Source organism: Trichosurus vulpecula, chromosome 4, assembly GCF_011100635.1.
Source record: "Trichosurus vulpecula isolate mTriVul1 chromosome 4, mTriVul1.pri, whole genome shotgun sequence".
Lineage (NCBI taxonomy): Eukaryota > Metazoa > Chordata > Mammalia > Diprotodontia > Phalangeridae > Trichosurus > Trichosurus vulpecula.
Genome location: NC_050576.1, coordinates 353,952,259 through 354,096,437, shown reverse-complemented (window position 1 = coordinate 354,096,437; position 144,179 = coordinate 353,952,259).

Sequence of the window (144,179 nt, the reverse complement as noted above, 5' to 3'; positions counted from 1 at the left end):
TGTTTTGCATGACCACACATATATAGTCTATATCAAATTGCTTGCCTTCTCAGTTAGGGGTATTGTGGAGGGAGGAAGGGAGAGAATTTGGAACTCAAAGTTTTAAAAATGAATGTTAAAAACTCTTTTTACATGTAACTGGGGAAAAATAAAATACTAAATAAAAGCTAAAAAACAAATGTTGAGAATAGGAAGATGGATTATCGTGTGGTGAGGAACACCAAGAAGACCAGACATTGGATTTCAGAGTATGTGTATAAGGTTTAAGAAGACAAAAAGTAAGAAGGGCTCAGGTAGGGCTTTGATAGCCAGGCAAAACTTTTTATACTTGAATCTGAGACAATAGGGAGTTCCTGGAGATCCATTTCCTGGAACTCTGAGCTGTTTTGTCTAATCATAGTCTATTGTCATTCCCCTTTTCCCTTTGCCTTATAGTACTTAGCCTTATTCTTCCTCACTGTGACCTCCATGCCTTCTAGACCTCAATTCTTTTCAAGACCATTATCTCTGCTTTGCTGTACTCTCTTTCTTTCCCCATCATGACTACTTGGTGAACCAATTTAACTGTACTATCCTCTTCTCTCAAGTCCTACTCCCATCCTATGGCCAAACTCTTCCATCCAAGCTCCAGTATTGGATTACTTCCACCATCCCCCACCCTTATTCCTCTTCATATACTGCTGAAAGAAGCTAGAGAAAAATCATAAAACTATGCTAAATCTACTACAAATTTATAATAATAAGTAATAAAATAAATTTATCTCAACTGTACCTTCATTGAGGCATAGTAATCCTTTTATACCTTGGCAATCAGTTTATTTTCTCATCCTCCACAGCACTCCCCCGAAGCCTTTGCATTGAGAGATACAAGCCTCCCTCAGGCCTCTCATTGTTCCCAACCAAGTCACCTGAGAGACTTGCCTCATATTTCACTGAAAAAAATGTGTCTCTCAGAGTTCCCTCTTCCTCATCTCATATCACTCAGATGTCCTTCTCTTTCACCCTTATTTCACATGATGAGATGACTCTTCTCCTTGCCAAAGAAAAGTCCACAGGCAACATGCAACTGATCTCCTTTCATACTGAATTCTCTAGCTAACTGTGTTCTCTAGTATCTCTGTACTCTCACTAATCTGTAATCCTTTTTCTATTTGCTGCATGCCTTTCTACTTTTTATGAACACATCCATGTCTTCTCCATCTTCAAAAACAGTCAATTGAACCATTCATCCCCACTCGGCATCTTCCTGTATCTATTCTCATTTCCATGGATAAACTGAATGAAAAAGGCCATTTTAATAGGTATCTATATGTCTCTTCCTCTTACTGTCTTCTGAACGGTCAAGAATCTGGCTTCTTATCTTGTCATTCAAGCAAAACTGTTGTCTCTAAAGTTGCCAGTAATATTTTAATCACCAAATCTAATTATCTTTCCTCATTCCTAATCCTTGTTCACTTCTCTGAAGTCTTCAAAACTCTTAAGTCACTTTCTTTGCCTTCATACTGTCATTTATTTAGGTTCTCATGATACTGTTCTCTATTAGTTCTCTTCACCTTTATGAAATTCCTTTACTGGATTTTCATAGTTTTTTTTTTTCCTATTAGTTATAGTAATTCCCTGATAATCTGTCCCTGGCTCTCATATTCTCCCTCTATACTGTTTCACTGGATGATTTTTATCAGCTCACATGGTGTCAATTATCATCATTAGCATGTGGCTTTTAGCTATTTATCTATCCCTAACGTCTCTGCTGAATTCCAGTCTCCCATCTCAAAGTTCTAGTTGACATCTCAACTCAGATTCCTACAGATATATTAAACTCAACATGTCTAAAACTTACCTCAATATATTCCCCCAATTTTCCTTTCTTCCTAATTTCACTATTACCATTGAAGGTGCCATTAATGAGGTTCAAGTAGAATTGTGGTGGAATGTCTCTAAAGAATTTGAAAGACTCAGGTCAACTCCAAGCCAGTTGGAAAGACTTATTGGCTTTCCCTTAAGGGCTTTCCCTCATTGGCTTAGCCCTTAAGCCTGAGTCCCTTAGAGGAATTAGCAACTTCAGTAAAGCAAAGACATATAATTTTATAGAGAATATGATGCCAATTACACAATCAAAATTTACATAGAATATAGGAACATCATTAGTATTTCAAAGGCAGGAGGAGTTTGTTAAGGGATTAGGTAATGGAGGAGGGGTCCTAGCCTCAGTGGAACTGCAAAGGCACTATCATAGAGTAGACCACTGCTATGGTTTGTTGGTCAAGCATCCTGCTGTACATCCTGGTGGTGTTGTCTCCTGATTGGCTAGCTATTGTGGTCCTGTCTGGTCAAGATGGGTATTTTGGACTGGTCTTGGGCTAAATGGATGATGTTATTGTGGTTGAATATAAGAACACACCTGTTGCTGTGGGAATGGGTCTGGGGGCAGTGTCTGGGACCCCATCATATGGACATGCCTGCTGTTTCTGTGGGAACTAAGGGTCCAGGGAAACACCTGTTGTTCTAGTGAGCAATGAGGCATATATGAAAAAGTTAAGACATTGGCGGGGTTGGGGGTAGTGGGACTGGGGTAACTAGGTAGGTACAGTGGGCCTGCTGTTTAGTGGGGCCTATAATGAAGTTAAAATATTGGATCTGGGGGCAGCTCTATTGGGACTCCATCATCATTATCCTCATTGTCACTCATGCTCATGACATATATGTCATCCTTGACTCTTCCTTCACTCTCAACCCTCCCCAGTCCATATGTAAATTGTAATGAAGTCTTCTTGATTCTTCCTTTGTAATATCTCTCCTATAAACCTTTTCCTTTCCATGACACTGCCAGCACCACTGATGAAGGCCCTTTTTACCACATGAAGCTCCCTGATTGGTCACTGCACTTTGAACCTCTTTCTACTCCACTTCATCTTTCTCTTAGCTGTCAAAGTGATCTTCCTAATACTCAGGACTGGATGTGTCATTCCTCTAGTAAATAAATTTTAGTCCTACCTTCTGTAAGAATCCTTTACTATTCCTCTTTAATACTAGGACCTTCTCTCAGAGAGTACTTCAAGTTTACTCTGTATATCGTAGTTGTCATAGTAGTTTGCATGTTTTTCTCCCCTGAATTGGATTATGAGTTTTGAGGAGAGGGACTATTTTCACTTTCTTTGCATCCCCAACATTTAACATGGTGTCTAGCATGTAGTATCCACTTAATAAATGCTTATTGATGTGACTTGAAAAAAATCACACAGATATTGATGTTCATGTACAGAAACACCTTCCATAGCATTGTAGAAATATTTGGGAGTTGTCAAAATGACTATTTAATTTACTGGTATTAGGATGTAGATAGTTTCTTATATACATATATATGTACATGTATATACACACATGTATGTATATATAAACATATGTATGTGTATATATGTACATATATTATATATACATTTATTTATATATGCATGTGTGTTATGCAAGTATATATGTATGTACATATATACACACATATATACATATAAACACTTATATGTGTGTGTATATGTATATATATGTTACTGCATCATTAGGAAGTCTATGGTTGTAATACAATAAGCAGTACTTGATATAAAAAAATAACGATCAGTGCTTGCAAATGGCAAGAGAGCATTAGAGGTATATTGGTGTTGATGACACTGTATATAGTCATTCCTCTGCCCATTATATGGTCATTTCAGTGTGTGTGAATTGATCTCAGATTGCATCATCTTAATTTAGAAAAAAATCCCTGTGAAATAGATATAAAGCATATTATTATCCCCATGACATCAGCTAATTAAAAGTCTAGTACTTTTTTTCAGTAAATCATGCTGCATTTTTCAGGGTGTGTGAAACTATGGATTCTTTTTTTATACAAAACTTTTAATATTTTTTCTAATTACATGTAAAAACAAATTCTAGTTTTTTTAAAAAAAATTGAGTTCCAAATACTCTACCTGCCTCCCTCCCTTCTCCTCTTCTTGAGAAGGCAAGGAATTTGTTATAAGTTATATATGTGCAGTCATGGAAAACGTATTTGTATGTTAAAAATGCTCTGAAAGGAAACACAGACCACCCTCCACCACAAAAAAAAATGCTTTGATCTGCATTTAGAGTTTATCAGTTATTTCTGTGGAGGTAGATAGCATTTTTGTCATAAGACCTTCAAAATTGTCTTGGATCATTGTATTGCTGAGAATAGCTAAGTCATTCACAGTTGATCATTGTACAATACTGCAGTTACTGTGTACACAGGTTCTACTCACTTCACTTTGCATCTATTCATGTAAATCTTTCCAGGATTTTCTGAAATCATCCTACTTGTCATTTCTTATAGCACAATATGTGTGTACGTATATGTACATATACATATACATACACACACACACACACACACATATATATATATATATATATATATATATATATATATATATATATATATATAGTCTTTGAAATACTGTAAACTACTTGATAGTAGATAGCTTCACTTTTTAAAAAAATATTACTAATCCTTGTATTCTCAGAACCTTGCATAATGCTGAGCACATATGGGATAATTAAGAAGTGTTTGGTGATTGATTGACTTAACTACCACAATGTAGTAGTTGCATTGGGAACATTGCCACGGAGACATCAGACTTCATAAATGCTTATGGAAAGCTGACTTTCCCAGAATATGGAACTTTTTATTTCTTATAGAATTCTGGGAAAAAAGAAGAAAGAGAATCTATCAAACATGATAGATTGAAATTATTGAGGGCAGTATACTCTGACTGAAGTGCTGTCTTATTGACCTTGAGACCTAGAGAATTCCTGTTTTAGACAATTGTGATTAGTAGCGGAGCAACAACTTAACTCCCTAGATATTTAATTTATGGATTATAGTGGTGGGTGAAAATAGCAGTTACATGCATCTTTCCTTACCCTCTATACCTCCCTTCTCCCATATTTGTCTAGTGAAAGGGGATTAAATAAGTTTGTAATTCAGCTGATATGGTGGGAAAGCTATTTCTGGTCTCTCCTGCTCTACATAATTTAAGGATGTGGATAGATCTTAGAGGAAGAAGCCAATTCACTTTGGCTTTACAGGAAATTTCCTTATAAAATCAGGTGTGGAAGAGACAGAGTACTGCTTATATTTGGAAAGATTTCCTAGCATCTAAAATCATACCCCACCATACCTTGCCAGTGAGACAATATAAATATGCCACCCTACTAAATCCCAGTGAACTTTTTTATGCATTCTTTCCAGTTTCATTTGGAGAAGGTAAAAACAAGGGCATATATCAAGTAGTTCTTTTGTGGAACCATAACCAATTCTCATTTTTACAAAGGGCAGCTAACTATTTTGCCTCCTTTTCATATCACTGTCATCCTTCATTTGGTGGGTAGCTAAAGGGGCAGCTAGACAGCTAGGTGCCACACTGGATAGAGTCTCAGGCCTGGAGTAAAAAAGACTCATCTTTCTGAGTTCAGATCTGGCCTCTGGTACTGCGATTCTGGGCAAGTCACTTAACCCTGTTTACCTTGGTTCCTCATCTGTAAAATGAGCTGGAGAAAGAAATGCCAAACTACTCCAGTGTTTTTGCCAAGGAAACACCAAATGGGGTCATGAAGCATGTAAAATGACTGAAACTACTCAACAACTAGAAGAAGCTCTTTTAAGACTGCATTTGAAGTCCTCTCATATTACACTTAGGGGCTCATGGGATCCAGCTACAACTCACCTTGTTTTCATGTTACTTTTGGGGACACTTGTGCTATAAACATGTCTATCCCATGAGAAAAATTAGTTTTAGGCTACCCATTTGAAAGAAAAGAAAACAAGGGCTAAGAGAGATGAAATGAGTTGCCACAATCACAGCTGTCAAGTGTTGGAAATGAAACTTGCAATCTGGTCCTTTGAATTTGGATCCACTGCTTTTTCAATTTCACCACATTCCCTGAATAATAAAATGTTCTACCTTATATTTGACATTTGTTTTGAGTGAATTTTAATTTTGTTCGTAGTTGGCCTACTTCTTTCAATAGAATCTTTAATCCATGGGGAGAATAATGATATCAGGTATGCTTATAACATATGCTTATAATGCTTATAAATGTCAGAAACTGAGAACTCTATTCTCCTGTAACTATTTAAAATAAAATTTAAAAAGTTATGGGGCAGCTAGGTGGTGCAGTGAGTAGAGAACTGGCCCTGGAGTCAGGAGGACTTGAGTTCAAATCCAGCCTCAGACACTTGACACATATGCCAGCTGTGTGACCTTGGGCAAGTCACTTAACCCCAATTGCCCTACCAAAAAGCAAAAAAAAAAAAATTTAAAAAGTTATAAACAGGGAGGTTACTATTGAGTTGTTTCAGTCATGTTCAACTCTTCATGATACCATTTGGGATTTTCTTGGTAGAGATACTAGAGTGGTTTGCCATTTCCTTTTCTAGCTCATTTTACAGATGAGGAATAGGGTTAAGTGACTTGCCCAGGGTCACAAAACAAGTAATTGTCTGAGGCCAGATTTGAACTCAGAAAGATAAGTCTTTCTGATTCCAAGATCACAGCTCTATACACTGAGACATTTAGCTGCACACAGGGAAGATATATAGAAAACTACTATCATAGAATTTTGTATTAATTATGAGTGAAAGAAGTTGAAAGTTCTTGAAGTTGATACTCTTTCCTCTAAGGATGACTGTGCTCTCAAAGCTATCTAGGAAAGGACCTTCTCTAGCTCCTCAAAGATGAACCTACACTCTTATCAATGTAAGTAATTAAAAACCATCAGTTCAGTTTAGATATTCGGCAATTTTCATATTCACCTATTATCTGCTCTACATTTTTCTATCTTGTCCATAAAGATCTGACAAAATAATTTGCAAAATTCATTACTAAAGTCAATTACACCATTTATGCTATTTTCCTGATCAATCCTATAGTAATGTTGCCAAATATGAGATGGTTAGTTCTGTATGACCTGTTCTTAAAGAATTCATGCTGACTCGTGCTGGTGAGTACCTTTGCATATATGCAAAGACAATCCCTTTATAATATATTCTAAAATGTTTTTTAGGAAGTAACATTAAGTTTACTGGCTCAGAATTTGAAGTTCTAGGATTCCCTCCCTTTTAATTTTGTTTTGAAAATTGATTTAAAACATTGCCTGTTTGTACTTTGATACCTCAACCATCCTTTACAAGTTTTCAAAAATTATTCCTAGTGATATGATAATCTCACCTGTTATTGATAACAGCTTATTTTAGCACTGGCTGTCTTTCCTAAAGGGAGGAAAACTTTCACTTTCTTCCATATTTAGTTTTGTCATAGATCATATTTGCACTGTTCAATCAACTGTTTCTCCAATCTGTTTGAGCCACTTCTCAATGTGAAGGCACTTTATACCTCAGTATTTTTGCTTGATTCTGCTTCCATCAAACAAGCTATGAATGTATTAAAGGAATAAAATCAGTGCCTATCATAGGTCTCTATATTGCTGACATATACAGTTTTAATGTTTGCAAAGTACTTTACAAACATAATTTCAATTGATCTTCAAAAATCCATGTGAGCAAGGAAGAACAAGTGTAACTAGTTGTATTTTTTTAGATGAGGAAACTTAGGCTCAAGAGGGGTTAATGATCATTTCATGGCCACAGTGCTAATATGTATTTAAGCTACAATTTGAACCCAGATCTTCCAACTTCCAACCAATTTTAAGTACAGCAGTCTTTTCACTATCCCACACTGCTTCTAAGAGATTTCCTGTTTATATGCATATATATGTGTGTGTGTGTATATATATATATATATATTCGTGCGTGTATATATATATATTCATGTGTATATGTATATACATACATACATGTATGTGTATATGTGTGTATATATTTACACATATACACATACACACATATATGTACACAAGCATGTATATATATATCTATATCTATAACCATGTCTTTATCTTTCTCAGTCCTTCTTGTTCAAAGTAAAAAGGGAAGAAATAAAATCTGCGTGATAAGACTTCATCCGTTGTGTATATCTCTTCTGATGTCCTTCCTAGATCTAATCAGGAAAAGCTTATCTTTGCAAACATGTTTGTTCTGTTTAAAATAAGTTTTCATTGATGTCATTATAATTCTCCCCAGTATCCTTCCCTCTCCCCCTCCCACAGAACCATTCAGTATAACAGATATAACAAAAAATTAAGGAAAAAACAGCACAACTGATTAATATGTTGAAAAAGTCTGAAAATATGTGCATTGTGTAACTCCCACCTTAACAAAATGATGTGTTGGGGCTTTCTTTTAATGTATTTTCATTTGAGACATTATTAATCTTCTTAATTTTGTTAATTCGCTTTCAAATTTTTGGTATATTGTTGTTTTTCCATTCACACTGCTGTAATTACTGTCCATATTTTGTCGGTGGCTCTATGTACTTCACTTTTCATCAATTCATGTAAATCTTTCCATGATTCTCTGAATTCATCACAGATAATTTTTTACACCACAGTTATTTGCCATTACACTAATGTACCACTATGTATTTAGCCACTCTCCCAATAAATAGGTGTCTACTATTTTTTTGTATCAGAAAAACTGCTGCTATAGGTAGGTTTACTACATATGGATACTTTCTTCTCATTGATAGCTTTCTTGGCATATAAACCCATTAACGGAGTTTCTAGTTCAAAGTGTATGGACTTCTTTTTCATTTGCACAATTCCAAATTGCTGTCTAAAATGGCTATACTATTTCACAGTTTCCCCAACAGTGTACTATAGTGACTTTTATTTCACAACCCCTACAACATTGAATCTTGACACTTTTAGTATTTTTGCCAATTTTTAGAATGTGAGGTGAACCCTTAGGCTTCTTTTGATTTGAAATTATATTATTATTATCATTAGTTATTTGTCATGTATTTGCAAATACTTTTCACTTCTTTTGAGAACTGTTTGTTCGTATCCTTTAACTATTTATCTAGAAAATATGTTTCTAATGCATTTGGTCCTTCTTAATTATCCTCCCTCCTCTGTCCTCCCCTTGTTCTCTTTTATCATTTATCAGTATCACACAAACTCTGTGCACTACTCTCATACCTACTTTATTCTTCCACTTTCCCTGATTATAACTGAAAGACAAAAATAGGAAACCACTACAACCACCTTTACAATATCAAAACTTCATTTTTGTTGTCTCTGCTATTCTTTGATAGCTTTAGTTCATTTTATATAATTTTTTTTAAAAAAATAACAAGTTGAGGTTTTTTGTCTTTATTTTCTTTCACAACATGACTGTTGGGGATATGTTTTGCATGATTGCACATGTATGACCTATGTATAATTGTTTGCCTTTTCAATGAAGGGGGAGGCTGGGGAGGAAGGAGGGGAGACAATTTGGAAATCAAAGTTTTAAAAACAAATGTTAAAATTGTTTTTACATTTACCTGGGGAAAATTGAATACTAAATAAATATTTAAAAACATTAACAAGTATATTTTCTCCCTCATATCTCTCCCTATTAGAAAAAATGAATAAAATAGCCTAGAATGAATATTTAACCAAAATAATTTCTAATATTCCCCACATCCAAAAATTCCTGCTTCATTCTGCATATTTAGTCAATCAGCTTTCTTTCAGGAGGTGGGAATTAAATGCTCACAGGTGAACCAAGATAATATAATAAAAGCGACAGTACTAACTAAATTATTTTTAGTGCCATATGGTTTACTTTATAGAGATAAAAATAAATAAATTCTGGTGGAATAAAATGTCAATTATATTTATAATATTTTTTTAAGTAGAAAAAGAATAACAATCCTAAAAGAATCCTAGATGAGCTGGGGAAGGAAATCGCAAACTACTCTAGTATCTCTGGAAAGAAAACTACAAATGAGGTCATGAAAAGTTGAACACAATTGAAAAATGATTGAACAACAAGAACAAACATGGAAAGGAGAACTGGCTTTCACTGTTTTCAGAAATCCACCAGACTGGAGGAACCCTGACTCAGTGGTGAATGGGACTTTCATTGCATGGTCCGTAAAAGCAAAGAGCTCTGTCTCTATAGGCTGAATGCATTGAACCAGTTTGTTTTTAATCTTGTTATTTTGCCAATACAACTTTTTGAGGACAATAAAAAGTAACCAGACATAGAACTTTCTTTACTATCCTGGAGAGCCTCCTTTAGCACTCACTGAGTCAATCACAACATGTAAACAGGAGCATGCTACCTCTTCCATTAAGAGTACTCTTGTGCTATCAATAGAAGTGTTCTTGCTACTGGATACCAGAGGATAGCTGAACTGATTTAACTGAACAGTTTAACAGTTTAACTGAAGCTTCAGTCTTCTCTTGTTTGATCTCCTCTAAAACCAGAAAGCTAGTGGTCCCCCTTACAGCCCTTCTTCCTTTGCTGTTTATAGAAGATCCTGGAAAATGTCCATAGAAATTTGCCCTCTCATCCAGTCTTTACTACCTTTGTCCCCAAAGGCCAAGAATGTCCCAACCAAATTATTTGTTCCAGTGTTAGGATTATCTTTTCTGTTCCTTTCTTTCTTTCTTTCTTTCTTTCTTTCTTTCTTTCTTTCTTTCTTTCTTTCTTTCTTTCTTTCTTTCTTTCTTTCTTCTTTCTTTATTCTTTCTTTCTTTCTTTCTTTCTTTCTTCTTCTTTCCTTCCTTCCTTCCTTCCTACCTTCTTTCCTTCCTTCCTTCCTTCTTTCCTTTCTATTTATTTACTTTTTTGGCATTCGTGATTTGAGATGATCCTGTGCCCATTTCAATATGTAGGTACCCAAGAGGTAACTATACTTATCTCTTATTTTTAAAGGTGCATAGATTTCTATAAACGCTTAAGGACTGTGTAGCCAAATCAATATGCTGGCAGCCTGCATTATCTTGGTCCTCTTTAGTCCTGCTTTCCCACAATTGGCTAGACATGTTTGTTTGTTTGTTTTTAGTTTGAATTGAATTTCCCAAGGAAGGTTTTCTTTTCTTTTGTATATATAGATAGGTTCTGAGAAAGAGAAGCATTGTTAAAGAACTGATTGAAATTTTCATATGAGGATTTTGTGAGGACATTGATATAAATGGAATAAATTGTAGACTGTGATCAATTTCTTATGGATGGTCAATGTATTGACTTCAGTGGGATAAAAATCCTTTGGAATCTTTTGTCTTTTTATGTATTTCCATTCAGGTAATAAAAGTAAATCAATGGGATATTTCCTAGATCTAATCGGGCTATTCCCACATCATTACTTACCTACAAAAAAATCTGACACTGGTTATTATTTACTGTACATGTCAGCCAAGTTTATTGATTGACAGTGGAATGTGTGTTTTATGGGTAATAGTAGTTTTATGACTTTTAAAATAATCAGAACTTCCTTTTATTAAAGAATGTTTGATTTATTTGTATGAAGAAGGATAGACATTAGAGATGGGTGAGCTGCTTTCTATTCAAGGTTCTTTGAGTCAGCAGGACTTGACAAAACTTAAGAAAAATTGAGACTTAACAGCATAACTTAGATGTCACAGTGACTTGGAAAGGCTTGAACTTGAATAACTGAAATGGAGCCATTTAAACTAGCTGTTTGGGGAAATAGATTCCTGCCCCTACTCTGGCTGACAATTGCTAGAGTGTGACCCATAATATAAAATGCATCTGGTTGCCCAGTTTCATTCAGCAAGCACAAAATGACTATATAGATTGATAAAGCTCTCTCTCTTTCTCACTCTGTCTCTCTCTGTCTCTCTGTCTCTCTCTGTCTCTCTCTCTCACCTTTTAGTCTGTCTCTTTCTGTGTCTTTCTTCTCCATGTATACATATGGACATATACACACATATGCACATATACACACATATGCACATATAAACACATATGCCCATATATACATATGCAGAGAAGAAATAGAAACAATTACACTTAGGATTAGATTTTCCTTTTAAGCAAAAATAAACATCATCACTAATAACTATGTCACTTATGTAATCCTTATTGTAGTCTTAATGAAGAGGAAAAAAATGGACTTTGATCAATTTTATATATCCTATAAAAATCAATAAAAATGCTTTAAATTCCTAAAAAACAATGTAAGATCTCATATAAAATCATTTTCCCCCAAGAAGGAGTAGAAGTACTGATGAAGCTAAAAAAATTAAGAAATCAATCTGAGCCAAAAGTTCAACTACATGAAGTTTTTCATCTGTGGATATCCTGGCAAAATACTGGCTTACCCAGAAAGAGAAGTCAAATATTTGGTAAACCTAGTGTTTTTCTCACTATTGCCTTGGTTATAGGCAAAAACAGCATTTGAAAATTGAAAAGTTTCATCTATGAGTCAATTATGTCATCTATATATCTCTATTTTTGTTTTATATTTAGTGATAAGATTACAGTATGTTTCTAAGTTTAAATGATTTTATTACATTTAGACATTCTCTATTTCAAAAGAAAGACTAGGTCATAGGTCATGATAGACAAAGAGCCTTAGGAGTGACCTTATTAGTGATCCTTTGTAATTCATTCCTCAAAATAATCCCCAATATCATAGATCCCAAAAGTGATAATTCAAGCTCTTTTTGAAAACCACCAAAGAGAGAGTGCCTGCCACCTTCTGAGTCACTATATTCCATCTTTGCCTTTCTCTGTTTGTTAGAAAGTATTTTCTTAGCTTAAGCCTGAATTTGCTTTTGTGATTTTTTTTCAAACATCCAAAGACCAAACAGAACAATCCAAATTTCTCTTCAACAAGGCAGCCCTTCATTTATTGAAGACGGTTGTAAAGTCCTTCCTGACTCTTCTGTGACAAGTGCTTTGTAGTTCCCCTGAACTAAAATTTACCAATTCCCTCAGTGACTATGCAGAAATGAGGAAATCATCCTCCCATTTGTTCTTCTTTGAACACTTCTCAGCTCATCACTGGCTTCCTTAAACTGTCCTTGGTACATGGTACTGAGCACAATACTAGAAATGTGGGTTGATTACTCAAAATATAAGGAAACTATGATTTCCTTCTTCCTGGAAACTATGTCTCTCAATGTAGGTTAAGAGTGCTAACACTTTTGCTGGCTTTTTTATTTTGACAGAACAGAAACATCTGCTGCCTTGCATGGACTTTATTTTCCATCAAAATCCTAGCTTTTATTCCAACAACTTGGTGCCCAGCTATCCTTCCCCTTTGTTTTACTTATGGAGTTGATCTTCATCAATGTGAATATAAGATTTTACTTTTATAACTATTTAATTTAATTTTAGTAATATTGGCCCACTTGTTTTCTGGCTTACAAAGATTGTTTTGTATCCTAACTCTTTCATACAGTTTGTTAATTATCCCTCACAACTTAGGTTAAGTAGAAATTTAATAGACCTGCCGTCTTTGCTTTTATGTAAGCTACTAATGAAAATGTTAAACTGTATAGGGTCAAATACAGATATTTCCCCACTATACTGGAGACCTACTGCAAATTATATACTCAATCACTAATGCCTGCAATTTCTCTAGCCATTAAACCAGTTACAAAGCCATTGAAGAGTATTATCATTAACTTATATCATCTTTACCTATATCACATGACTAGAATGAGATACTTCACCAAATACTTTGCTTAAGTCTAGGTAAGCTTTATGCTTTATACAATATTCCCCTGATCTACCAGTTTATTAACCTAATTAAAAAAATAAGTTTAGTCTGGTATGACCTGTTCATGGTGAAGCCACCTTGGTTTTTTAAAATCACCAATTCTTTTTCTAGATTCTCAATATCGATCTCACTGGTATTCCATCCAAGCACTTTTTTTTTCCAGGAATCAGTCAAATTGAAAGACATTCATTTGCAGATTTGATTCCCATCTCTTTTTGAAAATCAGGGCATTTATCTATCTCTTCTACTGTGTCCTCCATTCTCCATGATCTTTCGGATACTACTAGCAATTGTTCAATAATAAAATCAATACAAAGTTATCAATTACGTATTGTGTTTTAGGCACTATGCTAAAGGTTTGATGCTACAAAGAAAACAATCCTGATTTCAAGGAACTCACATTGGATCAGGAGAAACAACATACAAATATATAAGTATAAATAAAATTAATACAAGCTTATTTTGAGAGAGAGGCACAAACTTTGGGTCAGAAACTTTCTTATGTAGCAGGTAGCATTAGATCTGAACTTGAAATGAAACATAGAATTCAGAGAATCAGAGTGCCCTGTAAATGCACAAAGATAAACCATGTAACATCATATAGAGGTATAGCAAACAGTCAGTTGGTTTGAAATATATATCTATATGTATATCTATATATATATGTATATACATATATATATATATATGTATATACACATATATATAGCAAGGAAATCGGTAATGTATACTAATGCTGGAAAGGTAAGTTGAGGCTAGTTTGTAAGGAACTTTAAATGATGCTCAGAGTAGGTTTTTATTTTTATATTTTTGGGAGCAGAGTGAAAGGATGCTATAAATAATAGTGAGCTACTTAGCTTTATAGAAGAGAAGGTGATGTGGTCATGCCTATGCTTTAGGAATATCACTTCCATAGCTGTTTGGATGGTAGATGGGAGGGAGGAGATACTTAAGGAAAGAAGATCATTTAGGAGGCTATTGTGAGAGGACAGGGGGAAAAAGATAAAGGATGAAGGCCTGTACTATGGTGGCAGCTGTTACAATATGGGGAAAAGGGTAGATGAAAGAGATAATATGGTAGTAGTATTGATAAAACTTAATCGGTGAATAGGATAAGTCATGTGATAGGAGCAATATTTAGCAAGGTCCTCTGCTGGCCCCACAGCCATGATTCATTTTCCCAAAATGAGAACAAAGTTAACCACTGCCTTCCTTGAAGCAGCATTCTGATCAAATATGTATATGGAAATCCCACCCACAGATTTAGTGCCCTTCCAACTTGGTGGCTCTCTGAAGACTACTTGATTTGTCATACTGTGCCCTGCTTGACCAGACATTTTTCCATAAGGAGACAAAGGGTGTCCCATCTTTTAAACCCAAGTGCCACTATGTACTTGTTGCATATTTTTGCTATTTTGGAGCTAAGAAAATTCATTTGGTTAACTGTTCAATGACACATGAGTATTTTACCTTATCCCCAAATAGAAATTTAGCTAACAGGAGCTGGCATCAATCCCACTTCTGGCACTGTATTACATAATTTAGAAAATATGGTGTGACCTTGTTGCTGATATCATGGTTGATTTAAGGGAAGGGCATTGAAAATATGGACATTGGAATGATCAGATAGCTGCATACCACACTATAAGGACTCAGTATTTTCCATTATCCATTTATAAGCAAAAAAAAAAGTGTTTTCACCAAAAACAATTTAATGAATGCTCAAGAATCTTCTTAAAGATCATTGCCCCCATGTAATCTCTGGGGTAATATACACAATCTCAATGATGAATTTCTGTTTAGAATATGAAAGAATGAATATGCATCAAGTGTGAAGGAATAAAACTTCTGTCCTTGTGCATATATTTGACATGCATGCCAAAAAATTGGGTTTTGTTTTGTATAGGAAATATTTTTCAATCATTCACTATGTTTACTTATTATCAGATTGTAAGTGGAAACCTTTTTCTCCATTTTTGAAGATAAAATGCTGTAAAGATTAATTATGTTCCTTACCTGACCTGTAATAAGTTCAATAAATTTCATACAAATGGAATAAACATTTTATTCCTTAATAATTAGTCATTTCTTCACTAATATTAAAAGCATAGTTTTATTTTTATGAATGAGATATATTTTCTACCTTAAAATTTTAATATACAAAGGAAAAATCATGTTTTCAGATATATTGATGGATACAACATTACTTTTTTCTTTTCATTGAAAGGTAAAAAATGAGAACAAATTAAACCTCAGTTGATTATTTTCTGAGAACTATATTTCAAATATTTCCTAAAACAAAAAAAAATGGTTCATTTATGACTAACACATGACCTAAGGATCATTGTTAGGTTTTAAGGAAATAACAAGGCATTTTTGTTCAAGTACCATTGCTGAGAAATGTGTACTTCTAATTTAGTTCCTCTTTGTATATGTATATGCACATCCATATGGATATTTTCTACATATATATCTTATCTGTCTATCTGTGTATCTATCTATCTATCTATCTATCTATCTATATCTGTGGTATCTATGTTTATCTATAGCTATGTCTGTTTATAACCCCTGTGTTTTGTTTATTTCTATATCTATTCATCTATGTATCTATTGTTCTACCTCTATATCATCCATATTTCTCTCTATATCTTTATGTCTAAGTCTTTCTATATAATCTATACTTCTATCTATATCCTTATCCCTATATAAATATCTCCACAGGTATTTATATCTCTATCTTTATCCATTCCTATATCTTACCTCTATTTATGTATCAATCTGTATTTTAGCTCTATATCTATATCCATATCTATTTAATATAATGCCCATTGGTGTCATGAATTACTTTAAGGAATTAATGTGGGTAGGAGAAATTATTCAAGTTTCCTCATTTTCTAATTCCTAAAACTCAAAGAAATAGTCTTCATTTAAATCAAAGCTGTGGATGACTAATTCATTGGGTAAAGAAGAAGAAACTGTTAAGTAGATAGAGTTTGCTCATTTTTCTGCTCTTGAATATTGGCATTCAATATTGAATATTGAATATTTTACATGGCTCTTTTAAGAATAGCCATGTAAAAATATATTTATTTAAACAAGGTTTATATCACTACTCATATTTCATGGTATTTTTATAGTATCCCATATTACATTTAGATAATTACAATCTGTTTCAGTACAATATCTATTTGACTTTTTCCCCATATTTTATTGTTTAATATTTTAGTTTTCAACATTGATTTCCACAAGATCTTGAGTTACAAATTTTCTCCCCATTTCCACCCTCCCCCCCCCACTCAAAGATGGCATATGTTGATTGCCCTGTTCACCAGTCAGTCCTCCCTTCTGTCACTACACTCCCCCCCCATCCCCTTTTCCCTTACTTTCTTGTAGATCAGGATCTATTTGACTTTTCCTCTGAAGCCTCGTTTTTATTCTCAGAATCGCAGTCCCCCAAGGCTTACCAGAAATTATTCAAATAACAACATGGATTTAGCAATCAAATGACCTTTGTGGTCATACAGTTCAAATCTGTTAAGCAGGTTGTCCAGGGTCACAGAGGTAATAAGTGGTAGAATTGGAATTTCAGACCAGTTGCCTGGCTTCCTTGAGCCACTTACTAGATCAGCGTTGCAAAGGAAAGGAATAGAAAGGGTTTAATGTCTTACTAGTAGCATATACTTAAAGTAGCTGAAGTCTACCATGATATGAGTAGAAAAAGCTCCCATTAGTATTGGCAGAGGTGGTACATGGCTCACAATGAATTCTTCTATCCTAGTAGACTTTCCCATTGTCTTCTATTTCTTGTCCACTCAAATATTTGCATTTGATATTCCTCTCCTGAAAATGTACGCCAGGTCTCCCCAACCAAGAAACCTGTAGTCCCCACAACTAGAGGTATCAGTTATTCTGGGCTACATGGTAGGTAAACTAGTAGTATTGTAAATATCCATCAATGGCAAGGACGAATTACATTATTTCCTCATTATATCTGCTTACATATAAATCCCATTTTAGCATAATTCATTGTATTGGTACCTTGAAGTGAAACTGTAGCACGAAGTTGTCTTATTAAAAAACTGACCTATCTTTGCAAGGAGCTACAAAGAGTTTTGTCCCAGAGGAGGAATGAATCCAGAGTCCCAAAGTCCAGCGAGACTCACTCCTTCATTTTTTTGAAATGCAAAGGCCTGTATCAGCATGAAGAGAAGTCAAAGTTGACAGAATGGGGAGAGGGAGAGCTTCACTCTTCTCATGAGTGGAGGTTTTTTTCTTTAAGGCCCTTCAGTCTCTTTTCTGATTTTGTATTCTCTTAAAATCTTTGGATCTGGTGTATGCATGTATGTATGGGTGTGTGTGTATGTGTGTGTGTATGTGGATATGCACACATTTGTATATTATATATGTATATACACATATGTATATGTATATACGCATATGTGTGTATATGTTTGTATGTGTGTATATACATGAATCTATCTATATATCTATATTCTGATGTATACACTTTTGCCCTTCACCATTTTTTTTTATATTTGACTTGGATAGATGAGTTTCTTTGCAAAAACAAAGCAGAACAAACAAACAAACTAAAACCGCTTACCTCAATATATTTTTTGAAGGGGCAGGAGACCAATAGAGCACTTATTGAGATTACAGATATAAACATTTTTTGTCCCTATGGAATTTGATCCCCATCTGTTTTTACACTAGGTTGTTCAAAGGAGAGATTATGCATTCTTAAACACTGAGATACCAAACTGAATATGAATTGGAAGCTTTTATAACTTACTTGGCTATTAATTAGCATTTCGAAATGCTACCTTGGTGGTGGGTGGAGTATACTTGTTTATTTTCACCTGAAGGCAATCTTCAGGTTCTTCAGCCAAAGAAGTTTAGAATCAGATTCCAGGATGCTTTGTTTCTGGTACTACCTGGGTTCAAACTCTATCAAAGAAAACACAACTTCCTTGGGGATGACCATGTAGTTCGAATGCCAAAATACTCTTGCCTAAAACACTAATTTATGGAAAACTCACACAGAGAAGATGCTCACATGGCTGTCAGAAAGAGCAATACCAGGACACTCTCAAGGTCTCTCTTAAGAACTTTGGTATTGGTATGTATTGCTCCTGTTGGTCTGATCAGTCACATGGCTCTGACATAGTCATGTTATTTTGGTCCTCTTACTTACTTAGAGTAATGACCTGAAGGAACTGTCAAATTATAGCTGCAAGCAACTACTTTTTTATAGCTGAAAAGATACAGTTATGGTCAAACAGGGTGGACATTTTTTTTCCCTTATAAAATCCAATGTTGTTGTTTTAATGAGTCTAAAAATAGATGCACAAAATATACACTACAGCAAATTCTTAGTCATAAATAGGTTAGCTCAAGTTCAGTAATGTAATATTTCTTCTGTCCTTTGCGTTCTAGTCACTTTAATACTATATCTTTTTCAATGTGCCCTTTCCCTGAGAGTTCTCTTTTGTAGAACCACTAACCATCATAGAAATCTTTCCCAAAACACCCACAAGAATCATGATTCAAGGAATTCTCTTGTTTTTTTCACTACATGCAATTTAATGAATATGTCACATGCATAGCAAAAGAAAAGCAAAACAATAATTCTTAATAACAATAGCTAACATCTATGTAGTATTGTAAAAACAATGTTGCTCGCAGCTACTGTGGCTGTGTAAGACCAACAACAACAGCATAGAGGAAGGCCTGCCAACACAGATTCTTTGATCTGCTTTTCTAACGAAAGCAACTTTAAGGGGTTAATAATCTCAGTTTAATTAAACATACATATATCATTCACTTAGTTCAGGGAGAAAAGATTAGCCCCCTGAACTTCAGGGCAAATACAAATAGAAATTGCAAGCATCAACAGACAGACCTTGTCTGATTCAAATCACAATTCATAGTTACCAGAGAAGCACCAACATCTGGGTTACAGAGCTGGGGCGGGGAGGGGATGGAGTCAGGTTCAATGGCTTGCTCAGAGTCTCCTCACCCACGTTCTTTCAATGAGCACACCCCCAAAAGTGAAATGCTAACCGTCCAGTACATATTCAGTGTTCAGGGCCCTGAGGGCTAGGACCAACTTATCATTTAGAATGTGGGAAAGCTCCAGCCACCAGCACCGTATACAAATCAATGACTCTTGATTGTCTTAGTGCTGAGAAATATTCCAAGACAAAAGATCCCACTTTACCTGCCCCATTCAAACAAAGGCTGGACTCATTAAAGGCACTTAATAGAAGAACAGCAAAAAACCCTGCCCTGATTAACATTACATAATCTACCACTTTCAGGATTCTTGGTCTTACAATATCTAAATGGCTATGGACCTTGGAATAGAAGCATTTTACATTATAATCGTATTCAGGGAACTAAATTATAACAAAACATATCATTCAGTATCATACCCCAAAATACTTGTTTACAAAACACCATCCACCCCTAGGTCACTATTACAAGTTACCATTTCCTCAGTCAACACAGGGTATCCTAGTAAAATCCTTCTTGAGGGTGTGTCCTTCTCCCCACACTGCAGTTGCAGGCTTCCTCCTAGCACCCTCAGGTACTTGCATGCTTTAATTAGTAAAGTCCTAATGCAAACAAAAAAAGTCCAAGTTCTCTTGGGGGTATGTTTTCCCCACACTGCTCCAGCACCATGCTCCCCAGTGTTGAGGGGCTGTTGGGCAACAGGGTGGGGTCCTTGGGGGGGGTGGTCTATGGCACTTCCCCCATCCACAATAGTCCACTCCACCCTCCACCTGGGTCCGACTGTCCCTGCGGAAGGCAGGAAAAAAGCACACTCAGCACCTTGCTGCAAAGTTTCCATCTTGCCCCAGGGCTGAACTCCAAGTTCCTGGGTTCCTGGTCATCCAACTCCTGCTGTCTGCTCCTGGCTTCTGCTCAAATCGTGATGTAAGCAGCTCTCCATTCTCATTTTTCCAAAGTTGGCTCAAAGGCAGCTCACCACTTTCTGTCTCACCTTTCCAAAGTTCTCAGGCAGGCAGTCCTTGGCTCTGACTGGGTCAGTGTGTGGGCAGCCCCCATCAGCTTGCTCTCTCACCTCACCAACCACTCCTACTGAGTATGCATGCAGGGAATTCTCCTTTTCTGTTTCAAAGCTCCACATTCAATACAATCTCAGGACATTCACCCTTCCAGCACTATCTGAAGTTGGGCTAATCCACTCAAGCCCTGGCTCTGACCATCCAACCCTCCCTCAAACCTTTGCTTGTTCTCCTCCCACAGCCTCTGCTTTGGCCTGTCTCCTCCTGAGTGCTAGTGGGGTAGGGAGGGGGACAGAGAGGTTATCTCCCAGGGCCATTGCTCCAGGCACCCAGGAAACCTCTCCCATCATTGCCACTTGCCAGGTCTCTTTCAGACCTCTGTGGCTCCACAGAACCATAGCCACCACTAGTACAAAGAACAGCCCAATAACTGGGATGCATACAACCACTATTTCAATACCCCAAAACTCTGTTCTTTCCTTTGAATCTGCAGATCCTGCTGCCTCCATGCCATTTTGTAACAACAATGTTGCTAGCAGCTACTGTGGCTGTGTAAGACCAACAACAACCACACACGGGAAGGACCGCCCACACAGGTACTTTCATCTGCTTTTCTAATGAAAGCAACTTTAAGGAGTTAATAATCTCAGTTTTAATAAACATACATATATCATTCACTTAGTTCAGGGAGAAAAGATTAGCCCCCTGAACTTCAGGGCAAATACAAACAGAAGTTACAAACATCAACAGACAAACCTTTTCTGATTCAAATCACAATTCATAGTTACCAGAGGAGCACCAACATCTGGGTTACAAAGTTGGGGAGCGGGGCAGGTTCAGTGGCTTGCCCAGAGTCCTGTCTTGCACATTCTTTCAATGTGTGTACCCCCAAAAGTGAAATGCTAACCTTCCAGTAAATCTACTGTGTTCAGGGCCCTGAGGGTTGGAACCAACTTATCATGTATAATGTGGGAAAGCTCCAACCACCAGCACCACAGCATGTATCAATGACTCTTGATTGTCTCAGTGCTGATAAACATTCCAAGACAAAAGATCCCACTTTACCTGCCCCTTTCAAACAAAGGCCAGATTCATTAAAAGCAAAAAGAACAGCAAAAAAATCCTGCCTTGATTAACATTACAAGTATATAATATGTGCCAGGCATTGTGCTAACTAAGGGTGGTAGAGTTGCACATGTATAATGTAAAAATTCATAAAGTAAAGAGGAGTCTCAAGGAAGAACAGAAAGTATTTATTCAATTCTCACAAGAAAGGGGAGTGACCTCCACTAGGATGGACCAGCAGAAGAGGGCGAATTACAAAAGGCAAGACACCAATATATATCCTAACATGAGAAAACTCCTACCCACCACTATCCCTCCTCTCCATTGGCTGGGAGGTGGGGTTACAATCTAGGCTTGAAAAACTAGATAAAGAACCAGGAAATCAGGTACAGCCAATGGCAGATAGCTGCTGATGTGGCAGTAATATGGCTAAGGTAAAGGAGAGGAATGAGGGAAGGGGGGCAGGGCTTCCTGGAGCAGGGAACAAACAACTGTATGTAGTTCATTATATCCTTATTTGGTAAAAACTGTGCTAGCATCAAGAGAGAGATAAGGGAGGAGAGCATTTATTGCCCCAAGCTCTGAATACCTAAAAGTTAGGTAATTGAATTCCTATAGGGTTCAATCTCAAGTTTATTCTATCCTCCTATATCCTACTTATTTTATCAATAGGAAAAGAAAATAATTCCTATATTCTCCCTCTGTGAATTCTTTGTGAGAATGTCTCCCACTCAGTCCTTCCTCGCATTTCATACTATTTGAAGAATTCACACACCACTGCTGATATAAACTATCCAACAGCTTATCTTCTTCACTTATCACACTTTCATACCACATTCTTTTCTCCATCATGCTTGCACCCCCATTACCCTTTTTGGGCTTGCTCTTTCATTCAAAATTTTTTGTTTCCACATCTGTAATACTTCCTTACTCTCTTTCTCATCTGAATAGTTCCCCTTAACTATCACCCCTTTGTGTAAATATGGGAAAAAGTAAAGGTTGCTCACTGCATTGACAAATCACAGGGGGCTCTCCCCTTTGTAAATACAGATACAGAGACCCAAAAGAAAACAATAATGCAATTGTCCCTCTAAGATTCAAAAGTATCTTGCTATAAGGCTGTCTGGCAGAGAACAACATCAGTGAAGTCTTCTGGTCCTTGGTATTTGTTCCAGCCATCTCTACAGCATCTCAGCATCTTCTTGTCTTCTTGTAGGAACCAACTTTCTTTTCATTCTCCTACAAAAGGTACCTTGGCACAATTTAAAACTACCATTTCTAATCCTTATACCCTAATCATTTTACATTTTCAAAATTGGAACTTTGACCAATTGTCCTGTTTAAGAAATTCACATCAGAGCCCGGTTTCTTATTCTTTACATTAACCCATTATTAATTCTCCCCCCGCCCCAGGAGGATGAGATTTCACTAAAGAATTAACAACAGGCTCTGCTGCATACATAAATACATTAAATAATCATTTTTTAACACAGTACATATAAAATCTTAACCTGTTAGTCATGCCTTTGATGGCATTACAAAATAAACCACAAGCCATTCTTCTTTTAACATTACTAATTGTAACAAAGCTTTAGCCAGGCATGATATTAACAAAATAATATTCTTCCTAGTCCATAACCTAATTGTCTCCATACCATTACCAAGAATTAAAGACCCTAACTTATATAGGGTATACATGTAAAGTCATATGAAACATGTGTCCACATTTGTCATGTTGTGAAAGAATCAGAACAAAAGAGAAAACCACAAGAAAGAAAAAAAAATAAAAGAGAGAGAGAAAAATAACATGCTTCAATCTGCATTCAGACTCCATAGATCTTTCTCTGGATATGGATAAGCATTTTCCATAGTGAGTCTTTTGGAATTGTCTTAAATCATTGTATAGGTGAGAAAAGCTAAGTCTATCAAAATTGTTTATTACACAATGTTGCTGTTACTGTGTACAATGTTCCTGGTTCTGCTCACTTCACTGAGCATCAGTTCATGTAAGTCTTTCCAGGTTTTTCTGAAATCTTCCTGCTTATCATTTCTTATAGCACAAGAGTGTTCCATTACATTCATATACCACAACTTGTTCAGTCATTCACCATTTGATAGGCATCCTCTCAATTTCCAATTCTTTGCCACCAAAGAGCTGCTATAAATATTTTTGTACATATGGATCCTTTCCCTTTTTTATGATATCTTTGGGATACAGAACTAGTAGTGGTATTGCTGGATCAAAGGGTATGCACAATTTGGTTTTCCTTTGGGAATAGTTCCAAATTATTCTCCAGAATGGTTGGATCAGTTCACAACTCCACCAACAATGCATTTGTGTTTCAATTTTTCCAAATCTTCTCCAACATTGATCATTTTCCTTTTCTGTCATATTACGCAATCTGATAGGTGTGATATGATACCCTCAGAATTGTTTTAATTTCCATTTCTCTAATCAGTAGTGATTTAGAACAACTTTCATATGACTATAGAATGCTTTAATTTCTTCTTTAATGTCTTCCTCTGAAAACTGTTTGCTCATCTATTTTGACTATTTATCAAATTTTAAATAACTTACTTTTCTATATGTTTTAGAAATGAGGCTTTTATCAGAGACATTGGCTATTAAAAATGTTTCCCAGCTCTCTGCTTTCTTTCTAATCTTGGTTGCATTGGCTTTCTTTGTGCAAAAACCATTTTAGTTTAATATAATCAAAATTATCCATTTTGAATTTCATAATATTCTCTTTCTCTTGTTTGGTCATCCCTTCTTCCCTTCTCTTTATTTCCTCCAACTGTCCTAATACTGAAGAACTTGGACCTGTTGGCACTTTCTGAAAAGGAAAAAAAAAATAGTTAGCTAATTTAATTATCCAGATAATTGATTAAAGAAAACTATATTTTTTACAAAGGTGGTATTTGTGTCTTACATTATCCAACTTAAATTAATCAGATGAAATTTGCTATTTTGCTTCAGAGACATAATTTCTGTTTACCAGGCATACAATTTCTAAATATTTTCCATGATTCTGTCAATTATAGTAGTTTGATATCAGATCAAATCTCCTGACTCTGTCAGTGGAATAGTTAGAAGATGGGAAACTAATGAGAGGAGAATAATGAAATTCATTTCTTCCATAAGTTGTTCAGCATACTTCTATGGAGGATGACCTGGTATATTTGAAAACATGCCAATCAGAGTATTCTTTGAAAGCTATGGGCGCCAACACATATGAAAAATTGTTTTCCTCTTAACCTACATTAATAATCTAAAGGTCTTCTAGAATGGGAATACATGAAAAAGTGATTAGGTACAAGCACAATCAATTTAAGAATATGTAGTTCATTTCTCATAAATTGTATGTTGTAATAGATTTTAGGCTCTTTTGGCATCACCCCAAAATATTAGCATATTTTCAAATTATTTATAGTGGGACAAAAGGGAAATGCATACTTAGTACCTGATTAGATATTAATGTAGTTAGGGGGCATACTCTTTAGAAGCTTTAATAGACCTTTAGCAAATTCCCATTCTGTACATTTTCCAATAAAAACACATTTTATCAAGTTCCCAGTTAGTAAATCAGGAATTAAAACTTAATGATTTATACAGAATAATTTTTAAACCAATTGCAAAGACCCTAATCACTGCATATTTCTTTTCCTTTGAGAGTTGAGGATGTTAAAGTTTGTCATGTATATGAATGGGAGACTGATGCAGAAACTTTCTAAGGAAACGTAAATCATTAGAGTTAGGAGAGGATGTTGACATGGGACTTGGGTGTACCAAGTTGATTAATGTCCACAAATGCCAGAAAGTGGTTATAACCCTGCATTTGAGGCTCTGGGACATATCACTTTTAAGGTTCAAAAGGACATAGGACTAAATAGGGACCTATCCCAAACTGTCATACCCTTCCTTTGCATCTTTGAGGAAATTAATTACCAAATGAGAAAAAAACAAAAGAAATACTTCCTACAAAGTAGAGGTTCAATGTTTAGAACACCAGTGAAGTCATTTTTAGGCATACTCTGCTGAATAACATGCTGTTTATATAGCTTAGATTACTCACTCATTTAGATCAGCTACCAATTTATACAAGCAACTACACTTACCCAAAGTGAACATCTGCGTATAGATTCTCATCTAGAAAATTCAAGGGAATTCTGAGATTGATCTTTTGGTTAGCCATCAGTAAAACCTGAGATTTTCATCTTATATACTGTCCTGACCATAGGGAAGGGTTGGGAGAGGATAGGAGGCTTGAGATCACCCTGTGTGGAAGGTAAGGCAAAGGGTTTGGCAGAGCCACAGCTTTTAGATAATATCTTTTGCTGCTAGCACTTACCTTACAATTAGCAGAGATGAAGAAAGTAAAACCACAAAATGATGATTTGGAAATCATCCTTGGATGGTTCTGGAAAAGCAACCATTTGTTCCCTATTGCTTGTGATTTGCTTTTAAATTGGTGGTACAGTTTGGATCAAAGTACAATTTGGATCAAAAGTCTCAACTAAGAGAAGATAAACTGGGAGGATCCCATCATGTGTGTATGAGTGTGTGTGTGGGGGGGGTGTGGGTGCGGGTGCGGGTGTGGCATAGAGTGGGTGCTTTGTAAATGTTTATTGAATTGAGTTGATCTAAAGGAGTTGGTACTTGTGATAAGATATTTTATTCAGAAGATGAAAGGCTTAATAGACAAATTTTCATGCCAGGTATATGTATAATAAAACTTTTGCTACTTGACATTCTAAGCCCCTAGTATATGTAGAGGTATGTACTAGGCCCTGGATAAATATATAATTAAAATGATCAAGATTCTTGCCTTAATGTTGCTATCAGGATAATAGTGGTTAAAGTATAAAAACCCCCTCCCCACCCAATCTTTTCCTGTTTCCCATCTACAGTATAAATACCATCTCTACAGATGAAGATAGAGTTTCTTGGTGTGTGGATGGGGTTTCAAGCAAAGATTGTGAATGAATATACTCACACTAACCACATCTAGTAGGGAAAACAGTTACAACCTACAAAGATGTGGGGCTGGAGGGGATAGATGAAGAACTCTGTGAGAGAGCTAGAGAATCCCTTAGTATCCTCTTTTTTGAGAAGAAGCACAATTCTAGGGTTAAAGTATGGAGGGCCAGGGGCTGTCTTATAGTACTATCAGGCTAGTTGCTAATGGAATCCCCTAGGGTTTAGTATTTTATACTTTATCACTTAAAAAAAATGTCCAAAGGATACTTGTAGAGCTGTCTATATTACAAATGGTCTAAAGTGATAAGCATTTCCAAGGTTTCATTGAATTGTATATCAATTATCGAAAGTGAAGAAACTTTACCATTGAAATCTTTATGTTAGAGGTTTTTATTTATTTCTGCATGGTTACTGCTGTCTATTAAGTTGCACATAAATTTGTATGTAAATGTCTTTCATTTTTCACAATCTTACGTCATCTACATTCCTTAAATTTTAATAACTCACATTGTAATATTTTAATGTTAATTAAATGTTTTTATAATTTGATGATACAAAATTATTTATAGTAGATGGCTTCATTTTTTATATTACTCAAAGATTAATAGGCAAAAAATTAAAATAAATGTGCAAATGAGTAAGATGATATAATAACTCAGGGAAAGAAAAGCAATATATTTTACCAAAGACATAATTCTGTTTGGAATACAAATACTATTAGCAATGTGACCAATCAAAGTTGAAAACTCTTATTGTTGCCAAGATAGATCATTTTAAGAATGGAAATCTTATACGACCAAGATAGGAAATGCCAATGGATTGAGAATTTTTACTATGATATATAACCCCATTAAGTCATCACATCAATAAATAACTCTTCACATTAAGATATAGGGATTGATTCACTAAAGAGTATTTGATATTCATTTAAGAATATCTTGTATTTCAGTTGCTGCTAAAAATTACAGCAGTAATAGAAGCAATAGGGGATTATAAATAATTAGTCCTATTTTTTCCATTTCAAAGATGGAGAACTTAAAATCAAAGTAACCTTTAAAGTTCAAATTAACAAGCTTTTGTTATCCTGTTTATGTCCTCATTCCCCCCAAAAAAAAGTAAAGAAAAAGAAAACATTGTAAAATTATTGTAAAAAAAAACATAATCAAGCAAAACAAGTTCTTACATTGGACATATAAACATGCATGTCTCACTGTGTAGCCTGAGACTACTAGCTTCCTGTCAGGAGGAAGACACAATTCCCCATTATCAGTGTTCTAGAATCATGGTTGGTAATTGCATTGATAAGAATTCTTAAGGCTTTCAGTGTCGTTTGTCTTTAAAATGTTAGTGTTATTAAAAAAAAAAAAACTTTCCTCTCATTTTTCTTAAATCACACTTCATCAGTTCACACAAGTCTTCCCAGGTTTCTCTAAAACCATTCTAAAATGAACCTCTCTAAAATCAACCAGTTGTTTCTTTGTTTTACTTAGACTGTAGTCTCCTCAATCAATCCTCCCTCTTTTTCTGCCATCTTTCTTCTCCCCTTTCTCTCCCACTGCCCTGTTGAGTAAAATGTATTTCTGTACCTATCTATGTATAATATATGTGTGTTGGGGGAGTGTGAATGTATATATTTCCTTATATCACCTCAGATGAACGTGATGTTCTTGCTGCCTTTACCCATCATCTTTTTTTTTTTTTTGCTGAAGTTTTCTACTTACACACCCAATTTTGAGATAGTTTTGCCCACCCTTCCTCTTCCTTTCTCCTTCCTAGTATACACTTTTTCACTCAACATTTCCGTTCTTCTTTTAAGATAATTAAAACATTAAAAATAAAAAGAAAACTCATAATCCCTCTATCTTATTACATACCCATTATGATCCCTTAGTATGATAGGATTAAGAGGGACACTTCCATCACTTTCTTAGGTTAAAATGAAAATAGTTTCTCCTTGTTTAATTACTCATGAGTGCTTTTTCATATTTACCTTTTTAATGTTTCTCTTAAATCATATTTTTGCATTTTAAAGTTTCTACCCATTTCTGGTCTTCTCTTTGGGAATACCTGGAAGTCTCTTTGATTCAGAGTTTTTACCTGATAACACTATACTCAGTGTGTCTTTCCTTTTATCTTCAGTTTACTGAGGGAATTATTTTTTATTGTTAGTCATTATCTTTTGCATTTTGAAATATCACATTGCAAGCTCTCTGCTTCTTTGTGGTCTTGGCTGCTAAATTTTGGATGACCTTGACTGTAGCTTCTAGGTGTTGAATTATTTCTTTCCGACTTCTTGCAATGCATTTTATTTTCTCCTAAAGATCTAGATTTTGTATCTAATGTACCTGGGAGATTTTTATTTTGGGATGTGATCCAGGAGGTGACTGATGGGTTCTTTCCATTTTCTCATTGCCCTCTAGTTCTAAGAGACCTGTATAGTTTTCTTTTTATATAGATTTTGTAATGTGATTTATGAGCTCTTATTTGGTCATAAGTTTGAGATAGTACAATAAATCTTAAATTATCTTTATCTGTTTTGCATGAGATATTTGGTATGAAATATTTTATACTGTATTCAGTTTTTTTAAATTACTTTTAATATTACTTTTTGTCTCATTTGATACATTCAAATTTTCAAGGAACCTTGTTTAGGTAAAATATTTTTCTTCTGCTTAGCTGTTTATTCATTTTGCAATTCTTTTTTTCATAGCTCTTATTTATTTTTCTATGTTCCCTAGCATACATTTCATGTTTTTTTCTTCACATGTACATTGATATTAACTATATTTCCACATTAGTCATGTTGTGAAAGAATAATCAGAACAAAAGGGAAAAACCACGAGAAAAAAAAATGAAAATAGTATGCTTCGATCTCCATTCACAATCCATGGTTCTTTCTCTGGATGTGGATAGAACTTTCCATCACAAGTCTTTTGGAATGGTCTTGGATCATTGTATTGCTGAAAAGAGCTAAATCAATTACAGTTGATCACACAGTGTTGCTGTTGCTGTGTACAGTGTTCTCCTGGTTCTGCTTGCTTCACCCAGCATCAGTTCATGTAGGTCTTTACTGGTTTTTCTGAAATCTTCCTGCTCATCAGTTTTTATAGCACAATAATATAGTGTTATATTCCTATACCAAAACTTGTTCAGCCATTCCCCAATTGATGGGCATCCCCTCTATTTCCAATTCTTTGCCACCACAAAAAGAGCTGCTCTATATATTTTTGTGCATATGGGTTCCTTTTCCTTTTTTATGATCTCTTTGGGATGCAGACCTAGTAATGATATTTCTGGATCAAAGGGTATGCAGAGTTTTATAGCCCTTTGGGCATAGTCCAAATTGCTCTCCAGAATGATTGTATCAGTTCAGAACTCCACCAACAAGGCATTAGTGTTCCAGTTTCCCCACATCTTCTCCAGTATTTATCATTTTCCATTTCTGTCATATTAGCCAATCTGATAGGTGTGATATGGTACCTCAAAGTTGTTTTAATTTGTATTTCTCTAATCAATAGTGATTTAAAGCATATTTTCACAAGCCTACAGATTGCTTTACCTCCTTCATCTGAAAACTGCCTGTACATGTCCTTTGATGTTTATCAATAGGAGAATGACTTGTATCCTTATAAATTTGATTCAGTTCCCTCTTATTTTAGAAATGAGTCCTTCATCAGAGACACTGGTTATAATTTTTTTCCCCAAGTTTCTGCTTCCCTTCTGATCTCGGTTGCTTTAACTTTGTGCGAAACCTTTTCAATTTAATGTAATCAAAATTATCCATTTTGCATTTCACAATGTTTTCTATCTCTTGCTTTGTCATAAATTATTCCCTTCTTCATAGATCTGACAGGTGAACTATTCCTTGCTCTCCTAATTTGCTTATGGTATCACCCTTTATATGTAAATAATGTACCTATTTTGACTTTATTTTGGTACACAGAGTGAGAGGTTTGTCTATGCCTAGTTTCTGCCATACTATTTTTCAGTTTTCCTTGCCATTTTTGTCAAAAAATGAGTTATCATCCCAAAAGCTGGAGTCTTTGGGCTTATCAAACGGCATTGATTGCCATGTCTTGTGTACCTAGCCTAGTCTACTGATCCACTGCTCTATTTCTTAGTCAGTGCCAAATAATTTTGGTGATTGCTGCTTTATAACATAGTTTTAGATCTGATGTGGCTATGCCACCTTTCTTTGCACCCCTCCCCACCTTTAATTCCATTGATATTCTTTACCTTTTGTTCTTCCAGATGAATTTTGTTATTTTTTCTAGTTCTACACAATATTTTTTGGTAGTTTGATTGGTATGGCACTACATAAGTAAATTAATTTAGGTGGGATTATCATTTTTATTTTGTTAGCTCAGCCTACCCATGAGCAGCTGAGATTTTTTTTCAGTTGTTTAGGTCTGACTTTGTTGGTATGAAAAGTGTTTTGTAATTTCATTCATGTAGCTCCTGGGATTTTCTTGGCATGTAGACCACCAAATACTTGATATTGTCTGCAGTTATTTCAAGTGGAATTTCTCTTTCTGTTTCTTGCTGCTAGGATTTGTTGCTAATATACTGATGATTTGTGTGGGCCTATTTTATATACTGCAAATTTGCTGAAGTTGTTAATTATTTCAAGTAGATTTTTTCAGTTGATTCCCTAGGATTCTCAAAATATACCATCATATCATCTGCAAAGAGTGATAGTTTTATTGCCTCATTGACTATTATAATTCCTTTAATTTCTTTTTTTTCTCTTATTGCTGTTGCTAGCATTTCTGGTACAATATTAAATAATAGTGATGATAATGGGATCCTTATTTAACCCCAATCTTAGTGAGAAAACTTCCACCTTATCCTCACTATATATAGTGCTTGTTCATGTTTTTAAACAGATACTATTTATCATTTTAAGGAAAATTCCATTTATTCCTGTGTTCTCTAGGTTTTGTTTTTGTTTTTTAATAGGAATGGGTGTTGTATTTTGTCAAAAGCTTTTTCTGCATCTGTTGAGATAATCATATGATTTCAGTTAGTTTTGTTATTGATAAGGTCAGTTATGCTGAAAATTTTCCTAATATTTAAGCAGCCCTGCATTTCTGGTATAAATATTACCTGGTCATAGTGTATTATCCTTATTATAAAGGGGTGTAATCTTTTGCTAATATTTTATTTAAATTTTTTTCATTTATGTCCATTAGAGAAATTGGTCTATAATTTTCTTCCTCTCTTTTGGCTCTTACTGGTTTAGGTATCAGCAACATATTTGTAACAGAAAAAGAATTTGGTAGGACACCTTCTTTGCCTATTTTTTTCCAAATAGTTTACATAATATTAGAATGAATTATTAAGTGTTTGATAGAATTCACCTGTAAATCCATTTGTCCGTGGAGATTTTTTCTTAGGGAGTTCATTGGTGTCTTGTTCAATTTCTTTTTCTAAAAGGGGGTTATTTAAATATTTCATTCTTCTGTTAATCTGGGCAATTTACATTTTCATAAATAGTGAACCATTTTGCTTAGATTGTCCAGTTTTTTGCTATATAGTTGTGCAAAATAGTGCCTAATTATTGCATTATTTTCTTCTTCATTGTTGGTGAATTCACCTTTTCAATTTTCATATTAGTAATTTGGTTTTCTGTTTTTCATGTCAAATCAGCCAAAGGTTTATCTATTTTACTGTTTTTTTTTTCATGCAGCCAGCTCTCAATTATATTTACTAGTTCAATAGTTTTCTTATTTTTAATTGTATTAATCTCTTCCTTGAGTTTCAGAATTTATGATTTGGTATTTAATTGGACATTTTAATTGGTTCTTTCTCTAGCTTTTTAGTTGCATTCTCAATTTATTGATCTTATTTTTCTCTATTTTATTCATATAAGCATTTAGAGATATAAAATTTTCCCTTAGAACTGTTTTGGCTGCATCCTATAAGTTTTGATGATTTCCTACTATTGTCATTCTTTTGAATGAAGTTATTGATGGTTTCTATGACTTGTTGTTTAATGTAGTCATTCTTTAGGATTAAATTATTTAGATTTCCATTTTTTAATTTTTCCATGGCCCTTTATTCCATATAATTTTTATTGAATCATGATATGAAAAAATGCATTTAATATTTATGCCTTCCAGCATTGGATTGTAAGGATTTTATGCCCTAGTATCTGGTCAATTTTTGTGTAGGTGCCATGCACCACTGGAAAAAAAAAACACATCCCTTTCTATCCCTATTCACTTTTCTCCAGAGGTCTATTATATCTAACTTTTCTAAAATTCTATTTACCTCTGTAACTTCCTTCTTATTTATTTCATGGTTGAATTTATCTAGTTCTGAGAGGGGGAGTTTGAGGTCCCCCAGTAATATAGCTTTGCTGTCTGTTTTTTTTTTTCCTGTAACTCCCCCAACTTATCCTCTAATTTTTGGATGCTATGCCACTTGGTGCATATGTTTAGTATTAATATTACTCCATTGTCTTTGTACCTTTTAGCAGGATGTAGTTTTCTTCCTTATTTCTTTTAATTAGATCTATTTTTTGCTTTTCCTTTGTCTGAGATCATGATTGCTACTCCTGCTTTTGTTTTTTACTTCAGCTTCATAATACTTCATAATGTATTTTGCTCCAGCCTAGCATACTCATTTCTTTTCCATTGTTTCTTCTAGCATTCACATTTCACTTACAGAATCATTTTAGCTCTTTAAAAAACAACAACAAAACAAACAAAAAACCCTAGTTTTATTTCTTCCAGGAATTCTAATTGAATTTCTGTCTAAACTCTGTTTTACTTCAATGCTTTGTTTGTAGATGGCTTGGTATAAACTCTTTCAGGTTTTGTATGTGGAATGCCCTGCTCCCCATTTGCTTATTCTTCCATCCTTACCTCCTGACTTTGGACTATGTATTAGTGTAAAGTTCTATACAAATTTAGATAAAATGGCTGCTCTGTAATTGGTCTTTCTTTGTATTATCTTTGGTCCTGCTACCTTAGTCTTGTCGTATTCATTGTTAGGTTATTACAGTATTTCACTGATAGCTCAAATACAAGCTCAACAAAATTTTAGTGTACACATATTAGTCTGGTACAGGAAAAAATATCTGAGTCCAACAATTGCTGTCTGAGCACTGAAAATGTTGGCCGGATCAATATGACTGTGGGCCTGTCCCTAATTGAAAATCCAATACACTGACAATAAACTCAGCCTTCATAAGCTGATGGACATGTTTAAAGTGAAAGAACTTCAGGATCCTCTCTGGCCTGTGGCCAGAAGTGGGGAACCTGTGGCCTTGAGGCCACGTGTGGTTCACCAGGTCCTCAAATGCAGCTCTTTGACTGAATCCAAACTTCATAGAACAAATCCCCTTAACAAAAAGATCTGTTCTGTAAAACTTGAATTCAGTCAAAAGGCTGCATCCAAGGACCTGGAATGCCACACGTGGCCTTGAGGCCACAGGTTCCCCACCCCTGGCTAGGCTTTCTGACCCTGGTTACCCTACATGATACTTGATCTGAAAACCTGTTCCACCTCTGGGCATCAGAGCCTTCTTATTCTTTCCATAATGTTCTTCTTATTTCCATAATGTTCCAAGCTCAATACAAAACCTAAGTTCTCCTATTAATCCTTGCCCTGAGTCACCATCTAATGTGGGTTTCCTTCTCCCCTTACACTGGATTTATGATCTACTAATGGTTATTTAGCAAGAGGGCTGCCAGTTGACACTTATTTGTACTCCCTTCCTGGTCAGGCCTTTCCTTGCTGGATCTTGAACATCTTCTTGCTCTGAGAGATAACAGCAATCGGTTTCTCAATAGCAATTATATAATGAGCCAGAATGCCATTCCAGGTACCATGTCATTACCAATGTCTGAAAATCTCTCTTCCTCTGTACCCTGATCTGTATTTTAAAAAAAATGACCCACTGTGAAGATTGAAATATTTTACTGCTTATATTATTTGAAAAGTTATTTCATATTAGACCAGACGTTTTTGTTTCTATTCATTGTAAGCCTGGATCATACTGTGAAGATATACATAAGATTAGATATAGATAAAGAGGGGGACAAGTTTTGGGGGGCTTCAGAAAAATTTTCATGTTTCAGTTAATTATCTATCTATCTATCTATCTATCTATCTATCTATCTATCTGTCTGTCTATCTATCTATCTTCTTCATCTCCTTGGATCTATAGTACTTCTTCCTACACATACCTATACAGTGGCTATGATTGTTATAATTACTACACAGTAGAAAAAATAAAATTTCATTTATCAATGCTGGTAGGGTTCATTATGATCCTACACTCCCAGGTCTTCTTGTTCCTTATGTAACTTATTTACTGCCTTTTCAACCATCATATGTAAGGTTTGTTTGATTAGTTGGCAGGGGATGAGATTGAACTGCCATTCATTTTTTTCTGCTTAGGAAACCTTAAAAGTGAAATTGATTTACAGAGTTGAAACATTAATGTCAAAACCTTTCACAAACATACATGCTAAGAATTCAAATGCCCTGTAAGTGACAACTTACAATTTTTTCTTATTTTCTTTTGTTAATTTGTTTATCACTAACTAGAACAAGTATATAAACAAATAACAGACCCAATTTAATGAGTGTTGATATTTAATATATTTAAACAAAATGAATCATATTTATGAAAAAGTTTTCTTCAAGTATGGAAGTTATATGTTCAGGCAAAACATTATAATACACATGTTTAAAATATCTGGTTTTGTCTCATTTTATTCATGTGACAGAAAACTATCAATGTTAAAAGTTTAGATGGTTTAAAGTTAAAAAGGTAAAAGCCATGACTTTGAAATAAAAGAGATATTTATTTTAAATGAACAATTCTGTATGACAGTTAGTAGAATAATATGACAAATATGACTGGCAGACAGAATATAGTGATTTGGATTTTTTCAAGGATTTAGAATTCTATTTTTAAGCTATAACTATTTAAGTAACTGTTAACTAGGAATTCTCCCAGCTAACACTGGAGTTGAATTCATTCACACATTCACACACACAGACACAGACACAGATACACACATGCACACACACACACACACACATACACAAAACCAATGAACAAATTTATATTAGTGATTGTTAGTCATATTGAACATAAAGCAAATGGTTGGAAAATTTGCTAGAAATTCTAAAAATCCAGCACTAAAGGCTGCTATGTTTAAGTACAACCACATGGTATTATTTGATATAGGAATCTGTTGAAATGTGCAAGTAGGAATTTTCAAAAAGGTTTAAAATAGGTTTTTAAATATAGCTTTTCTTATCACAGGATAAGTTGATATAAACATGGCAGGGATTGCCAGAAGTAAATTATAGCCTTTCCAAAATAAAAGATGTAATCAATTCCTGTCCCCTTCTGCCCCCAAACTTTCCTTTAAGGAAAAATACAGATTTTCCACCAAGATGGCTCACTCAGCTACCCCATACCTAGTCCACCAAAATCTTAAAGTTCCCACCAGATGGGAAAAAACATCAAGAAATTAAATGTGAAACTATAGTGATAGCAGTTTTGATGATAGACCAGAGCTGAGTAGGAATTTGAGATATAAATAGAAGAGTCCAGAAAAATCTGGACAGGTAAATTTATTTCAGCAATTTCACAGAGCTGTATGATGATCTAGTTTTGCTAACTTTCTGATAGAGAAAATAAGAAATAAGTTTCCCTTAAGGACCTTAATGCCTCCAAAGGATATTGAAAGAATTAAATAAGAAAAAAAGAAAGGGGAATACAGTGCACAAATTCTGTTCTGAGAGTTTTAAGAGAGAAAAGAAAATGAGGATAAAAGAAAGACTATGTAAAGGTAAACAAGATGAAGAAAGGAGTGGAATTTGGTGCATCTTATATTTTTGGTGAATGTAAAATATGTAGAAAGAGAGGAAGGACTTGTGGGAAGTAGGCTTTACTGAAGGCTGACATTTATCTGAAATGTACAGAAGAAGGCTGAATAAATACATACACACAAAGCAATGGGTATAAAAAATAGAACTCACCTGAGAAATAAGCAAGGAGGAGGACAAGTTGAAAAGGAAGATAATGACATGTAGGAAAAAATCAAAAACAAACATCTTAATGTTGAAGAAGGAATTAAAACGGGAGGGAGCAAAGAACTAGAAGGTAAGGGAGTGTCTTGGATTGCATCTTTGACAATATGAGAAAGTATGCTGTATAAATGTGATTGAACATTAATTAAATGATATTAATAATATTTTCATTAATAATATTCATTTAATATGGTACTTTATTGTTTGCAAAACCCTTTACAATTAGTATCTCAGTTAATACAATAACTATGGGAAGTAGGTGCTATTAGTACCCACATTTTACTGATAAAGAAACTAAGGCAAACAGAGTTTAAGTGGCTTACCAAGAGTCACACGTTTAACAAGTGTTTTAAGCCAGATTTGAAGTCAGGTCTTCTTGACTACAGCCAGGTTTAATGCTCTATCTACTGCACAATGTAGTTATTAGTAATAAGGAAAGGAAGAAACATGAAGGGAAGAAAGGAAGGGAGGAAAGAAGAAAGAAAAGAGGAAAGTATGTAAGGAAAGAAAGAAGGAAGGATGAGTGAAAGACTTAAGAACTCCAATTAATACAATAAGTAATCATGGCTACAGAAGAACTATGATGATGGCACCTACCTCCTGATAGAGTCAATGGAATGTAATTTGGAAAGGCATGTTTTTTGACTAGGTTAACTTGTTAGAAGGTGTATTTCCTTTTTCTTTCTCTTTGTGTTTTGGAGTATTGGCTTGGAGTAGGGTCAACTATAGTGATGCCAAAGGAACACTGAAATACACACACACATATACATATGCACACATTGCATAGACATGAAATGCATGACATTGTACACACTATACATATACATTATATATACACAATGTATATATATGCATATATTTGTATATATGTGCATATATTTAAATGAACACAAGAGAAGAGAAACACTGTCTAGTAGGATATTTTGAAAATATCTTGTTGAAAATATCTTGTTGAATATACACATATTTTTAAAGCAAGTATTGGAGATTCATGGTTTCATATAAAATCCTTCTTTTGTGTTGTTTGGTTTACATTGAAATACTTTTTTGTTTTTAAGTTTGGAATAATTTTTAAACATTTAAAAAATACAGAAATTATAAACTACCATAGCATTATTACATACATGTATAGTATATGGTGCGTATGTATATATGTGCATATTTACATGCATATTGGAAATAGAAATATATTCATTTCTTATAGAAAAGGATAAAATGTGGATAAAATATTCATATATCCATGGATGAATACATGAAAGTATATATGGTAAAAATTAATAGGAGAAAAAAAAGAGATGAGCTTTCAGCATATATGTTTGGGGCTATTCATTGATACTACTAATGTTTGAATTGTATGGAAATGATTACTAATGGTAAAACAAGTACAGAATTTGTCAATACTTTGCTGTGATTAAAACATAACCAAACATAACAAAACATAACCAAAACTTTTGTATATTTTGAAATCAAGGTACCTGCTCTAACATAATTCAATGAATTTTAATATTTTAATAAACTTTTATATACTTTCTGGAAAGATCCTTTTCATACAGATATTCCTAACTTTTTATTCATGATAAACATCTTTATCTAGCCTTATGTTAACATAATTTGCTTTAAGCTACTATGTCTTTTCCAACTTTGAGTGTTTTGGACTTTTGATATTGCAGTCAGTTGACTCACATTTATCAAGTACCTCCTATATTACAGGCACTGTGTTATCATTCTCTGGGTATACAAAGGAAGGTAAAAGATAATCCCCGCACTCAAGAACATTCCAATCAATTGACCACCTATTAGGTTTCACCAAAAATGTTGTGTTCTTTGAAGTTTGTTATTGACATTAATCTCATGTAGATATGATTACTCTTGTAGGGATCAATACTCAAAGGATCATAAGAAGAAAGGGTAAAAAAAAATCCTCCAAATCTCTATGTTTTCTCAGATTTCTGATGTCTGCCCTTCCCAGAGATGTCAATGTAAGGTCCATTCCATGCTTGTGGAGATTTTGAATTCAACAAGAACCACTCGTAATTATTTTTTTCCTGAAAGGCTGTGGAAATGAAGGAATACAGGCATATAAGATTTAACGGAACAAAAACATATGGAAAATTTCGTGTTGATGTAGATGAGTTTTAATTTGTATTTATTACACTGTTTGGGTACTTAAAAATAACCTTGTATGATGAAATCAATATGAGACATCATGAACAGATTATTTTGAAGAGGCAAACATTACTTTTTGATAGCTTACATAAATTTTTTTATGAACCATGGTGGCACATGTGATTGTAATAGCAGCATGAGTTACTGCATTCTTACCACCAAGCTGTGGGCAACTCTTTTCATAGATAACTCAGTGTATGACACCTGTCAGAACTGAAGCTATTTAAGAGGAATAATATTTTAAATCTCTTGAAGTTTGGACAGGGAGAATAATTAAAAGGGGGGGTCTGCATAGTATTTCTAAAGGCTTTTTTTGGTTGTTGTTGAAAACAAATTATAGTTTTCATTTTATCAATGTCCTTCCAAAGGCCTTTATCACAGATATTTTCAAATCACAGATTTTTATTTAAAAAGTAACCTTCAGTTAATACTATATCAATCATATTTTAACGTTCTCAAAAGGGAAGATACATTGAACATTTTGCTTTATTAGCATCAGCCAAGATAATAAATGAGTATTAGTATTTCATCTGTGATAAGTTGGTGTCTAGGGAATGACAGATTTAAGAAAGGTTCTATACACTGCAATTTGTAGTCAGGTATTTGAATATTGAAGGCTGAGAGATGCAGAGGCATGACTGTTTCTTCTAATTGTATTTTTAAAATATCCATGCATAGAGCATATTGTTTGTAGCTCAACATTTTAAAGACAGAATGTGTCCAAAAATGGAGAAGTAATGAAAACTGTATATCAAGTTGTTGATTAAAGGAGTTCTCCATATTGCGAAGGTTTGAATACCATTTACAAAACATTCAAACTTTTTTCTTTGCTCACTTATCTCCAGCTAGGGTGATAAAACAAAGATACTATGAGGGCTTGAAACAATAAGGTAATAATAACAATATAGATGATAATTGTCACAATGCCTATATAGTTCTGTATCACAACGTATATGAGACTCTCCAAATAGAAAGTAGAAAAAGTAAACCATTTATTCAGATACCAGAGGACCACATCCCATAACCAAATGCTCAGCTCCCACAGCCAGTCAATCCACTTTATCATAACAGAAAGCAGCCCAAAACATTGAATAGGGAAAATCACAACGTGGAACCTCAACATCTCAAAACTTCTCTGACCTCCCTGCCAGGGTCTTCCCAAAACCAACTCACTGTACAGTTAAGTCACTATGTAACTTAGGCTTCCTGTGATGTAGGCAGGTCACATGGCCTATCAGTGGGTGGGACAGATCTTCAAATCAAAATTGCTAATACAAGGCTTTAAACCTTTTAAAAATAACCTAATATCTCACAGTCCTTTGGTATAACTATATCAAAGCAAGTAAGGGCCAAATGGCTCAAAATCTGCCATAATTTCAGAAGGTTCATGGTAGATGATAAATGTACCATGTCTCATATGTGACTAGTACTTAAATAATTGAAAATCATTTTCATTTCTTACATTTGTTTACTTTTTCCCCCTAAATTTGATTTATTTTGGACTGGAGTTTTTCAGCTTTGGTATTTATAAAGAGATAGAGTTTGTTGATAAACACAATGATGATATTTTAAAAATCCACTCTATAATAAAGCTGAGATTTGTTAATTTCCTGGATAACTTGCATTATCAAGCCTAGCAATTCAGGATCTAAAGTATAGACTTTTGGGCATCTTAGTTTTGTTGTGTACATTCATTAAATTGATTGTATATTTGCCATGTTTCTATAGTAGTTGGTGACGGGAAGAGAGACATATTTAAGCTTCTTATGCTTGAAAATACTGCTTAAATAATACACCTACCATCTGACAATTAAAAAAAAAAGTTTAGTTGTAGGTTATGTCACCTCAATGTCCAAAGTGATTTACATATTTTTTTCCTCATTTCTTTACCATTTATCCACTTTCTGTAGTTTTCAAGGTGAGTTGACTGGTTACTTTTTATTCTGGCAGTGTTTTACTTTTCTTTCCTACTTCACTCATCCCAAATTTTGGGCCCAATAATAGAGCATGATTTTGTAACTGTTGCAAAAAATATAAAAATGTTTTCATTTTCTCCAGAAATGCTTTGATAACTGAGGTCAAAATATATTCTGAATTGCTTCATTTCATCTTGGAGACATAGCTGTAATTTTTTAATGTTTTATTTTTAAATATATGGAATAAAACAAGCATTTCAATAATATAGTATAACAAAAATATTATTGTACATGAAATAAATCCATTATGTACAACTTGCTATTACTTTTAAATATATATATAAAATTGTCATGTTAATGTCTTTTTTTCCTTCACTCCCTTGCCCCACCCTTGAGATGGCTATGTGCGTGTGTGTGTGTGTCTGTGTGTAAAATTATTCCATATATACTTCAATTTATTAATTTTCTTCTCTAGATTCAGGTACCATCTTTCTTAATATGTCCTTTATATTTAATTTGGGTATCTTGTAATGATCAAAATGATATTAATTCTAAGTCATCCATTAAACAATATAGCTATTATTGTACACAGCATTCTCTTGGTTCTGCTCATTTCATTCTTGGTTATTTCATGTAAGTCTTTCCATGTTTTTCTAAGATCATTGAGCTCATCATTTCTTATAGCACAGATGTATTCACTACTGAATGCGAGTTTTAGGCTGTTAATGAAGATAGAGAACAGGTGATGTAGTAGAAAATATAGGTGCCAAAAGATCTCAGAACTGGCCCTAGCTCCATCCTTTCCTAGCTGTGTGACTTCAGGCAAGTCAATTCATTTCTTTAAATTTTGATTGCCTCAGATGTAAAAGAAACAAATCAATAAATATTTAGTGGGCACTTACTAGTCCTGCTGGAAAAAAATCAATGGAGAAAGAACTAGAAATATTTAGCCTAGAAAAGTGAATAAGTAGGGAGTAAATACAAGAATTAAAAAGAGATGAACTATTAAGGGTTAAAAGTCTACAAGTCTAGCAACTTGGGTTCCAGAAGTAATTTTAAAGTTAGTTAGCTACATTAGCTACATTGACATAGCTAAATTCCAAGAATGTCTTCAATTCCTTTCATATTCTTTTGTATAACATTTGATCGGTTTCCTTGAACATAGTTGATGTTTACTAAATATTTTTGAATTAAAAAAACTAGTAACAAAATGATCTCATTATAAGTGGATCTCAAAAATTTTCTGTATTGCATTTATTAATTAACCGTTTCTCTTTATACAGTATTAATGCTGAAAAGTTCCAGTCCAAAGTTTCACATGAAATCTGTGCGTATTGCTCTCTGAATACATTGATGTTTAATTTGATAGATTTCTATGAGCAAGTAGTGATGATAGATTATTTAAATTCGGACAGGAATTTGGATAGTGGAAATGTGCATAGAAACTTGATTTATACTTATCAGATTTTCTTCTCTTTTATTTTGAAAGATTCAAAGAAAAAAAAACAGATAAATGCTGAGTGGACTTTTCACTCATGATCATTTAGATATAAAATCTGGATGAATGTGATGGAGGTCTTTCACCAGCAAAGACAATATCAGTTCTAAGCTATGCCAAATACACAATATACTTATTGAGACATCAGAAGAAAACCTATGAATATGTCTTCCTTTTTTTCCTATAATTTTCTATGTAGCTACCTGAAGCACTTCCTTTTAATAACATAGTGCAAGACTATGCTACAAGGCTAAAATTTTTTTAAAAAAATTATTAAATGCAATTATTTTCCCTCAAATACTGAAAACCAAAAGAGTGTGATTAGACAGATATTTTTAAAATTAAAGTCTATTTCAAACTTATGTTTCATCTGTAACTGAAGAACATCTAAATTCTAAAAGGTTTATCATGTAGATTATTATTTAAAAATATTTTTCTTCTGCAATGTTCTTCCAACAAAAATGACAGAAAAAAGTAATCAGTCAACTCTCCCTGCCCTTTTTTAATCATATTAAACTGGATTGCACTTAAAGTAATTCTGAAAAACCATTGTCACAGAAAATCAAATAGAGCACTGGGTCATTCCAAGAGTATTTACAGCTGATTCATACAAATCAGATCCCTACATTGGAAAAAATATTAGATCACTCAGAAGTGTAGTCGAGGTGGGGGGGGCAAAATGGCAGTGTGGAAAAAGGGGACTTGATTGAGCTTTCCCACAAATCCCTCCAAACACCTGTAAAAAAAATGACTCTAAAGAAATTCTAGAGATATAGAACCCACAAAATGACAGAGTGAAACAAGTCTCCAGCCCTAGATGGCCTAGATGGTCACTGGGAAGGGACTATCACTCCATGCTGAGAGCAGAGTGCAGCCCAGTGTGGGCCACACCAGGACAGACCAAGACAGAGCAGAGAACAGGCTGGGTGCAGCAGGCCTCAAGGCACTGAATCACTGAGCTAAGGCTGTTTCCAAACTCCTAAACCCACAAACTCAAAAGACAATTTAGCAGGTCAGGGAGAAAACTTTGTTGGACCTAGGTGAGAGAAGTATGTGGTCTGGCCCTAGCCCCAGGGCTGTCGAGGTGGCTATGGCAGTGGCAGCAACAGAGGCAGTGCCAGCAGCAGCAACAGCTGCTTCTAGAGCTCCAGGCCCACAGACAATGGGGGGAATCAAGTGGCTGATCAGAGCAGGAGTGCAGGGATCTCTTTGCTGGTGCTGAGGCAGGATTCTCTTGCTTTGCTCTGCTTGGATCTGGGTCTCATTCCTGGTTGGTGGTCATGGGGGAGGAGGAACACTGGTGTGAATGCAAAACCCCTGAAGCTTGGGACAGAGCACTCTCCACTCTGGAAGTAGCGTTCTACTTTGTCAAAGAACTAAAAAGTCAATTAATTGGCTGGGAAAGTGAGCAGACAGCATAAAAAACTGCAGACTATAGAATCTTACTTTGGTGACAAAGCAGATCAAAATGTACAGCCAGAAGAAGCCAACAAAGTCCAAGATCCTACCTCAGAAGCCTCCAAGAAAAAAATATGAATTGGTCTCAGGTCATGGAAGGGCTCAAAAAGGGTTTGGAAAATAAAGTAAGGAAAATAGAGGAAAAAATGGTGAAGAAAAATGAGATTGATGGAAGAAAATCATAAAAAAGGAGTCAACAGCTTGCTAAACGAGACCCCAAAAATACTGAAGAAAATGACACCTTAAAAATAGACTAACGCAAATGTCAAAAGAGATCCAAAAAGTCAATGAGGAGAAGAATGCCTTAAAAAGCCAAATCTGCCAGATGGAAAAGGAGATCCAAAAGATCACTGGAGAAAATAATTCCTTAAAAATTAGAATGGAGAAAATAGAAGCTAATGACTTTACAAGAAATCAAGAAATTATAAAACAGAACCAAAAGAATGAAAGAATAGCAGACAATGTGAAATATCTCATTGAAAAAACCACTGACCTGGAAAATAGATCCAGGAGAGATAACTTAAAAATCATTGGATTACCTGAAAGCCATGATCAAAAAAAGAGGCTAGACATCATCTTTCAAGAAATTATCAGGGAAAACTGTCCTGATATTCTGGATGAAATAGGAATTGAAATAATCCACCAATTGCCTCTTGAAAAAGATCCCAAAAGGATAACTCCTGGAATATTATAGCCAAATTCCAGAGTTCACAGGTCAAGGAAAAAAAATATTGCAAGAATCCAGAAAGAAACAATTTGAGTATTGTGGAAACACAATCAGGATAACACAAGATCTAGCAGCTTCTACCTTAATGGATTGAAGGACTTGGAATATGATATTCCAGAGATCAAAAGAGCTAGGATTAAAACCAAGAATCACCTACCCAGCAAAACTAAGTGCAATATTTCAGGGCAGAAAATGCATTTCCAGTGAAATAAAGGACTTTCAAGCATTCTTGATGAAAAAACCAGAGGTGATTAGAAAATTTGACTTTCCAATATAAGAATAAAGAGAAGCATGAAAAAGTAAACAGGAAAGAGAAATTATAAGGGACTTCCTACATCCTATATCTTATTTCCCAGTTGCATGTAACTTCTGTTTTTATAACTTTGAGTTCCAAATTCTCTCGCTTCTTCCCTGCCCACCCACCCTTCTTGAGAAGGCGAGCAATTCAGTATGGGTTATTTGTGAGACTTTTCTCATTATTGGGATAGTTGAAGGGAATACACACACACACACACACACACACACACACACGTAATATTTATTTATTTATATGCACGTATGCATACACACGTACATATATATACATATACATACATATATACATATACACACACATATATATGTGTTTTCATATATATATATATTTATATATATGTTATATATATATATATATATATATATATATATAGAGAGAGAGAGAGAGAGAGAGAGAGAGAGAGAGAGAGAGAGAGCGCACACACAGGGGGAGTTGAATATGAAGGGATGATATCTAAAAACAAAATTAAAGGGTGAGAAAGGAATATATTGGGAGAAGGAGAAAGGGAGAGATAAAATAGGGTAAATTATGTCACATAAAAGAGGCAAGAAAAAGCTTTTATAATGGAAGGGAAGGGGGTGGGGAGGTGAAAGGGAATGAGTTAACCCTTGTCTCATCGGATTTGGCTTAAGGAGGGAATAACATACACACTCAATTGGGTAGCTAAACCTACAGAAAATAGGGGGGAAGGTGATGTGGGGATGATAGAAGATATGGCATAGTGGGGGAGAGGGCAGTCAAAAGCAAACACTTTTGAAAAGGAACAGGAGAAAATTGAACAAATGGGGGATGGGATAGGACGGAAGGAAATATAGTTACTCTTTCACAACATGACTATTATGGAAGTGTTTTCCATAACAATACAGGTATAATCTATATTGAATTGCTTGCCCTCTCAAGGAGGGTGGGTGGGGAGGGAAGAAAGGAGAGAATTTGGAACTCAGAGTTCTAAAAGCAAATGTTAAAATTTGTTTTTACATGCAACTGAAAAATAAGATATACAGGTAATGGAGTATAGACATTTATCTTGCCCTACAAGAAAGTAAGGGGCAAGAGGATGGTGGGGTGGGGTGATGGAAGTGAGGGCAGACTGGGGATAGGGGCAATCAGAATACATGCCATCTTGGGGAGGGTAGAGATGGGGAGAAATTTGTAACACAAAATCTTATGGAAATGAATACTGAAAACTCAAAATAAATAAATTAATCATAAATAGTCCCATGGGGGAACAAAAAGAAGTATAGTGAAAACTTCAATTGCAAAGGTACAATCAGAAACCTGGGCTTATTCTGTAGAATCATTATACTTATTGTCCAATCATTTCCTTGCTCCTTTATCATAAGGTCAATGTAGGGAATAGCAAATTCGAGGAATTAACATGTCTGTTCATTTTTAAAGTTTCATATTTTATACTTGTCAAGAAGAAACTTGTTTAAAAACTTGCTATGCATACTGTTTTTATCTTGTTTTAAAAATATGCACTCTGTTGGTGGCCCTATAAATTTGTACAAGCTCTTTTGGGAGGTATCTTTTAATAAACATTGAGTCACAAATCTCATCATAACTGATTGTCCTTATAATCCCATTCTAGTAATACATCCTAAGGATATTATTAAAAAGGGAATACTGAAAGAGGCACACACACAAATCCTTAATGACAGTTCTTCTAAGAGTAAAAACTTATTTCAATCTATAGCAACCAAAGAATTGTTGAAAAAACATTGATGCAATATAATAATATTGTCCCGTAATGCAAACAAATACTGTATATAGAAACCAAAGGCAAATGGAAAAGTCAATATAGGAGAATTCCTCCAGAATGCTTTGATGTAACAAGGTGGTCACTCTTCTTGTAAAAGCCTGATCTTATACCTTCCCTTTTTCTCTGGTAAATTACAATTTAATATGTCCCTATCTCCTAATTTCTTCCTTCTGCATGGAAATATGTGTACATCTCCCCATTCTAAAACAAACAAAAACCAAGAGCAAAAACAATCACCAGAAAAGGCTTTACATGCCATTATATGCCCTCAAGCTGTCATGCCATATTTGTCCTCTCTTCCTCAGCTAAACACCAATCAAAAAGTTCTATAAACTTGTAACCTCCAATTGTGATGTGGTATTAATGTGATCAAAGATCTTCCCCATCCATTCAGCAGGCCTCAGGTGAGGCTGGGTGGGAAAATTTGAAATATCTTTGTTTGTAAGTAAGCCTCAAGCCTCTACTTACCAGGCACTAAGCTGATTTAGGCATGAAGCCCTCAGGGCTGTAAGGGGACTTGCTAAGACCAGAGACAATGGTATGTGCGCTGAGTTCTAGTCAATCATGAATTCAGACAATCAGAGACCTGAGTTCTAGCCAATCAAACACAGGCTGGGACTTTATATAAGGAGAGCCCAGAGTATGAGAGAACCAGAATTGAAGAGGGACAGAACTGAAGAGAAGCAGAACTGAAGTGAAGCAGAATTGAGAAGCAGCCATCGAGAAGACATTGAGGCAGCAGGCATGAAGAAGTAGCTAAAGATCAGACACTGAGAGAGCCAGTGTTGACAAAGCTGTAGAAGAGAGTGCTGAGTAGAGAGTTAGGATCTGTTAATGATTGTTTGCAGGATGGCCCTAGGAGGGGGAACGGTTACAGGATGACTTAGTTCCTTGCTATAATACTGTATTATAATTTCCTTGTTGCTATATTGAGACTGGCTTACTGGTTTTGGAATATAATTACTGCTATATCAGATTGGAATTACTGGTCCTGGGATGGGATTCTCTGGTGTCTAAATAAATATTATATGTTCTCTGCCTTCCACCTAGAGAGTTTTTCATACATTGAGATGCCTAACCATCCCGGCATGTTCATGGTCATCCTCGAGGTCAGGAATCTTGCCTTACTGATACATGGGATTGTGATGATTTATTTTTTTTCTCTTTTTTATTGGAGGAGGGTGTGTTACTCCATAATTTGTTCATTTGTGTTTTTCACTAATGCTTAATATATATTTATGCTTGTATGTATGTGTATAAATATACATACCTATGTATATATACTTAGATTAATATGTATGTGTATATATATGTATGTATATAAACACATATATGCACATATCATAAATACACATATGTTTATACACATATGTGTACATACATGCATATCCTATTCCTATATAAACATGGATATGTAAATAAAAGCACCAAGAAAGAAAAATCTATATCTGAGGGAAAATAAAAAATGTAAAGAAAAAATTAAAAGATACTGGCAACCTTAACTGCTAGGAAAAATAACTGTGTTTTAAAATTCTGGATATGCATAGTACCACTCTAGAAAGAAAATTAATGTTGTAAGAGAAGGAGGTTTTTGACCAGTCATCAACTAGTGTCACCAGGTCTACAAAAAGGACTCAAACATTGGCTAAGTTTATTTGTGACAGATGGATAAAAATCATACATGTCAGGATTACTGTTGGGACTCAGGCACTTGATATGTTCACGCTAGGTAGAGCAGAAGTGAGGAAACAAGGGGTTTTATTTTAGGCCTGAATGTCAGTGAAGCAGTTTTAGGGCCTATGGAGGATCAGAAATGGGAAAGGTCAAATACTTGTAAAGTGCAGAAGGCTCATGACTGTACATCATAGACACTTCAAGAAAAGAAAAAGAAAGTGCTAAGTAAGCATGGCAATTACCAAATAACATCATAGAAAAAATTTACTTGTATTTTAACAGATAGGAATTAACTCAGTAGTGATGGAAGGAAGAAATTCTAGTGTCTGTGTAAAAACAGAATAAAACAAGCCAAATGTCAGATTGTTAGAGGTAATTTGAAGTAACATAGAGCAAGGATAAATGTTATTTAAATGACAAAAAGAGGTAGCATTTTATTAAAACAGCTTCTTAATGATGAAATATATTATGGTTTATAAAACTGAGAAATCAATGCAGAAAACTATTTCAATGCTGATTAAAATAATTTCACACAAAAGTTTAACCAATTTAAGTCAATTGCCAAAATGAGGAACATGGAAGAAATTAAAAACTGACCAGTCAGCAAAATCTTAGTCTAATTAATAAGCAGAGATATATGACTTATGAAGGTAAATCTGGTGTGTAATAATGTTTGAAAAATCTTAGAGACCATTGTATTGAAAGATTGTGAGCAGTATCACCAACCTAAATTTGTAAGAAGCTGTGAACATAAAAGTAAATTAAATTACATTAAGTTAAACTAAGTAAAATAAAATAATTTAAATTAAAGATTTTTTTAAGGCAGAGTCATCACAAGGACATCAAAGCATCTGTTTGAAAATAACAAATAATAAAAATGGGAGAACAAACGAAGTGGAGTCAACATACTTATACTCTACCATCACACAGAAGCACTAAATATAGTTCTTGGGGAATTGAAAATGGTGGTAGAAGCAGACATAATAGGGCAAGTTTATAGTGATGAAGTTTATAATAAAGGAAACAGAATTCTGTTTTTTTAATTTTATCATTTTTATTTAATATTTTAGTTGTCAACACTGATTTCCACAAGATTTTGAGTTACAAATTTGCTCCCCATTTCTACCTTCCCCCCATTCCAAGATGGCATATATTCTGATCGCCTCATTCCCCAGTCAGCCCTCCCCTCTGTCACCCCACTCCCCCCCATCCCCTTTCCCTTTACTTTCTTGTATGGCAGGAAAGACTTCTGTGCCCCATTCCCTATATATCCTTTTTTCCCAGCTGCATGCAAAAACATTTTTTTGAGCATCTGCTTTTAAAAATTTGAGTTCCAAATTCTCTCCCCTCTTCCCTTCCCACCCACCCTCCTTAGGAAGGCAAGCAATTCAACATAGGTCACACATGTATCATTACGTAAAACACTTCAACAATACTCATGTTGTGAAAGACTGACTATATTTCCTTCCATTCTATCCCGTCTCCCTTTATTCTGTTTTCTCCCTGGACCCTGTCCCTTTTCAAAAGTGTTTGCTTTTGATCACCTCCTCCCCCTATCTGCCCTCACTTTTCTACCCCCCCCTTTTTATCTCCTTCCTCTTACTTTCCTGTGGAGTAAGATATCCAATTGAATCTGTATGTTATTTCTTCCTCAAGTCAAATCTGATGAGAGCAAGATTCACTAAGTCCCCTTCACCTGCCCCTTTTTGCTTGCAACAGAACTGCTTTTTCTTGTCACTTTTATGTGAGATAATTTACCCCATTCTATTTTCTATTTCTCCCTTTCTCCCTCTCTCAATACATTCCTCTCTCACTCCTTAATATTATCTTATTTTTACATATCATCCCTTCATATTCTACTCACCCTGTGCCCTCTGTCTACATATATATATATACACATACACACACACACACATATACACATACATACATATATATATATACATATATATACACATGGAAATATATGTATATATACAAAAAAGTATATCTACACAAATATGTACATACACACACACATATATATGTGTGTGTGTATATATATATGTGTGTGAGTATATATCTATGTGTATATATGTGTGTGTGTATGTATGTATGTATGTATGTATGTATGTATGTATGTATATTCCCTTCAATTGCCCCAGGGTAGTTGAGAAAGGTCTCATGAATCACACACGTCATCTTTCCATGTAGGAATGTAAACAAAACAGTTCAACTTTAGTAAGTCCCTTATGAATTCTATTTCTTGTATACCTTTTCATGCTTCTCTTGATTCTTGTATTTGAAAGTCAAATTTTCTATTTAGCTCTGGTCTTTTCATTGAGAAAGCTTGAAAGTCCTCTGTTTTATGGAAAATCCATATTTTGCCATGGAGCATTATACTCAGTTTTGCTGGGTAGGTGATTCTTGGTTTTAATCCTAGCTCCTTTGACCTCTGGAATATGATATTCCAAGCCCTTTGATCCCTTAATGTAGAGGCTGTTAGATCTTGTGTTATCCTGATTTTGTTTCCACAATACTCAAATTGTTTCTTTCCGGACACTTGCAGTATTTTCTCCTTGACCTGGAAACTCTGGAGTTTGGTGACAATATTCCTAGGAGTTTTCTTTTTGGGATCGTTTTTTTTTTTTTTTTTCCAGGAAGGATAGCATAGTTTTTATTTTTTTTAATTTAATATTTTTAGTTTTCAGCATTGATTTCCACAAGATTTTGAATTACAAAATTCCTCCCCATTTCTGCCTTCCCCCCCCCACTCCAGTATGGCATATATTCTGATTGCCCCGTTCCCGAGTCACCCGTCCCTTCTGTCACCCCACTAAACCCCCAGTCCCCTTTTCCCTTACTTTCTCATAGGGTAAGATAGATTTCTATGCGCCATTACCTGTGTATCTTATTTCCCAATTCCATGCAAAAACAACTTTTTTTTTGAATATCTACTTTTAAAACTTTAATTTCCAAATTCTCTCCCCTCTTCCCTCCCCACACATCCTCCCTAAGAAGTCAAGCAATTCAACATAGGTCACACATGTATCATTATGTAAAACACTTCCACAATACTCATGTTGTGAAAGACTAACTATATTTTGCTCCCTTCTATCCAGTCCCCCTTTATTTACTTTTCTCCCTTGACCCTGTCCCTTTTCAAAACTGTTTGCTTTTGATCACTTCCTCCCCTATCTGCCCTCCCTCCTATCATTCCCCCTATTTATCCCCTTCCTCCTTCTTTCCTGTGGGGTAAGATATCCAATTGAGTGTTTATGTTACTCCCTCCTCAAGTCAAATCCGATGAGAGCAAGATTCACTGATTCCTCCTCTCCTGCACCCTCTTTCCTTCCAACAAACTGCTTTTTCTTGCCACTTTTATGTGATACAATTTACCCCATTCTATCTCTCCCTTTCTCCCTCACTCAATATATTCCTCTCTCTTCCCTTAACTTTATTTTTTTAGATATCATCCCTTCATATGCAACTCACCCTGTGCCCTCTGTCTATATATATATATATATATAGATAGATAGATAGATAGATAGATAGATAGATAGATAGATATGTGTGGGTGGGTCGGTGGGTGTGGGTCTATGTATGTATATTCCCTTCAGCTACCCTACTAGTGAGGTCTCATGAATTACACACATCATCTTTCCATGTAGGAATGTAAACATTTCAACTTTAGTAAGTCCCTTATGATTTCTCTTTCTTGTTAACCTTTTCATGCTTTTCTTGATTCTTGTTTTTGAAAGTCAAATTTTCTATTCAGCTCTGGTCTTTTCACTGAGAAACATTGAAAGTCCTCTATTTTATTGAAAATCCATATTTTGCCTTGGAGTATTATACTCAGTTTTGCTGGGTAGATGATTCTTGGTGTTAATCCTAGCTCCTTTGACCTCTGGAAGATCATATTCCAAGCCCTGCGATCCCTTAATATAGAAACTCTTCGATAGTGTGTTATCCTGATTTTCTTTCCACAATACTCAACTTGTTTCTTTTTGGCTGCTTTCAGTATTTGCTCCTTGATCTGGGAGCTATGGAATTTGGTGACAATATTCCTAGGAGTTTTCTTTTTGGGATCTTTTTTAGAAGGTGATCGGTGGATTCTTTCAATTTCTATTTTACCCTCTGGCTGTAGAATATCAGGGCAGTTCTCCTTGATAATTTCTTGAAAGATTATGTCTAGGCTCTTTTTTTGATCATGGCTTTCAGGTAGTCCAATAATTTTTAAATTATCTCTCCTGGATCTATTCTCCAGGTCAGCAGTTTTTCCAATGAGATATTTCACGTTGTCTTCCATTTTTTCATGCCTTTGGTTCTGTTTTTCAATATCTTGATTTCTTATAAAGTCACTAGTTTCCATTTGCTTCAATCTAATTTTTAAGTTGGTATTTTCTTCAGTAGTCTTTTGGACCTCCTTTTCCATTTGGCTAATTCTGCCTTTCAAGGCATTCTTCTCCTCATTGGCTTTTTGGAGATCTTTTGCCATTTGAGTTAGTCTATTCTTTAAGGTGTTATTTTCTTCAGCATTTTTGGGGTCTCCTTTAGTTAGTCATTGACTTGCTTTTCATGGTTTTCTTGTATCACTCTCATTTCTCTTCCCAATTTTTCCTCTACTTCTCTTTCTTGCTTTTCCAAATCCTTTTTGAGCTCTTCCATGGCTTGAGACCAATTCATATTTTTCTTGGAGGCTTTTGACGTAGGCTCCTTGGCTTTGTTGATGTCTTCTGGCTTTATGATTTGATCTTCTTTGTCACCAAAAAAGGAATCTAGAGTTTGAGTTTGAGTCTCAGTTCATTTTCACTGCCCATTCATGTTCCCAGTCAACTACTTGACCCTTGAGTGTTTTTGTCAGGATATGACCGCTTGTAGAGTAGAGAGTACTTTGTCCCAAGCTTTAGGGTCTAAGCACTGCTGTTTTCAGATCTATTTCCACTCCACCATCACTGCAGGCTCTGTCACAGCAGCATTTCCCCTCCCCCAAGAACTGCCAACCAGGGCCACAATACAGATCTAAGCAGGGAACAGAAAGAGAACCTGTCTCGGTGCCCACAAAGTGCTCCTTGACTCCCAGTCTGATCTGCAGCTAGATTCCTCCCACTGTGTGAGCCAGGGACTCGGGAAGCAGCTGACACTGCAGCTCTGGAAGTAGTCTCAGGAGCTTCCTGCTGGTTCCACTGCCACCACTGTACCACCTCCGCCACCCCCAGGGATGGGGCCAGACCACTCTAAACTTGATCCTGCAGTTTCCCACTAACCTGCTCTTTGCCATTTGTGGGTTGAGAAGTCTAGTAATTGCCACAGCTCAGTGATTCATAGCTCTAAGGCCTGTTCCATCCAGCTGACTCCAGGTCTGTTCTGTCCTGGTGTGGCCCATGCTGGGCTGTGCTCTACTCCCTGCACCATGTGATATTCCTTTCCCAGCAACTATCTAGGCTCTCCTCAGCTGGAGACCTGTTTCTCTCTTCTATATCGTGGGTTCTGCAGCTCTAGAATTTGTTCAGAGCCATTATTTATGCGTGCTTGGAGGGATTTGGGGGAGAGCTTAAGTAAGTCTCTGCTTTCCATCCACTATCTTGGCTCTGCTCCCCACCCGATCCCAAACAATATTCTAAAGGCATTAGAGGATCTACCCTTAATTTGTACTGAGGCAGGGAAGATAATAGAGCATGGGTAAAATGACCTTATTATTAAGTCCCCTTATTCCTAACAAAATCAATAGAATAGCAAGAACTGCTAATTTATATGCCTATATTTCAATATGTATGTATTTTAATTATAATATTCTAAACAAGTGTTGAAAATGTCATTGTGAGGGCTTTAGAAGGAACAAAAAACCTTTCATGTTTTGATATTTTGCAGAAATCCATATCTTCATCGTCACATAATTGACTAGAAAGTGTGAATAATACAATATAGAATCTAACTCTGCTGACTTAAAGAGAAAAAAAAAAACAGATTCTCTGTCAAGGTGTCTACTATGGACAGATTCAAATAGACTGGACCACAATAGTTCCTTGCCCAAACTCCACTTAATGGCTGTATTTTGGGCCCTCCTGGCTTAGAGTATCAATGCTGTTTCTATTTGGAAGAGCAACCTTGAGGGTCTTCCCCTCTCAGCTTGATTTTATTTCTTTTTTTTTTCTAATTAAAGAGCCTATCCCTTGACTCACTTCTTAAAGAGGCCCATTCATCGAATGGGCATTACCTTACTCTATGTGAATACCTGAAAAGGCCTTAGACTGAAAGGACCAGGGTCTCCCATTGTATCCTGGGTCATCTCCAGTCATCCTGATAAATATCTGGTCACTGGATCCAGGTGGATCTGGAGGAGAAGGTGAGGCTGATGCCTTTCTCAGCCCTCCCTCACTCAAATCAAAGTCAACTGCAAGTCATGTCATCCTTTCCTGATGCCATGGACCCCTTCAAAAATGAAGGAAAAACACAACAAATTATTCACAATTTTTGAAAATATATGAAAGATAAAATCTTTTTTTTCTGATTTTCTCCTTAATACTCATGATTGAATATAACAACAGTGCTTATTTGATGCTATTGTAGCTGTGTAAGACCAATGACAGCAGCACACAGAAGGGCTATTTTCACAGGTTCTTTCATCTGCTTTTCTAAGGAAAACAACCTTAAGGGGTTAACAGTCTTATTTTAATTAAACAAACATATATCATTCACTTAGTTCAGGGGGAAAAGTCAGCACCCTGAACTTTCAGAGAAAATACAAACATAAATTACAAACAGGAATTATGAGCAGAGAGAATAAAAGAAACCAATAGACAGCCCTCTATTTCTCTGACCAAATTATTATACATAGTTAACAGAGAGAAAAGCACCACAATCTGGGTTTTCAAAGCCGGGGGCAGGGGGCAGGCTCTTAACATTACACAGAGACTTGTCTGGCCAAACCGTGTGACCACTTTTCCAATGAGTGAAACTCCCAGGCAAAATGCTAACCTCAGAGTATATATACACTTCTTCAGGGTCACATGGCATCAGAACCATGTGACTCAAACCCATGTGACCTAGGCCTTCTCATGACTTAAGCAGGCAATCAAAGACTCCAGATTCAATCAAAGACTCTTGATTAAAACAAAGGCAAAACTCAACAAAGGCACTTAATTGCCTCAGTGCTGAGAAGCACTCCAAAACAAAAGACAACAAAAAAGTCCCACCCTGCTTGCCATTATAGTGAGCTATAAAACAGGCAGACATAAAGTCACCAATGGTATTGGACATTTCCTCAGAAGAGATTAAGTGAGCTATCCCACTTGGTGAGGAACTAAACATATATAGGTAAAGACCTTAAGATATTCCCTGTAGTGGATATCATTGTAGGACCTCTGCAATGGCTATGCCTTAGGTCTGTAATATATACCCTCTTCACATCTGCCTCATAGAATCCTTCTCTTTCTTCAAGATAAAGTTCAAGCACAACTTTCTGTATGAAGTCTTTCATTATTCCAAAATCTCCTAATACCCTCCCTCCCAAACTACATTGTATTTAACTCATTTGCATTTTTTATATCTCCTAACTTTCTGCGGATCCTTATTCCAACTTAACCAAGATTAGCTACATGCTTCCTTCACAGTTCTTGCAATGCCCCTGAAGACTCCAAGTGTCTTTCTCTAACGCCATTGGCTCAACCCCCCATTATGGAGTTTTCTCCCCAAGGTTCATCTCCAATCATTTGTGGTCAATTTTCATTGATCCACTTAACATCAATTAAGTTTTATAAAGTTACATTTACTACAATTATATAGAAAGAAAATAAATTACAAAACATCCTTCCAATAGCTGTGACTTTATTCTCAGCTATACCTTCTCAGTCCCTGGAAAGAGTGGGTTTAAACATAAAACAGTTTCTACCCAACATTCACCACACCACATTCACTTCTAGTGAGCTAGTACAATGGATACAGTGGTAGACCTGAAGTCAGGAACCGCTGAAACCAAATTCAGCCTCAGACACTTACTAGCTTTGTGACCCTAGGCAAGTCATTTAGTCTCTGTGTTAGTTTTGTTTTCTGTAAAGTGGGGATAATAGGACTTCCTAATAATAAACACTTCCCTCCAAAGCTTATTGTGAGGATCAAATGAGATAATAATTAGTAAAGTGCTTATATATTATCTGGCAAGTAGAGAGCACTATATAAATTATTATTATTCTTTCCAAGTTCAACACAGCTGATGGGTGTATTGCCAAATAACTCTAAGTTTTCTTAGAGCTGTGCTAGGTCAAATAGCTCACTCAGCATTTCTCTCTTCACCATCGGGCTTCTGCCAAATCCCAGCACATATTCCAGCTTCTGGAATTGTGACTTTTCGAAGTTCATAAGGCTGTCTTCCTTGATTTCTTTTGTGTCAATTTCATCATCTCTAAAGTGAGGATAATAATACTTTCTAATAATAAGACCCAACCTCCAAGGGTTCTTGTAAGGATCAAAATCAGATAATATTTTAAGAGCTTTGCATAATGCCTGGCCTGCCCAATATTCCTAAATCTGAACAGAAGAAAGATGCAAAGACAGGTCTCGAACTGAGATGGACCAGTTTGAGTGCTATAGTCTTTATTTCCAGAGTGACTATATTCCTTCCTGTTAGGATGCTCCTCCCCCTCTTGGGGGGAGGTAGCCCTGTGGATAGAATATATATTATGCCCATATATACCTTATATGCCCATGTTGAAAGTGAGATGCTACGTTTGTGTTTTGGCATAGCTAGGATCATTTGAGTAGTCTGTGATGACCCTTTTAAAATTTATTGAATTCTGTATAACTATTAATGCCTGTCTGAGGCCATTGCAGTCATTAAGCTAGAAAAGATAACCTATATTTACAGAGAACATTCAGGTTTGTAAAATGCTTTTCATAAGTTATGACATTTGATTCTTACAGAAACCCTCTGATGTTGGGAGCTCCAGACAGTATTTATATGCTCATTATACTACTGAGAAAAGCACTTGAGTCACAGTTTTAGTGTCAAGGGTTGTATTCTAATTGAGATGACTCTTGACTCTCAATTCCAGTGTTCCTTGTTTTATACCACACACATTGTACTCAGTAGGAACTAAGAGCTTTCTCTTTAATCAATTGATCAATATCAGTTGCATAGGAATCAGGACTTTTGTGGAGTAGACTCTTGTTCTATCTGTGGCTCTAGTTTTGCTGATATATTTATTGATTATTCAGATGAAAACACATGTCATACTTGTAAAATTAGTTGATCACAAATCTTGGCAGAACAACGAACACAGTAGATTACCAATTCATAATGCAATAAAACAAATTCTTAAGAAACAGGACTGATGAATTGATTTTAATAAAAAGAAATGTATCAGCAATAAATATTTCTCTATCTTTAAGGTTAAAGAAAGCTCCTTGTATAATTAAAAGATGGAGAGAGACATAGATTAACCATTTTTATGTGAAAAGACTCAAAGGTTTTAGAGGAATGGAAAATTAATGTGAATTAGTGATATCATATAGGATCAGGAATAGGAAAAAAAATCTAACGTGATCTTAGTCTGAGTTTTGTATATAGGTATAGTGGCCAGAATTGGTGGAGTGATAGACTTTCCATATTCTGATATTGTCAGATCACTTTTGCAGTGCTGACTTTATTTTATGGCCCTACAATTTGCATGGATATTTTCAATATGTAGGAAGTTCAGAGGAGAGGGCCTTGAAGTGTACGGGAACTTGATAATAATCGTCAAAAATATCGTTGAAGACTTGGGGAATTATTGATTTCATGAAGAGTTGATCTAGGAATAACATGGTTGATAAGTGTCTTGAGAAACGCCCATTTTCAGTTCTAACATTCTATAAAAAGGTAGGGGTCAATATGTGCTCCAATACAAAAAAAATGCTATATAAGGAAAATAGATAATGTGTCACCAATGTGTTAATTAATATAGGAAATACTAATTTTTTCTTCCCATTTAGGAGGATGGGAAATCAAAAATATAAGCATTGTAATCTACCTAGGCCCTTAAACTTAACAAGGGCTTTAAATACAGTGGGGTAGTGTGTGTGTGTGTGTGTGTTTGTATGATCAATCAAGCTATTTCTTCGCATTCTACAATAAGCATTTTAGAATGTGAAGAAATAGCCTGATTGATCTCACACACACACACACACACACACACACACACACACACGCACACACAGATATAGATTTTTGTATAGTTGTCAATAGTTCAATAACTCTCCCATTTTCTTCATTAGAAAGAAAAGTCCCAACATTATCCTGACCTCATTACTATCCCTTTTTTGATTTTTTACTTGCTTTCTTCAGAACAGTTACAATTTCTTCACATTATTTTTAGATGATAAAGAACCATATGGGACACATAAATCATATATGAAGGTGCCAATTTCCAAGAATAACGGAAAGTGCATCTTTGAAAATTTTCCATTTTTGCTCAAAGCAGCGACTTAATGCTGCAGTAAATTCAATTAAAAACAAATATGCTTTGATCACTCACAGTGATAGGTGCTAAGAGAGATTACTGCTTTTCCCTCCTAATACAATTAATACTTACGATAGTTATTAGAATTAAAACAAGTTCATAAGAAACTAGTAACTAAGATGAGGAGGCAGAACACACACACAATTTTATCCAACAAATATTTAGTTAAGAGTCTATGTGCAAGGCATTTTCCAAATCACTGGAAATACCAATATGAAAAAATGATACAGTTTCTGTTAAATGACAATAACAATAACTAATATTTATATAGCATTTACAGATTTGTGAGAAAATTACAAATATTTCATTTTATGCTTATAACAACCCTGAAAAGGGGTGTTACTATCTTTCTTATTTTTTCATATGGGGAAACTGAGGAAGGTAGCGGTTATATTGCCCAAGGTTGCATAGGATAAATAGTGTCTTAGGACAGATTTGAATGCAGGTCTTCTCGACTCCAGGTCTGTCAACTGTTCTTAAGGAAGTTATCATCCAGTGGGATGAGCATTTATAGTCATAGTCAGGTAAGTATGTTACAAATTTGAATATAATAAAGGTAAATGATACTCCTACATAATTTTATGAAAAATTTGAAGGGAGTCAGGAAGGCTTCATAAAGGCATTATTATATCACACGTAGTTTGAAGGAAAGAAAGATTGAGATGTGTCAAATTTTACTTCAAGTTTAATGGATGGTGTGAACAAAGATAAAGAATGTGATATGGCCATATAAGAACAAGAGACTGAAAGGAACCTAATTTGGATGAAATATAGAGGGATATGAAAACTAATGATAAGTAAGGCTGGACAGTTAGTTGAAGCTATTTGTTGAGTGATTTGAAAGATAATGTCAGGAGTTTAATCTTTATTTGGTAAGTGTTAAGGTGGGCCTAATCCCAGCATCCTTTTCTAGGTTCAAATTTGGAGCAAAGTGGCATATTTATAATTCATTCAAGGAGGTTTATTTTGCCTTTACACAGCAAACACACACACACACACACACACACACATACACACACACAAAGTATATAATAACACAGCTTCTTTAGATGCACCCCTCCTTATCTCTACATAGAAAAATGTCTTGTCAGCATGCCAATATATGGTAACCCACATGGTCTTTAGATATATATACCTAGTTTTGATGTTCCTAATTCCAAGTTGGAGAAAATTTTTATAACTTAAGATGATCATAAAGCTGTAACAAGATCCCAGGAAAAGCTTGAAGAGAAAATTATTTCCTTTTGGGAAATATTTGGTACCCCAAATACTTTCTGAAAAGGAGTTATCTGAGCCACCCAGAGAATAAGAAACCTGACAGTTAAAGAGAAACTGAACTATTTCTCCACAATTATGGAGCCCTTAAAGAGGCAAGGACATTGAGGACAAGGTTATTCTACACTGGGGAATGGAACAAGAAGAGGTTGAATAGTTTTAATCAATCAATAAACATGTATTAAGTGCCTACTTATGTGCCATGAACTGTGCTAAGTGCCAGAACTATGTACAAAAACAGACCAAACTTATCAGATAAGTCTCCTAGAGACTGCATCCTAGAAAATACTGGACCAGAGAATCTTTGCTCCTTCTGGAGTGTGACTACAAAAATTGTTTAATATTTCTGAGTATTAGTCTTCCCATATATAAATTGGGGATGATGATAATTATATAACCTACATGACAGAGTTGTTTAGTATCTGCTTTGCAAAGCACCAAGTATTATATGAATGTGTCATAATTATTATCAATGAGGAAAATTGTTAGAGAATTATATGGATTATAGAATTTAGTTACTAGAACTGCCTTTTATGGCTACCAACTAAAATTATACTTTCAACATAAAAATTACATTGAACCTAACATTAAATTGTTGGTTGGAATTAAATTTCATTATATCTTAAATTTTCATTATTTTCATGTTAAAACATTCTGAGATTTAAAAAAAAAATTGCCAAAAAGAACTTTGAAATTTGCCATGAATGTCATTATTTTAACCTCTATTGAGTCAAAGGAACAAGCATTTATTCTTTCTCTTTTATATGTGAGATACTGCTAAATGCTGGCAATATTTAGAAAAGAAAATAACATACAAAACAAAAAAAATAGTTCCTCCTCTCTGGGAACTCACAGTATAGTGTGGGAGGTATTAAAAGGATCTGGAAAAAAAAACTTACCAAAGGGAGGGTTTTAACTGGGACCTGAAGGAAGACAGAAAGCCAAGAGGCAGGGATGAGGAGGGAAACAGTTCCAGAGCCATTAAGGACACCAGGAAAAATGTCAAGAGATAAGAAATTGAGTGTTTTGTGAGAGGAACAGCAAAGATCTCACTTTATGAATGTAAGTAAAGTATAAGAAGCTTGTAAATGTAGGAAAGAATCAGTATAGGAAGGGTTTTAACAGCCAAACAATTTTTTTTAATATTTGATCCTGGAGCTAATGGAGAACCCCTGGAGCTTATTGAATAGAAGGAGAGGACTGGATATGGTCAGTTAATCTATTGAGGAAGGTCAATTTGACAGATGATGGAAGGATGGATTGGGTGGGAGACAGTTGAGACAGAGAGATCAACTGGAAGATTATTGAAATAGTTCAGGTGTGAAGTGATAAGGCACAGCTTGGTGCTAGTGTCAGAAGAGAGAAGGGGCCCAACATTAGCAATAGATTGTGCATAGCAGGTGACTTAAAGTAATGAATAAAAGATGATGCCCTGATTGTGATCTTAAGGGAATGGCAGGATGGTCATAACAGAAACAGTAATGGTGAAGTTAGAAAGAGAGATGAGTTTGAGGGAAACAATAATGAGTTCAGATATGTACATGTAGAATTTAGGATGTCTATGGGGCATTAGTTCAAGATGTCCAATATTGAGATGGAGTTTTGAGTGTGGAGATTAAGAGAATGGTTAAGTCTAAAAAAATAAGTGTGAGAATCATTGGCATGGTTTTACCCATGTTGCCAAAACAAAAGAAAATTAAAGTGAGAAAATTATACATCAATTTGCACTTAGTTTATCAATTCTTTCTGAAGGTGGATAGCATTTCCCATCATGAATCATTTGGAGTTATTGTGAATTACTGTCTTTATCATAGTAGCTTGTTCTTTCACAGCTGATCATTGTTACAATATTATTGGTTTTGTGTATAATATTTCTGATTCTTTTTACTTCGCTTTGCATCAATTCTCACATCTTTCCAGATTTTCTTGAAATTTTATCCTCCTTATCATTTCTTATAGCATAGTAATATTACATCACAATTATATACCACAATTTGTTTAGCCATTCAGCAACTGATGGGTATATCTTCTGTTCCCAATTGTTTACCACCACAAAAAGCTGTTTCTGTATAGATAGGTCCATTTCCTTTTCTTTTTCCTTTGAGATACAGACCTAATAGTGGCATTGTTGGGTCAAAAGTTTTATAACCCTTTGGGAATAGTTAAGAATTGTTCTCCAGAATGGTTGAACCAGTTCACAACTCCACCAATAGTACATTAGTGTCACAGTTTTTTTCAAATCCCCTCCAACATTTATCATCTTCCTGTTCTCTCATGTTATCAAATCTAACAGGTGTGAGGTAGCACCTTAAAGTTATTTTAATTTGCATTTTCTAATCAATAGTGATTTAGAGCATTTTTTCATCTGACTACTTTTGCTTATGATTTCTTCTTCTGAAAACTCCTTGTTCACATATTTTAACCATTTAGCAACTGGGAAATAGCTGTTTTTTTTGTAAATTTGACTCAGTTCCCTTTATATTTGAGAAATGAGGCCTTTATCAGAATAACTTGTTGTCATTTCCTTTCCAGGTTCTGGCTGTCCTTCTAATTTTGGCTACATTGGTTTTATTTGTTCAAAACTTTTTTTAACTTTCATGTAATCAAAATTATCAATTATACTAACCATATTCCTCTCACTTGATTGATCATAAACTCTTCCCTTATCCTTTGATCTGACAGGGAAAATTTTCCTTACTTACCTAATTTGCTTATGATATAATTTTATTGGCTATGGTACTGCTAAATTATGTGCTATTTTGACTTGCTCCATGGTTTGTTTATGCTTGCTTTCTATATTTTCCCCTTGATCTGGAGCTCTGTAATTTGGTGATACTATTGCTAGGATTTTTTTTTTATTTTGATATTTTTTTTCAAAATGTGGTCAATTGGTTCTTTGAGTTTGTATATGGCTCTCTGATTCTAGGATACTAGAGATAATTTTCCTTTTGAATTTGTAAAATATGATGTTTAGGCTCTCTTTATTATAATTTTTCAGATGTTCCAATAATTCTTAAGTTGAAGATCCCCTCTAGGCTCCTGAAGGCTTCAGTCTGCACATATACTGTTCTGTGTATCTACTGGGTCCTGAGGTATATGAGACTTTCTAAGTTGCTTAGGACTCTGGAAGGTACTCTAAAACTCTTCCAAATTTTCAAGTTAAAATCAACTTAATCTAGAAATGGAATTTTTGGATACTGTGTACCCTTATACTTCTGCTTTGTTGGGGCTATAAGCCTAGATGGAGTCCTTAGATATTAAGGCAACCATAGGGATGGAATAAAGGAAAGGATCACTGCAAATCAATTCTAGGAAAAGTGTGGTTTATGTCTATCTAATAGAATTAAATGCTATCATTCTTAAAGGCCTTAAAACAGAAATTGGATGATAACCATTTGTAGGGAATGTTATAGTAAATAAGTTAGACTTGATTACCACTGAGGTCCATTTGGACTCTTAGGGTTGAATGATAAATCATTATAGAAGAGCCTCCATATTATAGTGTAAGCCCGGCCCTTCCTTTCCCCCCCCCCACCCACCATCTCCCAGCTCCTGCAAGATCTTTAAACTCTCTGGCTTGGAATAAAGAATCAGGCATTCTTTTCTAGCTAGGAGATTGAGAAGCCTCTCCCTGAGAATGCACCTCTCAGACATTCCTCTCTGACTGATAGGCCCGAACAAAAGATAGAATACACTCCTGAACAAGAACAGGAAATATTTCTGAAGCTGCTTTTTGAGGACCTAGCCAGTTCTCAAAAAGCAAAATGACTGACAGGATCTTACCCTCCCAAGGGGAGTGGCTACCCTCTCTGGCGGAGAACATCCGAGACAGTTAGCAGTGGGTCTCCCCTCTCTGGCAGGAAAAACTTTCTTTGTTCAGCACCTTATGAAAGTCACCACATGGGACAGGCTCACTGGAACCTCACCTGTGGGGAAGATGCTTTGCCTGGGGCTACATTCAGAAGGGACTCACCAAAGTGGCTGTAAAAGACGGGGTTCTCCAGCTTAGGAAAAGCTTTGGTGTAGGTGGTAAACATATGTATGTTGTATGTTATATATGTGTCTTTTTGTCGGTATCGCTGTCTTTGTAGATGCCTCTTTGTGTCTGTGTCTCTGCCTCGGTTGCTGCGTTAACTGTGTTTGTTAGGAATTGTTGTGATTAATGTGTTTGTGGGTTTGATAGAATATCTTCCCTCTCTTTCAATAAAAACTTTGTTCTGTCGGGAGTGTGTCTTATTGCCAGCACGAATCCGAATCCAAACCTAACCTAGATTAATTGAACAAGGGTATGTGATTCTGTGGCTATATGAAGGTAATCCTTTATCTTAGGGTTTATTCAAAGTCTCCTGTTAACTACACAATAAGCTACGAATTGCTTAGGAGTGTTTATGTATAACTGAACACAGATGACCCTGCTACATTAAGAAAAATTCCATTATGGAACTGCAAGGGCAACTTATACTCATTTGATTAATATACCAAAAGTAGAAGAAAATGCCAAGTGGCTAGGTTCTCTGGAACATATGCATTTAAAATTTAGCTGGAATAATGAAGAATTTCTATAAGAAGCAGATATACCAATACCCTAAGAAAAAGAAATGAAAGAAAATCAAAACAAAATTATTAAAACAGAAAAGGGGTTGTAAAGACTGTCTAATCTAAGATCATTTAAATGCAATTAAATTAATTTAAATTCAATTACACCAAAATCATGTAAATTTATTTATAATAGTGTTAATGGGAGACACAAAGTACAGACTATTCTTTTTGTTATTGACTTCATTGGAAAAAACACTTATAAGGAAATTGAACATATTTACTTCTGTGAAAAATTATATTTTGAGAATCATCTCCTAGCTGATCCTGATCCTGCAGTTTTTTTTTTCCAGAAAATAGAAATGTAATGGAATTTCTATTGCCATTCATATATGCGAACTCTTTTGTCACAGGTTATTCTAGATATGTGAGAAAAAAATTATATACTTTGCAAGGCAGTTAACACAGGCTTAAAAAAAATAAAAAACCTTTCCTTACACCAGTATTTTAGAGCTCATCAGTAAATCCTACACACACACATACACATATGAACACATATTTCAGAGCATCTTGATCTGTATACTTGACCTGATTCTACCAAGATACATGTTACTTTTTTTGGAAGTAAATTAGGTACTTATGGAAAACCATTAATTTACCATTTGGGGCATCAAATCTGTAGCAACAAATTAACAAAACATTTTGAAGCTGAAATGCAGTGTCCCTGACCACAAGATAAATTTTCCCTTTGATGCTTATTTTATCTTACTAAGGAATTGAAATAAAATTGCTATACAGAGCTTTCCCCACAAGAATATGAATACGCTGCAGAAAATGAATGCCTAATTTAGAATGCTCCATACATGTTAAAAAAGGGCATTCTTTCCCATTAATCTCAACCAATTTAAGGCCATTCTACTAGTGTAACTACCTGTGAGCCCATTGTCCTTCCTGGTTTATACATCTGTGAAGCTGTGATTGATGAAATGATTGCCATGGAAAAAATGAAGTATATTCATGGCTCAGTATCTCTGTTCCTTAAGGGTATCATGCACTTAAAATAATCATTTCCTCTCACTAAGTGGTTGTTTATGTGGTTAAAAGAACAGAGAACTTCCAATAAAGGTGACTACATTTTACACCCTGCCTTTGACATGTTTTTTTTTTTTAATCATAGTCATCACTTAACCTATCAACCTTTATTTCTTCATGTGTAAAATGGGTTTAATAATATCTGTGTTGTGGGGATCAAAAATAAAACTGCCTGCAAAATGCTTTAAAAACCTTGAATCTCTATATAAATAAGAAATATTATCACATATATTTCAATTAATTACAGTTCTCATATTGTATTTTTTACACATGAAAACTTTTTAAACCATTGCTTCCCTTCTAATCCTTTACAGGCTATGGCAAGAAACCATGCCTTCTTTCTCCTTTTCTTTTTGTTCCATTTGTAAGCCCCTCTTTTATAATCATCCCTAAAATTCTCTAGTAAAAAAAAGAATCAGTACCACTACTGATAAACATGTATCAAGCAAAGATAGAAGTGAAATATGGTATACTAAATTAAATATTAATGATGTCTAAAAATTTTAATGTGTCCAGAAGTTCCCTTCAAAGCCTGCACGGGAGTTTCAAACTATGCTCTTTCTTATGCCCTACCTGCAAGATAATTTAACAAGTTGATATCCCTTTTTTTATATCACCTTAATTCCCAAATACATCCCTTTGCCCTATCCAGGAAACAAAAAAACATTTATTGTAACAAGAAAGAGAGAGGGAAAGAGAAGGAGGAGGAGGAGAGGAAGGAAGGAAGGAAGGAAGGAGTTCATTAAAACTAAACATATTAACCAAGTTCAACATTATATTCAATATTCCATACTTATAATCCCCCATGTATAAAAATAAGGGAGGAAATTCTTTGTCATGTCATTTTTTACAGTCCAAGCTTGGTAATTATTTCCATTTTCATCACTGTAGTCATAGAATATTTTGCTTTTACAATTCAATTTACTTAACTTCATATCAGTTTAAATATTTTCACTTGCACTTCTGTATTATTCATATTTATCATTGCTTACAGTGCCATGATAATTTATCCATTAGTTTAACTCATCATAATGTTTCTAGTATTCCAAATCAATTGACATCTATTTTGATTACAATCCTTTGCAACTTTGGAAAAAAAGCCTGAGTCCAAGACATCTTTTTCTTTGGCCACATTATTTAAACACTGTAGGTGTTGCCTCTTCTCTAAAGTGAGAGCTTTGAACAGATGATTACTAAGATGTCCTATAGCTTCAAATACTATGATTATTTTAAACTTTACTTGGAATAAAGTGTTGTAGGGAACCATTGAAGTTCTCTGAGCAGTAGGATAATGGAAATATATCTTTATGTAAGGAAAACCAGCTTTGTGACTTATGCAGTCACAAATATACACAGTAATGAGAGGGTTTATTAGAATGGCAATAGTGGATCCTTTTCATTATCTGACAACTAATTTAATTTTCTTGTTGCCTAATGAAACTAACTCCATGTCCCGTATCTAATCCTTTTATTTGTGTTCACAAGACGTATCTGTAAACAATCCATATTTGTCAGTGACATCTTTCTTTTTTAACCTTCTCATTTCCTTTATAGAGTAAATGATTCTTCAAAGAATGTCAGCTTACCAAGAAATGGGAAAGGATTTCACATTTTGGGTACTGAAAATAATATTACTATTTTCTTTACTATATTCTAAACTTATGTAACTTTTAGTATCCTCTACCTCCTTTTCCAATACACTGTGACTATCAGTGAAGAAGATGGGAAGGAGGGGGTGTAGTCGTGTTAGTCAGGCCTGGATGAGTTGCAATCTACATCTTTGCAAGGAGTACCACATTTGACATCACAGATCCTTTGAGAGTATTTTTATCCTCTATGTCTTTTTGCCTTTAGACTTGTGTTTGGCCTTTGCGTAACCTTCAAATTTCCTTGTATATACATATACATATACATATACATATACATATACATATACATATACATATACATATACATATACATATACATATACATATACATATACATATACATACACATGTACATGTACATGTACACATGCACAATATGTACATACATATACATATACATGTATACATTGATTTCCTGAGAAAAATGTGTTCTATTTGAAGAAAAAGACTGTACATTTTTGCTTTATAAGTACAGCATCTATAATAGCATTTATATAAAACTTTGAGTATTGCAAAGTGCCTGACATAATTTCATTTAATTTTAACAAAATATTATAATATGCTGATATGATATTATATGACCTATTAATAAAGCAACATAACCAAGTGTCTCAGACTCCAAGTCCAGCACTTTATCTACTACATTATTTAAATTCTTACCTTTAATAAGTGCTTAATAACTATTTTTTATATGTTTGAATGATTTCCTGGTTTCAGACTTTCCATTGGTCTTATAATCCCTTATATCTTTGGAATAAATTATTCTAGGTATTTCTTTCATTTTTATCAACCTCACATTTTACCAAATCTACGAACATTTTGGATGTCATTGGTCAGAAACACAAGTAGTTCTGTTGACCATTAGCAGGTCTCCCTTGTTCTGTCCTCTCACAGGACCACAGCATCTGCAGTTTTAACTTTAGTTCTAACTTTTCTTATCTTCAAATTCTTTCATGTTCAAATTGCATTGCATTGTTCAACATACTAATGGGATTTTCTCCTTTCCTACTCACTCCCCATCCCCTTTTATGTGGTTATTTTGGTGTTCTACCATTTCCGTTGTAGTTCTCAAGGGAGAATTGGGAACAGATGAAAATATCTGATTTGGTGCTTAGTGGTACCTTGTGAGAGCAGGTGGAGAAAGAGCCAAGTATAAAGTTGTATACCTTCTCTTCTCTTCATTGGATATTTCTAAGTTAATGTAGACTCTCCTAGTTGACTGTTCATGAGGGTTTCGAAGTGGCAGCTTTTGATTCATGAACATTGTAGTCTTTTTTGTGGAACTGGAATTATTGGGACATTTATTTCAGGCAGTGGGTAAAAAGAGAATTACTAACCTTTAAAAAAGGTTATGCAACCATTTATATACCTTTTACACTGTCAGTTTTAATGAAAAGGAACATGCTTCACCATCCTTGTCTTCCTATTGAATAGTCCCCTTTAACTTTGCAAGTTTTATGGTCTTTTAGTTATCACTGCACCTGATCAGACATTTCAAATACTGCAGCTAAAACAAAGAACTGAACATTCATACCATGCCATAAATATTAAATAGTAAGTTTCATGGCCTTAGATATGGTCTAGCTTTCCACATTTTTGTAACCTGGTTATTATATTAGATAGGAGCATGAATCACCTATGGAATTACACCACTTTGCACTGCAGTTATTTCTTCCTCTTCATTCTGTTGCTTTCCCATACCTGAGCTTGAAGGCTATATAGATAAATTGGAAAAAAATCAAATACATTCTAACATTTCAGCAAACCCTCATGAGAAAATGAAACCACTACCCAGGTGGAAATGTGAGTTTGAAATCTGCTGGATGCTACAATTTCTCTGCTGTAACATATTTACAGAAATCACTTTTGGTCCAATTCTGTTGTTGTCTTGGGATCAAAACTTTGATAATACTTGAAATATCAAGTTCTAGACAAGTGAAAATTTTAGACTGTTTGTGATAATCTGTTGTCAGAAACCCATGTGTTCAATAGCTCTCTACAGTTTTTACAATTTTCAGTCTGGTCTGGCAGTGATGTTACATTAGAATGTCAACAATGGAAATTTTTTCAGATATCATTTTTCCTAAATCTAAGCAATTGATAGTTGACTTAAACTATATAGTAGTCCATCTTTTCAGTACTATTATCACCTTTTCAATTAATTTACATTTTGAATGCTTCATATTTCTATATCCATGTTTCCACTTAGGAATTTTTTTTTTCTAACCTAAACTCCCAAGAATAAACACAGCACACACATAAACATATAGGTTGCAATTTAAAGAGAGTTCTTAATCCATTTGTGCATATTCTTTCCTTTCTGAAATGGTATGAAGGGGTCAAATTACTTTTTTTTTCATTTTCCTATGATTATTCTTGATTGTGATAAAGCAGCAACATTAAATCATTTGAATTCAGATTACTCATTAGTAGAACAAAATATTTCTTCAAGTCATTCAGCTAATTTAAACTATTCAGCAAATTTAGAGGATTACATCTGAACAATAATATTTCCTGAAACTTCAAAGTGTTTTTGGAAGTATTATTTCAAAAGATTATGAGTAGCAATTTAATTCCTTAACTTAGCCAAAATGCCATCTTTACTGAATTTATCCTAGTAAGTCTTATTAGGGTTCTCTCTCTCTCTATCTATCTCTCTCTCTCTCTCTCTCTCTCTGTCTGTCTCTTTCTCTCTCCATCTCTGTCTCTGTGACTTTGTCTCTGTCTCTGTCTCTCTCTCTCTGTCTCTCTCTGTCTCTCTGTCTCTGTCTCTCTCTGTCTCTCTGTCTCTCATCCTCTCATCCTTAAATACCCAAATGCTGGCATACAGTAGTTGCTTAAGAAATACTTTATTGATGATGCTTATCAAACAGAAACTGGTTGAAAATTGCTCAGGAATGTGCCAATAAGGATCCTTTTCATGGATGGATGACAGTATATGGTAATCAGATAAAGTATTTTGCAACTGTCAAATTGAGATTTGTGAATTAAGTTTATAGATTGAATTAAGTTGAATTCTGCTTGTTTTTAATATTTAACCTCTCCTGACCTTTTATTCACTGCATTTTAATAAATTATAATGCTGATTCAATTTAATCTTTCCTTCCTAATAGTGTAACACAAATGTAGTTTAATTATAACAAAATATTCTAATGGGTATCAATGCATACTTATTAATCACTTAACTGTGTTCTAAGCATTGCTATTCAATCATTCTGTATTTAATTTCCCTACACTAAGTGAAATAGTATGTTTATATTTATAATTCTTCATATCTCCTCCCCTCTCCCTCACTCATCTTTTCACATCAGTGCTTATACTTCTTCTCTGGAAAGTCCTTTGTTGCTGGTGGTGGTTGGTAGTATTGCTGTTGCTGTTAGTATTGACAATCTAGAATTCATTAGCCATGATCTAAGGTTTATTTCTATGAAATTTTGGCAAACTATTTGGAAAGTTATGTGTATGATTTCTCATTCTGTTTTACAAAAAGATGGCCACATAATAAATACAAAGTTAGAAAAAGTATTTCCTTGAGTAAATGAATAGCTACATAGTGAATTTCTTTTCTTCCCATGCATTTTGTAGTATTTTCTTGGAACTTTGTCTTTTTGACAATTCAAAAGTACTAGATATTTTCTCACACATAGAATTTGCAATTGGATTTTCCTAATGGAAAAGAAAGGAATCCTTTGTTAAAATAAAAAATAAATTAAACAAACTATAACCCTTAAATACAAAAGTAGTACCTGGAAATCTCCCCAAGAGTTATGGGTTTCTATCAAATGAAATTCTGAAGACACAAAGAGAAATAATTTCAATGAGGACAAAAAAGGAGGGCAGTGTGTTTTCTAAAGATACTTATGTGGATGCAGAGAAAACTCATCAACCAACTTAGATTTAAAAGATATGAGTAAAAAGGGTAGAGGCAAGGGAAGGTCATAGAAGATGAATACAGAAGTTTGTCATGGTCCTGTAAGAATAATTTTAGGTGCTCTGAAATTCAGAATTCTTCTGAAGTTGTCAAGATATTCTAAGATCAACCAAATATATAAGTGTTTTATATATGTTGACAGGGTGGGGGAGGAATAAAAAAAGAATGGGTCTACTACTTTTCTAGGATGAGAAAATAATAATTAACAAAGTAAGAAGAGTTGCCTACTAGATTAATCTTAATTCTGTATTTTGTACCAGAGAAAGTGAGCTTTCAAATATAAAGGACAGAATAAAAATGACTAAATATGAAGTTGAACCCCAAAATCATTAGAGTAAAGAAAGAGAGCACTTTGCTGTCTTTTCTTTTCCTTTCCTTTCTGTTCCTTGCCTTGTTTCCCTTTGCCTTGATTTACCTTGCTTTGCTTTGTCTTTCCTTCTTTTCCCTTTCTTTTCTTTTTGTTTCTCTTTAAATCATCATTACTAAATAGTTTAGGGAAATGCCACAAATATAGTTTACCAAAATTTTAGCAAGTTATATATCTCCTAATTTTTTGTGGGAAAAAATGAAGAGATAAGGGCTAGATACTAGGACAATTAGATGGATATGGAACTGGAAGAATGCCTGGAAAATAAGTCATAAAGGATTTTAATGACATTTCAGTGGCAGGACTGCAGTAGAGTGCTTCATGAAACTTGTGTTTAGTCATTCACTGCTTTAGCATTTTCGTTAATGACTCCATGCAGCATGGGTAATTGTGCTGTATTTGGAGTCAGTAAGAGTTCAAATCCTAAGTTCAGATCCTGTCTCAGACACTCACTTGCTATATGACCCTGAGCAAGTCATTTATCACTAGGGACCTCAGTGTCCTTATCTATAAAATAAGGGGATCAGAATCAATAATGTCTGAAGTTATGCACAAATCTTAATCTATGATTCTATGACCATATATACAAAGGAAGAATATCCTCTTGTCAGATTTACAAACAACAAGAACTGGGAGGAATAGTCAACACTTTTGAGTAAGGAAATAAACCTATAATAGCAGGCTAGAATCGAGGGCCAAACCCAGTGTGATGGCATTTGATATAGATATAATAAAGCTTTTGTCTAAAGTTCATTTGCATTATAAATACAAGATTTATGAATATAAGATTAAGGTTTCATGTCTACAAGGCAGTTCAAAATAAAGATTTTGGTATTTCAGTGACACACAAGCTCCATTTGAGTGAAGAGTCTCTAGTCAAAAGAACTAACATGATCTTACGTGTTGGGCTGAGAAGCACAGCTTCCCAAAGTATTGAAAATCTTGCTTATTTGCTCAGATAAATCAACTGCTAAAAAAACCATTTATGAAGTACTTATTAGGTACCAGGCACTGTGATAAATACTGGGGATGCAAAGACAGGCAACAACAATCCCTCTCCTTAAGAAGCTCGCAATCTAATGGGGGGAGTGAATGTGTGAGTAACTAACACAGGAAAAATTTGGGGAAAAAAAAATCTCAGGGGAAGGCACTGCCATTCACTTCCTGTTCCCTCAACTAAAAGAAGAAATATGTTCTGGATAAAAATCCAGAATGATAATGAGTTTTAACTTACCTTAACCATATTATTTCACCAAAACCCATATTTTTTTTTTTAAGAAAAAGATGCTAAATCCCACAGATCTTTCCAAAAAACATGCTTTTTACATCTTTGCTTCTTATTGGTGTTAGATTTCATCCTTTAATTTATCTCAAAATTCTGATACTTATATACTTTCTATACATTCCAATAATGCATAAATCTGGAGACAGTCAGCAAGAGATTTTAGAGATAGTCTCCCTGGAAGATTAACCTTCATTTATACAAACCAATCAACCATAACAGCCACATACCAAATGAAAAGAAGAACAACGGGGAAGAAATCAGTGGTAAACAGTTTGGGAAATAAAAGAACACATTAGGCAGATTATGATTGGATTAAATGAATAGTGTGTATTAATTGTTTGTGACCATTTCTAACAGTCTGATAATCTTAGTCCTCTTCAGAATTTACATATATCCTCTTCCTGTTAATGCAGTAGCTTGGGAGGTAATCCGTTTTCTGTGAGGCACTAAAACTCATAGTCATTTGTGATTTCATGGAATAGTTTTTCACTAGTTTTATTCCCAAAGGGGGTACACAAATCACTGTCAAGGAAAGGGTGCTTGAACTGGATCTGGGACTGATAGGATAATTCTCCCCTATTATGTAACTGGTTATTCCAAGTGCGATTGCTCCATAATACAAAGTTTCCAGAAATATTCATCATAGAGTCATGATGAAAAGAAAAGTAGATGCTTTCACACCCACAACACTTTATCTATTCTGAACTATACTGCTGCTTTTCTTTGGCTACTTTGTTTCTTTCTGCTATCTCTTTACTTTGTTTTCTAGTGCCAATAGTCCAAAGTTGGGGCTTAATGGGGAAATTTCAGTGAGTATACTGTTCTAATTCATGTTGAAGTTTAGATAAGACATTCATAAATGTCAGATTAAAGAAGGGAGGGTGATTGGGTTGTTGAAAGGCCTCATGATCATGGGATATGAGGATTGAGTAAAGGAATTGGAGATATTTAGCCTAAAAAGTGATCTTGTGAGTGGAATAATAGGGATGACAGTTATCTTCAACTATGTAATGGGCTGTCTTGAGTTAGGACTACTTCTGTGTGGTCAAAATAGTAGAATTAGGAATTGAAGAGGAAGAAGTCACATGGGCAGATTGAGGCCAAGTGTAAGAGAATTTTTAATAAATTATAACTATCCAAATAAATTTACTGCCATGGGATGAGCACTGGGAAAATGGATTTACTTATATTTTAATTCTTTAAGCAAGGACTTGATTAGTACTGGTGGGAGAGTTATAACAAAAATTCTTGATCAGATACAATTTGAATTGCAGTTATAAGTTTATTTCAGTTTTGTATTTATATGAGTTGATGGATTTGTGACACAATTAACATTAATTCATCACAAGCAAAATCAGAATTCTAATGAAGATCTAAAAAAAAATCACAGTTACTTGTTTCATAATCCAATATTTCCAAGAGACTCATTGATGAAAGCTTTCCTTCCAATAATATGCACAGGGATTTCCATTGAGTCTTTCAATATTTTTTGTATACCAGTTTACGTACAGGAATAGGAACTGGACCTATGATTTCATTGGTATAGAACATTCCTGGACAAGTAAACCTCCACTATCAAGAGTTTGATAGCTTCTATGCAAATTATAGTCTTGTAGAGAGCATTGTCTAGAGCACTCAAGTAATTTATTTGCCCATGTTTTCATAGATAGTAGGTGTCACAGGTAGGACTTGAACCTAGGTCTTCCTGGCTTAAAGGAAAGCTCTACTATACTCTGCTTAAAACTTATATAAAACTTTGATTACCTATTTATTGCCTTTGGCTACTTTTCCAGTCACTCATATCTTTTACCCTATTTTTGGTACCAATACTTATGTATAATTTATCTATTGTAATATGCTCAAACCTATTTACTACTGCCATGTATCTTTCCTTTACCCCTTGGGACAGCTGTAGCTTTGGCTGTTCTGTTGTCATAGTGTTTCATGATTCATAGTCAAAGAGTACTGGGAAAATACTGCTATTAAAAAGAAGGTATTTTGTAGCAGAGGAAAATTTGTTATTATTGACAATAAAGTACAGTTTCTTAAATATAATACATTCCATTTCCATCTTACCTTTCAGTTCTGGATCTATATCATTGTCCATCTGTATTTTCCTGAGATACACTGGGCTTAATATGCTATAATCTGGGTAATAAATTCTTCATTCATTTATGATTTCTCATGTGGATTTCTAGGCTGATCTTTTTTGTGTAACCATCAGTTATTGTGTCCCAGAGCTAGATTAAACAAGGATAATGATGAACATATATGTGAAGTATCTAAAGACACTCAACACCTATAAGGAATACCTTGCTTTGCACATAAGGATAGGGACAGGTCATAAACCTGTGTTGTAAATAATATAAAAAACTCCCAGGTGAGGAAATGCATTTGTTACCTTTTCTGTGACTTATAATCATCTTGTAGAATTTCCTATGACATTGAGGATCTTTCCCAGGGTCACAGAGCATGTATACCTCAGAGGTGGCACTTGAACCTAGGCCTTCCAGCCTTTGAGGCCAGATATCCATTATATCATTTGGTCTCATTCTGCTTTGCATATAAAAGGACACCACAGGGCAAGAGAAAAAGACTTTAGTGGAGTTCCAGTTTCTAGAAAATCTGTTATTTTAAAGGGATATTCACTTTTATTCTTTTTCTAAGCCCCATTCAACAGATCCCTCCTTCACACAAACTGAAAGAAGACCATTCACATTTTTTTATCTGTGACACTTTTATGAATTCTGTGATGCTTTTTATAAATAACCTCAATCTAAGAAAGGATCCTTTGAGGAAGTCCCTGGAAATAAATGTTACAGATCAACTTTGCATTACAATCAAATGTATTTCTTTAAATATTGTATTTTAGTAAATGAGAATATAATGGAACACAATATAGAACTGTGAAGTTCACTGGTAACTGCTAAAGAAAATAATAACTTTGTCATGGTGAAGTAAAGGTGAAACTGTAGTGGTTTGGAGACTAATCAATTTTTATTGCTTCTAGCAATATTTTCCAGACAAGATAATCATTTGAAAGTTTGTACAGTGAGTTAAAACTAAGAGTACAAACTAGGTTTGGGTCATAGGAATCTAAGAAAATGTGATTTTTGAGGTCATTTCCTTAGGCTAACAGTTAGATATGAAATAAAAACAACATTGATTTGTGACAGAATAGGTTAATTGAAGTAAGGAAAACATACATAGACATACAAACTCCCTAACTTACCTCTCAGTTAAAGTTCCTGAGGATAAAAGAGAGAAGGAAAAAAAAAAAGAAGAAAAGAAATTGCATATGTTGGAATAACCTGACATCTATTGACTATTTTTGAACTGCAAGTGTTCAGTCAGGGTTGCTCTGGGTGAATAACCTTGCCAAACTTTCATCAAAAATTATTTTCAAAAGCACTTGGAGCATTATGAGAAAAAAAAATAAAGCTTTAACCAGCAACTAGAGCTAAAATGGAGTAATTCAGAAAAGAAGAATCAGCTCTTTGTTGCATGAACATAAAATTAATTAGAGATCACTCAAAAACCAACTAACCCAGAAATGTATGTAAGAAAATGTTATATATTGCACTTGTCCTTTCTATTTTTCATTAATTAAATTTAAATAGGTTATGTGTATAGAGCAACATATGTATATGCATGTGCATGTTTATATTTGTATATGTATATCTATCTACATTTTTTTTTCTCTTAGACAGATTTACACCTATGTACTTAGTTCTAGACAAGGTACCTAGGTTACACACTGGACTTAAACTCACTAAGACCTGAGTTTGAATCCTACTCCAAACAGTGTGAAAAATAATGTTTTTTTCTATCTTGGAGACTCAGAGCTCCACCCCCCAGCCTCCTTCTCTAAAGTTCTGCAGAAGTACATTACTGATAATGAGATTGCATTGGAAGCTGCTTGGGTGGAGACAGATTCTTCTGCCTAGATAGTCCAAGGCTGGGAGTAGTCTGGTATGATGGGGTGGTGGTGATCTGATAGAAGAGGTGTTTGCCCTATGGGAGGTAGAATGATGGTGGGGCAATATCAGCCTGTATTAAAAAGATATATATAACACTGTACCACCCAACTCCAGTTCTGGGCTGTAACTCCCATGCAATGCATGTCGTCAGCTTGTAAGAGAAATTAAAATGTGGACACAAAACCTAATTAGTTTATTTTTCTTAGAACAACTCTGGTGTTGGAGTCAACAACAGTAAATGCCTGTCACTGGGCAAGTCATTTGAGGTACTCTTTGTGTCTCATTAACTTCACCTGTTAAATGGGCCTAATAATAGCATTTACCTCACAAGGGTATTTATGAGGTTCAAACAATCTAAAACATGTAAATTGCTTTGCAAACCTTAAAAGATTAATGTTACTAAATGTTTTCTTTTCAAACTCCAAGATTCAGTGTCTCTTTGTGTGTATTTAGTTAAGCTATTTAGATACAGATATCAACATCAGATAGCATTTCTGTAGACATTTTTCACAGTTTCAATATATCTTCTTTAAAAAAGTACATTTTCCATTGCAGCTGTCATATCTATCCCATTACCTATGTATCTTTTTCAATATCTAGATTGTCATAATAACAATTCAGTAAACCTTTGTTTTTGAAGTGAGTGTCCATTTATTGCAGATGATATACTCTTATACCTTGTGGTATAAATATGACTTAAAAGTTGCAAATTTAGAAAACCTTTATGGTAAACCTAGCCAGTAGTGGTCTTGTCCTAAAAGTTTTTCATTTATATAAGAGATCTCTTTGACAGACATATGTCTAGATTATTTAAAATATTCAACTGTACAACTCTCTTCAGATTTATGGTTTAAAAAAATATGCCTATAGTCCTATCAAAAGAGTGACATATGTCAATACACACATTGTCATATACTTATACACACTCATACATGTGCATACACATAAGTGTGCATGTGTACACATGCATATATATACACACATAAACACACCAGAGTTTTAAAGCTTTATGCATGCTATGTGCTGGATATGGATAATAGGTTACACTCTCTTCCTGAGAATGTATACCACCAATAACTAGTGTATTTATATGTTATTTTAAAGTTAGTAAAGCATATATACACATTTTACCCATGTTTATATATGTATGTATACATGTAGACATGGTCATACATGTGTATGTATATAAGTTTAATCCATATACTATCCCTGTCATATAAGTGCAGTTATATCATAATTTCACTTTTTTAAAAAACTGAGACTGAGAGAAGTTTTTAAAGTAGATTTTCCAAGTGTTGTGGTTATTCAGCACTACCCTTAACTAAAATTTACAACAATGTAGAAGTAGTCACTTAAGTAAAGAACCTTTAGTTGGTTTATGCTGTAGATTGTTTTAGTGGTGCACAAACCTTGAAATCTATATTTTTATGTCCTGGTGATACTACATTCCAAAGTTCTTTCTTACTGGATAAACTAAAAATTTTAGCCCACTCTGATCTGACTTCACTCACAAAGATATGACCTTGATATCCATATTTTGCTTCTTAGTCTATGCACTTTACATTTTATGGGGGGGAAAGGGGGGCTTTTCTGATCCCTGACTCATGCATCATAATTTTCATCAGGACTAAGAAATTCATTTGTTATTTATAGTGATGATAGCTCATATCATAGCATTCATAATATTTTGCCCCTGTCCTTGTGTCAGAGGTACACAAAGTGAGATAGCTAGCAGGCTTTTGATTAAAAACATTAGGTTTTTGACAAAGTCTCCTTTCAGCCTTCTATTAGTAGTGACTTTTATGTGCATTGCCTTAGGCTATGTCCCTGTCAAGCCAAAATAACCAGTTAAAAAATAAAGAACTCTGTCCTCTCACCCATAAAGCATCCAAGGATCACCTTGATTTCTTTTTTTCTTTTTAATGGAATGAACTAGGATAGATAAAAATTCACAATATTTTGAATATGAAGAGACCTTTGAAATCATCTAGGTCAGAAACTTAATTTTGTATGTTAAAAAACAAAATCCTGAGGACTGGGAGTGGGAAGGAATGAAATCACAAAAGTGACAAGTACAACAAATGTCAGACAAAGAATTTGAAACCACATTCTGACTTCAAATCCACTGAACTTCTATTCCATAGCACTGACTAAATGTATCTGATTGTATGGCAACATATTGGTCTTTTCCCCCCTAATTCTAAATTTAATTTTAATAGTTAATGCAAGTATGATGGAGCTGAGGCTAAATTTTGTTCCTAAGTTTTAAAATTTGTTTCCTCCCACAATATGGAATCATATCTTTACAAGGAATATAAAAAAAAATTATTCCCACCCTACATTTTCTATAAAATATGCTACAGTTAAAAGATGTATGATACAATCATATCACACTAGCTGGGGAAGTATTATTTTAATATATATCTGAAGCTAACCATAATGAGATATAAAAAAGTATTTTATTTTTAATATGTCAGTATTTTAACCTATTACCCATTAAGAAATGACACTCTCCCCTTAATAATAATGAATAGTCCTGATTCAACTTTTTTCCAAATGTTTAATTTTGATTCTCTCTCTCTCTCTCTCTCTCTCTCTCTCTCTCTCTCTCTCTCTCTCTCTCTCTGTCCCCTCCCTCCCTCTCATATCATATATACACATATGTATGGATACATACACATACATATATGTATATTCCATACCTTTTTAGGCTGTATTTTATTTAAAAGACAATCCATAAATCTTTCATCAAACCACAAATCTTTTGTTTTAAAGAGCCTTGTGAACTTCAAGTTGCCTTTAGAGCCTTTTAAATAAGATTTATGAAGTATTTTTACTTAAAACAGGAAGCTATGTATTTGCCAAGGATAAACAAAGTCAAACACACACAAAAAGGGTATAGACTTAAAAAAAATTCTTCCAAAATGTATACCCATTCATCTTTAGCAAAGCCTGGGACATGGCAAATGTAATATTTTCATCCCTAGTTATAAATAGATAGTATATCTTAGGTTACTCAGAATTTGATAAAAAATGATCTTACTATAGGTAACACAAAAAATAACAGGCTTGTTTCATCAGCTGTTTTCTTCACAAATATTAACTTGATATAATGAATACTGTTACTTTCAAAAATCTTGGACCTCCTGTAAAATGCTATTTTCAATGTTGTTCTCTTGGAGAGTGTTCCTAGACCACCATGATATCAATTACCTATTTCCAAAGACAAATTAGTTTCATGTAAGTGGTTATTTCTCATATTTACAATATACTCTAAAGTAATTTATTTACCTCAATTAAATTAGTACTTCACCTGAAAGAATTTCCAAATTAAGATCTTTATTTGATAAAAAAAAAAATGAGGAGGGCCTTTATGAATTAGGTTGTGGAAAAAATATGCTTATCTTAATGGTTGGAAACTACAAATTGTCACTGTAAGGTCTCAAATATTTTTGTTATCCTGAGGTTATTTTTACAGGAAAAATAAACAGCAACAAAAAGCCTTTAAGTCCCAATGGATCTGTGATGTTATCACAGATTGAGTTTAATTCTATTGAGCAGATCACAATTGATCTGTGCCTTCTCTTGTCCTGCAGTAGAATTTTTATGTTCTTCCATAAGCTCTCATTGGGAGCCCCCTGAATAGGCTGTTGTCCTTCCCCTAGGTCTTTTAAAATTATTTCTGTATAAGCATATATATTACCCATCTTCTCTATCATTTGTTCTCACTATTTAACTGTGTACATGCTGTTCTGATTATAGCACATTTATATTCTCATGATTTGTCATGTCCTAGAAGTGAACTGAGGTTCTCAAAAGCTGTTCTAGCAGAAAGCAAATTCTAGATGGCTCTACTGGCAGAGATGGGGTTGAAGAGCATTAAAAAATAAAAATTAAAATTAAAAAAAATCAGTAAACTCATCACTGTCATATATGCTTTAGACCATACTAATCAATTGAAACACAGACCATTTACGCATGGAAAATACATATTTAAATAGAAAATGAACATAGCTATCAGTCTAAACACCAGATTAGTGTAGGGGAAAGCATGCTGAATTGACAATCAGTGGATGTTGGATCAAGTGAAAACCTCTTAATGATGATCTGTTTGATGTTGATCTTCAATTATCTACTCATCTCTCAATAACAAAATTGAAGGATCACATTATATGATGTCTAAAGCTCTTTATAACTCTAAAATACTACAGTTCCCTGATTTTTATGTACATGTACTTTTAAATTTTTAAATTTAAAATTAATTTTAAAAAATAATTTTTTTTAAATTTTAAATTGTCACATCATGTGATATCACAAAAAATGATGCAAAATAATACTGAAAAATATACTGAAGAAAACAACACCTTAAAAAATAGACTAACTCAAATGGTAAAAGAGCTCCAAAAAGCCAATGAGGAGAAGAATGCCTTGAAAGGCAGAATTAACCAAATGGAAAAGGAGGTCCAAAAGACCACTTAAGAAAATACTACCTTAAAAATGAGATTGGAGCAAGTGGAAGCTAGTGACTTTATGAGAAATCAAGCTATTGTAAAACAGAACCAAAGAAATAAAAAAAATGGAAGACAATGTGAAATATCTCATTGGAAAAACCACTGACCTAGAAAATAGATCCAGGAGAGATAATTTAAAAATTATTGGACTACCTGAAAGCCATCATCAAAAAAAGAGCCTAGATATCATCTTTCAAGAAATTATCAAGGAGAACTGCCCTGATATTCTAGAGCCACAGGGCAAAATAGAAATTGAAAGAATCCATCGATCACCTCCTCAAATAGATCCCAAAAAGAAATCTCCTAGGAATGTTGTCGCCAAATTCCATAGCTCCCAGATCAAGGAGAAAATGCTGCAAGCAGCCAGAAAGAAACAATTTAAGTATTGTGGAAACATAATCAGAATAACCCCAGATCTGGCAACTTCTACATTAAGAGATCGAAGGGCTTGGAATACAATATTCCGGAGGTCAATGGAGCTAGAATTAAAACCAAGAATCACCTACCCAGCAAAACTGAGTATCATGCTTCAAGGCAAAATATGGACTTTCAATAAAATAGAGGGCTTTCAAGCTTTCTCAGGGAAAAGACCAGAGCTGAATAGAAAATTTGACTTTCAAACACAAGAATCAAGAGAAGCATGAAAAGGTAATCAAAAAAAAAAAAGAACAAGAAAAAGAAATTGCAAGGGACTTACTAAAGGTGAACTATTTTGTTGACATTCCTACATGGAAAGATGATGTGTATGATTCATGAGACCTCAGTATTAGGGTAGCTGAAGGGAATATGCATATCTATATCTATCTATCTATCTATCTATCTATATATATATATATATATATATATATATATATATATGTGTGTGTGTGTGTGTGTGTGTGTGTGTGTGTGTGTATACACACACATACATATATACATATATATGTTTATGTATATATATATATATATATATATAAGTGAATGTGTGTGTATGTATATATCTATGTGTATATATAGAGAGAGAGAGAGTAGACATAGGGTGAGTTCAAGATGAAGGGAATATATCTAACAGAAATCAAATTAAGGGATGAGAGAGGAATATATCGAGAGAGGGAGATAGGGAGAGATAGAATGGGGTGGATTATCTCGCATAAAGGTGGCAAGAGGAAGCAGTTCTGTGGGAGGAGGGGAGAGGGCAGGTGAGGGGGGAATGAGTGAATCTCTCATCAGATTTGGCCTGAGGAGGGAATACCATACATACTCAATTGGGTATCTTACCCCACAGGAAAGAAGAGGGAAGAAGATAAAAAAGGGGGGATGATGGAGGGGAGGACAGATGGGGGTGGAGGTAATCAACCACAAACACTTTCAAAAGGGGACAGAGTCAAGGGAGAAAATTCAATAAGGGTGGATGCGTTGGGAAGGAGCAAAATATAGTTAGTCTTTCACAACATGAGTATTGTGGAAGGGTTATACATAATGATACACACGTGGCCTATGTTGAATTGCTTGACTTCTTAGGGAGGGTGGGTGGGAAGGGAAGAGGGGAGAGAATTTGGAACTCAAAGTTTTAAAAACAGATGTTCAAAAACAAAAAAAGAAGTTTTTGCATGCAACTAGAAAATAAGATACACAGGCAATGGGGCATAGAAATTTATCTTGCCCTACAAGAAAGGAAGGGAAAAGGGGATGGGAAGGAGTGGGGTGACAGAAGAGAGGGCTGACTGGGGAACAGGGCAACCAGAATATACACCATCTTGGAGTGGAGGGGAGGGTAGAAATGGGGAGAAAATTTGTAATTCAAACTCTTGTGAAAATCAATGCTGAAAACTAAATATATTAAATAAATAAATTTTAAAAAATTATGCTGTGATAATCAGGAAAGAAAAGCAATGATTTAAAAAGGCAAAGACTTTTCGCCAATAACAGAAGGCTGAATGCTCTTACTCTCTGAGACTGTCATTAGTCAGTCTATGAAAGCAAAGAAGAACTTTTGAAATCAGTGAAATGAAAGATTATTCACTTTCTCCAAACCATTTATGGCCTCCAATCCACCCTCTTTCCAAGTGTTTGCAAATTAGGGGCACACAATACTTACATGCAAATCAACAAAAGATGAAAAGTCATTTGCTAACAAGTTAACATCCTTTACATTTAACTAGCTCTAAAAAACTAACCAAGAATAAAATCCCTTCAATAAATGCATTTATGGGAAAAAGTCTACTAAACTTTTTATGAAGAATTACCACCCAAAGGATAGTAAACAAATTATTCTCAAAAATTTAGAAAGAAAACTCTTTACCTAACTCCTTTTTTTAAAGAATAACTATAGTCATAATACTGAAATCAGGGGAGAATAAAGCAGAAAAGAGAACAGAAAAATATTGATAGGAATAGATTAATAAAAAAGCAGCAAATACAATTCTGGCAAAAAAGTTGCAGCAATATATCCAAAAATATTTACTGTGATCAAGTTGGTTTTATCACTGGTATATATAGTCCAACATTAGGAAAACAATACAAATTTTTTCATATTGGAGAGAAAAAATAATTCAAAACCATGTATTATATGTGGATGTGGGAGAAATATTTAATAAACTATGAAGCTCATTTATGCTAGAAATATTTTACCACACAAAGACATAGAATAATAGTTCTTATTTAGTATATAATATCTATATATCTAAAAAGAAAGCTAGCAAAACATGCAATGGGGAAACAGTAGACAAGTTCCAAAAAAGTAGAATAGTAAGGCAAGGATTCCATTTTATCCTGCTAATATTTGACATAGTTCTAGAAATGTCACTGATGGTAAGAAGATAAGAAAAGGAAATAAAAGGAATACATGTAGACAAAGAGCAGATGAAACTTTTTATTTGTATATGATGTGATGGTTTACTTAAAAATTAGAAAAGCATCAAATAAACCAATTTTGGTGGTTATAACTTCTGAAGAGCTCTCATTGCCCTCATTTTATACACTGTCTCCTTTAATGCAACCAAATGTCATGTTAACTCTATTGCTTCTGTGTAATATTGTCAACTAATATTGACTGTTACCTCACTCAAAACCTTACAGAATTTCATTTATTCATACTTGCTCCATCTTTAAATTTTCAATAACCATTTTTGAAAGAAAACATGAGATTTTAAATTTACTTCTGTTATGTTTATATATTCGTTAAAATTAAAAGTTAGTTTTTAACTAGGGAAATCCATGAATATGGGTCATTGTTCTAAGATGATGAAATTCCCTTTTTGTTGTTGCTGGGAGGGGGAGATTTTGGATTCTGACTGACATCTAATATATTAGTTATCTCTCCTAGTTTCTTCCCTGGGAAATATATATATATATATATATATATATATATATATGCATATGTGTGCATGTATATATGTGTGTTCATGTATGTGTGTGTGTACACACACACACACACACACACACACACACACACACACACACACACCAGGGTGTGGAGGGCTACTTCCAACAGTGCTTTAGTTCTGTAAGTTTTATGAAGTGCTTTCTTTACATCAATCTTATGAACTTGGTTTTCCATGTTATCATTCTGCCAATTTTATAGAAGGGAAAATTAAGGCTCAGGATGTTTAGGAACTTCCTCAAAATCTTAGAGTAAATGAAAGAGCCAAATCTTTTCTTACTCTAAAATCAGGTCTCTTTCCAAGATACCAGACTGTCCCTAGTTTGGAATATACTTAGTATCTAGACTGAAATGACAGGTTTAATGATTTATGTAACTGGGCCATTTAAGTTTCCAATTTGTGTCAGTCATACAGCCAGCTCTCTAAACCCAGAATGCCATCCATGTATACATGTAAGAAATCTCCCATGGGAGAATTCTTTTTAAATTATTTTGCTAACATATTCAATTTTATCCTAGAACTTTCCACATGATTTTGTACAAAATGAAAACTTACATGTATCTGAGTTCCCCTTAGGGTTAGATCCATTTATATCCTTTTATAAGAATGTGAACACATTTCATAACCACATAATACACTAGTACATATATCCTTGGACACATAAATGTACACTGCACTAAATGTCCATATGCAAATATACCTGCACATTATGTGTGTGACTGTGTATACACACATGCATATTATATTATGCACATTTTATACACACACACACACACATATATATATGTAGTTATATATTATTCATAGAATATAGTTATATACTATATAAACACATATATTTTATATAAAAGACATGTATGCACATTTATTGTCTTCCAATTTTGATTTCGAAGGATAGATATTATACAAATACCACAACACACTTTATTTGTCAAAATGGAATACACACACACATACACACATACATACATATAAAACCATATATGGGCATATATTACTCTATGTAATTATAATGATAGCTACTATAATTATACGGATACTAATATATGTTTACATGTGTGTAAATATGTATATATACATACATATATAAATTTAAATGTATGTATTTAACATTGAACTTGATAACGTTAATTACTTAAGGAACAAACTTCTTTTTCTAATATCCCTTTAAAAACTAGATTGTTCTACTAGCAGAAATGTATGTAATTTGATACATTTAAAGAAAATGTGCTTTACTGAATCAACCTATGGTCATAGAGTATGAAGTGTAAAGAATACACTCCTTTCTGCCAAATACTCTTTTAAAGATAATCCCAGAAATAATCAATAGCTTTGTGGAATCACAGTAAGTCTTCTCCAGCTTGCAGCATCAACATGGGTCTGCAAACTGTTTCTTGTCATGTCCCAGAGGCAGCAGATGGACTCATTAAATTCACAAGGGGCAGAAAACTGTCTCCTCAAGGCCCCCTAAAGCTTTTCTCATTAAAAGTACCATTTAGAGGCTTTGTGAGGGTCTGCTTATTATAATATTCTTCTGGAAAGGACCATAAAATTTTTCCTTATGCCTTCAGGTTGAAGTTCTTTCTCTCAGCTGGCCCAAAGATTCCTGTTTATTGACCTTTTCCTTGTAACTATTCCACTAGTAATATCACCTCATACTGATGAAATCATTTTATCTATGAAGTATAATAAAATTAATAATACAAAATGTACACAAATTGAATGAGAAATGAAAAATTTCGGATTGTGTGACATGCCTTGTGAAAAGTTTCACACTGGTTGATTAAAACAAAACAAATAACAAATATTAAGGAAAAGAAGCCACAATGAAAATTGTAGCTTGTGCCATTTGCAATCATTGTAAGATAGGCCACTGATTTTATTCTGTTTCAACAGCCAGACTTTGACAACATCTTCTTAAGTAAAATAAAAACACAGTATTTTGGTGTCTGTGGTATTTTTGCCTCTTAAAATCTGTCTTGCCTCATAAAGTCACATCTTCCTCTGATTCCTCATCATTCCATGGAAGTGTCCCTGGTTTCCAAAGGTTATGCTGCTAAAACTCAAGCCATGATAATCAGGTTTCTCTCAACATCAGAATGCTCAGATACAGGCCTAGTGAAAAAGTATTCAAGGATTAGTCAAGCTAAATGCAGGCACATCCCGAAAGACTGTATAGTGTTAAGGCAGAATTCATGACTTCAAAGAAGATCATGAGCATGCCTGAATGGTTCAGGATCTCATGATATAAGAAATTCTCTAAGTAGAAGGCAGAGGACTTAAAGCCCCACCTGAAGCCTATTCTATTGGGCTGGAAAGGTCTTCTCATTTACTGATTGCCTTTACATTTCAGCCTGAAGATCTTTCACATCCATTACATAGGCAACTTGTGTCTAAATAGGCACAAACTATTTTTTTAAGTACAATAGAATCCCCTCAAAATGAACACATCACATCTGCAAAGTACTTATCATAACATCTCATTGTCAGAGTGGCCACATGGCTCACTTGTTGGCCCCCAGATCTTTGTATCCATTACACAGGTCAATGGGAAACTGGTATCAATAATACCATAACAATATAACAAGGATAATACAAAATAAGTACACAGAACAATATCATCACCCCCCCCCCAATGAATGGGGCTCAAATTCTTGGAGTGAGAGGTGAAGGCCTTATTCTCTATAGCTTCTTCTTGCTGAAATTGGAGGTAGAGATGTTCCTGCCCCAAGAGGTCAAGAGTCCCATTTGAGAGGTCAGTTCTTTAGCAAGCTGGCAGGAACTCCAGGTGCTTATGCAGTCTGTCATCTGAAAGTGTAGGGTACTTAGGATACTTAAGCCTAAAGGAGATAGAACTTGCAACAAAGATAACCAAAACAAAGAGCAAAAAGAGTAGGTAAGTATGGGTTATTATACTTCAAATAAAATCATCTCCATTTTGATTGACACTCCAATTATGCAAAGATTCAATCTCATAGCCAAACTCAGGTAGGAAATATTTCTTTTCAAAAAGAACACAATGAGGAAACTAAGCCAGGAGGATACCACCCTAGATAGTGACTAAGATTGTCTTCCCAGCCTTTCCCCAGATGTACAAGGGAACACAATGGGAAAACTAATTCAGGAGGATCCCATCCTAGATAAAGACTAGGATTGTCCTCAAGGCTTTTTCCCCCAGATGCTAACTTTAATCCATCACATTCCCTCTTAGTGGCTGTGTGACATTGATCTAATCTGAATCTCCCTGAAGGTGTGACAAACTTGGGTACAAAGGTTCAGAGTCTGTAGTGTCTATATGGACAGTTCTTACTTCTCCATTTCATCTGTTATCAAGTCCCTTATCTCAGTACATTTTGTACAGTTCACTGTTTGGAATGCCATTTATCTTTTCAAAATCAGTAGAGCAGTGAACATTTCTTTTCTCATCACTTTATTTTGATGGCGAATCTGCTGGCTATTCACTCTCCTCTCTTGAGGAGATCTACCTCTTCCCCAGTCTCCTAAATCTTTCAACTGTGAAATCTTATCTATCACACCACTGAAAGATGGCTCCCTATTTACCCAAGTAGCAGAGTCAAAATTAGATGTTTATAAGCAGAAGGAGCTGTCTTAACTATTAAATTCCTAGGAGAGACTCCCAAAGGATCATCATAATATGTATCTGCGGTTCTTGCCATGATGGCAGTTTTCATTACCTCCTGTTTTAGTTTTATGACACAATCTCTAAGTGAATACCAATCAACAGGATATTATTTATTACATTAGTCATCTTCTTGTAATGATAATCCCTAAAAACTTGCTGAACTACAGGATCCTGGCTCGTACCTATGAATCTCATACAATCCACCCTATCTGCTCATATTCTACCAGCGCCTTGATAACTGATCCTTACCATCCAATATATTAACAATTCTCCATTCTTTGGGTGAATCTACTAAAAATGTCTGTGATCTCTTGCTGTGAATAATCTTCCAGAACTTCCCTTATAACTGAATTGTCACCTTGGGTTTCTGTCCTCCTCCTTTGCATGGGACAACCTTCTGTCTGAGTATTTGACAATCTCTCATTCTCTATGTGAGGGACATCCGGAACCCTAGTAGCATTTTGTGCCTCAGCCACTGACATTGTCTCATTTTCTCTCGACTCCCTTCCCCTGTCACCAAAGTCAGGCTCAACCTGGGCTGAGTTGAAATGCACTCTTGGCCTATTTGGCCTCCTGCTGCTTCTAGCCACATTAACAGAGAAATTCTCATTTGAGTCAGTAGACTCTTGAGCACCAACTTGTTCTCCTGCTGTCTGAGATTCCCTATCTTGCCGTGGCATGGGAGTACCCCCATTTCTTTCACTTAATCTCAATCTTTCATATACTAGCTACTAGGCTGATAACACCATCCAGCTTCTCCTAGATTGTGATGCCCTTGACTGAATTCTAACCTCTTGTAAACATCTTTCCAAATCCCTAGGATCTCCTCTCTGCAGCTATGGCTCCCAGTTTTCACAGAGTCCAGCTCCTTTAGCCCATTCCCTTGTGAGGGAGGAATAAAATGGATCCTGACACCTTGGAACATTCATCTCTTCCTCTGAAGTCCTTCTCCTTCTAAATAGAGATGTTATACCCCACTATCCCATCCTCGTCACAAGATATAGATTAAGGCCGAATTCATGACTTCGAAGAAGATCATGACCATGCCCGAATGGCTCGGGATCACAGGATATAAGGAATTCTCTAAGTAGAAGGCAGAGGAATTAAAGCATTTATTCAAGTTTCAAAGTAGCAGACCCATGGACCAATGCCCCCAATTAGATATTGTGGCCAAAACCTTCCAGATCCAATAAGCTTGCCTCATAATAGTAACCAGGAGGCTACAGAAAAATATTATGGCAGCAAACCAAACCATGCTTCTGCTTCCCCCTAATGCTAGGATCCTCCTGTAAGATCACTCATTGGTCTCAAGCCCCTGCTCAGCACTCTTCTCGTCTGTACACTCCAGAAGCTGGTTCTCCAGTCAGTCCTGCTCTCAGTAGTGCCTACTGCTTCAGCGTCTTTTGCTCCTCATCTTCCACTCCTCTGGCTTTTACTGCTCCAGCTTCTTCTGATTCTGTTTCTGCTGCTCCTCGTTCTGCTTCTGCCACATCTACCTCTCCAAGCTCTGTTCTCTCCTTTTATACAGTACTTAGATGTCATCCAATCTACTGGAACTTCATCTGAGTGAACAGGACTTAGGTACATACTATTGTCTCTGGCCTTAGCAACTCCCCTTAGGGCCTGAGGGCTTCACACCCACATTGGATTAGTACCTAGTAACTAGCGGTTTGGGGCCTACTTAGGAGTGAAGATCTTATCAGAACTTCACTGTTGGCCCCACCTGAAGCCTATTCAAATGGGGGGGGGAGGGAAAGATCTCACTTACTGATTACCTTTACAGGGTGCCAACCAGATCATGAATATTTTTGCCCATGGAATTCATTAATTACATGGAGGGGTAGGAACGTACAGTAGAGACTCAGCATGGGATAGTGAAAAAATAAATTGGGGGTTTAGAGCCAAGAGAATCCTAGGTAAAATGCCAACTCTGACATATACTAGTTATCCGACCCTGAAAAACTCATGTATAAGGTCTCTGAGTTTGTTTCCTCATTGGTAAATTTGGTTAATGATGCAAGAGTCCTTTTCTCAGGAGCTACTGTGAATATCAAATGAGATAATTTATGCCCATCACCTTTTTAAATTTTAAAGCACTACATAAACTTCAAATGTGAATGTAGGGTTTACAAAACTAAGCAAATGACAGAGCTTTTAACATATCAAATTACATATTGAATAAATTGAAGTAATAATCTCAAACATCAATACATTGAGGGAACAAAGAAACTGTATTTCACTTCCCTATTCACAACTCCAACTTGTTGTAGTAGAGGAAAACAAATAACTGGAGAGAGTAGGTCTGGAGAGCAAAGTATGCAGAAATAATCGGCTGTTGATAATATAGGACAAGAGAGATAGATAGCTATCCACACCTAATTTCTCCAGTCATATCTCACTAACTGCCTGTTCAATATTTGGAGATGGCTGTCCTATAGGCATTTCAAACTCAGCATATCAGAAGCAGCACTCATTATTTAAGCCCCACTCAACCCGCCAACAATCAATATTATTATGACTATGATTATTATGATTAGTAGTAGTAGTAGTAGTAGTAGTAGTAGTAGTAGTAGTAGTAGTAGTTGTAGTTGTAGTAGTAGTATGTTGGCTACTCCCATAACTGGAAATGTACTTTCTCCCTCCCGCACCCCCACCTCTAAGCATTCTTAGAGTAGTTCAGAACCACAACATCACCTCAAGAAGGTCTTTCCTGATCTAAGTGCTTGTGCCTCTAAAATGAACATTTTCTCTCTCTCTCTCTCTCTCTCTCTCTCTCTCTCTTTATATATATATATATATATATATATATATATATATATATATATATATATATATATATATATATATATATACACATACATACACATACACATACATACATACATATATACATATATACACACATATAAATGTATATATACATCTGTGTGCATGTATATATCAACATATATGTATAAATATGTGTATACATAAATCTACATCAACATATGTATAAATATGTATACACACAAATTTACTTGTGTGTATATATGATATTTTCACTAACAGTATGGAACATACCTGAGGTAGGCCAGGGAAGGGAATAAGCATTTATATAGTGTCTACTATTTTCCAGGTGCTATGCTAAGCACTTTTATTTTTGGACGGGGGAAGGCAGGGCAATTGAGGTTAAGTGATTTGCCCAAGTTCACACAGTGTGTCAGGTGTCTGAGGCCAGATTTGAATTCAAGTCTTCCTGACTCCAAGGCCAGTGCTGTACTCACTGTGCCACCTAGCTGCCCCTATGCTAAGCACTTTTTACAAATATTGTCTCATTTGATCCTCACAACAACTCTGGGTGGTAGGTGCTATTATCATTACTATCTCTCAGTTGAGAAAACAGGAAGGTAGAGGTTAAGTGACTTGCCCAATGTCATCCAGTTGGTAAATATGAGGCTGGATTTGAACTCAGGTATTCCTGACTTCAAGCCCAGAACCCTACCAACTGTACAGCTTAGGGGCCTATAGACTTCCTGAGTTCTCTCATAAGTGCTTAGCATAATTCTTTTCAATATATGCTGGTGGATTGATTGGTTGAAATGTTAAAATTTGGAATTGAAACTTGTGTATTAGACTCCCAACTCTAGTACTCTTATGTGCTATAACATACTGCCTATAGCTGAAGAAGTGAGGAAATTATGCATAACAAAACATTATTTAGTGATATGCATTTAAAGTTGACATATAGTATTGCAAAGCTTACAAAATGTATTCAAATATATTATCAGATTTGATATAACACAATTGTGTGGGAGGTAGAATAAATATTGTTTATGGAAAAAGGTTGAATAACTTTCTCAAGGCAACATAGCTAGCAATTATTAGAGCTGACTAGATCCATGATCTTCTACTATTTTGTATTATATTGATTTTCTCTACTTTCTTCTAACTAATTTGCATTTAATATACCGTTAACTACAACCTTCAAAGATATAGATAACTTAGATAAGGAAAGAAAAGAAATACTAATTCAAATTTCATTTTATAATACAATATGAATAAACAAATAATAAAATGCCAATAATTAATAAATATTTATTCAGAATCTATTGACTACTATGATCCTTTTTTCATTTCTTTACATGTCACCATATGAAACAAAAATAACTGTGAAGTTGTAGCCTTTGTGTTGTATGTAATCTTGAGATTTTCTCTTAAAGATGGTGTCTCCTCTTTGGATATTAAAATTATATAAGATTCTGTGATTGATCAAACTATGGATATAACTGTTGAATGGGCTGTTGAAAAACTGATGTTAAGTAAGGTTGAAAAATTGAAAGCATATGTTGAACTTGTGTGTTCATCAGTACCTCAAGAGATGTTTTAAACAGTTAAACCAAAGAAATAACTCTATTGAAGAGTGAGTTCTTCAGATTTCTACTCAAAGAAATTATGTACTAATTTCAGTAATCTTTGGGAGACTGCAAAAGTAAAATTCCAAGCTCTGTTATGATTGGAAAAGCAAATTTGATTTAAAAAAATCATCTTTCTTGGACTCTTATATGCAACTGAGTGAGCAACTTATCACAGGGTCATAGATTTCAAGTTAGAAAAGATCCTAGAGATCATCTAATTCAACCCTCTTATTTAATAGTTAAAAGATTGAAATTCAGAGTATCAAAGTGACCTTCCATGTTCATATAAACTGCAAGTGGAAGAGCCAGAATTTAATCACATGTTCCCAAAATTAATCCATCACTGTTTGATTTTTAAATGAACAGCAAAGTACTAAATGCATACTATGTACCAGGAACTCTACTAAAAGCTAAAATTGTAAAGTCACAAATGAAAATCTTTGTCCTCATGAAGTTTTGATTATATAAGGGAAGGCATTCATTCCATCATTCTGCTTCTAGATCTTTGATTTATATGTGGACCTAGCTGGATTTCATACTTTGCTTCAGGCCTCACATCAACCTATACTAAAATCCATCTTTGTTTCTTTCCTTCCACTCTAGTCCTTTCCTTGTGGCTGAACAGAATCACTGACTGCCATTTCTTAGGAGGGGCACTAAGCAGAAGTTCTGGAAGGTTCATTTTTGTGCAGGGTTTCCCTAACCTAGGGCAAGGAAATAGTCAAAAAGCAACACTTTTAACCCATTCATTTCCTTCTCTTGTTCACATTGTGGATCATAGTCAATTTTTTTCCATTTCTTGTGGATAAGAGAAAGGCACAGGCATTTAGGCAAAGTACTATAGATTGATATAGTAATGATGGTGGGAAAATTTGTGGTAAGTGGACAGACCTTTTTTAAAAATTTATGATAGAAGTTTTGCCACCTATTTTACTCAAACCAAGGAGAAATTATTCCAAAATGATTAATTGAATTAAATGTACTATACATAGAAGAGCACATAGCATATCTTATATTATAGATACAGGTATACATATATGTGTGCGTGTGTATACATATATATATACTTATATATGCATACACATGCATGGGCACACACATGTAAGTTCTGAGGTGGCAAATATGTGGTTCATTATTGAATAAAATCAAAAGCATCATTGTTTCTTCTTAATACCCTTACAAAAATTCAAATTTAAATCTTCCATTGCTGAGCCTTCTGCTGTTCTATTATATTATTCTATTATGTTAAGAAAAATAGATCTGTAATAGAGTACAAGAGGCACTGTGAAGGATAGCAAGGAGGGATACAAACTAGAAGTAAAAAGATCAGATACTTTCATTAGTTCAAGAAAAGTGGGCAGAATTTATGGTAGGCTTACTGTATCCAGGTTATCTTGACAAGGAAAGAAGGAGAAGATGAATGACATAGAAAGTATTTATGGTAGTTAAAGAAGGGAGTTGAAGAACATATATTCAGATAGCTTGGATATTAAAGCAAGGTCATGAAAATTAGCATTTCTTTGTGACTTAGATGTAACCCTTTTTATCTGCACCCTGGCAAAAAGATATACACTGAGTAATTCTGACCTGAACTATGGGCTCCCTTCTCATGCTATATACCACCTTTTATAACCTTTATAAAATGAAAATCTTAAAAAATGGGCAGCAGTGAATTTTGCATAATTTTCTTTAGGATGATGTGTCAATGTCCTTTTTTCCCCTCATCCTACAACTTGGCTTTAGGAATCTCTCTTTAAAGCCTTTCTTTTCTGCCCTCAAATTGGTCAACAAGTGTTACACTTTGTAAGAAGAAAAAAAGAACATCCTACTATGCTTAGCATTTAAAGGTGTTACAAATATAAGTCCTTATCTTTGAAGTATAAAATGTAATGAGGATTGAGGAGCAATAGAAATAAACTATAATTTATTCATGTATGTATATATATATATTTATACATATTTGAATTAAAGTATTTCTGTTTGCTCCTGTCTCTATATATACACATACAACATTCTCTCTCTCTCTCTCTCTCTCTCTCTCTCTCTCTCTCTCCCCCTTTCTCTCTCCCCATACACATATCCATATATACATGCACATATATATTTATATGTATGCACAAATACATACACATATACACATACACACACATATATATATATATATATTCATATATGTATACACACACACATATATAACACATACATACTCATCAACACCAGACACAGGGATATGAAAACAATGCCATTTCATTTGCACAGAGACAAGCAAAATTAAAGCTGTTCAAAGAAGAGAGGAATAGCTTCAAGGAGTAGTGAGTTGGTTATCACCTTTAAACCTTCAAAGAGAGGTGGGGAGAGCATTGTTGGTAGAGATTTTGAAGATAGAATTAATGATTTGAATATAGTGTAAAGAAGTTTATCTCTGAACTTTTCAATTCAATCTATAATTGTACAAACTTATGATTCTGTGACATAAATATCATATATTAAAGTAACAAAAATGGTAAGAAACCTAAAAGAAAGGAGAAGAAAAAGGCTCTGGAAATCTGTGGCTTTCTCTGTACGACAATATATTTGATCTTTTATGGTTATATTTACAGATCCTTTGGATCATTTTTTAAGAGTCTTTTGTGAATTTGTATTTATGGTTATTAAATCAAAAATAAGATGATTATATAGATTTGTGTTCTCTTACCTTACATACTGGAAATTTTTGCGATGAGTAGGACAGATAAAGTAGAGAAGAATATGGCAAACCATGTATTTGGATAAAATGTTTGTCAGTCCATAGTATTGTTTCATTTTTCTCCATATGCATTTACATAGCCATAATTCATAGAATATGAACAATTTTAGGAAAACATGACCTTTAATCAGGTATGCTAACTAAAATCAAAGGTTATATGACTTTTTTTCTAGAGAGTATGTTTTTTTTTCTTTAAATTTACATACCATTTTTACATGTGGGTATAAGTAAAGTGAATAAAAGATTTTTATACTTGGAAGAGATTTAGCTGGTATCTAGTCAAATCCCTTAATTTTACAGATGAGGGAATTGAAGATAAGAAAAGTGATCTGACTTGTTCAAAGTCAAGTGTCTGTGTCAAAGACAGAAGTAGAACGTTGGGGTTCTTTGGGTCCCAGCTGAATGTCATTTCCACTTCCTCTTTTTCTGAGTCTACTAAATTTTGTCTCTAACATCTTCTCTGTCTTTCCTTGCACATTGCCAAATTTATCATATGGTACAGTGGAAAGATGCCTGCATATGGAGTCAGAGGACCAGGATTTTAATTTTAGCTCTACCTGTGTAACCTTCAGAAAGTCAGTTAATACTCCAATATTTCAGTATGCATGAAATGAAGGAGTATTACTAAATGATCACTTAGGTACCTTCTGATTCTAAATCCTTTGAGTGCACTTGTTCAAGTAAAGCAAATAGGATTTAGTTTTAATCCTTATCCTGTATCTCTCATTAGAAGAAACAAACATTTTTAGTAATATTTGCCCTCTATTTACAATGAATTGTCCTTGGCTTTAGGAGATGTGGATAGATTCATAAGACCTGGTCCTTGTCCTTCAGGAGTTTACAAAAATAACTTATATTTCTACATAGTTTTGCAGTTTATAAAGTCTGTCCATTGCAACACCAAGTTAAGGGAGATAGGATAAGTGTTATCTCACTTTATAGATGATTAAATTGAGGCACAAAGAAGTGAAATTGCTTGTCCACTGTAACAGGGTAAGAAAGTATTAGAGACAGAACTCAAAATCACATTGTGAGATTATAAAGTATATCAGTAAGGCAGAATTTGTGACTTCAAAGATAACCATGAATATGCCTGAATGGTCCAGAATCGCAGGATATAAGGAATTATCTAAGTAGAAGGCAGAGTAGTGAAAGCATTAATTGAAACTCAAAAGTAGGAGACCCACGGACCAGTGTCCCCAATTCGACATCCTGGCAAGAATCTTCCAAAATGAGTATGCCCATCTCACAATAGTGACCAGGAGGCCACAGAAAAACATTATGGCAGCAAGCCAAGCCATATTTTGTTTCCCCCCCAATGCTAGGGCCCTCCAGCAAGAAGACTACCCACTGGCCTCAAGCTCCTGCTCAGCACTCTCCAGTCTCCACGAGGGTCAGTCCTGCCTTTCTGTAGTGCCTGCCGCTGTCACCGCTGCTTCCACCACTTCCACTGCAATCTCCAAGCTGTGTTCCAGCTAGCTGACTGCTTCCTCTCTCTTTGAGTTCTTAACTGTTGTCACCAACTGCCTCTCCAACTGCCCCTTAGCTCTGCTCCAACCATTTAGCAAGCTCCTCCTACCACGGGCTGGGCTTCCATTGGCTCCAGTCCTAGCCACTCCCCCCAGGACCCTGAGAGCCCTGCCCCCAAAGCCCACTCAAATGGGCAGAGAAGATCTTCCCATTCACTGATTGCCTTTACATAAAGTCAGTCTTCTTGTTTCGTACAAATGTGTAGATATGTCCTTCTTGACATTGGCATCCACACAAGTTATGATCTTGTATTTTTCCTCCATTTAATAGCAAAACTACAAAGAAAAGCCATCTATATTTATCTCATATGGTTTTTCTCCTCTTGGTAACTTCTTAAATCCTTGCAATATGGCTTCTAACTTCATCACTTGAGTGAAACTTCTCTCTCCAAAGTTACCATTGTCAACAATATTCTGGTAACAAACACCTTTACATAACTTTTTGACCTCAAAAAAATTTTTGATATATTTATTACGCTATCTCCGTGGATATCCTATTCTCCCTTTTTAATGACATGTTTAAACTTTGATTTTCTCTCATTTCTGTCATTTACTTCTAAATCTCCTTATTCATCATCATCAGTACCCTACCCTCTTTTCCCATTTGTGCATATGTTGAATCACTCTGTCTTGGGACTTCCTTTATATCTTCTTTTATTCCCTTTACGTATTAAGTATTACTCTCTATTAGTGATCTAATGATTTACTGTAAGTTTCATTGCCATCTCCATGTAGATAGCTTCCAAATACACAGACCTAATTTTTCTCCTCAACTCCAATCTTATATCACAACTTCCTTCTTATACATCTCCATCTTGATGTCCCATAGGCATCACAGACTCACTATTTCCAAAAGAGAACTCATTATCTCTTTTTTAACCTTAAATTGCCCCTTTCTAGTTTATTAGTCTATTATGTTGATAGTACCATCATCCATATAGTCATTTAGGTCCATAACCCCAGTGTCATTCTTGTCTCTCCACTCTCCTTCATACCACCCTCCCTATTATCTATTCAGTTGCTAAAATGTGTTATGACTATCCTTTAATATATCTTAATTTTGTCCCTTGTTCTGATCAGTTATAATTCTGACCCCTAAGTGAACTGTAATCATTAGGCAATTATATAATCTTAGAGAATTGTCTGTGGCACTGAAAGGCCAACTGAATTGCTAGTAGTCATATAGCCAGTATGGATTGAAAAGATTCTCAAAGTGGGCAATACAGCCCTCTGGTAAGATGCAGGGGGCTTGTTGTAGCCTTGAGTGCAACTGAGGGGCATTGAATAAAATTAAATCATCAGTGGAAGCATAAGGAAAGAAGAGGAGAGAGAAAAATTTCTGAAAAACCATTCATACATGTTTCATCTGTAGTGTTATGAGTGAAAATAGTAGTAATTACATTATTTTACAAATGAACACAGAAAATGCAAGTTATAACCAATAAGTGGTCAAGTTCAAAGATAGGACTTAAGTAAGTGTTGACAGGTAAGCTTGCCACTTATTGTTGGGCAATCCAGCTTGCTAAGGCAAGAATATGTGTGTGTAATGACTTATTTACAATATGATTCAATAGGGTCACATGACATAATATTGCATCATCAGAATTTCAATGCAGGAAAAAAATCTACAAATTTACAATAAGTTATTAAACTTGAGGTGTCATTTTAAAAAATATATATTTTATATTTTTTGAAATGATGCAAATTTTTAAAAAAATGTTGAAAGGTTAAAGATTGTCAGGAGGGCATTAAGTAAGTTTTGTTTAAAGGAGTGGTAGGCCAAATAAGTTTGGGAACCACTGGGCTAGAGGGTGGCGTTGAAATCAAATCATGTTGACTCTAAGGTAGTTATCTCCATCTACTATGGCACTCATGGCATACCAAAGGATAAAATAAAGCACAGAGATATCTCCAAGCTGATACCCACACAAGTACTTAATTATATATAAAAGGATGAATACAAATAAACACTGTAGAAGTTAGTGTATTTAATTTCTAATTGCTATGTTGTCACTAATTTCTTTGTGGCTTTTATCATTACTTTATAACTAAAGCTCAGTTTCCTCATCTTTAAAGTGCTAATGGTAGACTACATCATCTCAATCAGAAGTGCTTTCAGCTTGAAAATCCAATAATTCTCTTCTTCTTGCACATAAAAATCCATAAGCACATATTCATTTGTACTTTATGTGACAAATATCTTCCACATAAATTCAGATATAAAGATGAGCATAAACTCACATGAATGAGGGTATTCAAAATATTAGCCTAGCTGACAAGAGAAAGTATGAAGGGAATGGTGCTTTTATAATTAGAAAGGAAGAAGAGTTGGTCACTGGAGGGGCATGTAGTGAAAAACTGTAGCTGGTTCAGAATTAGTGAGTAGGTGCATAGGAAAAGAGATGAAAGGTTACTAAAATGATTGTGGCATGTTAGCTCATTAATAAAGGACAAGTAGCTTGTATTATTTTTTTAAATGGAGAGGTTACACTATAGCAGGTCGAAAAGACAATCTTTCCTCCTTTTTATTAGGTAAGAGGAGGATAAAGAAAAGTCAGTCTTTTTTGTCATACATTCATTTGCTGTCAATCTCTTTTGTTATAAAATGTTAGCCATTTGGTATATATGTGAATATATAAATATGTAAGCATGGACACATATATACATACACATAAATATGTATATTTATATGTATATACATGTAACAATGTATACACACATTACACATAGGCCTGTGTGTATATGTACATGTAGACCTATGTGTATATGTATGTGCATGTATATATGTAGGTATACATAGCCATGTATACATATAAGTAATATATAGGTTGGCACACATATGTAATATATTTGTGTGTGTAACTATAGTATACTTGTATGTATATATGTACATATATGCAAACATATGCATATGTGTATGCGTATATATACACATACATACATATGTTTGTTTATACACATATTATATTTATATACACACATATACCGCATATGTGTATGTATGTATTTTTCCCCCAGTTTGGTCAGGAATATGTTACTATGGAAGCCACTCTATATTAACTTTAATGTTATAAAAGTGTTAAGTATGGCATCTTAATTATAACTGAAGTAAGAATATTACAGTTTTTAATATAGGAGCACAGCAAATGTTTAAGCTATTTGTTAGTAATAGCTTCAAAATGTCATTACTCCTAGGACACAAGATTTTTGTACTTTGGATACTCACAATCACCAGATAGGCTAGATCTCCTCCACCCGTTAGGAAAAACAAACAAATTAACAACAAACTTCATTAGTTGCTATGTTCATATCATTCTTCAACAAGTGATCAACGTTTGAGGATGTATTTCTCTTAATTTAATTGGTTTACTCCTTTGATGGCAGATCCTGTATATTGCTGAGCCTATAATCAAGAAAAAATGGCATAGATAAAAGGGCTGCATCTGTGATCTCCTTGGTTTAGGAACTCTGGAATAAAGACATTGTCTCTACCAGTGCAGGTCTGCATATGCTCTGGGACTTGAAATCTTCAAAACTTGCTTAGAGCACTGAGATTGCACTAGGATTTGTCCAAGGTTACAAAAGAAATTTTTGTTAAATGGGAGCCTTGAATCCAGCTCTTTCTAGGGCTGAGGATGGCTATGTCCAAACTTAAATTATAATTTATTAATGAGTTAGTTAAATTTTCAATGTTCTTTTTCTTAGAAGAGTGACCTCTGCATTTAATTGAGAAAAGGAGGAAAGGATGGGGAGTGTGTGTGTGTGCGCGTGTGTGTGTGTGGGGGGTGTTTTGATAGAGAGAGAGAGAGAGAGAGAGAGAGAGAGATAATTTTTTTTTTGCAATTTAAAATTGATATTTCAAACATACTAAAGAACCTAAATTGTAGGGATGGATTGTTTAAATTATAAACTAGGATGTCAAATCAAAAATATGTCACTACATTTGTCAAGTATTTAATTTATTTTTAATTTATTTTTGAACAGTTTTTGAATTATTTCCCAAGTGCAGAAAAACAACAACAACTTTTTAAACTAAATGCCTTGGAAATATAACATAGATTTATTGAAATGTCAGATTTTCTGATTTAAGGCTTATATTGGATCATTTTGCAGAAAGGAATTACTCAGCAGAGAGGATGTAAAAAAGTAGCAACTTTCCAAAAGCTATACAGAATGACGAACAATTAAAATATATAAATTTGATAAAAATTGCAAATACATGGCTAATTGACCCATTAAAAGTATATTATTCTGGCCAATGAGACAGTTGCTTTTATTAAAAGAAGTCAAAAATGAAAACAAAATTACTGTAAATATTCAGGATAAAAATATATATATATAATTTTCAATTTAATTCCATCTGAGATTCTCCATAATTGCTGATAAGTGCCTGGATGTTGAGATAAAATAATGCAAAAATGATCAATCACTATGATAAAAATATGTATGATGACTATATTTCATAGTCAAATACTATAAAACAGCAATGAAATTAGACAAAACTATGACAAAAATAAATGAAAATCATTACTCAAGATAGGTTGAATTTGTAATCTGATGTAACTGAAAATATAATAGAGCCAAATCTAGGCAATTTTTGACATTTCTGTCACTAATTGATAGTTCTATGTTAGATATTGAGTAAGATACATTTTTTTGTAATTTTTCCAACAAAATGTTCAAGACATTTGCAAAGCACACTTTATTTTTCTTACTTCTTATCTTTCTTGCATTTATACTGTGATTTCTAACAGTTTTTATGACAATGCTGACTCCTTGGTCTGCTCCTAACCCAAACTTCTTTGCTGGGGTCATTGTCTGTGTCTCTCTAAATGTGGATTACCTCTTTTTGGAGGAGTCATTGGTGTTCTAATTTTCCTGTGAAGAAATAGATATATTCATTCCTTTTATATTTATTCCTTAAAAAATTTAGGGCCATATCTCTAAGGTTGTCAAATTTATGGGCATACAATTGGGCAAAATAATTCCTAATTATTGTTTTGATTTCCTCTTCATCAGAGGTGAACTCACCCTTTTCACTTTTGATACTGGTAATTTGACTTTCTTCTTTCTTTTTTTTAATTAAATTGACCAAAGGTTTATCAATTTTGTTGGTTTTTCATAAAACCAGCTCTTTGTTTTATTTATTAATTCAATAGTTTTCTTGGTTTCAATTATATTAATCTCTCCTTTGATTTTCAGTATTTCTAATTTGGTGTTTAATTGGGGATTTTCAATTTGCTCTTTTTCTAGCTTTTTCAGCTGTATGCCCACAACATTGATCTCCTTTTTCAATATTTTATTCATGTAAGCATTTAGGGATATAAAACTTCCTCTAAGAACTGCTTTTGCTGCATCCCATAAGTTTTGGTATGTTGTTTCATTATTGTCATTCTCTTGAATGAAGTTATTGATTGTTTCTCTGATTTGTTCTTTGGCCCACTCATTCTTTAGAATTAGATTATTTAGTTTGCAATTAGTTTTTAGCTTATTTATCCATGGCTCCTTATTACAAATAATTCTTATTGCATCATGACCTAAAAAGGATGCTTTGACTACTTCTGCCTTTCTGCACTGGACTGTGAGGTTTTTATGCCCTAGTACATGGTCATTTTTTGAGTATGTGCCATGTGCCGCTGAGAAGAAAGTATATTCCTTTTTATCCCCATTCAGTTTTCTCCAGAGGTCTATCATATCTGCCTTTTCTAAGATTCTGTTTACCTCCTTAACTTTTTTGGTATGGATATAGATGAATATCTACAAAAGCATTAACTGCCCAGGTTAACATAAAAGGAAGTAAAATTTCTAAATAACCCCATCTAGAAAAAGAAATTGAGCATGCCATCAATGAACTCTCTAGGAAAAAATCTCCAGGGCCAGATGGTTTTACATGTGAATTCTATCAAACATTTAAAGAACAACTAATTTCAATACTTTGTAGACTATTTGGGAAAATAGGTGAAGAAGGAGTCCTACCAAATTCTTTTTATGGCACAAATATGGTACTAATACCCAAAAAAGGTAGAGTCAAAACAGAGAAAGAAAATTATAGACCAATTTATCTAATGAATATTGATGCAAAAATTTTAAATAAAATATTAGCGAAAAGATTGTAGCAACTCATCATGAGAATAATACACTATGACCACGTCGGATTTATTCCAGGAATGCAAGGCTGGTTAAATATAGGAAAACTGTTAGCATAATTGACCACATCAACCACAAAACTAGCAGAAAAAATATGATCATCTCAATAGATGCAGAAAAAGCCTTTCACAAAGTACAACACCCATTCCTATTAAAAACTCTAGAAAACATAGGAATAAATGGAACCTTCCTTAAAACTATAAATAGCATCTACCTAAAACCACGAACAAGCATTATTTGTAATGGGGATAAGCTAGATGCATCCCCAATAACATCAGGAGTGAAACAAGGATGTCCATTATCACCCCTTCTATTCAATTTGGCACTAGAAATGTTAGCTGTGGCAATAAGAGAAGAAAAAGAAATTGAAGGAATTAGAATAGGAAAAGAAGAAACTAAATTATCACTTTTTGCAGATGATATGATGATTTATTTAGAGAATCCTAGAGAATCAAGTAAACAACTACTTGAAATAATAAACAACTTTATCAAAGTTGCAGGATATAAAATAAACCCACACAAATCCTCAGCATTCCTATATATTACTGACAAAGCCCAACAGCAAGAGATAGAAAGAGAAATTCCATTCGAAGTTACTGTAGACACCATAAAATATTTGGAAATCTATTTGCCAAGAGAAACCCAGGGCCTATATGAACATAACTATGAAACACTTTTCACATGAATAAAGTCAGATCTAAATAAATGGGAAAATATCAGTTGCCCATGGTTAGGCTGAGCTAATATAATAAAAATGACAATTTTACCTAAATTAATCCATCTGTTCAGTACCATACCAATCGAACTACCAAAAAATTATTTTACTGAGCTGGACAAAATAATAAGAAAATTCATCTGGAAAAACAAGCGGTCTAGAATATCTAGCATATTAATGAAAAGAAATGCTAAAGAAGGTGGCCTAGCCATAGCAGATATTAAACTGTACTACAGAGCAGCAGTCATCAAAACTACCTGGTATGGGCTAAGAAACAGAGGTGTGGATCCGTGGAATAGGATAGGAATACACGATGGAGAAGTCAACAACTATAGCAATCGACTCTTTGATAAACCCAAAGAGACCAGCTTCTGGGCTAATAATTCACTATTTCACAAAAACTGTTAGGAAAATTGGAAAATGGTAGGGCAGAAACTGGGCATAGACCAATATCTTACACCATATGCCAAAATAAAGTCCAAATAGGTTCATGACTTAGGAGTAAAGGCTGATACTATAAGTAATTTGGGAGAGCAAGGAATAGTTTACTTATCAGATATATGGAAAAGAAAGGAATTCATGACCTGTTACGGGCTGAGTTAGAGCTGAGCCCTGCTCTCCTCAGACCTCCAGGCCCAGGGGCCTGCTGAGATAGACTCAGGGCTTTGGGATGTGGGTGGAGCCAGGAGGAGGGGGTCTCGCCTTTTTTGCCTCCCTAGCGATTCCAGGTCGGACCTGCCTTACCATGTGGAACTTCCGGCTCTCTGGCAGAGCATGTGGAACTTCCAGCTGCCTGACCACGTGGAGTTTCCAGTCTTTGCCTGGACTGCCTGCCCGCAGGGAGCTTTGGGTAGTGTGGGAGGAGAGGGGGAGGAGAGTAGGCGGAGTCAGGGCGGTCCTAGGACCCAGGTGTATTAGCTTTACCTGTCTTTCACCCACGTAACGAAAGAGTGTACCTACGTCACTAAAGGTATAAATGTGCTGCTTGCTGAAATAATAAACGGAGTCATTCACCATCTTGTTCGGCTCCCGCCCCGTACATTGTCCACGAGATCAGGCCCTTTGCTTAGGCAGAGGCCTGGGGCTTGGGGGGAAGACTGAGCGTAGTCACGAGGCTTTGGGAGCTCGTGACAATGACCCAACAAGAGATAGAGAGCATTAGAAAATGCAAAATGGATAATTTTGATTATGTTAAATTGAAAGTTTTTGCCCAAAAAAAGCCAATGCAACAAAAATTAGGAGGGAAGCAGAAAATTGGGAGAAAATCTTTACAACTAGTTTCTCTGATAAAGGCCTCATATCTAAAATATACAGGGAACTGAGCCAAATATATAGGAATACAAGCAATTCCCCAATTGAGAAATGGTCAAAGGATATGAACAGGCAGTTTTCAGAGGAAGAAATTAAAGCTATCTATAGGCATATGAAAAATTGCTCTAAATCACTACTGAATAGAGAAATGCAAATCAAAACAACTCTTAGATACCACATCTCTCCTGTCTGATTGGCTAAAATAACAAAACAGGAAATTGATAAATGCTGGAGAGGATGTGGGAAAATTGGAACATTGTTACATTGCTGGTGGAGTTGTGAGATGATCCAGCCATTTTGGAGAGAAATTTGGAACTACACCCAAAGGGCCACAGGAAATGTTCATACCCTTTGACCCAACAATACCACTTCTATGGTTATATCCCAAAGAAATCACACAAGCAGGAAAAGGACCCATATGTACAAAAATATTTTTAGCGGTTCTTTCTGTGGTAGCCAAGAATTGGAAATCAAAGGGATGCCCATCAATTGGGGAATGGCTGAACAAGCTGTGGTATATGAAGGTAATGGACTACTATTGTGCCATAAGAAATGGGGATGATATGGACTTCGTAACAACCTGGAAAAACCTACACGACATAATGCTGAGTGAGTGGAGCAGAGCCAGGAGAACATTGGACACGACCACAGACATATGGATTCCGTGAGGACCAACCCTGACAGACTTCACTCTTCTCAGCAACACAAGGTGCAAGGACAACTCCAAAGGACTCTCAATGGAGAATGCTATCTACATCCAGAGAAAGAACTATGAAGTTTGAATGTGGATTGAGGCACCCTTCATGCTCGCCTTTTTCTCTTCTCTTTTTTTTTTTTTTTTTTTTTTTTTTTTTTTGGTTCCGTTTCTGCTTTGTCATGATTCATTCCATTGGTCATAATTCTTCTCCGCAACTTGACTAGTGTATAAATTAATTCAATGTGAAATTATTTGTGGTAGTTATATGAGATTCCATGCCATCTTAGGGAGGGAAGGGGGAGGGAGGGGAGAAAATCTGGAACTCAAAATTATGTAGAACCGTCTGTTGTAAAATAAAAATAAATAATAACAAAAAAATTTAGGGGCAATGAAAATACACTCATTATCATATTTGTCAAAAAATGAAAAAAAATCCCTAAGAAATTAATCATTAATTTTGATTTTTTTTTGTCTTTACTTTTCTGCTGATTTCATAGCTCCCACAAAAATCTTTTATGGATCTTCCTTTTTGGGTCTCAAACATTTGGAGGAACAGTAATATTTATATGAAACTTATTGTGTCTGCATAGAATTACATTATGAAAATTATATACTAACATATACATTATTTACTGAAACATTTAAAACTAAGAATTTGGAACAAGGGAGGAGGGAGAAAAACTGAAATTCAAAATTTTAAATAAATATTAAAAATTGTTTTTACATGTAATTGGCAAAAAATAAAATATTAAATTAAAAAACAGATATTGAATGGCAAAACCCCATTTATTTCAATTTTGCACATTATTTCATGTGATTGAACCTGAGCAAAGGCATTGCATGGTTTGATGAGATTTTTTTCTCTTTGTCTTACACTAGTAAAATTATAGTAGAGTAGAATGACTGGTACATACAGATTAATGGAAAGGCAAACGCAAACTTTAAGTTGACACTGTATAGGTAGAACCAGGTAATTGTGAACTCTATTCACTCTCATCTTCTGGAAATCTGCCTCTTTGGCCCTCCATTTGTCCACTCTAGAAACCAAAACATTTATACTTGCTTTACACTTCCTGAATCCTACCTCCTTGTCTTCTTGAACTTATATTCTTTTAACCCTCTTATATTCTTTTTTTTTGGTCTCTATTTGAACCCATCTTGATTTTTGACACGTAGTTACACTTATTTTCTTTGCTTGGATATTGTGTACATTTTCTTGAACCTGGATTTTGCTTTCAATGATTAACTTAGTCACAGTAGTCCAAGAAGAATGGCTTCATGCAAGAGTGTGCTGAAGCCAGCTCCAATGAACTCTCCAGAGGCAATTGCTAAATTTTCAATTTATCATTAACACTCAAAATAGGTGAATACTCCAAATCAGGACTGAGTATGTTCTGTTGATTGTCTAGACTTAAGAAAGTGATAGAGAAAATGTGAATAATGCATAAAATAAGTCACACATTTTTAAAAAACAAAAACAGTAAGCAAAATTAACACAGTGCCACACAGATATTAGATGTTTATCACTTGATCAGACTTGGGTTGCATGCTTAGTAGATTTACTTATGACACAACAGTAGGAGGAAGCAATAAGACAATGTATTTTCACATCACACACACACACACACACACACACACACACACACACACACAGATACACACACACATTCCATTAAGGGCATGGAATTAAATCACATTGAAAAATCCCATCACTTGAATTTGAAATAATTTTGTGAAGTTATTCACTTAAAACTAATCATTTTTTTCTAATTTTTCTGTTGTTATGAGAAAAAAAACTTATTTAATTCACTTGATTTTCACATATTCAATAATACTCTATGGCAAAATGGTGAATCTCAACTTAAATGCTGCTAATATGTTTTATGAAAGGAAGCAATATAATGCTTTTAAGAATACTCTAGCTTGTTTGGAGCCTGGTGAAGATTTAACATGGAGAAATCTTGTGAAATCACCTTCAGTCATGTACAATTTCAATTGTTTAATGTTAAAAGTTCACTTAAACTTTTGTTTTTTGTTTTGTTTTGTTTTGCTTGAGACTATTATGAATTAATATCAGTAGAGTTGTATGGCATTAATAGCAAGTCAATAATTATAAGCCTAAAATCATTAGTTCCAATTACTCAGTAACTTCCATTCAATAAACATTAATTAAGTGATTCTTCTGTTCAGAGAATAGTATTCAACACTGGGAGGGATTCCAAATTTAGATAAGAAACAGTCGTATCTAAATTTGAGATATACTGTAATAGCTGTTGTTATTCCCACCTCTCCATGACTTTTATAATGTACAGAAGGCTAGAGTGATTTATTTGCAAGTTAATTAGTTTACTTCTATATGGTATATAATCAAAATAAGAAAGTTAATTGGACATACTTTAAGTAGAATGTTAGGAAAAAAATAGTTTACCTGACACAATTGCTTGTCCCTATTATTCTATGCTTTATGTTCATTAATTCACTTAAATATCAAAATAAGTGTTTAATTTTATTATTTTTCATTATACACTTTAAACATATTCTAATTTTTTACAAAATTTTTAAATTGGTTCACAGGACCACAGGTTCACAAGTAGTGAATTATTACAAACCCTTGCTAATATCCTGGTCCTCTGAGAATTAATGACAAACAACAACCATTACAATCAATAAAGAGCATAGCTGCTTGGCAAGATGACTTAAAACAAACAAACAAGACACAAGGTAAAATGGTTCATGTTAAAACTAACCAATTAGAGAAAATGACAGATGACAACACTTCAAGGGAAATCATTACGTTCAGACAATTCTCTGGTCACATAGTTGAAAATCAATCTGTAAAGCAAATTTCATTTTCTAATTTGTTTAAAGCTCTTTAAGAGCTTTTGTGAAAGTGAGAATTTTAGCTCTTTATGTTATTGCCTATTAAATATAAAGCCCTCTGAAGTATAATGATTAATTTGTGGACTTTTGATGATAAGTTATAATAAACATTTATAAATTTTAGGGAATAATTAAGTCAACTCTGATCCCTTTCCTTTCACACATTTAGTAGTTAGAAAAAAATGCTTAACACAGTGCCTGGCATATAGTAGGTGCTTAAGGAATGCTTGTTGGTAGATTTACTGCTGTTAATCATTTCATGCATACAGTGATGTTAAGAGTAAGAAATTATAGGTTCCTCTCCAAAGGAGCCTAGTTTAGGGGGAAGAATGATTGATTAAGTGATACTTACAAAATGGTGTCACACTTGCTAAAAGAGGTAAAAAAGATGTAGAATCAAAAAAAGGGTGTAGAATCAAGAAATGAAAAGACCAAGGAAGTTACCTAATCTCACACCCTAGAATTAGAAGGAAATACAGGTGGAGTGATATTAGGGGCTAGCTGAAGAACACTTAGGTACGTTTTTGCTGAGCCAATGCAACAGTGTATTTCTTGTATTTTGTGGAGACTGGCATAATGAACCTACCCTCCCAATATTAGTAGTCACTTGTTAATTTCAAAATTGAAGGAGCAGAGGTTTCACTCAAAGCATAGAAAGGGAGATGGTTTGGTATAGTCTATATATAATTGAACTTATCAAAATTAGAGGTCAGGAAGATCTCTAATTTCAAGTCCTAAGTGAACTATTGTGACATTATGAACAAATTATTTATATTTTCATTGTCACTAGGAAATTCTGTAAGATTATAAATTACAGAAGAGTTGCAAATCTTTATGAGTAGAAGGAGTTTCCACCTAAGAGAGTTTTCCACAAATGAAATCACAAGCCTGGACTAAAAAAATTAAAAACAAATAGAGTGGTAAGTCAAAGTAAAACCTAGTATGTTGGTGTAGCATAGGAATAGTTAAATGTTTTTGAATCAAATAAAGTATTCCCAGAAAACCACCTCAAATTGAAAAAATAAAGAAATTAAAGAAAACAAGTTAGGTTAGGTGCCTATGAAGCAACAGGACCTGGGTCCAGAGTGCCATATTCTTCACCTGAAGACTGGACTTACTGGGATAAGTTAGCTAAACTTAAATTACAAATTATATTGTATTGTCTATACTTCTTAGCCTGCTGAATGAGAGGAACTGCTGTGGGGACTAAAAAAAAATTGGACCATCCAGTTCTTAAAAAAAAATATTTACTGAAGTACCCCTTCCATTTTTGCAAAGATCTAACTATTAGGAAAGTTTTTCTTCCATTAACCTTAAAGTTTCCCTTTAATGTATACCCATAATACTTCTTCAGATCCTGGGTTTAGAGGAGCTAAGTATAACTTTAAGATGAAAATGGATTTTATTTGGGCAAATCCATACTAATCCTCATTTCCTCAATATCAAGTTGGTAGTATTAGGGTTAGTGAAGGTTAAGTTGATATGGTTAGGGTTAGTGAAAACCCAGTGAGCTGGGGATTAGAAGGCTATGTATTCTCTGAAAACCATAGGGAAGTTGGCACTTCCTCTCATGGGAGAAAGTACAAAGTAAAAACAAAATGACACTTAATTTTTTATGTTTTTTTTTGTCTGGTACTCTTAGAGAAGCCTTATTGTTACTGGATATGAATATCCTTTTATAAAATTTTGTCTGTTCTTTCTAGTGGAGATACAATTCTCATTGACAGAGAAAATAGAAATAAATGGAATTTGAATATTTCTGCAAAACAGAATTTAAACATTTGTACCTTCCTTGTTTTTTTTTTTTTGTTGTTGTTGTTTCAGTTGTTTTTTTTTTTCTTTTCTTTTCACCCTAACCCCTGCCAGGAAAAAAAAGGAAAAAATAAAAAGGAAAGCCAATAAATATTCCTGGTCAAGGAAATAAATTCCTACATTGACCATGTTCAAAAATGCCTCATTCTGTATATTTAGTGCATTAGCTTTCTGTTAGGAATTGAATATCATGTTCTTCATCAGTCATCAGAAATCATGGATGGTCATTTCATTGATATATTAAAAGTGTTTATTTTAAAAATGTTTTTGGTATAATTCAATTTGTTCTTCTGGTTCTTCTTTGTTCACTGTCCATTAATCATAAAAGTCTTTTTCGGAATTTCCTGGAACCATCCCTTTCATTATATGGCATGGCACAACAATATTCAATCATAATAATATACTGTACTTTAGTTATTCCCAATTACTTAGTTACTAGTTTCTCAAAACCATAAAAAAGACTTGATGTAAATAATTTTACATGAAAGACCTTTCATTTTTCTTTGATTGATTTGAGGTATAGACATAGTAGAAATATTGCTAAGTCAAATGATTTTAACAGTTTACTAATTTTCATGGGATAGTTACAAACTGCTTTCCACCATGGCTGTACTAGTTTATATCTCTATCTCCATCTTTTCCCATTCTTACGCCAGCTTTGGCAATCTTATTGCCAAATAAGGTGAAACCTAAGATTTACTTTAATTTTTATTGGACTAGTTATTGATAATTTGGAGATTTTAAAATATATAGCTGTAGATACCATGGATTTCTGTCCTTGAGAATTGTCTTTTCATAACTTTTCAACACATTCTGATTTCTTTTCATTTCATGTTATCATCTTTCTATCCTGGGCATATTTTATCTTCCTCAACATCATAATAGCTAACAAAACACTCTTCTTACTTTCTTTCACATTTGTGATAATTTTCAGCTCCCCTCAGGTGGGTATAATGACTGATTTGCTTCATTCAGCACTGACCCTTCATGTGTAGAAAGATTTTGCACACACATGTGAGTGTGCACACACACACACATTTGTGTCTAATGGTTGCAATATCTAGGGGAGGTAAAAAAGAAATTTGCATGGCTCTATTATATATTTAAAAGGAACAGCAAGTTGTACATCACGAATTTCCAGTTTCATGTGCAATCATCTTTTTATTATAATATGTGATATAAACACTTGGAAATTCTATAAATTAAAAATGAAATAAATTTTTAAAAAGCAAAAAAATAAAATTGTACAACTGAATTTCAGGAGTCTGTAATTTCATTAACATGGCTTCTACTTTTTTGGGGAAAGGAAGAGTTTATTTTCTTTAGGGTGACAAACATTTTTCTTATGGCTTAGACCACATATGGTTCTTTTTTAAAAGATATTTTTATTTATTTCATTAAATATTCCAATTACATATGAAGAATTTAAATCTTTTTTGTTAAATTTTGAGTTCCAAATCCTCTCCCTGTCTCCCACCCCCTTCACCCTTTGAGAAGGCGAACAATTAATATTGATAATACATGTGAAGTTGTGCAAAACATTTCCATCTTAGCCATATTGTGAAAGAAAGCATAATAAAAGACTAAAAATAAAGTAAAAAAGTATTCTTCATTCTGCATTTAGAGTTTATCAGTTTTCTGTCTGGAGGAAGATAGCATCTTTCATCATGGTTCTTTTGAAATTATCTTGATCAATGTAGCTAAGTCTTTCACAACTGATCATCCTTAAACTATTCCTGTTATTGAGTACAATGTCCTCCTTGTTGTGCTTACTGTAATTTTCATGAGTTCATGTAAGTCTTTCCAGGAGTTTCTGAAACCAAACTGCTTATAGTTCCCTGTAGCACAATAGTATTCTGTCACAATGCATGCCACAACCTGTCCAGTCATTCCCCAAGTGATTAGCATACCCTTGATGTTCAGTTCTTTCCCACCACAAAAAGAGCTTGCCCACATAGATCTTTTTCCCCTTTAAAAATATTTTTGGCATGTAGATTTAATAGTGATATTGCTGGGCAGAGCCAAGATGGTGGCTGTAAAGCAGAGACTTTCCTAGGGCTCTCCCCCAGGACCCTCCAAAAACCTATAAAAAATGGCTCTGAACAAATTATAGAACTGCAGAACCCACAAAATACCAGAGGGAAGCAGGGCTCCAGCCCAGGACAGCCTGGATGGTTGCTGGGTAAGGTCTATCACATGGAGCTGGGAGTGGAGCAGATCAGAGCCCACTGTAGGCCATGCCCAGATCAACCAGACCTGGAGACTGGCAGAACAGGCGCTAGCGCCCTGAATCAGTGAGCTGTGGCAGTTGCCAGACTTCTCAACCCAAAAACATCAAAGACGATAGAGAAGGTTAGTGGGAAAAACTGTGGGGACAAAGTGAAGGGAGTTCACTGTTTGGCCATGGCCCTGGGGCAGAGGAGGTGGTGAAGCTACAGAACTACAGCTGCAGTTGCTTCCAGCCCAAGGCCCACTCAGTTGGAGGAATTAAGTGCTTAGATCTGAGACAGGCCTGGGTTGGTGGTTCTTGGGGGAGCAGGAGCACTGGTGTGGCAGAGCTTGCTGTATAGAAATAGCTCTGAAAACAACAATACATCCCCTCAAGCAGTCATACCCCAACAAAAACTCAAGTGTAAAGTAATTGACTAGGAACATGGCCAGGCACCAAAAACGGACTCAGACTAAGACTCAGACTTTGGAATATTTCTTTGGTGACCAAGAAGATCAAAACATACAGCCAGAAGAAGAAAAATATGAACTGGTCTCAGGACATAGAAGAGCTCAAAAAGGATTTGGAAAAGCAAGTTAGAGAATTAGAAGAAAAATTGGGAAGAGAAATGAGAATGATGGGAGAAAACCATGAAAAGCAAGTCAAAGACTTGCTAAAGGAGACCCAAAAAATACCGAAAAAAAGAACACTTTAAAAAAAAGACTAACTCAAATGGCAAAAGAGATCCAAAAGGCCAATGAGGAGACGAATGCCTTGAAAGGCAGAATTAGCTAAATGGAAAAGGATGTCCAAAATACCACTGAAGAAAATACCACCTTAAAAATTAGATTGGAGCAAGTGGAAGCTAGTGACTTTATGAGAAATCAAGATTTTTTTTTGATGTCATTTAGAAAAGGCACAGAAAACTTACATGGAAGGCAAATTGCCCTAGCAGACTTTGATAGGATTTGAGTGGCCACATAGTGTCCTTGGTCACAACAGGTGTATTGCTTCATTGCTGTTATAATTTTAATTAAAAGATTTAGAAGGAAACCAGAAAAGTACATTTAGTAGGCTTGATGGTCCTTAAAGCTCAAATAAAAGTGTACTAGAATACTCAAGGCTGCTTAAGACAGAAAGCCTTTTTTGCTGGAGGCCTTTGCTGGACGTCTCTCTGGAGTCTAATGTCAGTTTCTTAGAGATCCATTTGATTAGCAGTCAGACAACTACTGGGATTTTACTGGATAAGGAAAAGAAGATGTTATTTCTCTCTCCCAATTTTTCTTCCACTCCATACTTCAAGAACACTTGAAATACACAGTAAAAATATAACTACATTATATATTCAAAGTGTGTGTGGTGGGGGGGAAATGAAGAGAGGATTGTTGCCTAGTGACCACCTAACCATCAGAATCAGTAATATAAAAAGGTATACCCCACAAGAGGCATTCTCTGGGAATATATGAGAAAATGCATTTTCAAAGTGCCCAGAGAAGAGGATTGGAAATTGGAGGAAACCAGTAAATAAGTATCAAGGGTGTATCTCAGGAAGGCAAAATGGAAAAGATCACTACTCAAAAGATTTTTCCTATGCCCTCAAATTCTTACCTAATCTTCAACATTAAGATATTGTGATTCTTTCTTTGTCACTATTATAAAGCTAACACTGGGTCTCACTTGGAAAGTGATTGTGAAGAATAATGATTGGAAGTGATTTAATAGAATACAAAATCAGAAGAAATGCTAATGGCATGTGTGGAAGGACAGCACTCAGCGGAATCTTGAAAAGCAGATATACTTTTTCAAGTTCACAATATGTTTATTCAATATTAATGTACCTACCATATTCCTTCTCTGATTAAGTTCCAGTTCAGGTTTTTTATTAGGCAACAATGGGGGGAATAGATGAACTTGAGCTTGATTGAGTCCATGTAATAGATATTCAGCAATGCCATATCATTGGGTTCACCTGATCAGAAATAAAGATTATAATCACACAGATATATACTTGTTCACAAAAGTGAACCAGTATACACCCATACACTTATAGCCATATGTGTATACATATACATATACATATACACATATGCATATATATATATACACATATATATATATATATCGATACATACACATATGTGTCTGGTGCCACTGTTCAGATATTTCCTGCAGAAAAGTCTTCCCAGTTTATCTGTACCACCTTTGCCTTAATTGAACAGGGTTTGTAAGTTTCTGTAAAGATGGAACAAACCTTACATGTGCCTTATGGAGTATTATGGTCTATTTTACTATGAAAATTTATCAGAAAAGATTTCATATAGAATGTGCCAGTTATACCACCTCATGGGACAGCCCACCCAGCATATCATGGAGCCAGATGTTACAATGGATAGAATGCAGAATATGGAGTCAGAGAAACCTAAATTCAAATATGGCCTCAGACATTTGTTAGCTCTGTGATCCTTGCTAAGTCACCTGACCTCTGTCTCAGTTACCTCAGCTGCAAAATTGAGAAAATACTAGCACCTACCTCCCAGGGTTGTTGACAGGATAAAAATGAATTAATATTTATAAAGTGCTTAGCAAAACTTAAAGGGCTTTACAAATGCTAGCTATTCTTATTTTTACAAAAGTAATACTTAATGTTCCCAAATAAGGTAATACTGATTTTTATGGCACTTTAAGTTTTATAAAGTGCTTCCATCACAGTAATACAGAGAGGTAGTATAATTCTTCATAAGTTACCAAGGAGGCAATATGTGTTGAATAGGTTGTGACTCAGAAAAAAAGCATACAAGTAGTTAATGGAGCTGTAACATGTTGAATCAGACAAATCTCTGTTGTGGAAGTTTCCTAAGAAATGTACTTTTCAAATCATATGTGAACCAGTGGGTGGTAAAAAAGGAGCAAAATTGGAAACTATGTCTGTCAGGCTAGATGTCTTTTTTTCCTGTATATATTTTATTTAATATTTTGGTTTTCAGCTTCGATTTCCACAAGATTTTGAGTTACAAATTTTCTCCCCATTTCTACTCTCCCCCCCCCCCATTCCAAGATGGTATACACTCTGATTGCCTCATTCCTCAGTCAGCTATCCCCTCTTTTACCCCATTCCCACACCATCCCCTTTGCCTTTACTTTATTGTAGGGCAGGATAGAGTTCTATGCCCCATTCCCTATATATCTTGTTTCCCAGATGCATGCAAAAATTATTTTTAAATTTTTTAAGCACCTGCTTTCAAAACTTTGAGTTCCAAATTCTCTCCCTTCTTCCCTTCCCACCCACCCTGCCTAGGAAGGCAAGCAATTCAACACAGGCTGCACATGTATCATTATGCAAAACACTTCCACAATGCTCACGTTGTGAAAGGCTAACTATATTTCCTTTCATCCTATCCTGTCCCCCTTTATTCAGTTTTCTCCCTTGACCCTGTCCCTTTTCAGAAGTGTTTGCTTTTGATTACCTCCTCCCCCTAACTGCCCTACTTTCTGTCATCCCCCCTTTTTATCCCCTGCCACTTACTTTTCTGTGGAGTAAGATACACAATTGAGTGTGTATGTTATTCCCTCTTCAAGTTGAATCCAATTAGAGTAAGATTTGCTCATTCCCCCTCACCTGCCCCCTCTTCCGTTCCATCAGAATTGCTTTTTCTTGCCACTTTTATGTGAGATAATTTACCCCATTCTCTCTCTCCATTTCTCCCTCTCTCAATATATTCCTCTCTCACCCGTTAAATTTATTTCATTGTTTTAGATATCACCCCTTCATATTCAACTCATCCTGTGCACTCTGTCTATATTCGCTTCAACTTCCCTAATACTGAGAAAGGTCTCCTGAATTACACACATCATCTTTCCATGTAAGAATGTAAACATAACTGTTCAACTTTATTAAGTCCCGTATGAATTCTCTTTCTTGTTTACCTTTTCATGCTTCACTTGATTCTTGTATTTGAAAGTTGAATTTTCTATTCAGCTCTGGTCTTTTCATTGATAAAGCTTGAAAGCCCTCTATTTTATTGAAAATCCATATTTTCCCTTGGAGCATTATACTCAGGTTTGCTGGGTAGGTGATTCTTGGTTTTAATCATAGCCCCTTTGACCTCCAGAATATCATATTCTAAGTCCTTCAATCCCTTCATGTAGAAGCTGCTAGATCTTGTGTTATTCTGATTGTGTTTCCACAATATTCAAATTATTGCTTTCTGGCTGCTTGCCGTATATGATCCTCGACCTGGAAACTCTGGTGACAATATTCCTAGGAGTTTTCTTTTTAGGAACTTTTTTAAGAGGTGATTGGTGGATTTTTTCAATTTCTGTTTTACCCTATGGATGTGGAATATCAAGGCAGTTCTCCTTGATAATTTCTTGAAAGATGATATCTAGGCTTTTTTTTTTTGATCATGGCTTTCAGGTAGTCCAATAATTTTTAAATTATCTCTCAGTGGTTTTTCTAATGAGATATTTCACATCATCTTCCATTTTTTTCATTCCTTTGGTTCTGTTTTATAATATCTTGATTTCTCATAAAGTCACTAGCTTCCACTTGCTCCAGTCTAATTTTTAAGGTGGTATTTTCCTCAGTGGTCTTTTGCACCTCCTTTTCCATTTGGCTAATTCTGCCTTTCATGGCATTCTTTTCCTCATTGACTTTTTGAAGTTCTTTTGCCATTTGGGTTATTCTATTCTTTAAGGTCATATTTTCTTCACTATTTTTGGGGTTTCCTTTAGCAAGTTGTTGACTTTTTTCATGGTTTTCTTGCATCACTCTCATTTCTCTTCCCAAATTTTCCTTTGCTTCTCTTACTTGCTTTTCCAAATGCTTTTTGAGCTCTTCCATGGCCTGAGCCCATTTCTTATCTTTTTTGAAGGCTTTTGATGTAGGCTTTTTAACTTTGTTGACGTCTTCTGGCTGTATGATTTGATCTTCTTTGTCACCAAAAAAGGAATCTAGAGTTTGAGTTTGAGTCTGAGTTCCTTTTTGCTGCCTGTTCATGTTCCCAGCCAACTACTTGACCCTTGAACTTTTTGTCAGGATATGACTGCTTGTAGAGTAGAGAGTACTTGTCCCAAGCTTTAGGGTCCAAGCACTGCTGTTTTCAGATCTACTTCTACTCCACCATCAGCCCAGGCTCTGTCACAACAGTGCTCCTCCTCCCCCAAGAACTGCCAACCAGGACCACATTTTAGATCCAAGCAGGGCACAGCAAGAGAATATGCTTTTGTGCCCACAAAGCACCCCTTGCATTCCCGCTCTGTTCTATTGCTAGATACCTCCCACAGTGTGAGCCAGGGACTTGGGAAGCCGCTGATGGTGGCACTATGCAGGCAGCCTCAGGAACTTCCTGCTGCTCCTACCACCCCCACTGCACAACCTTCTCTGCCCCCAGAGCTGGTGGCCAGACTGCTCTGGACTTGATCCAGCAGTTTCCCTCTAACCTGCTCTTTGGTGTTTGTGGGTTGAGAAGTCTGGTAACTGCCACAGGTCACTGTTTCATGGCCCCAAGCCCTCTTCTGGCTGGCTGACTCTGGGTCTGGTCTGTCCTGGAAAGGCCAGGCTGGCCTGCCCTCCACTCTCAGCACCATGCGATAGACCCTTCCCAGCGACTATCCAGGCTCTCCTGGGCTGGAGATCTGTTTCTCTCTGCTATTTCATGGGTTCTAAAGCTCTAGAATTTGTTCAGAGCCATTTTTTACAGGTGTTTGGAGGAATTTGTGGGGGAGCTTAAGCAAGTCTCTGCTTTCCTGCCGCCATCTTGGCTCTGCCCCCAGGGTACATATCTTAAAGAGTAGGTATAATAATGAAGGAAGTATACCATTTGAGACACTCAGAAATTCATAGAGATGAAATCCAACAATACATGGTCTCAAGTGTCTTTGCACAAATGTACAAAATTTTCCCAACAAGAAATGTAGCCTAGACATGCTGCTTCAAGGAGAAAAATTTGACATCATAAGGTAGTATTGAAATTAGTTAAAAGAGAAAGGAAAGGTAAAAGGAGGAGACAGAATAATATTTACTATTAAAAACAAGTCAGGTAAGAAATCTATTAGACATTTAAAGCAGCAAGTATGTTTTGGAGCTTTTTAGTGAAATTCAACAAAAACAGAGACAGAATTGTTGTCATCATGGTACTATGTAACATTTCACCAAGATAGAATGTAGGAAAAGATAATTGGGAAGCAAATCAAAAATTTAGAGAGAAGCATAGCATAGAAGTGGTGGGTTACCTCAATTATCCAAAGCATTGCATAGTTCTATCAGAATAGCATTAGAAGTGAAATAAACCAGAGAGGAATGTTTAGAACTATACAAAGTGTTATAAGTACATTATTCACGGTGGACAGGATGATGATATTGGCCAGGAGCAAAAAGACTGTATTATTCATTGCTTATTTTTTTTTTCTATTTTTACTGCCAAAGATAATGGTCGTAAGACTGGAAAGGACAGAAAAATAATTGAAAGAAAATTAAACATAATAGAAGTAGAGATCTTGGCTATAAAGAAGTATTGCATCTAAGAGTGTTAAAAGAATAGATGGGATTTGTGATTTGCTATTAATTTACTTCAGAATATTGTGGGGGGAAAGGAGAAGAGTTATACGAATAGAGATAGGGCAAACATTGTCCAGTTTTTCAAAGAAAGTAAGAGAAAATAAGGTGTACAAGCTATAAACTAATGAATTTGATTTAAATTCAAACATGTTTATAAATAAAAGGTAGTTATGAGATGAAACTCCCTTCACTTACTCTTAAGGGAAAACAACACTAGTCACAACCCTTCTTTGCTTCTGGCTTGGTTGCTTGTTAGTTCTCTTTCCCAGTGTCCAAAGGGAGTCTAGTGGATATTCTATGGGTTAATCTCAGATATTACCACCAACCTCCTTAATTGGCCTGGCCCACAACAAAGAATAAAACTACAGAAAATTTCTTCTCCCATGAGATTCTTTCCTTTTAACACTGAATAAAAACTTAAAGGTAGATAGATGGATGGATGGATGGATAGATAGATAGATGATAGATAGATAGATAGATTGATAGATTGATAGATGGTCCTTCTTGGTGGCCATGCAATTTAATAGCAATACTAAGAAAAGTATGGATCAACATTCAAAGCATAAAAACTTACAAGGGATTTCACAAAATGGGTCATTTTTTCTTCCCCTCCTACTCTTGTCTACCAGCTGGCATGAAAAGAGTTTTTGAAGCAGGGAGAGAGAGAAAAAAATAAGCATTTCTATAGAATCTACTATTTTCCAGCTACTGTGCTAAAGATATTTTTAAAATGGCTCATTTGATTCTCACAACAACCCTATGAAGCAAATGCCATTATTATCCCCACTTTACAGTTTAAGAAACTGAAGCAAACAGAGGTTAAGCGACTTGCGCAAGGTCATTGACTTGCTTTTCATGGTTTTCTTGTATCACTCTCACTTTTCTTCCCAATTTTTCCTCTACTTCTCTTACTTGCTTTTCCAAATCCTTTTTGAGCTCTTCCATGGCGTGAGACCAGTTCACGTTTTTCTTGGAGGCTTTTGATGTAGGCTTTTTGTCTTTGTTGACTTCTTCTGGCTGTATGTTTTGGTCTTCTTTGTCACCAAAGAAAGATTCCAAAGTCTGAGTCTGTATCTGAGTCCATTTTCAGTGCCTGGCCATGTTCCCAATCAACTGCTTGACCCTTGAGTTTTCTTCGGGGTATGACTGCTTGTAGAGTAGAGAGTGCTTTGTCCCAAGCTTGCGGGGATGTGCTGTTGTTTTCAGAGCTATTTCTCACATCAAGCTCTGCCTAACCAGTGCTCCTTCTCCCCAAAGAACCACCAACCAGGACCTGACTCAGATCTTAAGCAGGCTCTGCACTCCCGCTCTGATCCTCCGCTTAATTCCTCCCACCAGGTGGGCCTGGGGCCAAAGAAACTGCAGCTATAGTTCTGTAGCTGCACCCCCTCCACTGCCCCCATGGAGGTGGCTGAACCTTGAACTCCTTTCACTCTGTTCCCCGCAGCTTTTCTTTGTCTTTGGTGTTTGTGGATTGAAAAATCTGGTAACTGCCACAGCTCACTAATTCAGGGTGCCTGTTCTGCCCAGCTCCCGGTATGGTTGCTCCAGGTGCAGCCCACACTGAGCTCTGCTCTGCTCCACTCCCAGCTCCATGCACCTTACCCAGTGACCATCCAGGCTGTCCTGTGCTGGAGCCCTGCTTCCCTCTGCTATTTCATAGGTTCTCCGTTCTAGAATTTGTTCAGAGCCATTTTTTATCGGTGTTTGGAGGGTCCTGGGGGAGAACCCTAGGCAAGTCCCTGCTTTCCAGCCACCATCTTCCATACCTATTTCTTACAGAAGTCTTATACATACTCTAATTTTTCATTAATTTCCAATGAATATTTTTTAAAGTTTTATTATTATTATTATTTGTTGATTATTTCAGACGATTCTTTTTTTTTTCCATTTGGATTTTTTTTTCTCTTTATGTCTTCGGAATTACTTCGTTCAGACAGTTGGAGCCCTGTCTATTGAGTCTCTGTGCTAATTTCTCTCCTTGTATTTTCTCCATATTCAGGGTGCTGACCTTTCTTCTGAACTACTGAATATAATTAAAGTAAGGTTGTTGACCCCTTTAAAGCCGCTTTCCTTACTGTATTATCATCACTGTGTTATTCATTATGCTGGTACTGATTATTATCACCATTTTTTTCTCCTTGTGTCTTTGGAATTTCATTCTTGAGAGGTTAATATCTCACCCCTGCAGCCTTGTCCTAGAGTATATGAGATCTTACCTTCCTCACAGGGTTGTGTGAGTTTCAAGTGAGATAGTATAAGTAAAGTGCTCTGATTAAGGTGCTACATAAATGGTAGCTATTATTATTGTTATTTTAAGTATGATTTGGAATCATTGTACTTAGTACAGTGGTTGAAATATAGTAAGTGCTTATTGAAGGTTTATTGACATCAAAGGAAACTAGGAATTTCAGAAGGTCAAGGTGAATAGAAAATTTATTTCAGACATGAAAAGCAGTTTGATTAACTGAAGTTTCTCCATATAATTCTACATTGTCAAGCTAATCTATTTCTGAAACTTTTCTTCTATTCCTACTGTCTAGCCAATTGGACAGAAGGAAAGCTAAAAGTACTTAGAGTACTTACTATGTACTAGGGTGCAGGGGTGGGGATTCTGCAACCTTGAGACCACATGTAGCCCTCTAGGTCCTCAAGTACAGTGCATTTACTTAATGCAAACTTCACAGAACAAATCCCATTAATAAAAGGATTTGTTCTATAAAACTTGGACTCAGTTGAAAGGCCACATCCAAGGATTTAGAAAGCCACATGTGGACTCAAGGCTGCAGGTTCCCCACCCCTGTAGGCACTGTGCTAATTGCTTTCCAAGTAATATCTTATTTGATTCACAGAATAGTCCTATGAAGTAGAAGCTATTATTATACTAAATTTACAGCTGAGGAAACTGAGACAAAGGTTAAATGACTTGCTCAGGAACACACAGTTAGAAGTATCCAAAGCTGGATATAACCTAAGGTCTTCCTGACTCCAGGCCTAGAACTCTTATCTACTACTACACTAAGCTGCCCAGGTAACCCATATTTCTATCTTAACGTTGTTTGTGTTTATGCCTCCACTGATCTTCTCCCAAATGCTCTCTATTTACTTCATCTCATATGCTCTAGGACAAGGTGGCAGGGGTGGGATATTAACCTCTCAAGAATGAAATTCCAAAGTAATACAACCACCTACATATACCACTGGATTGGGGAGCACAAACATCTGAGTAACTCAGGGGGCTCTTAACAAATGGCCACTCAGAGTCCTGTCCAGGGAATCAAAAGGTCGTACTTATAGGCAAGCCCCACAAAGCAAAATCTCACCTCATAATATATGCATATATACATACATATATACATACATACATACATGTATGTATGTATGTATATTTATATTGTGTGTATTTATATATATATATGTATACACTTTTTTTCGAGTCTTGTCTGGTTTGTTGATCACTGTTGCTTTTACATAAGATATTACAACTCAGAACAATAGTCTAGCCATGAATATCAACAGACATTGCCTTAAGGACTCCTCTGAGGTTAAATCAGCACCTTATGGAAGGACATCTGGTTCATGTTGCTTTGATGCATCTGCTTTATACTTTTTTTGCATAGCCATTTGTAGTCATAGATTTTTTTTTGCTATTGAATTCTATTTTGAAGTTTCTGTTTTGTGAAATTATGGATATTTCAATGCAAAAAGCATTATAATTTATTTTAACACCTATTTTGTAGATATTCTATATAGTATATATCTTGGTGAGTATACCCAAGCAACTTTCTCCTCCCTTCATTTTTGACTTAAAGTCATTTTGATTAGATCTTAAGACCACAGAGAAAAATATTACCAGCCCTTGTTAGAAGTAATCCATCCTCAAACAGAAAACTTTTTTTCATATATTTTATATTGCGGTCAAGAAATTTAATCTTATTCTATGATATCATCTCTTAAACAGACATTTAAATTTTAGTCAATCACTGAATATTTAATATATGCTAAGTGCTCTCCTGGGTACAAGGTGATGATGTACACGTATACACACGTGCACACACACACATGCACACACACAAACTCACACACATGCATACATATATATATATATATATATGGATATGTATACACACAAACATGCACTTAAATGAAAATATATATATGTACATATTTATGTACACATAAAGAGAATGGGAGGAGAGAGAGAGAGAGACTGCTTCATAATTTTTTGTCTGATTATATTGTTGTCAAATGAGGATGACTTTTTCAGTAATGAAATACTTCTGCTCACTGAAAGTTCTGTTTCCCCTTTTCTCTCCTAACCTACCTCATTTGTCTTATCTCTTTCCTCAGGTCATTTCAAAACAAGCCAATCAAGAAAGGGAGGGAAATTTAGAATCACTAGGGACACACAGCCCCTTTACTTACCCCTTTCAATCCCCCTTCCCAGAACCCATCTGAGCTACAGGACTACTCACCCAGCTTAGAAAAAATGGGAGTCACCTCCTTTTTCCTCCTGGTGAGATGGAGGATGAACAGACATGTGTCCGTTAACTGCATGTGCTCTATGACTGCATCCTAAAGTCCTTCTGGTACTTATCTTCTCTCTCTCCTTGTATGCCCTTCAGACATCTGGCATACTCATCTGACAAAATGATGTAGCATGAAGACCCCCAGACCTTGACATCCACCCTCATGCTAAATCTCTTGGAATTCTGTGCCTTTCTATCCACCCAGCACCTAATGTTTTATCTCATTGAATTGTAATGTATGCACCTTGAAATTACAGTTTCACTTTTTTTCTAATTGTATCCTTGTTTCTTAGCATAGTACTTAACACCTATTGTTTCCCAAATTATTTTCATGAATTCATTCATTCAAATGTAACCACACTCAATATTTTTTTTTACTGAATTTGGGGATCAGCTCATGTACATATGTCAACATTATATATGGTGATTCAGTAATTCAATGAATTTCCTGTTCAGTATTTTGTCTATTTCAATATGTTGTCTACTGCTAATTTCCAGTTCAATTGGCAATGCTCATTACTTTAGAAGTATCATGAATCTCACAGAGAAGTTTTCATCTTGTTCTGGGGCTCAATGAAATCAACAGATAAGATCTTTATAAGCTCTTTTTCACTATAGAATCCTTATTCTATTTGATATTTATGCAAACATCATCAATGACCCTGGTGACCATTACAACATAACCCCTGGTTATAATTCAATCACTACAAAATCAGAAGAGCCCTCACATGTTCAGTGTGAGAACATCAATTGAAAGTGAAAAGAATACTTTCTATTTCTGTCATTGTACTTTGGGGGACTAAATTAGAACCTTTGTCAAAGATTTAAGGTGTTATAATGATAGATTAGATTAATAGATATTTCCAAATGAATAATAGAAAATGTCATGTTATTTTTATATGTTTGAGAAAATTAAGCAATTTTCCACCAAAAAATTGGCCTGGGTACCATTTGAGTTCAAATAAAGATTTTACCTAGCAGATGGCATGGGAGGATATTCTTTCATTGTGTACTTATAAGGAACTTTCCCCACTATTGTACTCATAATCAGCATGTGCTATAGCTGATCATGTGTCTAGCAGCCAAATCTTTTAAAAAATGCTGATAAGTAATAATTTGCATGTCAGATCATGCTGTAAAATGGTGAAATTACATCAGTTACTTTTCAGATTTTACCTATTTTTCACTATAATTTTCTTAGGTTTCTGTTCATGTAATTCTAGTTTTTTAAGCAAGGTTGGATAATTATTTTAGTCACCACTAATAAAATCTAGGAAGTGGGTGCCAACAATATTCCTGTGTCCAAAATGTTTTCTTCAAGATTTCTCTTACTTCTAATTCTACTTAACACAAAAAAATTACTTTTCTTTTTTTTAAATTGTTTCAAAAAAATATTTTAGACTCAAGGGCCAGAACACAAGTATAGAATAGAGAAAAGAAACAAAACATATCATAAACTTAAATACTGAAACTTAAATACAAAGTAAGAAAGAAAAAAAGCATGTTGTGTGCACAACAGAACATAAGAGAGGATTCAAAATATGTAACAATAAATTTTCATTTCAGGAAAGCCTATATGATAAATAATATATGTTGTATTGAGAATTGTCCATCTTTTCTTTCCTTCCTTATGAGTTTTCTTTTTTCACTGCTATGCACTTTTACTTTGTTCTTTCTTCCCCTCCCTCAGCCCCCTCCCAAGATGGCTACAATAAAGTTTAGATATGTTTCTCTATCAATTATATAGCTATATGCATATATATATACATATATACATACAAAAATTCATTTTTCTAGGATTTTTAAAAGGTTAACATGAATTATCATTATTACTAATTGTCTTTCATGGTATTTTCTCAGGTGAGTGAGTTTACCATTATAAAAACTAATATCAAGTTAGAAATTAAGCAGTTATAGCAAAACTGATGTCAGGTACAAAAAAGCTATTTTATATTAATGTTCAATTAGTGACATATGTTGATGGCCAACACCAATGCCAGTCTGTGTTTCATTACATATCTCCATTTCAGCTATTTGACTTGGTTTTTTTGACAATCTACAATCCATGTAAAAGTGAACCATATTACTTTTGAAATTCCTTCTAAATTTTATACTCTAACTGCTATAGTTGGCCAATGAAGCAAAAAAAAGTTACTATTTGATATTCTATTATCCATGTTTTGCTAAGATTATAACATTAGAAAATTGTAAATACATTTATGATCCACAGTAACAGTGGTGGTAACTTATTTGATTGACCTTAATAAGGCAATGAATATATCATTATTAAGAATGAAATGGCAGTATGAAAGTAGCATTAAATATTTTTTAAAATGCCTTTATTGAACTCCATGAAACTGCTGTGGGAAATAACCCATTCAATCTAATAATTATTTATTATCACTTACTATGTTTCACCCAGCTAAATACTGGGAAATAAAAAGGCCAAAAAATAAAATATTTCTTGCATCAAAGACCTTTTATTCCACTGAAGAGGAATAGAGATATGGAGATATATAGTAACTTCAGGGATAGGGATTGGCATACTAATATCTGTAGATAAGAAAAGATTTTATGTATAAGGAAGACAGTTACACTTCAGGTGGGAATAGAAGGGAACTAAACAAGAGGGGGAAGTGAGAAGAAATATAATTCTAGAGTGCAAAGGAGGCAGGTATATTTATCATGATGGTACATACTGAGGTTGGTGGATCACTTGAGTTTGAAAGTTCTGAGCTTTTTTAAGGCTAAAACTATTCAAGTGTCTGCTGAAAGTTTGGCACCAACATCATGAGCCCAGAGAGCAGAGGCTGCCTATGAAGGCATGAAATGACCCAGGTGTGAAACTGAGTGGGTTTAAATTTCCACATAAATTCATAGTAGGATCAGGCCCATGATGCCCTGCTGTTCTTCCAGTATGAACGAGATAGGAAGACTTTGTCTTAAAAAAAAGAAAAGAGAAAAGAAAGGAGGTAGATAAAGGAATACCTAATATGGGGAATAATAGTAGGGAAGTTGGCTATACTCTAGAAAGCCCAAGGAGTGATGATGTGAACTGAATACAGAAACGTGAGGCAGTACCAGGTTAGAGAGGGTTTTTAATATCAAATAAAGTATTCTGACCAGAAAGTAACATCGTTATACTACTGTTTAAGAAAGGCCGTTTTGGTACCTATCAAGAGAATGTTGTTGTTTAGTCATTTTGCCCACGTCTGACTCTGTGAAACCATTTTTGGCTTTCTTGGCAAAAATACTGGAGTGGTTTGCTGTTTCCTAATCCAGCTCATTTTACAGATGGAAAACTGAGGCATTTATTCTTCCAGATAAATTTTGTTACTATTTTTGCTAGGTCTATAAAATAATTTTTGGTTGTTTGGTATGTCACTGAATAAACCTAAACATGAGCAAGTTTTTTTTAAGTTGCTTAGATCTGATTTTATTTGCATGTAAAGTGTTCTGTAATTGTGTTCATGTAGTTCCTAGGTTTATAAATAGCGGTTGTTTCTGTTTTGGCCAGAAACCCTGAGGGACTTCATTTCCAAGATCAATTTTTTTTAGATGAGGTAAAGGAGCCACTCTCTGCCACATTTCTTGTTACACCTTAGTCACAGAATGGGTTTTGCCTTAGTTAAACTGAGAGCTATTAAAAACCTTAGCTTGAAAAGGCCAAGGCCCCCCCATGCATCCTGGACTATCTCCAGTTGCCCCAATGTATATCTGGCCACTGGAGCAAGATGGTTATGGAGGAGAAAGTGAGGCTAGTGAATTTGCACAGCCTTCCCTCACTTAAATCCAATTCACTTACATGTCATGGCATCATCTCCATGATGTCATGGCCTCTTTGAGAATGAAGGACAAATAGCAAGCAAACAACTTAGCAGGTAGACTCCCAATTATTTTATATTCTCCACAGTGATTTCAAATGGAATTTATATCTATCTCTTGCTCCTGGCCTTTGTTGGTAATATATAGAAAAGCTGAAGATTGATGTGGGCTTATTTTATATCCTGCAACTTTGTGAAAGTTATTAATTATTTCCACCAGAATTTTAGTTGATTCCCTAGAATATAAGCATACCCAGTATATCATCTACAAAGAGTGATAATTTTTCTTCATTGTCTATTCTATATTCCTTCAATTGATTTTTATTCTCTTATTAATATTGCTAGGATTTGTAGTACAATTTTGAATAATAGTGGTGATAATGTGTATCCTTGCTTCACTCCTGATTTTATTGAGAAGGATTCAATTAATCTCAATTACAGATAATGCTTGTGCTTGGTTTTGGACAGATACTACTTACCACTTAATAATATTTAAAATTAAGTTAATTTAGTTAAAATTTATTTAAAATTAAAATTATTTTAAAAACATTCTTAGATTTTTTAGTATTTTAATAGAAATGGGTGTTGTATTTTGTTAGAGGCTTTTTCTACATCTTTTGAGATAGTCATATGATTTTTATTGTTTTTGTTATCGATGTGGTCAGTTACACATTTTTCTATAAATCCCACCTAGTCATAGTGTGAAGTCTTTGTGATATATTCCTGTGATCTCCTTGCTAGTAATTTATTCAATATTTTTCCATCAATATTCATTAGGGAAGTTGGTCTATAGGATTCTTACTCCAATTTTGCCCTTCCTGCTTTATGTATCAATACCATATTTACTATCCCTATTTGATAGTTGAAGAAACTGAGTAGACAGAGGTTAAGTCACCTGACCACAGCTAGCACATGTCTGGGGCCAGATTTGAAATCAAGTCTTTCTGATTTCTGACCTGGCAGGCTACATGAATTGGCCACGACAGAAAGAATAGCTATCTCTTCATCGGAAAAGAAAAACAGAATGAGGGAATTAGGAATTATGTCAAAGTGTTTTGAAGTATAAAATTAGAGAAAAACAGGAGTTCATAATGTGTGGTCTTTATTTTCTTGGCAAAATAGGAGGCTAAGTCCTTTGCTAAGTGAGAGAGCATAAAGATGTGGTGTCAGAGGATTTAGAATAGAAAAAAAAATAAAATAGGTACTAGAAAATTACTGGGAAAATATGATTACTGCCATGAAGCAGTGATTGCCATGATAAGAAGAGTGCTTTTTATGTTGGGTAAGCACCACTTTAAGAATTTGGGAGGTCCAATCTTGGGGTCATAAAAGTCATAGTTTCTTTGAGTTGCAGCTGAAGGTTTTAGTTGAATTCTCATTGCTCTGCTGGGATGCCTTTCATTTATTTGGAATTAAGTGAAGTTTTCTCTGCTAATAGTGGAGCATTAATACATTTTGAGTTGGCTTCATTTAAAAAAAATATCAAAAGAAAAAAAACCTTCTGGATTTGCTTCTGATTAACACCAGGGAATTGTTACTGAAGTAAAAAATATAGAATCTTTTTGAAGAAGTGATCATGGCCTAAGTAAGTCAGATAACATGCTAAGTGTAATCCAAATTTGGGAGAGATGAATTAATGTGATGGAAGGTCCTTTTCTGCTTTAAGATTATATAATTCTGAGAATAAAAATTTAAAAAAAGAAACCTAAGACATGTATTCTTTTTTCTTACACTAATGACATTGTATGTGTGTGCATTTGTGATGAAAGGATATGGTTACATTAACTATTAATTAATGTTAATGCTATACCAACTTTTAATGAGCATATTTCTCTGTAGCTTGGCTAGTGCCAATATGTAGGCACAATTAATTTCATCCACAAATATTGTGAAATCCTTAAGGATATATTGCAATAGATCGTAAGGGGGAGGGATTTGTGGTAATTTTAACTTGCTCTTTTATTGTTATAGTGACCTTAAAGTGATTTAGAAAATATCTATCTACATAATATTAAATGAGTCAGTATTCACATTCACACATACATATAATGTACAAACACACACATATACACAAATGCATGTGTATATATGTGTATGCATACACACATGCATACATACATACATACATACACACATACATACTCTTTTTCAGGTATCAATGATGTTTGAAGAAGGGGCTTGGAGAGGGAGACTTTTCTAAAAAAGTTTTGAAAGTAGTTTTTGGGGAAAAAGGGAGGAGTTTCAAGATGAAATGGGAAGACTAGAATGGAGGTGGCAAAGACAGAAGTAGGAGAGTAAGTAGCTGTTGGAGTAGGAAATAATTTGAGATGGGACAGATTTACAAAGAGAAAATACTAGAATAAAGTGAAGAAAACAGAAAAGCTAGAATGAAGAGCACTTTTTCCATTGACTAAAAAAAAGCAAGTTCTGTGTCTTATACAAGGAGAAAAATACTAAATAGCCAGCATTCTCAGTTCATCATTCTATATGCTTAATTCTAAAGAACTTATCAGTTCTGTTGTACTAGTTTATTATTAACTATTCATAGAATGATAAAGACATATTTGCACAACTAAGGATTCTGTTTATGGTTTTGTAAATGCAAGTCACAATATTCAGTATTGTTGGCTAAGTTTAAAGTTTCCTTTTGTTGTTTATTATACTAAAAATTTCCTTTTATAGTGAAAAAAATTAAAAAGCAAGTTCATTAACAGGCTCATGCAACCAAAAAAGAAAAACAAACAATCACAGGTAAGGTCATGAAAAATTGTCCATGGCATTGCCTTATCTTGAAATTTTTCACCTATAAATTTCAGAGAAAGCTACTCGTGGATTTCATTTAAAGGGGAAATAAACAATAATGATTATAAAATCAGTCCAAAGACATGAAAATGAGCAAGTTTAAGAGTGATGAATTTTGCTGTTGAGTATTCTATCCTATTGACATTAGCTATCTTATTGCTCACATTTTAACGCATTTTTATTGAATTATTCACACTTACTATGCATGAAACTATCTTTAACTCTGCAGGAAAGATGCAAAATAAGATCAGGTCATTCTTATTATTGGACTGGATGGAAATGATTTATGAAAAAGAGGTGAGGCATTAACATTTCATGGTTCATTTAAAACATTATTTCTCCTCCATTGATTCAGACCTTCTCAGAGGAAGAACTTATGCTTCCGTTTTATTTTCCTGAATCACCAGGACTAGTTCAGTGATACCTATTAGATAAATAGGGATTAGTATTCATTGTCATAGGGAACTGCTAAGGGAGGAAAGTTTCTCTAATTGTACAGGTAGATGCTTTACCTGCAACTGAAGTGCCTTGAAATGTTGAAGAACACTGGGAAATTTCCTCATATGGAAAATGTGAAAAAGCCAGTATGGGTCAAGAGGCAGGACTTGACCTCAGTTTCTCTTGACTTTGAGGACAGCTCACTATACTATCCTGCCTTTTGCATGTTTTCATATTATAGACATATATACATACATACATACATATATACGTACATACATATACACATACATATATACATACATATATGTGATATGTATATTGAATTGAATTTTATTAATATACCAGTCAAAATATGCATACCTATTGTATCTATCATATATGTATCTATTATTTGTATGTATATTATATATAATTGTGAACATACATAAATACATATGAAATATGCCATACCAATTTTTTTTCTATCTATCCATCATCTAGCTAGCTAGCTATTTTTCTACCTGTCTTATATTTATCATTTCCTCTATATAGATGGAAGGAAGGGCAAGTAAGAGACACTTGAAAGGATCTTCAGATAATTATGACTAGGACATTACGTGAATTCACTAAAATAAAATGATGACAAAAACACCTTTTTTTATTTGACAGAATTAGTACACAAGTAGATTATGGGAATTCTGCGGTAGTGGTAATAACACTAATAGGGCACATTTATTTATCTGATGGTTACTACAAGGAATATTCCTTGGGATTATAATTCTGTGTGTGTGTGTGTGTGTGTGTGTGTGTGTGTGTGTGTGATATCTGAACATTTTTTCAGATGAGGAAAGTGAAGTCCTGAAAAATACTCAAAAATCTAGTAAATGAAAGAGTTGTCACTGAAATCCAGGCAAACAGTTCCAAGGTGTATTGGATAGTTCACAGAACTTAGAGTTAGGATGATCTGAGTTCAAATCCAGCCTCAGACACTTACTAATTAAGTGACCTTGGATAAGTTAATTATTACCTGTTTGCCTCAGTTTTATCAATTGTAAAATCAAGATCATAATAGTACCTGGATTAAAGGACTTCACTCATCCCCTAAGCTTATTGTAAACCTGTACTCTTCATACTAGATCCTATTGTCAGTCACTTGTAGGTAAATAGTAATTGGAATTCCAATAAGAATTTGACCTTTTCATTATAATACTTTTAATAAGTTTTCAGAGGATAGAAATATATGTGGGATTTGAGATGGTCTTTGAAGGATGATTTGATGAGTGGGTTAGGATTGGTAGATAGTTGTAACATACAACATGAAAAAGTCCATAGGTATGGAAATAAACATAGATTATGCAGATCATTATTTTTTAAAAAAATGACATGTCTTGGGTAGTAGGTTTGTGAATATGTCAAAAAGAGGTACATTTAAAAAGTTGCATCTTAGCAATTCTGGATATGCTTTGAAAAATCAATTTGAGTGGAAAATAATTGAAAATGGAAATCAATTAGATCATTTCAATAATATTGGCATGTTCCATACATGTACAGAATAAGTAGAAATATTTTAGAAGCTAATTGTCTCTTAGTGTAGTAAGGAAGTCTAACCCTCTCTCCCCCTGACATATAGCTACTTATGGGTATCAGTAAGTAGCTGAAGTGTACAGGGTGTTCATTGTCTGTTTCAACTTATGTAACCCTGGCCTGCTTACCTTAGCAATTGGGGATCCTACCCTGCTGTGAAAACACAGATACAGACACACACACACACAGACACACACACACACATACACACACACACACACATACACACACACACACACATACACACACATGACAAACTCAGGAACTCTATGAACACAATTACAAAACACTTTTCACACAAATGAAGTTATATCTAAATAATTGGCAAGATAAGGTACCAGACAATCAGGTCTGTTCTTAAACTGAACTGCCAAGTATTGAAGCTCTACTGAAGAGAGTGCACTCTGATGGACCAGTCACCTTATTTGAATGCCAAATGCACATTTGTCTAAAAGAATATTTTACAAAGAACTCACGCAAGGCAAGTGCTCACATGGATGCCAAAATAAGCAATACAAGGATACTCTCAAGATCTCTCTGAAGAACTTTCAATCACTTGTGAGACATGGGAGACACTGGCACAGGATGGTTCAGTATGGAATGTCCACTTCAAAGAAGGCACTGTCCTCTATAAGCAAAGCAGAATTTCAGTAGCTCAGAGAAACCTGAGATTCACAAATTTAGAGATATTTCTTTCCCAAATGGTCATATGGGCTATTTATGCCTGGCTTGTGGTAAAGCCTTCCAAGCTCATACTGGTCTGATCAACCACAGTCAGAAACACTGTACACTGACCCAGACAAAGTGATGCCATCTTGTTCGTCTTCAAGTATGAAGGACAAGACCAGGTACCCATGGCATAAAAAATTCAAAATCATTCTTCCTTCCTTTTCTAGCTATTTTGGGAAGAATTGCCAGGTAAAATGAATAGCTAATCTGAATTCTCTGGGGGAAGATGAATTGAAGGACAGCTGAGGAGAGAGTGGGATGCTTGAGCTAAAATGCCCAAGCCCACGTAAAATACTGATCACTGTCTAAATCAGCAAAAGATATAATTCCTAAATACTTGGGGAATAAAGAATCAAATTTTAATAGATGTTTGTGAAAATAAATGGGGCTGGGGATAATTTAGTTCATTTCAACAGGGATAATTTAGTTCATTTTAACAGATACTAAGTACCTACTATATGGAAAACACATAGGAGAGCACTGGTATAAAGTGATAAATCCCAAACAGCCTCTAAAATGTTCTAATTAGGGAATTACCATAAGTAATGGTGATTTACAGACCTCAGAAATTTTGAACATCCCAAGTCAAGTTCCTAGTATATTACCATATCCATAGCAACAGTGTTGTTCAGTCATTCAGTCATGTCTGATTATTTATGACCCCATTTGAAGTTTTCTTTGCAAAAAAACTGGAGTAAATTGTCATATCCTTCTCCACCTCTTTATGAGGAAAGTGAGGCAAATAGAGTTAAATGACTTGCTTGGGGTCACACAGCTAGTTAGTGTATGAGGACAGATTTGAACTCAGGAAGATTATTTTTTTTTTACTGCAGGCCTGGCACTATACCCACTACACTGCCAAGCTCCATTTTACTATATCCATAATAATAGTAATCTCATGTTATTTCTATGTGGGTATCATACAATCTTAAAATGTTATTCTCTATTACCCTATGTTAGTAAGAGGTCCGATGCCAGCATCCTTTTAGTTCATATTTTATTTGGGGGCTGAATGAAACAATCCCCAGTCATTGGCCAATTGACAAATGGAAGTTTACTCTGTTCTAACACAGCAAGCAAGTGTAACAAGGATACATTGAGACTTAGCTTCTATAGATGTGATCCTCTTGTTTTCACATGGAAATGCATCAGCAGAACAGGGTATAGTGATTTACATTGTCTTAAGATATCCTCCTCCTACCCCAGTAGGAAGACCTTGAACACCATGCGGATAGATCATCATCATGCTTATGGTTAGTCATATCTTCTTAATATTTTCAGTGAAATAAACTATACATCTCCTCTTTAAACTCATTATTGCATAACCCTATTGAAAGAAGACTTTAAAACTCTGCTTTAAGACAATTTTTCTATAATGTGGTTCCATATGAATTTTTATTAATTTTTCTAGTGATATAAAATGTCCCTAAAGTAATTTGGTTAGCATAGCAACAAATCTGTAACTTAATTTAGGTATTAATATCACTTTAATTACACTGCTATAGCTGTATCGGGAGCAATGAAAATTTCTCCAGTGATTTGGCTTTCTTTATTTCTGCAAAGGGTGCTTTGTAGTTGTATTTATAGAAATCTTATATGTATCTTGTTAGGTTAACACCAGATTTTTATGCATTTCATATTTAATTTTAGAAGAATTTATTTTATTACCAGTTTAGACTTTCTTAATTATCAGACAATAGACTTTTTTGAAATTCCTGTTTTTCCCAGGCACTATGCCATTTTCTGTGAATATAAAAGCATAAATAAAAATAGATTTAGGTACCCTAAAGTAGCACGCATCCTAGGGGAGAGATCAAGCATTTGTGTAATGCACAAAATAAGTGTGGAAAAAGTATATACAGCATAAATACAAGTTAATTTTGGGCAGAAAGAACTGGCAATAGAAGGGAAATACACCTCATATAGGAGGTGGCTCTTGAGATCTTTGAAAAAAAATAATAATTCAATGAGGCAAAGATGAAGAGGGAATTATATAATGTGTTAGGTACAGGTAATGCAAAGGTACGGAAACAGGAGATGGAATGCTCAGTATTTAGAATAAAAAGTTTAGGGTTTAAATTTTGATTAACTGTGTTCCCCTTCCTTTACACATTGCCTGTCACATAGCAGCTTCTACTGTTATTACCTATTATCTTGGACAAGTTACTTAATCATTTTTTTTTCATCTATGAAAAGGAGAGAGATAACTTGGTTTCTACAAGTTATTTTATAATCTAAAGTCTTTGAAGTTATGTCTTTATGAGTTGTAAATCTATTTTTAAAAATTATTTAGCTATTTGAAAAATAAATTATGTCTATAATTTCTCCATCATTGGAAAGTTGAAATGAAAATATAGATAAACAATGGGTTTAAAGGTAAAGGACCCAAGTTAAATTAAAGCTCTCCCATTTGGGAATCAGTTGACTATTCTGTGAAATGAAGGCATTGGATTTGTTGATATCTAAATTCCCTTCTAGATTTGGGTATGACTCTATGTCCAATTAAAATGTTAGGTTTGAAATCTGAGGGAGCTGGAATGATTTTAATACCTTGTATAAACTTTAGGATGATTTTTGGTAACATTTCTTAGCTTTACTTACAACTAATTTCTCTCTTCACTTACAAAAATCCAGTGGAGTTTTCTTGTAATATGTTACTTAGGAAATGAATCAACAGCCCTCTAAATTGTAGATATGTTATTCTGACCACTGTTTTCTGAATCATTAAAATTTTATTATAATCGACAAGATTTGATTGCCTTTGATAGTCAGCTCTACCGTCTGATTAATATAACTGGTCAATTCCTCTGAGATTTGTTGACAGTATGTAACATTTCATAATTTTCAAATGATCAAAGAGTAAGTTAAGACCTACTATAATATTTATATTATGTTAGTATTTTCATAAAGAACTTAAATATAAAAATATAGTATATTAACAACCTTAATGAAGGAGCTAAAATGAGAGATTAGGGGCAGCCAACCAGCTAACCTCTCCCAACATTGTCCTCCAAACAACTTTAAAAGATGCCTCACATCAAATTTTGGAGTGGCAGAGCCAACAAAAGATTGAGGTGAGAAATTTTCTGTCCTTGGAAAACTTAAGAGTTCAGCAGGAGAAGTCTGTGGCAAAGGAGTGGAAGTCTGTTGGGACCCCATACATGTGGCAGTTATAATAGCTCTCAGACTGGAGATGATAAAGGAGTCAGATAACTAATCAGAGATTACAGAGGATGCTTTGCTGGTACTGGGTACATCTAGTCCTGATTGGCAATTTTATTTCCCATATACATTTCTGGGTCACAGTTCCAGAGAAGAGAGGAGTGCTAGTGGTCAGTAGCAAGGGAACAGAGATCCTGGCTACAGTTCCATGACAGTGATGAGCTGCAGTGAGTGCAGCTGCAGGGGAAAAGTGGTGTTTCCTGTGTAAAGAAGAAAACATAGATCAGGAGAGAAGTGACCCTAAATCTCTGAGGATCACACCATGTTGGAAACACCAAAAACTCACAGACCTTCAGAGCTAGTTGTAAAAACAGTAGCATGAAAAAGCTTGAAGCTTGGGACAGCACCTCCCTAACCCCATTTGAGCAGAGCCCAACTTTAACATAAAGTCCAAAGTCAAGAAAGAGGATGTAAAATGAGCAAACAACAACAACAGAAAAGAATTTGACCATAAAAAGCTGCTACACTTGCAGGGATCATCAAAACACAAACTCCTAAGACAACAATGTCAAAACAACTACATGAAAATCTTCAAAGAGAAAAATGTGAATTGGTCTAAGACCCCAAAAGAATTTGTGGAAGAGTAAAATAAAGATATGAGTGGTAGGTAAAAGTTGTGGAAAGAAATAACAGTGATTCAAAAAAAAATATGAAAAGAGAAACATCTTCCAGCAGCCAGATCTCCATGTGCTTCAGCACAGCCCAGGGCACATAGGAATCCTCCAGCAGCCAGACCTCCAAAACAGATCCAATTGCTCTAAAGTAGCACACAGTCTAAAGGAGAGAGCAAGCATTTGTGTAATGCACAAAATAAGTGCAGAAACATTATACACAACATAAATGCAAGGTAATTTTGGACAGAAACACTGGTAGTAGAAGGGATGAGAATAGGCTTTGTGTAGGAGGTGGTTCTTGAGATCTTTCAAAAAAAATAGTAATTCAGTGAAGCAAAGATGAGGAGGGAGTTATACAGTGTGTAGCTTCGGCACAGCCTTGGACAAACAGGCATCCTCCAGCAGCCATACCTCCGTGGGTTTCAGTGTAGCCCCAGGAAAATGGAGAAACAACCCACCTGATCTCAGCACACACCAGACACCACCACTAGGATTGGTATCAGCCCAAGATAAGCTACCATACCCCTACAGCCTCCAGCAACACCAGCCACCCCCCACCCAACCCCCTTAGCACAGCACCAGATATGAGTGACCCCCAGGGACCTCAGGGCATCATCAGCACAGCATCAGGTGAACAGCCAGGGCCTGCAACCTAGGGCAAAAGAAAGTTGAGACAGTACCCTTTCCTCTCCAAGTGCAGAGCTCCAATTTAAAAGAAAGGAAAAAGGAAGGAGGAGGAAGAGAAGGAGGAAAAGAAGAAGAAAAAGAAGGTGGTGATGATGATGATGATGAGCAAAAAAAAAAAGAACAACAAAAATCAGATCAGAGAAAGTTATTTTGGTGACAGGGAAGACCAAGATACAAACTCAGAAGAGGTCAATAATGTAAAACCTAAAGAAAAGTGGGAAGTGGCCTCAAGCCCAGAAAGAACTCATGGAAGAGCTAAAAGTAAAACAAGCTTAAAAATAATATGAAAGGTAGAAGAAAAAATGGGAAAAGAAATGAGAGTGATGTAAGACAATTATGAACAAAGAGTCAATAGCTCAGAAAACTGCTTTAAAAGTAGAATTGGCCAATTAGAAAAGGAGACACAAAAATCCAGTGAAGAACATAACACCTTAAATATTAAAATTATCCAAATAGAAAAAGGAACAACAAAAACTAATTGAGGAAAACAGGACTCTAAAACTTAGAATTGGGCAAGTGGAAGCTAATGATTCTATGAGACATCATGAATCAATCAAACAATTCAAAAGAATGAAAAATGGAAAAAAAATGTAAAATACCTGATGGGAAAAACAACCAGTCTGGACAACAGATCCAGGAGAGACAATATCAGAATCACTGGACTACCTAAAAGCCATAATCAAAAGAAGGTCCTGGACAGCATCTTTCACAAAATTATCTAGGAAAACTGCCCTGATGTCCCGGAACCAGAGGGTCAAATGCACGTTAAAAAAAATCCACTAATCACCTCAGGAAAAAAGATCCCAAAATAAAAACTCCAAGGAACATTATGGTCAAATTTCAGAATTATCAGATCAAGGAATAGATTTTATAAGTGGCCAAAATGAAAGAATTCATATTTTGGGGAATCACAATCAGGATTAAACAGGGCTTGGCAGCTGCAACATTAAAGGATCAGAGATCTTGGAACATGATATTCTGGCAGGCAAATAACCAAAAGTAACATATCTAGAAAAATTAAGCATAATACATCATGGAAAGAAAAATGTCATTCAGTGAAATAGAAGGATTTCCAACTTTTATAAGATCAGAACTAAACCAAAAAATTGATCTCCAATATCAAGAAAAGTGTAAATAGGTAAAAAGGGAAAAGAAAAACATAAGGGATTCAATACAGCTGAACTGTTTACATCCTTACATGAGAAGATGATACTTGTAATTCCTAAAAATTGCATCACTTATAATACAGTTAAAAGGAATATACATAGACAGGTGGTATGTGTATAAGGTGAATTTGAGAGAATGGCATTAAAAAATTTAAGGAATGAGAAAGAGGAGTACATTGGGTGCAGAAGGAAGGGAGAGGTAGAATGAGGTAAATTATTTCACATGAAGAGGTGTGAAAGACCTATTACAGTGGAGGGGAAGATGGGAGGGTAGGCAATGAACATTGCTTGACCCTTACTGTATTTGATGTTAGCTCAAAGTGGGAATCATGTACACAATCAATTGAATATAGAAATCTGTCTCTCCTGACAGGAAAGTAGGAGGGGAGAAGATCAGGTAAAGGAGATATGTGGACTGACAGAAGGGAGGGCAGATCAGGGGAGGTGGTAGACAGAAGCAAAACACTGGCGAGGAGGGAAGAAGTGAAAACACAAAGAGCACAAACAAAAGGAAGAATAAGATTGAGGGAAATATACAAGCAGTAATCACAACTATGAATGTGAATGGGATGAACATTCATCTAAAACACAAGTGGATAACAGAGTGGATTAAAAAAGAGAATCCTACAATTTGTTGTTTACAAGAAACACATTTGAAGCAGAGAGATGCACAGAGAATAAAGGTAAGAGGCTGGAGTAGGATCTATTATAATCCAATTAATATAAAAAAGCAGGGGTAGCAATCAGAAGCAGTAAAAGCAAAAAAAAAAATAGACCTAGTTAAAAGAGATAAGGAAGGAAACTAAATCTTGCTAAATGGTACCATAGAAAACAAAGCAATGTGAATATTAAACATATATGCAAAAGTTGTATAGCATCCAAATTGTTAAAGAAGAAATTAAGTGAGTTACAGGGAAGTTACAGAGAACCAGGGACCTCAACTGCCACCTCTCAGAACTCAATAAATCCAACCAAAAAATAAACAAGAAAGAAACTAAGGAAATAAATAAAATATCATAAAAGTTAGATAGGACAGACCTTTGGCATGATTTAGACATAAAGGATGACGCCATAAGCGAATCAGAAGAGCAAGGAATAGTCTATTTTTCAGAACTATGGAGAGGGGAAATTCACAACTGAACAAGAGATAGAGAGCATTACAAATGTAAAAAAGATAATTTTTATTACATTAAATTAAAAAGCTTTTGCACAAACAAAAACAATCCAACTAAGATTAGAAGGAAAGAAGAAAGCTGGAAATCTTTACAGTAAATGTCATTGATAAAGGTCTCATTTCGCAGATATATAGAGAACTGAGTCAAATTTACAAGAATACAAGCCATTCCCAATTGATCAATAGTCAAAGGATATAAACAGAAAATTTTCAGATGAAGAAATCAAAGCTATCTATAAGCATATGAAGAAGTGCTCTAAATCACTTTCGATTAGAGAAATGCAAATTTAAAAACCGAGGTATCTATCACCTCATACATATCAGGGTGGCTAACATGACAAAAAAAAGAAAATGATAAATGTTGGAAAACCTGTGGGAAACTTGGGATATTAATACACTATTTGTGGAGTTGTGAATAATCCAAACATTCTGGAGAGAATTTTGGAACTATGCCCAGAGGGTAACCAAACTGTGCATATCCTTGACCCAGCAATACCACTATTAGGTCTATATCCAAAAGAGATCCTAATAAAAGGAAAAGGACCTACACATGCAAAAAATATAGCAACCGTATTTGTCAGGGCAAGGTATTGGAAATTGAGGGGATGGCCATCAATTGAGGAATGGTTGAACAAGCTATGTATGGTACATCAATGTAATTGAATACTATTGTGCATTAAGAAATGATGAAGAGGCAGGTTTTCAAAAAGCCTGGAAAGACTTTTATGAATTGATACAAAGTAAAATGAGCAAAACCAAGAAGTCATCATACACAGTATCAGCAAGGTTGTTTGTTGAATAACCATGGATGACTTAGCTCTTCTCAGCAACACAATGATCCAATACAAGTACAAAAGATTCATGACAGAAAATGCTATCCATATCCAGATAAAGAACTGATGTACTCTGAATGCAGATCAGAGGATTTTTTTCTCTTACTTTATGCTTTATTGTGTTTTTTTTCTATTTTCATCTATTTCATTCATAAATGTGACAAATATGGAAATATATTTTATGATAGTACATGTATAAAGTATATTAAACTGCCTAACATTTTCAAAAGAGGGGAGGGGAGGGGAGAGAGGGAGAAAAATTTGTATGCAAAATCTTATAAAAATGAATGCTAAAAATCTTCTTGGCGCGTGATTGGGGAAAAAATGAAATACTATTTGAAAATTATGAAAAGAGAATTAAAATCTTGGTGAAAGAGGCAAAAATTACAAAAGTAAAAAAAACACCTAAAAAAGAGAAGTGACCTAATGGTAAAAACAGCACAAAAGTTCACTGAAGAGAAAAGCTCCTTAAAAAGGAGAATTGGCCATATGGCAAAAGATATACAAAAATTACTGAAAAGAAGAAGTCATTAAAAAGTAGAATTTGCCAAACAGTACAAAAGTTCAAGGGAGAAAGTAATTCCTTAAAATTCCTTAAAAATTAGAAAATTAGAATTTGCCAAGGGGAAGACTTTGCCAAGGGATGTCTATCAGACATCAAGAAACAATCAAAATCAAAAGGATGAACATATAGAAGAGAATATGAAATATCGCAATGGACAAACAACTGGCTGAGAAAATAGATTGAGGACAGATCATTTAAAACTTATTTGACTACCTGAAAATCATGATAAAAAAAGGAGCCTAGAAATCATAATTCAAGAAATCATTAAGGAAAACTTTCCTGGTATCCTAAAGCCAGAGGGAAAATTAGAAAATTTGGGGGGTGGGGTGGAGGCTATTGGGGTTAAGTGACTTTCCCAGGGTCACACAACTAATATGTATCTGAGGTCACACTTGAATTCAGGTCCTCCTAACACCAGGGCCAGTGCTCTACTCAATGCACCAACTTGATGCCCTGACAAAATAGAAATCGAAACAACTCAATAATCATCTCTGGAAAAACATCCCAAAGTGAAAACTTCCAGGAATATTATAGCCAAATTTCAGAGCTCCCAGGTCAAAGAGAAGCAATTCAAATATTATGGAGGCACAGTTAGGATCACACAAGATTTAGTAGCTTCTATATTAAAGGATAGCAGATTTTGGAATATGATATTCTAGAAAGCAAAGGAGCTAATATTACAACCAAGCATCACCTACCCAGCAAAACTGAATATAATCCTTCGGGGGTGGGGGGGTGGGGAAACATATATTTAATGATATAGAAGACTTCAGCATTCCTGATAAAAAGAATAAAAATGAATATAAAACTTGTCTTTGAAATAGAAGATGCAACCATGAAAAGTTAAGCAATAAATAGAAATCATAAGGGATGGAATAAGGTTAAACTATTTATATCCCTACATGGGTTGATGATACTTCTATCTCCCAAGAACTCTATCATTAGTAGGGCTGTTAGAAGGAGTATGCCTAGACAGAGGGCAAGGGTGTGAGTTGACTATGATGGTATATCTAAAAATAAAAAAAAATAACATTAAGGGGTGAGAAAAACAGATACACTAGTAGTAAGGGGGAGAAAGAAGTAGAATGGGGTAAAGTATCCCACATAAAAGAAGCACAAAGAACTTTTATAGAGGAGAGGAAGATATCTGATATGGCTGGAAATGTTTGAGCCCTACACTCATCAGAAATGGCTCAAAGATGGAATAACAGATACTTAGTTTGATTTAAAATTTTATCTTACCATACAAGGAAATCAGGGATGTGTATTGTTAATGCAATTTGAAGATCTTCCCACCCATTAATAGACCCATGTGACCTGAGTCACATGGAAGCCTGAGTCACATGAGCCTGTGGTGGGAGGAGCTTGTTGCATGGGTGGAGCAGAAAGGGGTGGAGTAGGAAGGGTGGAGCAGAACTGAGAGGAACTGAGACAGAGCAGTCAGAGCTGAGAGAGACTGAGAGACAGAGCAGCAGCTAGAGTGAGTGAGAGCCAGGGAGTGATTTTGCTTGAGGGTGTTTATTTGTGGGAAGGCCCAAACACAGGGAAGGCTTGGGGATGGCAGTGCCCCCTTCATTGATAATGTCTATAGATTTCTTTATTGCTATGATGGATTTGGCTTTCTGATGTTTGAATAAATGTTTTGGTTCTGCCTTTAATGAAGTGACTCTGTTATATTTTGTGATTCAGAATTACACCAGCACTTTCATAGCCATCATAGATGCTCCAAGTATCACATTGGTGCTACAGGGGGTTAAGAAAAGGGGAAGATGATAGAATGGAGAGCAGATTGGGGCATACAGTAGTCAGAAACAAATCATTTTGAGGAAAGACAGGGTGAAAGGAGGTAGAGAGAAAGATGAATCGAGTAAAATAAGATAGAGGGTAATACACAATAACTGTGAAAAATACTGCAAAATTCTCTGATGAAGGATTCATTTATGAAATATATAGCGAGCTTTGTCAAACTTATAAAAATATAAGTCATTCTTCAGTTGGTAAATGATCAAAGAATATGAACAGTTTTCAGAAGAAAACAAACCTATCCATAGTCAAATGAAAAACTGTTCTAAATCACTACTGATTAGAGAAATGCAAATTAAGACAACTCTGAGGTACCATCTCATACATGAAAGATTGACCAATATGAAAGAAAAGAAAAAATGACAAATGTTGGAAAGGATATGAGGAAATTGGGACACCAATTGTTCTAACCTTTCTCAAGAGCAATTTGGAATCATGACCACAAGGTTATCAAATGTTGCATGCTGTTGACCCACCAGGCCTAGGTCTGCATCCCAATAAGATTTTTTTTTAAAAAAAGTAGACTTCCAGGAGCGAAGATTGTGGAGTAATCAGGAAATACCCTTAACTCTCCCGTATTCACCTCCAAATAACCATAAAATAGCACCCCAAAACAAATCTTGGAACAGCAGAACCAGCAAAAAGGGTAAAACATTCTTCAAATCCAAGAAACTTGGAAGGTTGGCACGAATGGCCTTTCTCACTCAGGTAAAAGGAGAGAGCAGACAAGGACAGGAAGCATTCTGGAAAGTCAGCAGGATGCCCCAGCAAAGGAGCAGCAGGTCCTGAGCCCCAGTATGGAGAAGCAGACAAAGGCCAACATGGG